General features: G+C 38.2%; 2 long non-coding RNA genes across 2 annotated transcripts; one reads left to right on the forward strand and one right to left on the reverse strand.

Annotated features, from left to right (window-relative positions):
- The first annotated feature begins 8,741 nt into the window (after positions 1–8,741).
- On the forward strand, positions 8,742–100,473 carry LOC129631948 (uncharacterized). The gene is made up of 3 exons (XR_008704240.1): positions 8,742–8,936; positions 13,051–13,117; positions 100,111–100,473. It is a non-coding gene; the product is annotated as an uncharacterized LOC129631948 (long non-coding RNA).
- Positions 100,474–114,676: 14,203 nt separating this feature from the next.
- LOC129631391 (uncharacterized) lies at positions 114,677–123,153 on the reverse strand. Its single transcript, XR_008704018.1, has 3 exons — positions 121,422–123,153; positions 119,514–119,600; positions 114,677–115,220 (listed from the first exon to the last, which is right to left on the reverse strand). It is a non-coding gene; the product is annotated as an uncharacterized LOC129631391 (long non-coding RNA).
- Between the last annotated feature and the right edge of the window lie 21,026 nt (positions 123,154–144,179).

Here is a 144,179-nt window from a genome sequence, read left to right on the forward strand (position 1 = left end):
TTGCCCACTAACTCAATAATGCACCTTGTTGATGTCTCACCCTTCTGTGTCATGCATGCTGGTTTTTCCCCCAGATAACTTCCCAAATAAACTACTTGCAGTATTATCCTTGTCTTAAGGTCTGCTTTTGGGAGAATATAAACTATAGCCAGACCAAGTCTGAGTTATCTCTTAGCATAAAATGGTTTCCAAATCCCTTACTTCCTCTCCTTTGCTGTTTCTGTATGTTTATTTTGTTCCTCTGGCCTCTTGTCCAACTGGTTTCTCTCTGGAGAGCTTAGGCATGAGGAGGTGAGCAGGATAGAAGGCACTGGTGATGCTGAGACAAATGGGTATTGTAGCATCAGGGCAGGGAAGAGAAATTGGGCATTTGTTGAGTGCCTGCTCTGACCCAGGCACTGGACTGTATTAAGTGCTTTACAAAGGTTATTTCATCTCATTCTCTCACCAGCCCTGGAAGGACTGAAATATATGAGTCTTTTGCAACCGCTTGCGTAAATAGCAGTATTAAGGCAGAGTTGTTTGGCTAAACAAGTGACCCTTCCCTCTTGCAGTCACTGGCCACACCATGGATCTGAACTTCTTAAGCTTAACGACATACTTGGTTTTTCTAACTCTGGAGTCAATCATGGCTGTTTTTTTCCATTGGTCAGTAAATGGCCTAATCATCATGTGGCCTTTTGCTTCATATTTGTCACTGTCAAGTTGGCTTTGTATTTTGGAAAGCTTCCAGCACTCATTACCATAATGATAAAAGGAGAGATGCAGTGGGCGCTTGGGCTGATTTCCATTGAGAGAAGTTCATATTCTCAGCACAAGGACTTGGAAAACTGTTTAGAGGGGCCATTCTTGCTTTCAGAATTTATCCCTTCAAAACCAAAAGAACCTGCAAACCTGTATATTAAAACACGTTCATGGTTATTTGAGTCTGCAGAATTGGAGCTGTCAACTTGTCCAGAATTAGCCTGCAAGACAGCCAAGGTTGATGGCAGAACTCTAACACTAATTTACTTATAATTTGCTTTTGTTTCTTCTCATCTTGGGAGCCGTTCCTTGGTATTTCATAATCAGTCACAAGCCAGGCAAGCTCGTAGGTTGTTTCCTTTAATGGGTGTAAGACAAGCAAAGGAATTCTAAGAAAACCTCCTAAATGGAAGGCAGGCGTTTTGTTTTGTTTATTGTAGTTGGGATCCTCTGAAGAGAAGCACCTTTTGTACTGACTTGCAGAGCTGTCCTTTATGTGACTCTAAGAGCCCAAGTTTGTGCTTATTAGACAGAGGCCAGTGTGGCCTTTACAAGGAGGAAAGAGCTTGACTTTCATCTTAGCCTTTCTAGTGCAGGCTATAGGCTGGTCTGTATTCTCACTTGTCATTTTCTTGCCTGCTAACGGTATTGGGAGCTCTCCAGGAACTCTTCATGATGCAGCTAAAACACAAGTGTCTTGAGAAGCCCTAATCCAAAGTGAATCTTCTATAAATAATAAACAGCAAATAGGCTCCACTTAGTTATATTAACCTCCAAATAGGTCAGGCACATTGTTTAAAAATGCAAACATCACAATAAAACGGATTCCCTAGATGCAGAATTTGATGTGTATGTGCAGATTTTCTGGACATGGTACAGGAAAAAATAGCCCACACCTATGCTTCACTACTTAAAATATTTATATATTATCTCTGAAAAGTGCTACTTTTGAGATGCTATTTATTATAAGCTGATAGAACTCAAGGGCTCTCTGTCCTCGTAGAAGTCCTTCTTATCTTTCCTGATTGCTGAGTAGTTACTGCTAACTTTACTTTCCAAGACCTGTGGAGTCCTCAAGTGAATTGGAGCTCTTGCCAAATTTTTCGTGATTTCTTGCTGAACAACTTGGCATTCATTGCGATACTCTTTTAGTTTTTTCAGTGGGTCTAATTTCACATGTTAAGAATCTTATTGTTTGCCAGCCAAAATAAAATGGCACAGTTCAAAACTATTTATACAATTCAAAACATTTTTTCATGCGGAGCTCATTCTGCTTGCCTTTCTGCCTCGATTGTACGTTAACTTCATTTCTTTCGTGCCAGGAATAATTAGACAATTAAGTGCTGATGCTCTGCAAATGAAATGGCATATTTTCATTGAAATTCTAACTACAAAAATACCTAGTCTAATTCTCATTCCTTCTTAAAATCAGATGGGTAAAGTGTTCCACTGCAAACTCTAACATACAGACCCAAAAGTATTTGTACTTGGACAAAGATATGGCACTATAATTCGATTGGGGAATGGCAGTAATTACTTTTTCCCTGGGAAAAGTAATTCTTGCAATTAAAAATATACAGAGCTTGTGTGAGACATTTCTGTACTTCCCAATTTGCTTATGGTTTAGCCATTACCCATGTCAATCTATAATTCTGTTGTAATGATTTTAAGAGTAAATAAAGTTGCATGATGTCTCACAGTATGTGTGTATATATATATATATATATATATATATATATATATATAGAAAGAGAGAGAGAGAGAGAGAGAGAGAGAGAAGGGACCTTCATTGCTGTGTTGAAATCTCCTGATCCTTTAAAACTACCTCCTTTAAATCTTCTTTTAATTCCTTTCCTTCTCCTCTCAACACCATGGAATTGCCATAATTAAGAGATGATATAGAAGTCCAATTTACTTGGGATCTGGCTATATATCTGGTTGGATCCATTCACATGAAAGGGATATAATGCAACTCCCAGCCTGATCCACCAGGACTCCTCTGTAGTTTCCCATCTGAAGATTGCACTGAACTCCAGTAATCTCTTTAAAAATGAAATCCTTTATGCTATATGAGAATTGCTTCCCTCTCTCCCCAAACCATGTCTTCCGTACACACTGTCACTTCTGCCACATTGTATTCATTAGAAGCGAGTCATTAAGTCCAACCCACACTTAAAAGAGGACAATTAAGTTTTACTTCTTGAAAGGAAGAATGTTAAATAATCTGTGGACGTATTTTAAAGCCACCAGAATCCTGGACAAGGATTTCAGATGGAGGAGTGACATGAATCTTCAGTAGAAAAAGGTTGGCTGAAATATAGAGTGCAGAGTATACTCATATAAGAAGGGCCTGGGCTATTTGATCAGAATCTCCTTTACCCACTAAACCAGAAACCCTATTAAGGCAGGGACCACATTACCATTGATTCTCCAGCACTTGAAATCCCTTGCATGTAAGAGATGCTCCTTAAATAATTTTAGAATGACTGAATCAGTTAATCACTAACTTAATAAATGAGGAATGGGTGACTTGATTACATAATTTGAGAGAAAGTATGTCAAAATGGTAAAGGTACTCTATGGAATCATAATGCCTGGGTTCAGAGCCAGGCCCCACCACATACCAGATGCATTTCTTGGGAGGTCACTTAATCTTTCCAAGCCTCAGAGTAAAAATGGGAATATTAATATAAGCTATCCTATGGAGTTATTATAAGGATGACATGATAATTAGGTATAGTATTTGGTACATAATAAACTAAGAAGAGGTGGCAAGAATACACAGAAGAACTGTGCAAAAAAGAGCTTCACGACCCAGATAATCATGATGGTGTGATCACTCACCTAGAGCCGCACATCCTGGAATGTGAAGTCAAGTGGGCCTTAGAAAGCATCATTACAAACAAAGCTAGTGGAGGTGATGGAATTCCAGTTGAGCTATTTCAAATCCTGAAAGATGATGCTGTGAAAGTGCTGCACTCAATATGCCAGCAAATTCGGAAAACTCAGCAGTGGCCACAGGACTGGAAAAGCTAAGTTTTCATTCCAATCCCAAAATTTCATTCCAATCCCAAAGAAAGGCGCTGCCAAAGAATGCTCAAACTACTGCCCAATTGCCCTCATCTCACACACTAGTAAAGTAATGCTCAAAAATCTCTAAGCCAGGCTTCAGCAGTACATGAACCGTGAACTTCCAGATGTTCAAGCTGGTTTTAGAAAAAGCAGAGGAACCAGAGATCAAATTGCCAACATCTGCTGGATCATCGAAAAAGCAAGAGAGTTCCAGAAAAACATCTATTTCTGCTTTATTGACTATGCCAAAGCCTTTGTGTGGATCACAATAAACTGGAAAATTCTGAAAGAGATGGGAATACTGGGCCACCTGACCTGCCTCTTGAGAAACCTATATGCAGGTCAGGAAGCAACAGTTAGAACTGAACATGGAACAACAGACTGGTTCCAAATAGGAAAAGGAGTACATCAACACTGTATATTGTCACCCTGTTTATTTAACTTATATGCAGAGTACATCATGAGAAACGCTGGGCTGGAAGAAGCACAAGCTGGAATCAAGATTTTCTGGAGAAATATCAATAACCTGAGATATGCAGATGATACCACCCTTGTGGCAGAAAGTGAAGAGGAACTAAAAAGCCTCTTGATGAAAGTGAAAGTGGAGAGTGAAAAAGTTGGCTTAAAGCCAACTGAATGTTGATTCAGAAAACGAAGATCATGGCATCTGGTCCCATCACTTCATGGGAAATAGATGGGGAAACAGTGGCAGACTTTATTTTTGGGGGCTCCAAAATCACTGCAGATGGTGATTGCAGCCATGAAATTAAAAGATGCTTACTCCTTGGAAGGAAAGTTATGACCAACCTAGATAGTATATTGAAAAGCAGAGACATTACTTTGCCAACAGAGGTCCATCTAGTCAAGGCTATGGTTTTTCCAGTAGTCATATATGGATGTGAGAGTTGGACTGTGAAGAAAGCTGAGCGCCGAAGAATTGATGCTTTTGAACTGTGGTGTTGGAGAAGACTCTTGGGAGTCCCTTGGACTGCAAGGAGATCCAACCAGCCCAACCTAAAGGAGATCAGTCCTGGGTGTTCATTAGAAGGACTGATGCTAAAGCTGAAACTCCAATACTTTGGCCACCTCATGCGAAGAGTTGACTCATTGGAAAAGACTCTGATGCTGGGAGGGATTGGGGGCAGAGGAGAAGGGGACAACAGAGGATGAGATGGCTGGATGGCATCACTGACTCGATGGACATGAGTCTGAGTAAACTCCAGGAGTTGATGATGGACAGGGAGGCCTGGAGTGCTGCAGTTCATGGGGTCACAAAGAGTCGGACACAACTGAGTGACTGAACTGAACTGAAACATTTAATAAATATTAGTAATTATAACTATTGTTAATACTCAAGTTTTCAAGCTGTTAAATAGTAGAACCAGAATTTGAATTCATATCTGTCTTGTTTGAAAGCTCATAGTCCTAACATTTGTAACTTCAAGAGTGGAGGTAATACTATCCTTTCATGTTATTATAAAATATTGAATATAGTTCCCTATGCTATGCAATAGGCCCTTGTTGTTAATTTTGTAAGTATTAATGTATACATCTTAATCCCAAACTCCTGATTTATCCCTCCCCCTTTCGCCTTTGGTAACCATAAATTATTTTCTATATCTGTGGTTCTATTCATGTTTTATTTATAAGTTAATTTGTATCTTTTTTTAGATTCCACATGCAAGTAAATCTGAAAAAAGAATATATATATAAATATAAAAAGAATATATAATATAGATAAAAAGAAAACAAATATATAAAAACTGAATCACTTTGCTGCACACCTGAAACTAAGACAACTTTGTAAATCAACTATATTTCAATTTAAAAGTTACTTTTTCATGAGTAGTGGTGTTTAAACTCAGTGGGCCTCTTCAGTCAATATTTTTTTTTTTCGGTCAATATTTTGATAGAAGTTCTATAGTACTTGGCTTTTAACAAAGTCTTGGGCTTTTTTTAATTCAGTTGCAGAAGGAGATGATGGAGCTTCTTGAGGCTTAATTTTTAACAGGTTTTTCTAAGCTAGTTCTAGAAAACAGCAGGGAATACCACCAGGACCATTTTTAGAGAACGCTTGTTTTGATTGACTAAGCTATACAGCAAGAACAGTAGCAGCAGCACAAAACCACTCCAAGTTGTGTTGGATAGCTGAGAGACCCACATAACCTATGTTGATGTACATGTGAGAAGCCTTTAATTTCTTATAGAGAACAGTTTCTTCTATGCTTTTCTTTCTACAGTGTTCAGTTTGATATGTGGGAAAGAATAGGTCTGTGTTGGTAACCTATTGATGAATAACAAACCACTCCATACTATAGAGGCTTAAAATAATAATCATTTAATTTTCTCACCAATCTTTAACTCAGAGGTTCGGGTTGGGGTCTGCTGGGCAGTGTTGCTGGTCTCACCGCAGGGGATGGCTGGAGTAGGAACAGATGGTCTAAAATAGCCTCACTTACATGTTTGGTGCTGGTACTAGCTTTCAGCTGAATCATATATCTCTAGACTCTAGCTGGGCTTATTCACATCATAGCAGTCAAAATAGGAAATGTCCTATTGAACAAAGGCTTTTCAAGATTCAGCTGCATGACATTTGTAAATATCCCATTGGCCAAGAAAGTCACATGACCAAGCCCAGATTCAAGGGGTGGACAAAACTGCTTTAGAATAAAAACTACTTTAGAATCTCATGGACTGAGGAGCCCCGGGGGTTATGTTCCACGAATCAAAAAGAGTGAGATACGACCGAATGACTAACACTTTCACTTTCTTGATGGGAAGAATGAAAAATGCTACAGAGTTGTATTGAAAAGAAGTATGCTTTGGTCTGGGGTGGTAGAATCGTTCTGGCTTCTTTGCAAACAGTTACCACAATGTGGAAGATAGTAGCAATTTCATGTTTCCAAGGTGTGAAGCAAGTCCGGAAAGATCTTTTGAGGGATTTACATCTCAGAGTTATATCTGGCACAGAATTGATGTGAAATGTGCTTCTTTTATAGGTGCTTCAATTAGGTAACTAGGTGACCACGTAGTGTTAGTTGGTGATCGCTGAAACCTTAATGCACATGCCCTGTATGTGGATGCTAAGATACAAACAGATCCGAGTCTGCAAATCTAGTTTGGAACTGTTGGGTGGATGTAAAAGCTTCATTTATGCTTCTTAAATACTGCATGTCTACTGGGTAAACTTTGCTAATGAAATTTCATAGTCATGTTTTCCAGTTTCTTATGAAATTTTAAAATTCCAAGAGACTTTCAGAAATTTCATTTATTCTATCTGAATACGGCATAGAACTCCTGATACAATCTTCTCAGGAAACTGCCATGCTGTGCCTAGGCCATCTCTCTCTGAATCCCCACCCTCTAAGCCCCGTGTCCAAGTAAGACAGCTAGTTATATGTTAAGCAAGTGGGAGAGCAAAATCAGCAACCCTAGGAAATCAACCTCTGGGACCCTGTGGCTACTCTTCTTGGGTGTCTTGAGTGAATTTAAAATTTGAGGACTTTCTAAAATTGTCCTGTTCCTGTGGCATGTGAAATCATGATTATGTGAATAAAAGTGATGTGAAACCTTAAAGTTTTCAAGTAAATAGATCTTATTTTGATATTTTGAATTGGAAGAAATGCAATATTTCTAAGATAACCTCTCCTAAATTTGCACCTCGAGGTTTAATTGATTATGGCTTGTAACAACTGGGAGTTATCATTTGGCATATAAGCCTGGTGTGCTGCAGTCCATGGGGTAACACAGGGTGGGACATGACTTAACAACTGAACAACAACAACAACATATTTCTTGGATCATTTTGAATGGGTTGATTTGTGTTAAACTGGATTTGGGGCTTTATATCAGAAAAAAATGCATTGCTTAAAGAAAAAGCTATGGTTATTGTGGAAATGTTGGGGCCTAACAGAAGAGTGGTCTTTAATATTAATAGTTTCTGAATCTTTAGAGGATACTAATGATGCTACTTCTCTTTCTATTGTACATGATCAGAAAATACACTGTGGGCCCACTTTGTAGCTTATCTTAGTTTTTGATTCTCAACATTTCACAACACAATTTATCTAGTAGTAAAGAATCCAGACGTTTGGAAACTCATTAAAATAAAAAATGCAGCTTAAAGAAAAGGTATACTATGTCTCTTGAAACATCCCATTTTTTTTTTTCTTTAACTGAGGATGGGATGTTAAAAATTAAGTTCCCCATCCCTGAGGGTGTACACAAAGTTCTATTCTGGTAAGGGTGATGAATAGAAGGTAGAGTGGACCTTGATCAAGATAACCCAAGCACATTGGCCATATGATGTTCATTTCCTTGGTGCTAAGGTGGTAGACTTTGGGACTCTCCTAAAGAAAGGGTCCTGAATCCAGAAATAAATGCTACACATTTCATAGTTACTCTAGTGGGTGTCCTGCAAGTATGGGAATGTTCACTTTTATGCTTTGCACAGTGAGCTGTACATCAGGCATGCCCTGCTGAGGGGAAGCCCTCACCCTAAACAGAAGGAAGCCTCCACCTGGAGGTCTGCAGCCTGGATGACCTTTGTGCACTGATCATACTGGACAGCTCTGAAGACCACTTAACTGCACAAGGCATTCACTTTCTTAACACATGGAGAGCATGCTGAAGTTCCCCAAGAGTTGGTTGGGTTTGTCCATTGCTGTAGGTCAGATTTTTCCAAAATGAGTTCTGCATGATGCCCTGCCCATGATTCTCCCAGAAAGGAAAAAGGATTCATAGCTGGAATGGTTTGAATATATCATTATCCTCTTGGAGATTCACATAAGCATATTAAAGGTTCAGAGAAGTTCGACAGGAAGACAACTGTTTAATCTTGTTTAAGCTATCTTTTCCTACACATCTGTGAACACAGATTTATTTTTCCTGACACATAATAACATCCCACACTTCAAAGAATATTGCTGTAGATAATCTAAGTTTGATCCTCACATTAAGCATACTTTTAGAGACTGACTTACATCGCATGGCGTTGGCTCCTTGTAGAAGAGCATTTGCCATGCTGCGATTTGCTATTATGCCATCAGCCGACTTGAGGGTTGTTCCAGAAATGAAACACAGGGAACTTGCCATCACATTCGTCGTGGGCACCTCTTTAAGTATGTAATCGACATGATTAAATAACACCATCATGGAATTGGTATATTAAAACAGTCTACATGTATTATCTTACAGTTCTGAAGGTTAGAAGTTGGAAATGGGTCTCACTGGACTAAAGGCAAGGTTCTGGCCGAGCTCTGTTCCTCCTGGAGGCTCCAAGGGAGAGGTCATTGTCTTGCCTTTTCTAGCTTCTAGAGACTGCCCACATTTGTTGGCTCATGGCCTGAGTCTTCTTCAAAGCCAGCAACAGGCAGTCCAGTCTTTGTCATGATTCCAACTCTCTGTCTGGTTCTTGATCTTCTGTCTTCCTCTTCCACTTTTAAAGGACCCTTGTGATTATCCAGAGCCTAACCAGGCAATTGGGGATAATTTCCTTATTTTAAGGTCAGCTAATGAGCAGCTGTAATTTCATCTGTAGTCTTAAATCCCTCTTGCTACCTAATCTAATATATTCACAGGGTCCTGGAGAAGGAAGTGAACATCTCTGAAGAGCGGTTATTATTCCTACACAACACAGCATACATATCACTCTTTGTGCTTTGGCTTCTAGGATGCTGAAAACTATTTAACAACTATTTGGACCTTTATCTTATTTTTCTAACCTTATTTTCCTTTTGTTCTTATATTTTCATTCTTTTGTAAAATTCATGTCTTCACACATGCCTGCACATTTATCAGCCTTGTCAAAATGTAGAAATAATCAGTGCCAATAATGACTCTCAAAAATGGTGGTTGGCAAAGTACAGCCCATGGCCCAAATCCAGTCTGCCTCTTATTTTTTGTAAACAAATTCTGTTGGAACCCACCTATTGTTTTCCTGAGATAAGGACTGAATTGAGTAGCTCCGGCATAGAAGATATGGCCCACAAAAAGGAAAATATTTAGACTCTGGCCCTTTCCAGAAAAAGTTTACCAGCCCTTTCTCTAGACACTCTGAGACTTATTAGCATGTTGTTCTCTTTTTACTACAAAGGGAGATATTGGGTCACTTAAAATCCCTGAGACATGTTGCATATAGTCATTTTTAGGTTTTAGCTTTAGTAGAGATTTGTGAAATGCCTGGGAAGTCTGGGACAGTATGAATATAATCTAAGTCACTTAAGAAAATAAAATGGTCTGTTGACTTTATTAAATCAGTTTCTATTTACATATTTTCAAAAGGTTATACAGTGGCTTAAGTCTCTGATTAGATTTTGTTGATTGGTGGTTACCACCTTGTCACACACGTAGACATACACACACTGCTATTACCTCTGCTCAACCTTTAGGAGAATGAGAGGGAAGTGACTATGGGCTTTGAGCTATTCTTAGCATTTCTCAAGTCTGATGGTAATCGTGCATTCACCCATAATGTGCATCACTGATGTTTTCAAAATGGAACAACAACATTTTAGTAAACACCTTTTATGTACTGGTAAAATTATAATAAAAGATATCTGTGAGAGTGAAAATGTTGAAAATCTCTAGAGTATACGTCTGTTTCCAAAAATCATGTACATGTTATTTATGTTTCTTTTAAATCAGTGATTAACATATGAATTATGAACTGTGTAGATGATGAATTTCTTTATGACCTTTCCAAATGAAGTCGTTTTGAATTTTCTTCTAAAGGATATCTGCATTTTGAGCAATCTTTCCTTAAAGCAGCATACCTGGGTACCTTATAAGTAAAAATCTTAATTCTGAATGCAGTTTATACATGGAGGAAGAATGGGATATTAAGTCTGGAGAACAGGATTAGGTACCTATTGTAGGGCAACTTCTGAGAATGCCCTTATTAGATAGTACTAAATAGGCTTGGCACTTAAGCGTTTAACTTTTCTTCTTTAAAGCTGTATTGAGGTAATATTAATATACAAACAAATTGCATGCACTTAATGTATTTATCTTGATGAGTCTGGGCATATGCCTACTCCTATGACGTCACCATAACCAAGGTACTAAACACGCCAATTACCTCTTATTATTTCCTTTTGTTCTTTGGTAGTTTCATTGTTGTTGTTGTTATTTATTTTTCAGTAAGAGTGTTTAACATGAAATCTATCCTCTTAACATATTTCAAAGCCTACAATTCCAATACTGTGTTAGTAACGATTGGTACTGTGTTGTATAGCAGATCTCTAAAATTTCATTTTTGCATAGTGGAAACCATATACCTGTTGAAAAACAATTCCTCATTTCCCCCTCTCTCCATCCCCTGGCAACCACCATTGTGTTCTTTCTTCTATGAGTCTGACTATATCTCATATCCATTAAAAAAAGAATCATGCAGTATTTGTCCTCATGTAGTTGACTCCTTCATTTAGCATAATTCTCCAAGTTCATGCATATTGTCACAAATGGCTGGATTTACTTCTTTTTTAAGGCTGAATAATATCCCACAAAGTGTGTTTACCTTTATAATGGCTTGGAAACAATAACCAGAACCAGGGCTTGGCTCGTTCTAGACTCCTGCCTGTTCTGAATTAAATTTCTTTCTGTATTTCTGGGCTCTTTCTTTGCCCATTTTTGGTCAGTCCCCTCCTTCCTAATCTTAATCCCCCCATGTTTTCAGTAACTATAATTTTAATGAAACAGTCTTTTTAAAGTTCATGTTTTAAAATTTACTTTAGTCCTCCTTCACTTATTTGGCGAGGCACTTTAAACTTGATTTTGGACAATGATTCTTAAAACTGTTTTGAGATATAACCAGTAAATGGATCAATTATTGTTGCTTTTCTGAAACAATTTTCTCCAATTAAAATGTTTCCCCCTCCCATGCTCTTCTAATTTATATATCCATTTTAGTTTGGGAAAAATGGCAATGTATTTATAGAATCATTTTCTACCAGGTTTGACCATCTCAACTTTAATTTCTCTACTTAAAAGTAAGTAATAAACAGTAAGTTACTCTCTCCCATAAAAGCAGGCATCCATTGACAGACAGTCACTTCTGTATAACGTTGAGTCTACTTCTCTCTAATGTTCCCCAGCGGTCAACGGTAAAGAATTTGCCTGCAATGCAGAAGCCAGAGGAGACCTGGGTTCAGTCCCTGGGTTGAGAAGATCCCCTGGAGGAGGAAATGGCAACCCACTCCAGTATTCTTGCCTGGAAAATCCCATGGACAGAGGAGACTGGTGGGCTATAGTCCATGAGGTCACAAACACTTGGACACGACGCAAGTGACTTAGCTGCACAGCAGCAATGTTGTGTAGAATAACCCAAATCCTTGTAGTAGCTTTCTGCTTCTGCTAGTCTTGCTGGATTTCTGGACTTTTTATTGTTCCTTGGCACTCAGTCTTTGCATGTGATGCATTTTACTTTCAATCTGTGTCATCCTATTTACAACATGCTGGTGACAATATATGAACTATACCAGTTTCCACACACTATGAAAAGTACTTATCCACACACAAAAGCAAAAATGAGGTTAAAAAGTTGATATTTGGCAAAACTAATACAATTATGTAAAGTTTAAAAATAAAATAAAATTAAAAAAATAAAAATTAAAAAAAAAAAGAAAAAAAAAGTTCACTTGAATTTGGATCTTTAGTAAAAAAAAAAAAAAAAAAAAAGATTGGCTGTTTGTCCATTAAAGTTTTGTGTTATTATTAGGCCAATTTACATAATATACTTCTACCACTGAGTTCCAAACTCAACTTAGAACTCATCTTTAATTATTTCTGGAGAAGATATTTGGTGTACTGTACTTTGTCCTTTTCCCAGATGAAGACCTGTGAGAAAATCACAAATTCATTTGTCTTCTCCTAAATCAGCAGTTAAACTAGTAATAAAATATATCCATCATTAGTGATTTATTATTTAATGTGAAATGAATTTCTATTACCACCTTCTACTTCTACCTTTTTTTTTTGAGAGGGAAGAAGGTGGAAGGGATGGGACTTTCTTTTCCAATGGAAACAGTGCTTCCATTCTGAGATGTGATGAAGCAGTCAATGTTCATTCTGACCATGACCTCCATAGCTGGCAGATTTTTATCGACTTCTCACTCAGAATACCTCATTTTTGTTCAAGCATACATGTCACAACTTTTAACTCTTCTTGATCATTTTGATTGCTATTTTCTATATCTTTTCCTTACAGCAATTCTTTATTTTTTAATATATTTACAGACTTGTGGATGTCTTAAATTCTTCTGTGACCATAAGAAGAAGGAGTCAAATAAGAATGCTTTCCTTGGTATGTACCCACATTCCAACTGGGATGCTCATGGAATCTTTCTCAGAGTACTTTGTTTCATTCAAAGTAGTTGGAGGTTGATTTCACATGGAGGGTGTTCTCCTGTCTGATTTCTTAGACATGATTATTTGGATTATGGATGACATAGAAATGCCTAACTTAAATTTTAATGGCTTTACTTCTCAAACTCTATGTGTTTTTCCCCGAGTTTGTCTTTTTTTTTTTTTTAACTTTTGCTACAAGTGTTTCTATGCCTTCTGCACACTATGATAAACTCAACAAATACTTAACTTTTGTTACTGAGAAAGTGAATCCAGTTGGTGAAGATTCTATTGGTATGTAGGTAGGGACTCATTATATAAGTCATGAACTTTGGCAGTTTCAGTGGTTAGTTATTGCTGGTCTTGGTGTGAGTGTCATGTGGATGGTATATAGATGTATTCCTTGTTGAGAATGATCCTAAGTATGAACCTCTGTTGTTCTAGAAATGACTGAAGAATAATGACGGGGAAATCCATAGAGTAGTGAAGTAGGATGTTGTTTGGAATTCATTGAATGTTTCTTGGAATTCATTTCCATGGCAGTAGTTAGATATGTGGATATGGCAAATTTTTCTCCAGAAAAATTGTGGTTTTGGTTTTCCTAAATAGGGAAAAAGAAAAGAAGAGAAAGAGAGTTTTCAGTGTTAAGGCATGTTGGAAGCAGTAACAAGTTGCCATTTGCCATTTCCTATGCCTCTTTTCTATTGCACAATGCTTCTGACCTGGGGAGCATTTCATTGTCCAGCAAAACATCTTTCTGACCTGAAGTATACAAGGCAAGATTTAGTATTGCTCTGAAAATATACTCCTCCATCCTGTGATTTCAAAGTAGAGATGTTGTTAAGAAAGAGCAGGGACTGGGGTGACTGCATCAGATATTCATTTGATGAAGTGTTTAGGAAACCAGATGGTTGGTATCAAATAAATGCCTTGATAAAATACTTTAGAAATAAAAACTGGTTTCCATTAAAAACAATATATACCCCTCTGGAGGAATTTGCTTATGACTTTCACCATTTTGTTTTCATTTATATCAAGTAGTTTTAAAAATTAAGTATGTCTGTGAGTATAAACCAAGCTTGGACTATAGATTTTAAAAAGTCAGCGTGCTTGACTGTGGATATTTGATCCCTACTTGGTCACCTGGTGTCCTTATCCTGGTTATCACAGCAACATCTGCTTAGATGGAATACTGACATTCTTGCACACTGAAGCCCCAAACACTTGAATTTTCCAACAATGAGAACACTGGGTGTTTCTCTTTGTGTGTGCTAATGGTATGGTCTGATTTTGCAGAATCACTGCAGCAAGTTGTAAATGATGTATGAAATGGAAAATTCCTGTCCAGTGCACAGAGCGAATATATACAGTTCTATGCACTCACTGCAGTGCTGGGCTGTTTATTTTAATATTTCCTTCAGATATATAGTAATTTCTTTGGTGAGTCACATCCAGATGCTTATCACTGGCACAGAGCACAAATTTCCTTTATATGCATTTCATATGAATTTCAGTCATGTATTTAAGTGTACTTAAATTAATAAAATACTAGATTTGAGAGAATTTGACTTTTAATATTTTATGAAAATCATAGCAGTACACTAGTTTTGAAAAATTTCAGAAATATCAAAGGGTCCAAATAGTAAAATTAGAAATCATTTAATCTTGTTATTGAAAAATATCCTGTTTACATTTAGTATTTATCATTTAAGGCTTTTATCCCTTGTGGTTAGACTTCATTCTGTAAAATAAAATTATTAAGTTGTCTTATTTGTAAATTTTTATTCCCCATTGTCAGTAAGGCTTGAATATCTTTTTATGCTCTTCTACAATGTAACTTTATCACTTCATACTATTCAATTACATGAGTGTAGCACAAAGAAGATTTCCCTGTTCTTATTGAACAGTGACCATTTAGGTTGTTTCTAATTTTGCTGATACAAACATTTCCTATATAGGCACCGCAATTTTATGTGATTTTATTAATTTTGGTATATGTTTGGTAATGCCACACTTGTCTCCACTTGTCTCTTTCAAAATGTTCTTGGTTATTGTATTTGTTTCTCTGTTGGAGTTTGGTGATAATCCAGTTAGAACTGGCGTCTCTGTAAAACTGAGTCATTGTTGTTGGCAGATTTTCTAACATGGATTCATTTTAGTATACCGGAAGTAAACACCCCTAATTAGGTCATGATAATTTTTTATTTAGAGTTTCTACATCTAACACCTAAGATGTATCTGTAAAGTTCCCTCTTTGTGCCTTCTCTTAATATTTTGAATGAGGGTCTCATAACATTAATTAACAAGATTCCTCCGTCTTCTCTGGCCCTCCTCCCCACCCCACACCGTGCTCTGGAGGCATTTAAATAGCATGGAGGTACCCCGTGTTCTCTAAGTAATGTCTGCATCTGGCTTATTTGGGGGGATATTTTCTTTGAAACCTCTCATTTCCTCTCAAGGTTATTTTTTGTTTAGATTTTTTTGTATCTTCATACTAGCTTCTTAAGTTGCATGTTCAATTTATGTTTACTATTTAAAATATTTCAAACTACTCATTTTCCCATGATTTTCATTTTAGCTGAATCATATGACTTTTGATATGTTGTATTCATTAATTTTTAGTAACTTAATGTATTTAAATTTAATAAATCATTCAACAAAAACCAATTTAATTCATTGTTTAATAACTTGAAGTATTTTTATATCCTCTATGACCCAAAATTCTTTCAAAAGAGTAAATTTTAAAGTAGTTGATTTTTAAGATTTCATCTGTTATTATTGATTTCTAGTTTAATTGTTTCTGAAATATACCTGGTATGACTTTTACTTGAATTTTACTGACATTGTCCTTATGAAACAGTATACATGGTCATTTTTGGAAAGGGAGTCCATGGGCACTGGAGATGAGAGTTATTTTATCTAGAGAATTTATTGTATTATCAAGCTTTTCTATATCATAGCTTATTTTTGTGTATGTGTGTCTTTTTCAGTCTTCTTCGGGCAATTGTGAGGGATGTTAAAGTCCTTTATTAATTTGTTCTTGTCATTCTTTAACTCTTATTTATAGAGGTATTTGCATTCTGACAGAGAAGTATTATTTGACACACAAACATTGTGTATTTGTGTTGAATTTTACTGCCTTAGTATAACATCTCCTTTGAACATTTCATATGTTTTGCCTTGAATTTTCTTTAATATTGGTATTAAAACCACTATTTTCCTTCTATGTCTATCTCTTTAACATATCTTTGCTCATCTTTTACTCATCCTATTTGTACTCATTTGTCTTAGCTATATCTCTTGTAAAAAAAAATATGTAATTAGATTTTATTTTGTAGCTCAGTTTTCTACTTTTTATCTTCTCACAGAGAAGTTTAAGCCATTTATAGTTATTGTTATAAACAATCTATCTGACTCACTTCTTTCATTATGTATTTTTTTTTATTCTTTGAGTGATTTTTTCCCTTTATTCTTCTTTCTTTGAGCACGTAGACTATATCATTCTTTGTTAATTTTTAACAGAGTATATATTTCATATTAAATTATATTTTCATTTGTTTCTCCAAGTTCAGTTAAGTTCAGTTGTTCAGTCGTGTCTGACTCTTTGAGACACCATGAACTGCAGCACGGCAGGCCTCCCTGTCCATCATCAACTCCCAGAGTCCACCCAAACCCATGTCCATCGAGTTGGTGATGCCATGCAACCATCTCATCCTCTGTTGTCCCCTTCTCCTCCCACCCTCAATCTTTCCCAGCATCAGGGTTTTTTCAAATGAGTCAGCTCTTTGCATCAGGTAGCCAAAGTATTGGGGTTTCAGCTTCAATATCAGTCCTTCCAATGAACACCCAGGACTGATCTCCTTTAGGATGGACTGGTTGGATCTCCTTGCAGTCCAAGGGACTCTCAAGAGTCTTCTCCAACACCACAGTTCAAAAGCATCAATTCTTCAGTGCTCAGCTTTCTTCACAGTCCAACTCTCATATCTATACATGACCACAGGAAAAAACCATAGCATTGACTAGACGGACCTTTGTTGACAAAGTAATGTCTCTGCTGTTTGATATGCTGTCTAGGTTGGTCATGACTTTCCTTCTAAGGAGTAAGCGTCTTTTAATTTCATGGCTGCAATCACCATCTGCAGTGATTTTGGAGCCCATAAAAATAAAGTCAGCCACTGTTTCCACTGTTTCCCCATCTATTTGCCATGAAGTGATGGGACCAGATGCCATGATCTTAGTTTTCTGAATGTTGAGCTTTAAGCCAACTTTTTCACTCTCCTCTTTCACTTTCATCAAGAGGCTTTTTAGTTCTACTTTCTGCCATAAGAGTGGTATCGTCTGCATATCTGAGGTTATTGATATTTCTCCCAGCAATCTTGGTTCCAGCTTGTGGTTCTTCCAGCCCAGCGTTTCTCATGATGTACTCTGCATATAAGTTAAATAAGCAGGGTAACAATATACAGCCTTGATGTACTCCTTTTCCTATTTGGAACCAGTCAGTTGTTCCATGTCCAGTTCTAACTGTTGCTTCCTGACCTGCATATAGGTTTCTCAAGAGGCAGGTCAGGTGGCCTGGTATTCCCATCTCTGTCAGAATTTTCCACAGTTTATTGTGACCCACACAAAAAAGCAAAATGGCTGTCTGAGGAGGCCTTACAAATAGCTATGAAAAGAAGGGAAGCGAAAAGCAAAGGAGAAAAGGAAAGATATAGCCATTTGAATGCAGAGTTCCAAAGAATAGCAAGGAGAGATAAGAAAGCCTTCCTCAGGGATCAATGCAAAGAAATAGAGGAAAACAACAGAATGGGAAAGACTAGAGATCTCTTCAAGAAAATTAGAGATACCAAGGGAACATTTTATGCAAAGATGGGCTCAATAAAGGACAGAAATGGTATGGACCTAACAGAAGCAGAAGATAGAGAAGAGATGGCAAGAATACACAGAAGAACTGTGCAAAAATTATCTCATGACCCAGATAATCATGATGGTGTGATCACCCACCTAGAGCCAGACATCCTGGAATGTGAAGTCAAGTGGGCCTTAGGAAGCATCACTACGAACAAAGCTAGTGGAGGTGATGGAATTCCAGTTGAGCTACTTCAAATCCTGAAAGATGATGCTGTGAAAGTGCTGCACTCAATATGCCAGCAAATTTGGAAAACTCAGCAGTGGCCACGGGACTGGAAAAGGTCAGTTTTCATTCCAATCCCAAAGAAAGGCGCTGCCAAAGAATGCTCAAACTACCGCACAATTGCACTCATCTCACACACTAGTAAAGTAATGCTTAAAATTCTCCAAGCCAGGCTTCAGCAATACATGAACTGTGAACTTCCAGATGTTCAAGCTGGTTTTAGAAAAGGCAGAGGAACCGGTGATCAAATTGCCAACATCTGCTGGATCATCGAAAAAGCAAGAGAGTTCCAGAAAAACATCTATTTCTGCTTAATCAGAGTCTTTGACTGTGTTTCTCCAAAGCATTCTTAATTTGTGTGTCACTCTCAAATTTATATCTTCTGATTAAATGGAAGAATCTAGCATACTTCCTGCCCTAACACGTGTACCACAGCTTTTCCCAGTCCTACATTTTGGACTTTGTTTCTCCTGTCTTACGTTTTAGAAAAAGCATTATTTTAAAAAATCTTTATTCTTATAGCATATGCCTTATTCTTCAAGAATAATATTTTTATTTACATTTAGCTTTTAAAATAGATGTGCTATAATTTTATTTCTTTGTTTAACTGATTTCATTTTTCCCAGTTAGATCACTAGACTTTCTTTATTCTTTTTGAGCTCCTAATTCTTATTTGTCCTTCAGTGAGTTTGGGTATGGCTTTAGATATTTTTTCAAAAAGAATGCATGGTTTGTACATTTTCTAAAATCATATATTTGTGAAGATATTTTTTCTTCTTTGTTTAGGTATACACTTCTTGAGTTGTACCATTTCCCTTCAAATTTCTGTAATTTTGTTATATTGATTTCTACATCAAAGGAAAGTCTGAGGCAAGGCTCTTTTTTTCTGTGTATAATCATTGGTGTGTGTGTGTGTGTGCGTGTGTTGTTTTTCTATGCCTTGGTATTTGTGAGACTTTATTCTTGTAACTCAAAAATTTTGATAGGAGGCACCTAAGTATGGGTTTGAATAATAATAATCAACCTTTCATCTTTATCCACTGGAATTTTTTCAGTTGATGAGTGTTTTTGTCTGTTATAACTTAAATTATTAGAGTTGTCACATGTATTATGATCTTCTCAAGAACCCCAGTGATCTAGATGTTGAAACAGTACGTTCTATGAAGGCAGGAGCCATAGAAGCCTTGTTCACTGCTCTGTACCTGGGTATATAGGTCTAATGCCTGGCGTATTCTAGACATTCATATATAGTAAGTAGATGAATGATAAACCCCATCTCTGACCTTCATGTGTATGTTTTCCTCCCTGATAATTTTAATCTTATTTTTTCATCTGCTTGTAGGGATGTTTGCGAAATAGGCTCCCCAGGAAACCATGAAGCTGAAGGTTCTACTTCAGGATTAATGTGCTCAAGGTTAACCTACTTGGACATTGATATTGCTTCCCTTGTCTCCTTCCCCAGTTGTCTTATGAAGATACAGCTTTACCAGAACTGTCTTTAGCGTGAGAATCAGCAAAGTTTCATAAGTCTAAAACATTCCCTCTTAACATGTAATGAGTTCAAGTTCTTCCTAGTTGATAATTAAATCCAAGAGTAAGGAAGAGGAAGTAAGCGAGCACTGAGCTTACTTAGCTCAGATCCAAAGCCTCCCTCTTGACCAAGAATATCACTGATAACTGACTGCTTCTCTGTCAGTTAGCCATTGTTGCATAACAAACCATCTTCAAATTTAGTGGCTTAAAACAACAGTTGTTTATTAGCTTGTTATTCTCTTTGGGCTGGGCCCATCTGTGCAGTTCTGCAAGTCTCACATGTGCACACACATGTCACTGTAGTCAGCTGGGGGGTCAGCTTCAGGAGATCTTGATGGCCTCATACATGTGTCTGGTGTTAGAGGCACAAGACTGAGAGTTTCTAAAGCAGCAAGAGTGGAAAAACCCCAATACACAAGCACTTTTCTAGCCTCTGATGGCATACTTTGCTAAGGTTCCATTGGCCAGAAAGTCACCTGACTAGTTCAAATTCAAGGGGTAGAGAAATGAACTCTGGTTCTAAATTGGAGGAACTTTCATGTCATATTGCAATGGCATGGATACAGGGAGTGAGCAAATTTGAGGCCTTCTTTAGAGTTCACCCCCAATCACTCCTATTTGGGATTCTGGAAACCAAAGGTATTCACTGAAACATATCTATCCATTCCTTACTCTGTTGTTCTGTTGGCCAATTAAGTTGGAACTTAATCTAACCTTACAGTGTGTGTTTGATCTGTAGTCTCTCTGAAGAGTTACACTGTGTTCTTTCTACATTGTCATTCTGGTATTTGCTGTCTTTAATGTAGATTTGCATGCTGCCAATACATTTTTGGTTACATATAGTCTCTTCTTACCGCGTTCATCTTTTTTTTTTTATTCTGTTACCTTTTCATGTTTTTCCTTATCGTTTTCTGTACCTTTCATGGTGAAGTCTGTTCCACAAGCATCATATTTTTCAAAAGAAGTGATCTTTCTCTGAGTTTGTGGGATGTTTTTGTTCCCTTTCTATGTAAGTCTTAGAAATGCTTTGTTTGGTGTTTGTCAACAGAATAGGGGGTTTGCTCTTATGTCTATTTTCTTGTGTGGTGGATCAGATTTCCTTCTTGGATGTGTATATGGAGGATGTATTAATGTGCATGCATGCTCAATTACTCAGTTGTCTCCGACCCTTTTCGACCACATAGCCTGCAGCCTGCCGGGCTCCTCTGTCCATGGGATTTTTCCAAGCAAGAATACTGGAGTGGGTTGCTATTTCTTTCTCCAGGGGATTTTCCCAACCCAGGGATCAAATCCGCATCTCCTGCCTTGGCAGGCAGATTCTTTACCACTGAGCCACCTGTGGAGCCCTGTATGTACATACCTCCTAGTCCAATTCCCAGTTTTTAGGGAGAATCATTTAGAGAGTGAATCCCTGAAAGCTCGATCTCTGTTCAAATGGGATACATAAGAATGTCAAATTTCTGGCATGTGCTCCTTAGGTCTAAAGGCAATGAGAAATCTCTTGCTTGCTGATGATGAGGGTGATAGGGGTCATTTTGACAGCAGAGGGTATGTGATCTCTTCTCCTCTCTGCTCAGTTTATGTGCAGGTTTTGTGACTTTTTTGCAAACATTTTCATTAATAATATACATATAAAATTAAATATGTAATATATGTATATTATAAAGCATAAAAATGAATATCAGTAAACTTATGACTCAGATTAAGATGAAAAACACAAACAGGGCCATGGTATCTCCCTCCTGGACCTTACCTGGTCCTCATCCTACATCTGCCCACCAAGAAATAACCACTATGCTGAATACAGGGCTTACTACTCCCTTGCCTTCTCTCTTTTATGTGTAACAATTCCTTTTGGATATGCAGATACATCATGAAAGTACATGAATATAAATGTATAAAAGTGTGAAGTGTAAATAATTATAAGATCTTTCTTAGGGTCATTTTAATGCATGCAGAATCTTAGTATTGATCATTTGTACCTTTTCCCTTTTTAAATTATTTTATTCTGATTAGTTTATAATTTTTTTTTTCAAAAAGAACTTTTGGCTTTGATCATTTTCTATAACAGTTATTTTTCTATTTTACTAATTTCTACTCATCTTTATTATTTGATTTTGGGACTGAGTTCTGAAGAGTAGGTCGAATTTGGCCAATTTAAGAGCATGAAGGGCTTCCCAGGTGGCACTAGTGATAAAGAACCCGCTTGCCAGTGCAAGAGATATAAGAGACGTGGGTTCGATCCTTGGGTTGGGAAGATCCTCTGACGGCATGGCAACCCACTCTAGTATTCTTGCCTGGAGAATCCCAGGGACAGAGGAGACTGGTGGCCTATAGTTCATAGGGTTGCAAAGAGTTGGACAGGACTGAAGTGACTTAGCATGCACGCATGTGTGCAAGAGCATAACATCCTTAAATATTTGTCAGTATTCATGAGAATATTGGAAATAGTGTTTTATTTATTTATTTTTTATTAACTAATTCATATTTATTCCTTTAATAACAATAGGAATTATCATTTGAAAGTCACATTTTATATAAATACTTATTTTTCCAAAACTTTAGCTGATGTTTGTTTATGTTAATGAAAGACTGTTTGAAACTATATACATTTTTAGCTAGAACTACATGTGCACTTTATTTTAAAGTTGTATATTCATAATATATAGCCATATATTTCTTAGTCTACATATGAAAGTTAATGTAATCATAACCCCAGTTTTTTTTCTTTCTGGCTAATGTACTTAACTTGTATAACTTCCCATGATAATACATTTATTTTATTTTATTTTTTTTTACACGTATATATTTTTTTTAATTTTATTTTATTTTTAAACTTTACATAACTGGAAATAGTGTTTTAATGTCTGCTGTTGAATCATTAGTCTTACCAAATCCTCTGGAATTCAGAAATGTTGAATTGAAGTCTTGTACACTTAGAATCATTTGATTTCATTTAAACATGAATATTAATTTCTGAAATATTGGTGATATTTTAAGTCTCATATTCACCTCCTAGGTTTACAACATTCACCCTATTCCCAGAATATCTTTGTTCCTTCTTTTTCTAACTCTTGATAAAAGCAGATTCTAAAATGGACATGTACCTCCTAGGGGTGCCACATTAGAAATTATTTGACAGTGTTTTTCTAATAGATTTTGTCTTATGTACATGATTCTGTCCTTAAACTATTATCGATGTTCATTTGCTTTGATTACCTGTATTCCCTCTCATGCATCCCCTCCACCCTGAATCTGTCCCCCATTCTTGGACAGTATCAATTTTGTTCACCTAGTGTTTCTATCTTAGAAAAAAGCAGAAGGATGACACAGTTAAATGGGCCATTTAACTGAAGAATGGCATGTCACACATTCTTTTTCTATATGTATAATGAGAGAGAGGTATATAGGTTAATGTATGTATTTATGGAGATGAATATTATGGCTATTTTATGATATTTAAGACTAAATGCCACAGTTGTATTTTTTTTTTTTTAAAGTAAGTCTAAACTTCCCTTTAAGGAAAGCCGAGAAAAGTAGTAATTTGGAACTAGTTGGCTTAACTTAAAAAGCTCCCCTGTGACATCGGAGTGTGTTTCATGCAATTGCTTTCTTAGACTTGCTCATTAAAATATTGACTACTCTTTTTCTTCAGTAAATGCTAATCCTGGCTCCTATGTAAATGTATTTACATTTCACTGCAGGCAGGCTGCCAGGTTAGAAATAAAACTAATTTGTTAATATCACTATTTCCTTTTCAGCAAAGAAAATATGCATTAAATTAAAGGCTTTCTAAAAATAATAAGAAATGACTTCAGTTGATACCAACCATTTATTTGTCTCCTGACTTAGGCTGTGACAGCTCATCTTTATCAGCCTGCATTCCTCTGTTCCTCTCTGCTCTGGCCATCTTCTGTGCAAAACTCTGGATTCTTAAAGACCCCAGACCAGGTCCTAATGTTCGCTTTGCCCGCTTCTCCTCACCTTTCCCACTGTTGCACCTTTGCTAGTCCCTGCCAGCACCTATCTGAGAATGCAAAACACTGTATTTAAAAGAACGTGAGCAAATATGGTTAATCCTGGTTGATGACATGCTGCTTTACTGGAGCATTCTCCCCAGAAATCTTGGAAATCTTTGAACTGCAAGAAGGTTCCCATTTGATTTACGATTCGTAAGTGGATCAGTGTTATTAAAATCCACAGGAGTCCTTTGTTCATTTAGTCATTCTGAGGGCCACCCATCAAGTACTTCTATATACTATTTTGCACAAGAGCATCTTCCCAGAGCCCTTAGCTGTTTCTTAAATAATCCTTCTATAGAAAGAACTAACTATGCAACTGTACATCAAGTCATATTAGAAACTGGAGAATGCGCACATTGTGTTATCTGAACTTGGGAAGTCAAGTGAATTTTCAGTAAAGCTAACAAGATATTACCCTTGTTAGCATACTTTGCCTGGCTAAATGCTACTTTTTACTTTGTTGATTATTTTTTAATAAAATGAATTGATTGATATTTGCTATTACTCCTGTAACTTGTAAAAAAAAAAAAAAAAGAATCATTTGCAAATGCCCATGGTCTAGTTGGTCCTGAGAAAAATAAAATCTGGCATCTAAAATTTGGTACATAAATTTTGTTACTCCTGATTTTTCTTCTTATTTCATTTTATTTCCCTTGTTTTCTGGTCCAGTCAAATGTTGGCCTTGGCTCTATCAATTTTTAGAAGGATGAAGTCTTACTGACAATCTTCATGTTCTCTTTCTATGTCAGGGAAAATATTAAAGAAATAAAATAGTTAACCTAAACAATGAACGATTGCCTACTTCCCACCTTTTTCTTAACTAGCTTTAAGTCCTAGGGTCCTAAATTCTTTACTGTACTGACTCCACAATAGCCATCAAAATAAGGAAATCTTTCCCTTCTTCAGTCCTTTCACCTTTCAGAGTTTTATTCTGTCCTATACACATTTAGTTTGAAGGGAGTTGTTGGCCTCTTGCATCATTGTTTATATATATATATATATATATTTTTTTTTTTTTTTTTTCCTATTCGTATGGCATCATGTCCACTTGCTAAATCCTGTACAACCTTGAGCTGGGTGCATACCAACAGTTTAATGACCCTTCTGGTATAGTCTTTGGTCCAAAAAGTGATCAGTGTTGAGATGCTTCTCAGGAAGAGAGATTTACCAGTACATAGTTGTTCTGTGAGGAAAACCGCCTCATCTAGCTGGTAAGCGATTTATGCCCTGAAGCATGAAGATTTCATAGCCCTTGTCATTTTATCCTTCCTGGTGTCGCTGCAGGTGCTATTTTTATTCATATAAATATTTAATCTTCTATAAAACTTATTAAGCTGTTGGCCTCAGTAACATTTTTTGGCAGCAAGTTTCCTAGGTTAAAGGGACACAGTCAACTACAACAGCTTAGCTCAAGATCATAGTTTTAAATAAAGGCATAAAAGGTGATTTTTCTGAGATTAAAAAAAAAGACTCCAGCAAAGCTGTTTGGGGTTCAGCTATGGCATTTCCCAATAATGCTTCCACTGTCTCAATAGTGCTGAGTTGGCATCTAAGAGACCAGGAAGCAAGCTCAGTTGAAATTAAAGTGAGAGTATTTCATATATATCTTTTTCTGGACCCAGTAAAGATGAGAAGTAGATAAAATGTATAGGCAATGTTCTTCACTTTCTCAGCATTCAAATCTCCACATTAAAAGTAGTTGGCTTCTTTGGATGGATACCTCCTGTTAAAACAGGTGACCTTTCTCTGAGCTTCTTCATTGGGTAGAGGACCAACAGGTAATGAGTGGTGGCATCTTCTAATTCCTTTTAGATGGTTGTCTGGAGATCAAGTGGAGGTTTCTCCAGTTGAATTTGATTTAGCCACAACCATATTGGAAATTTAAACATAAGCATCTAGACTTATGGACATGGACCATCCAGATGGATGTGGATTAACTCTGGAGTCATACATTTCTTTGTCTTCCTGGGTATTTATAGGAGCTGATACATTTGGCCTTGAACTAGCTGGACAATGATGGACACTTGTACCACAAAATATTCTGGTGTGTATAGACCTATACTGGTTTAGAGACTGTATCTAACTTAGATGAGTTAAACTCTATTGGCAGCCCTAATATAGGAAGTTTATGATTCTTAAGGAAGAAAAATAGCATGTTAGTAATAGAACATAAACCATGGGATATGTAATGAAGTTATAAATTATGAGGAATTATAAGGGCTGTATAAATTCAGAGAAGGGATTGGTTATTATTGACCAAAATGCTTTAAGTGATGGTGGTAGTTGAACTGATTCTTCTGAAAAACCTGAGATCTGGGCAAGGGAAGAGAAAGTGAGTGGGTGAGGCATTAGTGAGGGGTAGGGCAGGGCTACCATTTAATAGCAACATAACTTCAGTGTAATAGGTTCTGTGACTTCTAAAATAGATTCTCACCTAAAGAATCATAATGAGATTAAGTGTTGGTTCAATCCAGATTATGTGGAACTAAATTTGGTGCTATTCTTTCTTTTATAATTATTATCCTTTCTACTGATGTAATTAAAAAAACATTCTCACAGGTCCAAATATCAAGGTCCAGTAATTTTTAAAAAATGTCATTAACTCATCTTGCTTAGCAATACTTTAGTTCCTTTTGTTAAATAAGTGACCAAACTGTCATACATGCTGGCTGAGTGCAGATTGGTCTAGCCACTTTAGAAACTGTGTTAGCAGCTTTTTATAAAGTTAAGTATGCATATACCAGCTTTTTATAAAGTTAAGTATGCATATACCATATGACCCAGAAAACCTACTCCTAGGGATTTGCCCAAGAGAAATAAAAACTTTGTCACATCAAAAATTGTCAGTGAAAGTTTACAGTGGCTTTATTCATAATTACCCAAAGTTGTAAAGAGTGCAAATGTCCTTCAGCTTGTAAGTGAATAAGCAGTGGTATATCCATATGACGGAATACTACTTAGTAATAAAAAGGAATGGACAACATGGGAAAATCTCAAATGTATTACACTAAGTGAAAGAAGCCAGACTCAAAAATCTCTATGCTGTTGATTCTGTACATCCTGGAAAAGGCAAAATTATGGGAAAGATAACAGATTGGTCATTGCCCAAGGACTGGGGCTTGGGGAAAGTGTTGACTGAAATTATAAGGGTGTTTTGGGGGAGTGATGGAACTTTTTAGTATCTTGGGGTTGGTGGTGGTCACTTGACTATGCATTTGGCAAAACTCATAAAACTATACACCAAAATGAGTGGATTTTTTCATGGTATTTATATGGCACCCCACTCCAGTACTCTTGCCTGGAAAATCCCATGGACGGAGGAGCCTGGTATGTTGCAGTCCATGGGGTCGCTGAGGGTTGAACATGACTGAGCGACTTCATTTTCACTTTTCACTTTCATGCATTGGAGAAGGAAATGGCAACCCACTCCAGTGTTCTTGCCTGGAGAATCCCAGGGACGGGGGAGCCTGGTGGGCTGCCGTCTATGGGGTCACACAGAGTCGGACACGACTGAAATACTTAGCAGCAGCAGCATACTTCAATAAAACTTACTTTAAAAAAGAAGTGGCCAACCACACGTTTTTCACAAATCCTGCATTATGAACTTACATGGGTTTCCTATGCTACAGTTTTCAGTGTTTCACATTCTAACATCTTTCCCTCTTGAAAGTTTTTGTTTATAAGCTTCCATCATCCCTTGAAGAAATGTTTAAAACTCTCTTAGAATTTTGGTGGAGATGCTCAAAGACCTAAAATGAATGGTCAGAGCTCCCTTTGAAAACACAAGTATTTTATATGTAAAGAGGAACTACTTTAAAAGGACTGTTTCATATATTGAATAGGTGACTCTTTTGAGATATGGTTATGACATGATAGAACCCATGTGACTTCTTTGCTGTGTCACGGATCCATAGACCTTATAAGATGTGGAGATTTGAACCCTTTAAACTAGTCTATGCATTCATTTTCCAGATACAAATAAACTGTCTAGTTCATTGTCTCCAAAGTTTCACTGAGGCTGCTTAAAGGATATGGAAGAAAAATCACAAAACTTGCTGTGTGGTACAGTGAAAAAAAAAATCATTTGTTCTTCAGCGATGCCAAAGCATCTATTTTTCTGTGGTTTAAAATTTTTATTTGTATCTCACTTGCTTCTAAAATGGATTTGGGGTGGCTCCTCTTAGTAAAGTAGATTTTCTGAAATTTATCCTTTTCACCAGGTCACCTTCCCACTTCCAAACCCTTCACTTTGCTGGAACAATCTATCTGTTATACCCCAGACAATGTACTGCCCTCTATCTGGATCTGAGCTTCTCTTTTCAAAAGTGAAGTCCAACTATGACCTGAGGGATCATCTCTTCAGCGGTCCCCAAACACCAGTTATGTTCCTTTTCATCACATGTGTCACCCTATATTTAATTAATTAGTTACTTATTCATCTCCTATGTTGGAGAAGGCAATGGCAACCCACTCCAGTGTTCTTGCCTGGAGAATCCCAGGGACAGGGGAGCCTGGTGGGTTGCCGTCTACGGGGTTGCACAGAGTCAGACACGACTGAAGCGACTTAGCAGTGGCAGCAGCATCTCCTATGTTAGACCCTAAGTGCTGTGGGACCGTGCGTCTCTTAATCACTGTTGTATTTTCAGCTAACAGGAAACAGTAGCAAAATATTTGTTGAATAAATGAAGGGACCTGCCATCCCCAATGGGCCATACTTGTGCTACTCACCCCATGCTTATACCAGTTTATACTTTAAATACTTTGGAAATAGTTTAACTATCATATATCTGAAAAATACTGTTAGTAAGGAAAAGCGAGATTTTTGCCATTACAATTTTTTTTTGTTTGGGGCCTATCTCAGGGCTTTGTTATAATTTCCTCTTTGATACTTGGTTTGTGTATTTGCCTGCTTTTGTTTGTCTGTTTGGGGTTTGGCTGGATGTAACCAAGTGGCAGCTCCTTCACATGAGTGCTTTGTACAGTATGTGCCATGTCTCACTGTAGCTGATACATAAGTAGCACCTAGTATGCAGGTGGTGGGTGGTCTCTTCTATGTAAATGAAAGTGATTGTTCTTAGGATGGGAAGTCCAAGATGGCAAATACTATGGGATTGCAAATTTCAGCATAAATCTCTGGCTATTTGTGGATATTGAGTGATTATTTTTAACCAGTTGAAATCACTGAATCAAAGACTAGCCATTTTAATAATTGGGTTTCTGAAAGGATATAAATATGTAGCCATTACATAGAACTTACGTACTTTATACAGGCCTGTGCATATATAGAGCTTTAACTGTAAATTTTAACTATGTTGGATTTTTGAATTAGAAATTGATGCAGTTGTCAGAGGCTTAGTTCCTCCATTTAATGTAGCTCTTTGTTCTTAATGGGAATTTAGGTCAGCACTGAACAGTGCCAGGGCATCCCAAGAATTTCCCCCAGAAAACAAGGGTGCCAGACATGCAGAAGAAGGTCAGCAACACTGTTTGGCAAAGTTATATTCCCTCCTATCTGGCAGCAGTGCCTGGTTCAGTTTGGACAGCAGAGACTTAAAAAAGGATTTTCTTTTTCTCCTATTTTTTTTTTTCTTTTCATTTTTAAAAACCGTTTTCCTTTCCCAACATAAAAGTTGTTTTCTATCCAATTCTCTCTGAAAACAGCATATCTATTTAGAGAAAAATGTAAACTCACTGTGTCACGTTTCTAAGCAGGCCGTGTTTTCTGCAGTCCCACCAAGTTCTGTAGCCATTTGAGTCCTCTGAGTCCAAATGATACTTATGTAAGGACATGCAGTTGAGATGGGAGGGGGTTACAGCCACAGAATTTGATTTCGCCAAATGAGAAAGAAATGGCTGCCACATCCTGAAGCCAGTCCAGAGCCCTCTTAGAGATACAGATTCACAGCACTATTCATCACCGATGTCACTTTAGAATCCATTATTATGATTTTGCTCTGGTTTTCACGGCTATGCTTTTCAAACTCTGTCCATTCTTTTGTCAACAAGTGTTTCCTCAGACGCTTCTCTGCTCCAGATGCTTTCTGGATCTCGGGGACGCATCAGTATTCAAATTGAGCAAAATAATTTCCCTTGTTGTTTTCTGCTCTCCTTCCAACCCTCAGAAGCCAGTAGGCCTTTATTTCTTATCCCTAGTAGGAAATAAGAGAGAATTTGTGGTTTTCCTCTGAGATCACCCATGAAAGATTGGGTGATTGAAACTAGAAATCAGATCTTCTTGCTCCCAGCTCACCAACCATACCTTTCATCACACCAGACAAGACCTGTGGGCAGGGAGTAGCAGTGGTCAGAGTACCCTTTGGATTGGAGCCTGTTGCATTTGTCCTTGGATTTGACCTTCCAAAGGACCACTGAGCAACTTGTCTTTGAGAAATGACCTGCCATTTTCAAACAGCATCAAGGAAAGTCAGTGAGACAACAGAATGAGAAGCAAAGTATTGAGTTTAAAATGTTCTTTTTGTGTATTTGAAAAGGAAAAAAAAAAAAAAGACCATCTGTATATATGACTTAAGGAGAAGATATAAAATGAAATAGTTTTCTCAAACTCTTATGTCTGTTGAGACACTCCTAATCAGAGTGGCTCCCCACCCACCCTTGCTTCTTTTATTTTTTATTTTTATTTTTTTGGAAGGGGAGGGATGACCCTGCTGAGTTTTGGAGTATGCCTATAGCAGCTTTTAGCAAATCACGGTCCCAGCAGTAGGTTCAGCTTTGAAGAAAGATTTACAAATCCCTCACTGCTTTATAAATATCTGCATTTATATCTTAAAGAAGAAGAAGAAAAAGCCCCTCACAGTTGGTCTCAGGCTCCTCACCCTCTCCCTCCCCCCACCCCACACTTCCCCTTTTCTTGCTTTCCTCTTTCAGAAATTAAAGATTGTGATGTGTGCAGGAAATGAGGGTCTATAAAATTGTGATAAAGTGTTCCTGCAAAATTGCCTTTGAATTTTCACCTTGAATTGCAGGCGAAATGAAATTGTTCGCTTTCAGCATTGCTTTGTTTTTGACCCCTTTTTGTGAATTCTCAAAGGAAAGAAACATATTCCCATCTTTTATAGTAATCAAATTTATCTGGCATCTCTCAGCCTCTTGAATTACTTATGCTAGAGTTGGCCAGCCTCAGGAAGGTTGTGGCTGGTTTATTTATTTATTGTTCTAAAGTGAGGGTTTTTGACATGGGTTCCCTACTTCATCCGAGGGGAGTATAGAAAAATCAAAAGTGCTTTCTGACATTGCATAATATGTGTTATGTATACACATGCGAGCATTATTATAATGGTAAAAGATACCCATCTAAGGAGATGTAATAGAGGACCCCATGATCATAGGTCATGGTTATTTAATATTTTCACCCGAGAAGGGGAATGTTTCATGCACTGATTATAAATAAAATTATATGTAAAAAGCAAAAAAAACAAAAAAAATCCGGGAAAAGGCTTTGCATTGGAAACCAAGTGCTAGCAATACCTACTTGTAAACCTGTTTAGTAACTAGTTGGTTTTAACAAGTATTAATTCTGTACCAGGTGATTATATCACTTTGTAATTTAGGGAGTTTAATGTGACTCTTTCATGTAAGAATTTGGTATCAGAAAGTGAATATCAGCCATCACCTGCAGCTGCGTTCTGTTAAGCCTAGCCTTGCTTGGTAACCCCGAGTTCTCTTTTAATGTGATTCATTCTTTTCTTTTTATTTCCAGTCCCTTGTGCCTATACTCAAAAAACCCTAAGCTACAGGTGCAAGCCTGTAGAAATCAGATTTGAGTTTCTAAACTAAATCTCTCTTATGTTGAGAAAGCAAAACAATATATCACTATCAGGGAGAATACATAAAGAATAATACTTCTTTGTGTGGCCTTAACTTCCACAAGGCTTACGTTAAAAATTAGCTCAGAAAACTGTGTTTTGAAACTATTACTAATGCCTCAACCATCCTTTATTCATACCTATACTTAGAACACTATGATGCCTGCAACTGTTGAACGCCTATCATGTTTACATATTTCTAAATTATAATAAGTTAACCCTGAAAAGCTATACAGTTACCTTTTCTATTATTTTTACAATATAAGCAAAATATGTTTATGCCATAATTTTTTTGTACATACCAACTTTCAATGGATTTCACTGTGTTTCAGGTTTACTAGTTACACACTTCTTAAATAAGAACTCACATAAACCCCAGAAATGTTCCTTTAAAATTAGTCTTATTCAGGTCAGTAAGAGGTCCATGTAAGTTTAACAAAACATAAAATAAGGATCTCTAGGGAAGGGGGTGACGTGTAGTTGGAGTGTCTCTCACACACACTTTACTTCCATGATACTGTGAGATCTTGAAATCACTGAAACAGGCTGATACGAAAGTCATTCTCTAACAGATAGGCATCTCTCTGTATATCTGCATCTTAGTAGAACAAACATTAAGATTAAGCAACAGCTCAGAAAGTGCAGGGTAAGTGGGAATGTTCACATCAAGCTACTTAATAACATTAAATTTACGTTAGAAATATTTATTTTAACAAGCATTAGCAGTGACCACATTGCTGACTAATTTATGCAGTCAAAGGAATCAACTAACCCAACTGTCACAATTTGTTTTTGATGAAAAAAGAGAAGAAAATGGCTGTCCAAGAAGATTTAAATGGAAAAGCATAAGTTTTCATAGTATTTTTTTGTGGGCTACAGATTTTAAGAGGACGTAACCTCCTTTATATGTCGTATATATCAGCAGCTTGCATATCTCCTTTCTCCCTTATAAAAACAATTCACAACTTTTATATAAACATTTTAATCTATAGAAGAGTGAATTAATATGATTCTTAATTGTGGCCAAAGTACTGGAGTTTCAGCTTGGATTGGGGGCAAGAGGAGAAGGGGACGACAGAGGATGAGATGTCTGGATGGCATCACTGACTCAATGGACGTGAGTCTCAGTGAACTCCGGGAGTTAGTAATGGACAGGAAGGCCTGGCATGCTGTGATTCATGGGGTCGCAAAGAGTTGGACACGACTGAGCGACTGATCTGATCTGATCTGATCTTAATTGTGGCAATAGAAATAAAAATGAGATGTTTATTTGAAATAAATTCTTGAAATCATTTTCTTCTGTCCCCTCAGAGACGGCAGCAAAAACCCTTTTTTGATTTGGACACAGTAATTTAAATGTGTCCAGTTTTGCCGTTGTGCCTACGAATCAATTTAGTGTGGGTTTGTTCACATCTAAAGGAAAGTTAAATGCTGACTTTAAAAGTGGAGAAATGTTCCATAGATATCCTTTGCTTTCAAAAAGCATGCATTTGACTGTGATCCTTAAAAGCTTTTATTGAACTATTTTCTTTTTCTGTTTGCAAAATTCACAAAGGGCTGTCTGTAAGCCCTCTTCATATTTTCCCCAGTTTGTCCTAAATTTTGCCTCAGGGGAATAAACAGCAACAGTGTTGCATTTCCCATTCTGAACATATATGCCAAAACAGAGAGCTTTTATTACAAGGGAAGAAATCAAATCATTGTCACCTAAAGTGCTAATTATGTCTGATAAATGTATGGCATGCACTTAATGCAAAGAGAGCTTAGGAAATGATACACCTTCCGTAATTACAGTGACCAACCTAGCTCCATCAATCTAAATTTTTTTTCAATCCATGTTCATTTGGGTGGCTTTATTCTTATTAAATGGCTTTCTTAAGCTTCAACAGACCCACTTGCTGCTAATAAGGAAGCTCACATAAGTATTTTGGAACTGCCTACAATAAGATGGCGTGTTATGTGATACACCTCCAGATGAGTGTACACAGATAAACAGGAACCACAGAGGAATATGGTTACAGTCTTCTCCCACTGGGCCTTGGAATTGCAAACTGATGGTAAAATTTGCCATTCTTTGCTTGCCTAATGAATTTGTGTATCCAGTTAACTAAGGTACTGTATTTCTTTATCAGAGGAGCCTGAAATCCTTTCATAGCTGACAACAGACCCGTTAGTCTCTTCCCCTGGGGACATAAATGACCTCGTGGGTAGGCACGCTGCCCTCAGAACCTCTGACGATAACATTTAAGAATTACTCCTCTCCCTCTGTTTTTCTCCATGGAAGAAAGCCACCATTCTTCTCAGAGCCAAATTGTATGTGGCCTCTAATCGAACCTGACACCCTTACACAAATGGAATAAGAGTAGGTTTTAATTAGACTGAAGGATGCTGATTTTCTCTGAAGCCACTTCAGAGCCCCTATCCTCTCTGAGTCCTCCAGCAGATGCACTGGCTTGTTTCACGCATCCATCCATATTTGGCTGCAGAAACCTTGCTCCAGAGGGTGTGTGAATTCAGGCCTATCATCGGGACTGATTGGCTGAATAGTATTTTCAGATTTTTGTTTTGCTCTATCACAATTCTATCTTTTTGTGTGTCTTAATTGCAGATACAGCAAGGTACATCTGTGGGAACCGTGCATATCTGGGCAGGCTTTTCTTTGCACCACTGAAATCCAACCAAACTATTCTCTTGTTTTTGCCTCTTCTTTCTCTCTGGGTCTTTTTCTCCTTAACTCTCCTTAACTCTTGATCTCCTTTGCTCTTCTTAACCTCTCCCAATTAAGAGTTTGAATTTAGTTTCTTTCTAGTTAATGTTGCTTGCTTTTTCACTTGGAATTTTTAGCACTTTGTGTTTTTGAAGGCAGTAAAGAAGCTGAAAATCCCCCATTTCCTTCTGATTACATATCTGAGGATTTTTGTGGATTTTCAAGAGAGTTAGTGCTACCTGATGCAACGAAAGCATTAGTGGTAAATACTGAACTTCCATTTATTTTTACTTTTAAAATCATAATTAAAATGACAGAATTCAAAGTTTTGGGTATTATAGTTATGCAAATAGGTAAATCTTGAACAAAGTCGTAGTTTCATGGAACATCTTTCTTTTACTCTTTTTAAATAGTTTTGCACTAAATTCTCAAATTGTTCATTTGTTTTAGCCTACTTTAACAAAAGTCTTTCTCAATTGCAGATTTGAAGTCATTAAAAATGAAAAATGTATTTGGAATTTTTTAGTTTGGTTCTGAATAGTCCATGGAGTCACAGAGAGTCAGACATGACTGAGTGACTTTCACTTTCATAATGTATTTGGCCTTCTCCAGTTTGGTTCTGAATATATATGTGTGATGATAGGTCATGTAAAAGATTTTTAAATAAAAAAATAGTTTTCATTTTAGCCTGAAAAATTCTAAATGTGTGAAAAATATTTTAAGAAACTTTCTATGAGTTTAAAAGACTAGTAGTTTGAAATTCATATGTTGTAGATGAACATATTTAGTTGTAGTGGTTGAAGCATAAATGTGGTATTAATTATAGTATTAAAAGTATATGTACTTCTCACAAATATGGTCAACTTTCAAAAATGAAGTAACAATTTATTTCACAAAACCTACTCCCTAAAAATGACAAATGCTATAATTTGATTTCTGAATTATATAGTTTGTTGTAGTCAGGCATAAGTCAAATATTAAAATATTAGGACTAATTTCATTCATTGTTATATACCTATGAGAAATAAAAATAAGTATTCACATGTACACAAATCATTATAGCAGCATTATTCATAATGGCTAAAAGGTGGAACCAACCCAATGGCCATTGACTGATGACTAAGTAAATAAGATGTGAGAGTTGGACTGTGAAGAAGGCTGAGCCCTAAAGAATTGATGCTTTTGAACTGTGGTGTTGGAGAAGACTCTTGAGAGTCCCTTAGACTACAAGGAGATCCAACCAGTCCATTCTGAAGGAGATCAGCCCTGGAATTTCTTTGGAAGGAATGATGCTAAAGCTGAAACTCCAGTACTTTGGTCACCTCATGCGAAGAGTTGACTCATTGGAAAAGACTCTGATGCTGGGAGGGATTGGGGGCAGGAGGAGAAGGGGACGACAGAGGATGAGATGGCTGGATGGCATCACTGACTCAATGGACGTGAGTCTGAGTGAACTCCGGGAGTTGGTGATAGACAGGGAGGCCTGGCGTGCTGCGATTCATGGGGTCGCAAAGAGTCGGACACGACTGAGCGACTGAACTGAACTGAACTGATATGGTATATTCATAGAATGGAATGTTAATTGGTCATGAAAAAGAAGTACTGATACATGCTACAACATGGATGAACCTTGTAAATATTCTAAGTGAAGAAAGCCAGACAGAAAAGATCACGTATTATATGATTTCATTTATATGAAATTGTCAGAATAGGCAATTCTCCAATGCATGAAAGTGGAAAGTGAAAGTGAAGTCACTCAGTCGTGTCCAACCCTCAGCAACCCCATGGACTGCAGCCTACCAGGCTCCTCCGTCCAAGGGACTTTACAGGCAAGAGTACCGGAGTGGTTTGCCATTGCCTTCTCCATAGGCAAGTACATATAGACAGAAAGTAGGTTAGGAGTTGCCTATGGCCAGAGGAGCAGGGAGATAAGGTGTTTAGGGGTGATGGAGAAGGAAATGGCAACCCACTCCAGTGTTCTTGCCTGGAGAATCCCAGGGACGGCGGAGCCTGGTGGGCTGCCGTCTATGGGGTCGCACAGAGTCGGACATGACTGAAGCGACTTAGCAGCAGCAGCAAAGGAGCGGGGAGATAAGGTGTTTAGGGGTGACTGTTAAAGGATAGCTAAGTTTCTTTTGGGGATGATAAAAATTGTTCCTTGCATAACTCTGTGAGTAGATTTAATCCACTAAATTGTACATTTAAAATAGATGAGTTATATGATACATGAATTATAGCTCAATAAAGCTATAACAAAAAAATTAAGAGTTGTATCTGTACATTTGTATTTTAAATGCTAATAAGCAAAGAGAAATATCTGACTACTTTTGAAAAAGAGAACTATGATTTGTTTAAAGATATTTTGTCTGGAGTGAAATTTCTAGATTAACATGCTAGCTAATATGTTATACGTATTGACATTCTACCCAAGACTTGCATTTCTATTATAATAGAAATAGTAATTTATTTTGTGGGTGAACTTGTGCAAATACTTTATATTAGTTCTTTTTAACATTTTGCTATAAATTATGTTAAAATTTAGGAAGAATGAGAGAAGTGTAATCAGAACTTGAGTTAATCTTTATTTTTAAAAATGTGTATGATACTATCTAAACCTTTCACATTTGAATTTGAATACAGTTAGGATATTTTACTTTATATTTTGTTTTGAAAACTAGATAATGACAGCAGTACTTTTTTGTTTTCACTTTTGTTTAGTGTAAATTTTAGCATACATTCAGCAAACAATTTTAAGGATATGAGTATTTGGTTTACTAGATACCTGTGTATCTACCACTTAGATTAAGAAACAGGTCACTGTCAGCTCTCTGGAAGCCCCTTTTATTGGCCTGTCCAATCTCAATCCTTCCAACCTCTTCAAATATGGTTCTTGAGATGATCATTTCCTTAAGTTGCTTTAAAATTTTACCATATATGTATGTATCCCTAAGCAATATAATTTACATTTGCCAGGTTCTTAGCTTTATATAAGTGGAATGATTTGGTATATATTCTTTGTTAATTTTTATTTTGGTCAGCATTGTGCTTGCAAGATTCACTTAAGACAGGGTAGGCTTCTTATGCTGCTGCTGCTGCTGCTGCTGCTAAGTCACTTCCGTCGTGTCCGACTCTGTGCGACCCCATAGACGGCAGTCCATCAGGCTCCCCCGTCCCTGGGATTCTCCAGGCAAGAACACTGGAGTGGGTTGCCATTTCCTTCTCCAGTGCATGAAAGTGAAAAGTCAAAGTGAAGTCGCTCAGTCGTGCCCGACTCTTAGCGACTCCATGGACTGCAGCCCACCAGGCTCCTCTGTCCATGGGATTCTCCAGGCAAGAGTACTGGAGTGGGGTGCCATTGCCTTCTCCAATGCTTCTTATGCTATAAGAGACCAGATAGTAAAAACTGGTTTTAAGGGCCATATGATTTCTAGCCCAGCTACTGTGCTTTGTAAACCTGTGAAAGCAAGTCATAGACTCTATGTAAGTGATGAGGGTGTTTATATTCCAGAATAATTTTATTTACAAAAATAGGCCTCTTTTGAAGCCACAAATTACCAAACCTGATTTGAATGATTGTATAGGTATAGTTTATTCATCTTCATCATTGCATATCTGTTCTAATATTATTTTACTCATTTAATTTTATTGGAGTATAGTTGATTTACAGTTTTGTGTTAATTTAGGTGTATAGCAAAGTGATTCAGTTGTGCATATATATTCATTCTTTTTCAGATTCTTTACCCTATATATAGATTATTACATAATATTGAGTATAGTTCCCTGTGCTATATAGTAGATCCTTGTTGGTTATCTATTTTAAATATAGTATTGTGTGTATGTTACACTATCTGTTCTATTTTTGATGAACATTTGGTTTGCTTCCAATTTGGGATATTATCAAAAAACTTGTTGTAAATGTTTTTATATGCGTATTTTGGTGAAAAGGTGCAATCATTTCTCTATAACATATATTCCTTGGAGGACAAATAATGGCCCACTAGATAGGACCTCTTCACCTTGATTGTTAAATTTCAAATGGTTTTTCAAAGTGTTGTGTTATTTTTCTTTTTTCACTTTATAGTCTCACTAGAGGTGTTTAAGAATTCTCATTACTCATCTAATGAGAATGAGAACTCCTAGAAAACTAACCAAAATGATCACATGGATCACAGCCTTTTGTAAATCAATGAAACTATGAGCCCTGCTATGCAAGGCCACCCAAGATGGATGTGTTGGAGAGTTCTGACAAATATAGTCCACTGGAAAAAGGGAATGGCATACCTCTTTAACATTTGTACTTTGAGAACCCCATGAACAGTATGAAAAGTCAAAAAAATATGACACTGAATGATAAACCCCTAGGTCAGTAGGTGTTCAATATGCTACTGGAGAAGAGCAGAGAAATAGCTCCAGAATTAATGAAGAGGCTGAGTCAAAGCAGAAATAATGCCCAGTTGTAGATGTGGTGATGAAAGTAAAGTCCCATGCTGTAAAGAACAGTACTGCACGGGAACCTGGAATGTTAGGTCCATGAATCAAGGTGAATTGGAAGTGGTAAAACAGGAGATAGCTAGAATAAACATCAACATTTTAGAAATCAGGGAAATCAAATGGACAGGAATGGGTGAATTTAATTCAGATGACCACTATATGTACTACTGTGGGCAAGAATCCCTTAGAAGAAAAAGATTAGCCCTCATAGTCAACAAAAGAGTCCAAAATGCAGTACTTGGGTACACCCTCAAAAACAACAGAATGATCTCGGTTCATTTTCAAGGCAAACCATTGAACATCACAGTTATCCAAGCCTATGCCCCAACCACTTATGCTGAAGAAGATGAAGTTGAACAGTTCTATGAAGACCTACAAGACCTTCTAGAACTAACACCAAAAAAGATGTCCTTTTCATCAGAGGGGACTGGAATGCAAAAGTAGGAAGTCAAGAGATACCTGGAGTAACAGGCAAGTTTGGTCTTGGAGTACAAAATGCATCAGGGCAAAAGCTAACAGAGTTTTGCTAAGAGAATGCACCTGCCATAGCAAACACCCTCTTTCAACAACACAAGAGACACATGGGCATCACCAGATGGTCAATTCTGAAATCAGATTGATTTTATTCTTTGCAATGGAAGATGGAGAAGTTCTATACAGTCAGCAAAAACAAGACCAGGAGCTGACTGTGGTCAGATCAGGAGCTCCTTATTGCAAAATTCAGACATAAGTTGAAGAAAGTAGGGAAAACCAGTAGGCTATTCAGGTGTCAGCTAAATCAAATCCTTTATGATTATACAGTGGAGGTGACAAATAGATTCAAGGAATTAAATCTGGTAGACAGAGTGCCTGAAGAACTATGGACAGAGGTTTGTAACATTGTACAGGAGGCAGTGACCAAAACCATCCTTAAGAAAAGAAATGCCAGAAGGCAAAATGGTTGTCTGAGAAAGACTTGCAAATAGATGAGGAAAGAAAAGAAGCAAAAAGCAAGGGAGAAGGAGAAAGTTATACCCAACTGAATGCAGAGTTCCAGAGAATACCAAGGAGAGATAAGAAGGACTTCTTTAATGAACAATGCAATGAAGTAGAGGAAAACAATAAAACGGGAAGACAAGAGATCTCTTCAATAAAATTGGAGATACCAAGGGAATATGTCATGCAAGCATGGGCACAATAAAGGACAGAAATGGTAAGGACCTAACAGAGGCAAAAGAGATTAAGAAGTGGCTAGCATACCCAGAAGAACTATATAAAAAAGGTCTTAATAACCAAGATAACCATGATGCTGTAGTCACTTACCTATAGCCAGACTTCCTGGAGCGCTAAGTCAAGTGCTCCTTAGGAAGCATTGCTACAAACAAAGCTAGTGGAAGTGATAGAATTCCCGCTGAACTATTTCTAATCCTAAAAGATGCTGCTGCTAAAGTGCAGCACTCAATATGTCAGCAAATTTGGAGAATTTATCAATGGTCACAGGACCGGAAAAGGTCAGTTTTCATACCAGTCCCAATGAAGGACAGTGCCAAAGAATGTTCAAACTACTGGACTCATTTCACATGCAAGTAAAGTCATGCTCAAAATCCTTCAAGCTAGACTTCAGCAGTATGTGAACTGAGAACTTTCAGATGTACAAGTTAGGTTTAGAAAAGACAGAGGAACCAGAGATCAAATTGCCAGTATTCATTTGATCATAGAGAAAGCAAAGGAATTCCAGAAAAACTTCTACTTCTGTTTAATTGACTATGCTAAAGCCCTAGACTATGTAGATCAAAACAAAGTGTGGGAAATTCTTAAAGAGATGAGAATACCAGATCACCTTACCTGTCTCCTGAGAAACCTGTATGCAGGTCAAGAAGCAACAGTTAGAACTGGACATGGAACAACACACTGGTTCAAACTGGGGTAGGAGTATGACAAGGCTGTATGTTGTCACCCTGCTTATCAACTTGTATGCAGAGTTCAGTTCAATTCAATCGCTTAGTCATGTCCAACTCTTTGCAACCCCATGGACTGCAGCATGCCAGGCTTCCCTGTCCATCACTAATTCCCGGAGCTCACTCAAACTCATGTCCATAGAGTCGGTGATGGACAACCGACTCATCCAACCATCTCATCCTCTGTCATTCCCTTCTCCTCCTGCCTTCAGTCTTTCCCAGCATCAGGGTCCTTTCCAATGAATCAGTTCTTCACATCAGGTAGCCAAATTATTGGAGCTTCAGCTTCAGCATCAGTCCTTCCAATGAGTATTCAGGATTGATTTCCTTTAGGGTTAGCTGGTTTGATCTTGCTGTTCAAGGGACTCTCAAGAGTCTTCTCCAATACCACAGTTCAAAAGCCTCAATTCTTCATCTCTCAGCTTTCTTTATGGCCCAACTCTCACATCCATACATGGCTACTGAAAAAACCATAGCTTTGACTACATGGACCTTTGTCGGTAAAGTAATGTCTCTGCTTTTTAATATGCTGTCTAATTTTTTCATAGCTTTTCATAGCTTTTATATACAGAGTACATCATATGAAATGCTGAGCTGGATGAATCACAGGCTGGAATCAAGTTTGCCAGGAGAAATATCAACAACCTCAGATATGCTATTGATACCACTCTAATGGCAGAAACTGAAGAGGAATTAAAGAGCCAGTTCATGAAGGTGAAAGAGGAGAATGAAAAAGTTGGCTTAAAACTCAATATTCAATAATCTAAGACCTTGGCTTCCAGTCCCATCACTTCATGGAAAATAGATGGAGAAAAAGTGGAAGCAGTAACAGATTTTATTTTCTTGGGTTCCAAAATCAGTGTGGATGGTGACTGCAGCCATGAAATTAAAAGACACTTGCTCCCCGGAAGGAAAGCTATGACAAGCATACACAGCATATTAAAAAGCAAAGATACTGCTTTGCTGACATAGGTCCCTATAATAAAAGCTATTGTTTTTCTAGTAGTCAAGTACAGATGTGAGAGCTAGACCATAAAGAAGGCTGAACACTGAAGAAGTGATGCTTTCAAACTGTGGTGCTGGAGAAACTTGACAGTCCCTTGGACTGCAAGGAGATCAAACCAATCAGTCCTAAAGGAAATCAAACCTGACTATTGATTGGAAGGACTGATACTGAAATGCCAACACTTTGGCCATCTGATCTGAAGAGTTGAGTCATTGGAAAAGACTATGATGCTGGGGAAGATTGAAGGCCAAAGGAGAAGAGGGCAGCAGAGGATGAGATGGTTTGATAGTATCACTGACTCAATGGACTTGAATTTGAGCAAACTCCAGGAGATAGTGAAGGGCAGGGAAGCCTGGCATTCTGCAGTTCATGGGGTCACAAAGAATTGGACATGACTTAGTGACTGTACAACAGCAACAATCTAGCCAATTTTATTAAATTTATTATTGTAATTTTTTGTATTTAAACATTTAAATATATTGGCATAAAGCTTTTCACAACATTTTCTTTTAATGATCACAGCATCCGAATCATGTTCTATATCATTCCTAATATTGCTTTCTTTAGTGCCTTATTTATTTCCTTTACATATTTTACTGAATGTTTTGCAATTTTATTATTCTACTCAAAGAAGCAACTTTTTAATCCATATTTATTCTTCTTTAATGAATGTATATATTTATTATTTTCTTCTTTCCATTTTCACTTTGTTTTTGCTTTTTAATTTTATCAGTGTTTTTATGTTTAGAAATGAATAATTAAGCATGACATGTCATAATTTTTCTTAACTTCAAAATTTTTCATAATTTTTATAAGTGAATTTATATTCACTAATAATGTTAGACTGATTTAGCTATATCCTATAAGTTTTTATAGGTAGTATTTTTCATTACCATACATTTCTTATCCACTATACCACAAGGGAAGTCCTTGTAATGCATTTCAAAATAATTTTCCATTATATTTCTTTGTTGAGCCATGAATTATTTTGGACTATTTTTCTTTAATTTCTGTACTTATGGGACATCTGGTTTTATTTTGTTAAAAGATTTCTGTTTTAATTAAAGTGTAGTTAGAGAAGATGATTCTTATGATTTCAGTTCATATAAGTTTTTTGAGATTTGCTTTATGATGAATTTTTGTAAATGTTCCATGTGAGTATAGAGCACACTCTATGATTTTTGGATATAGTGGGTATTGTGGCCTATAGTAAAAGTGATCCTTGGTTTTATTTCATTAATCATGTTTAAAATGTTCTTTATCAATGCTTTTGTCTTCAGATTTATAGTTTTGCTAATAAAGCTGTATCTTTTTAGAGGTTGATAAGCCTGTGTTCTATCCTTTTCTATCTTCCTAGCCTCAGCTTTTTGTATCCTTATTTTTTAGATATGTCTCATAATCATCACATAAATTTTGTTTTTATTCACTCTGACAATCTTCATTTTTAAATTGGAGCTGTCAGCTTATTTAAAATTATACTTAACATAGTGAAGGTTAAATTTGTGTTTAAATTTTCCATCCTGTTTTATATATTTTGTGTTTCAATTTATATGCTTATTTTTCCCTTTTCCTTCCGTACTTTAGATTATTTTTTGTTACTGTAACTATTTCTTATACTCATTTGGAAGTCATACACTCTATTTTTACTCTTTCATTGATTTTCATGGAATTTATAGCATGTTCAGTTCAGTTAAGTTCAGTCGCTCAGTCAAGTCTGACTCTTTGTGACCCCATGAACCACAGCACGCCAGGCCTCCCTGTCCATCACCAACTCCCGGAGTCCATCCAAACCCATGTCCATTGAGTCGGTGATGCTATTCAACCATCTCATCCTCTGTCGTCCCCTTCTCCTCCCGACTTCAATCTTTCCCAGCATCAGAGTCTTCTCCAATGAGTCAGCTCTTTGCATCAGGTGCCCAAATTATTGGAGTTTCAGCTTCAACATCAGTCCTTCGAATGAACACCCAGGACAGATCTCCTTTAGGATGGTTGGATCTCCTTGCAGTCCAAGGGACTCTCAAGAGTCTTCTCCAACACTGCAGTTCAAAAGCATCAATTCTTTGGCACTCAGCTTTCTTCACAGTCCAACTTTCACATCCATACATGACCACTGGAAAAACCATAGGCTTGACTAGATAGACCTTTGTTGGCAAAGTAATGTCTCTGCTTTTTAATATGCTGTCTAGGTTGGTCATAACTTTCCTTCCAAGGAGTAAGCTTCTTTTAATTTCATGGCTGCAGTCACTATCTGCAGTGATTTTGGAGCCCAGAAAAATAAAGTCAGCCACTCTTTCCACTGTTTTGCCATCTATTTCCCATGAAGTGATGAGACCAGATGCCATGATCTTCATTTTCTGAATGTTGAGCTTTAAGCCAACTTTTTCATTCTCCTCTTTCACTCTCATCAAGAGGCTCTTTAGTTCTTCTTCACTTTCTGCCATAAGGGTGGTGTCATCTGCATATCTGAGATTATTGATATTTCTCCCTGCAATCTTGATTCCAGCTTGTGCTTCCTCCACCCCAGCATGTCTCATGATGTACTCTGCATGTAAGTTAAATAAATAGGGTGACAATATACAGCCTTGATGTACTCTTTTTCCTATTTGTAACCATGTATACCTATTGAAATCTGAAATTAATCAGTATATTTATTCTTTTTTCAGAGAAAAGAAAGGTTTTTGAACACCTTAACTTAGTCTACTTTCTTTCTGACTTAAGTAATTTTGTTATGAATGTGTTTTAAATTTTTTATAAATGTTATTGTTTTATGTCAGTGTTTGTTTAAATTAATCCATAATTTAGCACTTTCTTATATTTTTCTCACTTATTGCAGATCTTTCTCTTGGGATTAATTCTTCCTTCTCCTAAATTATTATTTCCTTTAGTGAAGATATTCTGGTTACAAGCCTCACTTTTTTGTGTGTTTAAAAAATGTTTTTATTTCTCTTTCACTCTTTGTGACAAGGAGTATGACTCCTTTTTTTTTTTCTTTGCTATTTTACTGTTGATGGCCTTTAATCCTCACTCTCTCCTTCTTCATCTCTGCCCAACATCTGAGTAGGCTGATAAGAAAATCAAGGTGCTTTCTCCTTTGTCACCAGAGGTAGATTCAAATTATACAAGTCCCATCCATCATCTGAGAGTCCTCACCCTGGTTGTATCTCCTAACCACAATGAGAGACCCAAGGCAGTCTCCCTTTTTTGCTTTAACCAGTTTCAGACCATCTTGAGATATTTGACTCATTCTCCCCAGAAAGCTTTAATTATATAAGTAATAAATCTTTTCATATCCTCTTAATATGTGTGAGTATCTCTGTGTGTGTATGTATGTGTGTATGTGTGATTAGTCTCAACACAGAAACTGAGTTTTCAGTGAAGCTCCATCCTGTGTCCCTGTAGTATACTCAAAACCCTAAAACGATATTTTCTCTGAGTATGAAGTTTCTAGTTTTATAAGTATTTGCTTTCACTATAATGAAGAAGTCTACTGTCTTTTGGCTTCCAATGTTGCTACTGAGATGTCAAATGTTTATCTAATTATTGCTCCATTGATTATAATTTAATTTGTCTATTTTTTGTGGTTCCTTTTCATATCTTTACCAATTATCTTTGGTGGTCTATAGTTTTGCTATGATGTTGCCCAGGCAACTTTAATTCAGTCATCTGAGAGTGAAGGTTAGCTGGATGGGTTTACTTCTGGCTTACTCTTATCTGAGGGTGTGAGCCTTGGGGAATCCAGTTTAATTTGGAGAAGTTTGCTTGTTTGGAAAATGCCCTTAGGGCAAAAGAAATTTTAGTGTTCTGCTTTGCTCTTTGGGCTCTGCTTCCTCTGATATTTTGAAGGAAATTTTTTACTACCTTATCAGATCTTTGATAGTCTTAAGAAGTTACTTCAAAAAATGTCCAACATCATTTGTGATTATTTTCAATGGGAGGATGGATCCAAATAGTCTAGCCTGCCATATTTTCAGAAAGTAAAGTTGTAAGCTTGATTTTTTAAGAGATTCTTACTTTAAACTACGAATTCAGAGTGTGAATAACAAACCCTGTTCTTTAACTTTGGGTGAAATTTTGAACCAAAGACTGAAGATATATGATCAGAGCCTCTGATTTTAAGATCCCAACTCCAACTTGATGGGACTCATTAGTGCTCACAAGGTGGGGTTTTAAGAATGAGTTAGTGGAGGCACAGATAAGTAAGTTGCTCAGATAACTTTTTTTTTTTTAGGTGGTAGAGCTATGCCTCAACCCCCAGATCTGTTTGAACCACCACCTGTGTTTTATTCAAACATATACTTCTTCTGGCCAGGTTTAAAATTATTCCTACAGCCCTCTAGTTTGGTGTTTGGTGCCTACATGGGCTGTCTTATACACAGCCCATGTTGGCATGGACAGGTGTTCCTGAGGTTTGCCTGTCTCTCTGCCTCTGGCCCCAGAAATTTGAGTAGTAACCATTAGGAAGAGTTATTTATGTTCCAAAGATGTTGTAGAGAGTCTAGCTCTGCATTGTACCAGATTTACTGACCCTAACTCTCTATAATTATTAAAATCCAGGGATAGAATAAAACCAAGTTTTATTAAGGCTATTTCTTAGTAAAAATGTGCTCATATTTATCACAGAATATCAGAATATTTAAATCAGGAAAACCAAGAAATTGGAGGATAGCCACAGTCATATCCAGTCAAAGACAATTTCTTGGAAATCCTTCCAAACTCTCTATGCATATTAACATATACTCTATAGTTACATTTATATTTTAGTAGGGAATCATGCCATACATGCTGTTTTGTAACTAGGTTTTGGGTGCATGGTATGTGCCTTAATGATGATTACATGTTGAATAGGGAACAATATAGATTGAGATCAAAGCTGGAAAGCAATAGGAATTCAGGCAGAAAGCTTTTCTAAGATATCACAAGCTTCACACTGGAAAGCAAAAAGAGTATAATATGACTTCCTAACTACTTTCTGATATTATGCAGCAAATCTTTACTGACCTATGGAACATCATTGTAAAGAGAGAACACTTGCTATCTCTGAAGCAGAGATAGTTATGGTAGCCAACATAGAAATTATTGTAGTATGTTTTGAAGGCTGTTGTGATATTTTGTTCCTGTTGATATACTTCTTCTGAGTATAGTAGTTATTTCAAAGCATTCAGCATTGAACATGATAACCACAATGCTTAAATATAAAGATATTTGCATCTAGGGGACTTTCTACTACTATTACTTAAATACCCTGAAAAATTTATTTTTACTTCTATTAACATTTGAAAACCAGAAAAGAAAAAAGTTAGCCATCCAAGGCTAGAAGTGATTTTGGAGGGCAAAGGGTTGATTGGTGCAAAGAAGTTAGTATGTTTCTAATCTAGGGATTATAAACAACTGTGGAAACCTTAGAATGGAAATTATCCAACAGTGAGGCAAGTCAAACTATAATATTCTGTTTTATATTAGTGAACTGGTCTGTGGTGTTCCAAGTCCTTGTTCATGCACAACTTTTTCTAGTCCTATATACTCAATTGATAACAAATCATTTAACATATCTAAGACTTTTTCATTCCCCGAAAAATTAATATTTAGGTGGTTTTATATTATTTGTTTTTATTGAAACAGTGTGGCAGAAGGCACCCTCACACATAACTTGGTGCATTTGGCCAAATGTTCTAGTAGTATACATTCTTACTAGGAAAAAATTTTATATTAAAGGATATGCATTTACAGAACTTTGACAAACAACTGCCACATTATCCTCCAAAAGTAGTACCAATTTACATTCTCACCAAGAATGTATGACATATCTTACTTTCTGATGTTTAATGTTAATATTATATTTTTCAGCTTTATTGAACTATAATTGACACATAATCTTCATAGTTTTTAATCAGATGGGATAAAATATAAAGTGTCACCTTATTTTTAATTTGTTTTAGTCATTACTAATGGGTTGCAGCATATTTTTCATGTTTATGGTTAATTTATGTTCTTTTTTTGTTTGTTTCTTTTGACCATTTTTCTATTGTATTTTTTGTTCCTTTTTGATTTGTTAAGTGCCCTTCAGCAGTGTGCATAATATACATGTTTTGTTTATTTAGGAGCATGTGTCAATAAGCCTAGAATTTTCTTTCTTCTTTCTCATTTATTTTTTTCCCTCTTCTGCCTTTCTCAACCATGGACTAGAAAACCTTTAATCTCTTTGTAAACTATGATGCAGTTTTTATAACTTTAGAAAGCTGGTACAAACAGTGAAGTCATTGGTCCTAATTTGCCTGAAACAGTTCTGTTTTCTCATATTGTCCCAGCTTAATTATTAATAACACTGTCTTTCACTCTCCAAAGTGTCCCAGTTTTGGGCTATAAATTATACGGTCCCCCTGGAATGAGCTCGATGATAAAATAGGCTAAGCCTGGGGCATTTGGGGGTACAGATCTTTCACAGCATTTTTCATTTCTCATGTGGTTATCATATATTCAAATTTTTTGTTTCATTCATTTTTGAGCTAATTTAGAAATTTATATATTTTCCTAGAAAAGCATCTATTTCACTTAGGTTTTGAAATTTATCAGTATTCAGTTGCAGAAACACTGATTTCAAGTACCCTGAATCACCCATGTCAAGGATCAAGCAGAAAAGGAATTCTTTGTGGGTGAGGTTTAGGAAAGAACCTAATAGGTGGATCAGGCCTGTGGCTCAACCTGTAGAAAATTCAGTTAGCCTCAGGCCTAAAGGCAACTGATTGGATCTGGCCATTCAGATCAGATCAGTCGCTCAGTTGTGTCCAACTCTTTGCGACCCCATGAATCGAAGCACGCCAGGCCTCCCTGTCCAACACCAACTCCCGGAGTTCACTGAGACTCACGTCCATCGAGTCAGTGATGCCATCCAGCCATCTCATCCTCTGTCATCCCCTTCTCCTCCTGCCCCCAATCCCTCCCAGCATCAGAGTCTTTTCCAATGAGTCAACTCTTCGCATGAGGTGGCCAAAGTACTGGAGTTTCAGCTTTAGCATCATTCCTTCCAAAGAAATCCCAGGGCTGATCTCCTTCAGAATGAACTGGTTGGATCTCCTTGCAGTCCAAGGGACTCTCAAGAGTCTTCTCCAACACCACAGTTCAAAAGCATCAATTCTTCGGCACTCAGCCTTCTTCACAGTCCAACTCTCACATCCATACATGACCACAGGAAAAACTATAGCCTTGACTAGACGAACCTTTGTTGGCAAAGTAATGTCTCTGCTTTTGAATATGCTATCTAGGTTGGTCATAACTTTCCTTCCAAGGAGTAAGCATCTTTTAATTTCAGGGCTGCAGTCACTATCTGTAGTGATTTTGGAGCCCAGAAAAATAAAGTCTGACACTGTTTCCACTGTTTCCCCATCTATTTCCCATGAAGTGATGGGACCGGATGCCATGATCTTCGTTTTCTGAATGTTGAGCTTTAAGCCAACTTTTTCACTCTCCACTTTCACTTTCATCAAGAGGCTTTTTAGTTCCTCTTCACTTTCTGCCATAAGGGTGGTGTCATCTGCATATCTGAGATTATTGATATTTCTCCCAGCAATCTTGATTCCAGCTTCTGGCCACTAGGAGACTATTATTTTCAGTATGATGAGAAGGATGGAAGCTGGATAGCAAAACAGGATTGAGTTGAGGATTTGGAGGGAAACAATGTGGATGATCTTTAAAAAAAAATGTGAAGATAAAAAGAGAAAAGGAATGACACACAGTTCAGCAGAGGGGTAAAACCAAGAAAGGGCTTTTGTTTTAGGGAAATTTCAGCCTGCTGTGGGCAGAGAGTTAGATGAAGAGATAAAATAGAGAGATGGGATTTGGGACTCCAAGCATTCTGTTAACAAAGTTATGAAGCATTCCCGCAACTTTAACCTGGACCCATGTTCATGGAAACACTGGGATTACTGGGAAGGAGCACATTTCATATTGAGTTTTGAAACAGTCTTCAGCAGGGAGAAAAGTGTAACTTCACCTTAATGGAATGTGAATTTAAAGCACAGTCCTGTATGTAATTGGCTAAAATGAATGGCGTTAAAAAAAAATTTGTGTTTATCATCACAGCCAGAGCAACAGGTAAAATCATTTTGTGCATCAGAGTCTGGTTCATTTGTTAAATCAGTGGTCATCTTTAGTTACTGGTGATAAAATCTCTCCACATGAATTTTTCCACAATTCAGTACATTACCTTTACGAATATCTCCAGAAAAGGATTCATTTGTATTTGTAATCTTGAAGGACTTGTCTCATTTACAGTTTTATTTTAACTAATAGCCATTTCAAAAAAAAAAAAAAATCCATGAAAAACTAAATCTCCTGATGATTTCCTTACTCATTAATGAAGACTTTTAGTATGTACTACTGTGCAAATGTCTTTGAACTGTTTTGCTTAAAATAATGTTTTTAGTTCTTTCGAAAAGGTGCTGGCCGAGCCTTTAGGTATCAAAATCTCTATGCTTAGTGCTCCTTTTACATGACCCTAAAAGTTAAACTGCTACACTGGGGGATTTTTCTTTAAATTTAATTTAATTGAAAATCTCTTCAAATTGTATTGTTGGCTTTGGTGCAGGGCATGAAATAATTTTCCATCGCACCCCACCATTCCTCGAAGGTCAGACTTTGAATTGGGCTGTTACTGTCTTGCTGCAGAATTTCCAAGCTACGTTAATTTTGGGTCTGCTGTTGATGGATGGAGCAGTTTGAATTCTGACATGCAGCAGGCCGACTTGAATGACCTGCGGAGGCAGATGTCAGCCTGTTATTTCATGCCCGTTTGTTAGGAAGGAAAAACAGCGTCTGTTCAGGCTGTTCTGTTCTGGGTTGCCTAAGTGAAAGTATGCAAGAGTGCACTACACTTAATATAGGTATGGGGGCAGAAAGTATGTGGTATTTATATAATATGTTGACACATAAAGGAACATATGAATGGTGGGTGTATTATGCTTTTATAAGTCATTTACTATTTTGGTGTATATAAATATTTTGTGTGGATGTAAATGGAAGTGTGTATATTAAACACATATACTGCAAAATTGCTCTCCATATAGAGGAGTGTATCCACTGATTGTGTACTCAGGCATCTTTCTATGGCCACATGTCTTCTTTTCATTGAGATCAGTGAGTGTATCAATGTGTCATAGATAAAAAGATGGCATGTATGGACCCTGAATTGTAGGGAGAGCAACATTATAGAGTTAGGAGTGTGAACTGGGAGGAAGAAGTGGGAAACCAGAAAAGATACAAAGAAAGGGTTCTATTTATATTCTTGCAAAATATTAGAGCAGAACTGAAGGCTAAGGACCAAGCAGCGGGTGGATATAGTCTGATGAGCCATCTGATAATGTAAAAGAGATTGGAGTTTCTTCAGACATCAGAGTTTCCTGCAGAAATGACTTGAAATTATCCCGAGGTCATGAATTGCCGTGACCTGTCCATCTTCCTTCCTTAAGCAGCTGCCTTGATAAGGAGGAACAAATTAGATGGGTAGATTCTCAGAAACTGCCAGAAATCAGTATTGTCTGGGGAAGACTTCAAGGAGGATGTGGGCTAGTTCTCTTCATTCCAGCCCAGAACTAGTTTTACCTGCTTCATTTGTATCTGGAGACTTTGCAGAGAGACCAGTTATCAGACTGACGCAGTTTGTTTATTAATTTTTATTTTTGTAGAATAATACATACATATAGTTTTAAAAAGTCAAATAATACGGAAAGTTTGAAATTCCAATAGCAATTCCGTAATCCTCCTACCCCTAATCTTAGTCCCTAAATGGAGCTACTTTCTATTCATTATCTATCTCTTCTGCTGCTGCTGCTAAGTCACTTCAGTCGTGTCCGACTCTGTGTGACCCCATAGACAGCAGCCCACCAGGCTTCCCCGTCCCTGGGATTCTCCAGGCAAGAACACTGGAGTGGTTGCCATTTCCTTCTCCAATGCATGAAAGGGAAAAGTGAAAGTGAAGTCGGTCAGTCGTGTCCGACCCTCAGCGACCCCACGGACTGCAGCCTACCAGGCTCCTCCGTCCATGGGATTCTCCAGGCAGGAGTACTGGAGTGGGGTGCCATTGCCTTCTCTGATCTATCTCTTATAATATGCTTCTAAATAATGTTAGTATTCCTTAATTTATCCATTTTAGTCTTAATGTATGAGCTTCTGTTTTAGCTGATGTGGATTCAGCTTTCATATACATCAACCCATTTCCCCTCTGCCATGCTTCCTAAATCAGTATTCAAGTTTATATCTTTATGATGAGTACAATATGTTATATAATTATTGACTTGCTTTCACGATATTTTTTTTTCACTTGCTTAATTTTTTCAGTGATCCTTTCCATCCTTTCCCATCAATCACTATGTCCATCGCATTTTTCAGGAGTCCAGTATTGGCAGTTTTTCCTAGGCCTGCTTGGAGACATTTTCTTTTGTTCTCAATCTTTTGTTGTCACATTGAGGTTAACCATTTCCTTCTTTCTTGTTTTTGGTCACTTTTCCTCAATTTTATACCTCCTTTCTCAGGTTATTCCTTCATTTTGTTAGGGCAGCTCTCCGGTAGCTTTCTCAGACAATGTGTACTGAGAGGTAGACACTTTCAAAACCTAAATATTTATTCTATCCTTGAACTTAATTGATTCTTTGGGTATAAAATTCTGGTTTAAAAATAGTTTTATATTAGATTTTTTTAAGGCACCGCTCTGTAATTGTCTAGCTTATAGTGCTAATGCTGAGAAGATGGATGTCATTCTGGTTCTTATTGCTTTGTGTGACCTGTTTTTTCCCTTCTGGAAAGATCTAGAATCTTCTCTATGTTTGCAATATTTTGTAATTTCACGATTTGCCTTTATGTGGATCTATTTGCATTTACTGAGCAGGACTTCCCAAGTAGTGCTGGTAGTAAAGAACCAGCCTGCCAATGCAGGATAGGTAAGAGATGTGGGTTCTATCGCTGGATCAGGAGTATCACCTGGAGGAGGGCATGACAACCCATTCCAGAATTCTTGCCTGGAGAATCCCATGGACAGAGGAAGCTGGCGGGCTACAGTCAGTAGGGTCGCAAAGAGTTGGACATGACTGAGCATGCACACACGAGCAGGGAACCTGGTTGAAACCTTTTAATTCGAAAGTTTTGTGCTTTTAGTTCTGAGACTTTTTTTTTTGAAATATTTCTTTGCTAATGTTTTACCTTTTTTCTCTTTTAGAAACTTCTGTTAACCAGAAGGTAGACCCTCCTGGATGTATTATTTAATATTCTTACCTTTATTCTTCTGCTGTCTTTTCATTATACTTTCAGTGAAATTTCTTCAGTTTTACCTTTTGGCCATTCAATTGGATTTTTAAAAAATTCTTGTTTTTTTAAATTGTTCATATTTGTAAAAATTCTGGTTTTTGTTTCATATATACACTAACTTCTTTTATTTTTCTGATGATATTATTTCTTTTTGAACCTTTCCTTTGACTCTTTACATTGTTTCTCTTTCCTCAAAGTTCCCTTTTAGCAGTTCACTTCAGTCTCTGTCATTCCATTTCCCCAAGGGTGCTGTGTTCTTTGACTTCCTCAGTTCAAGAGTGAGGCACTAAAAATTGATTGGCTGTAGGGTAGGAGCAGGGAATGAACTTTTTTATTGGGGACCCCCCCCAAGTGATAGATTTCTTTTTTGAGTACTCTTCAGTTTCACTAGAAACTCTCATTTCTTGCCTGGAGGATATAATCCTGGCTGGAAGATATTTGGAAGCCTGGCAGGAGATATGGGCTTGGGCAATACTGCTCATCTTGCAAACTTTTGCTCAGTGCTCCTGTTTCATTCCCAAATCTAGAGACACTTCAGCTTAAATGCTCCCTAAAATAAACCTTCCATCTTCTCCAGAAATGAAGCAGGAGTTATCACCTGGCTCTGCAGAATGAGAGACAGAACAGAGAGCTCAAAATACTCCTTTTACAAACTTTCAACCAATCCTTTTATTTTTAGCCTTTTTAGGATTCTGCAAGGGGAGTCAGCTTTCTGCTCATCCCTCTAGAGAAACTTATTTCAGCTTCATCTGCTCTGCTAAGGCAATTATTATTCTTCCTATGACTTGCTTTCTTCCAAAGATTTGTTGACATTTCTCATCTACTATCATTTTCTTTCCCATTTTCCTTGTCAATTTATGACTTCTTATTCTTTGATTATTATTATTCCATTTTTTATTCTCATTATTTTGGTAGGATTGGGGGAGGAAGCTGAGATAAACACATGTTAAGTCTATCATGTTTAACTGGAAGTTTATGAGGCTTTGCCTTTAGAACAGCTCTCAATGCCACTGGATTTGTACCAGGAAACTCCTGCTTTAAGAGAAGAGAAAAATCCCCATTTTTTTCATTCTGACCTTGCCACTGACTCTAAACAAAAGCCAGGAATGTGGTATGTTTCTCTTTTAATATTAACCTTTATGAAAGGATATGATTAAACCACTCTGCTCTCAAGAGCGTGCCAATAAAGAACTCTTCAATGACTTTTGAGTCTCATGGGGCTACTATAAACCCATGGTTTAGAGATTCTTGCTTTGGACTTTTCTATTTGTGGGCAAATGGGTTTATCTTCTCCAAAACATTTTAGTTGCTTTTCCTGGATAAACAATGAAAAAAAATCAAGAAAAGAATACTTTAGTGTAATATATCTGAGCAGGGGAGCTAGTATTGGCAGATTCAACCAGGTCTCTAGAGGAAATGCCACTGTAAACTTGATTAGGGTCCTGACAGAGGTTCTAAGATGCTCTGCAGTAGGATCTTGGATATGAAAGAGGAGGAGTAGGAGGATTAAAAGAAATAGAAGAATGTTTCCCCTACACTTACTTGCAAAGGACCATTACTTGGTATTTTTTCCACATGGCTTCTATTGGACTGACCACAAGAGCACTTTCTTGAGTGCTGGAAATCTAACAGTGCTGATATACAACTCTTTCTTCTTTTTTCATTTTACTTTTCTCTTCTTTTTTCAGCAGGACCCAATGAAGTCTCTGTAGCTTTCATCAAAGTTAAAGCCCATACCCCAAGACCTACTTTTAGATGCCTTCATTTCAGACAGATGTTTTGGGATATAAAGAGTCCATATTAAGAGAAATAAATCAGATTCCTACTTCTTTCATTCATTCAACAAATTTTTATTGAATACCTGTTATGTATCTGGCACTGTGTTTTGTGATAGAGATGCAAAAATGAGTGCTCCCTACTCCCAGAGACAGACAGGTTACTGAGACACACAAGCATTTAGCAGACAAAACACAACACAGAAGGTACTATCATAGAGGTATAGTAATTTATTTAACAGATGTCTATTAAAGGCATATCATGTTTAAGGTATACTAGATACTAATATCGGCAGAGAAGGCAATGGCACCCCAGTCCAGTACTCTTTGCCTGGAAAATCCCATGGACGGAGGAGCCTGGTAGGCTGCAGTCCATGGGGTCGCTGAGGGTTGGACATGACTGAGCGACTTCACTTTCACTTTTCACTTTTATGCATTGGAGAAGGAAATGGCAACCCACTCTAGTGTTCTTGCCTGGAGAATCCCAGGGACGGGGGAGCCTGGTGGGCTGCCGTCTATGGGGTCGCACAGAGTCGGACACGATTGAAGCGACTTAGCAGCAGCAGCAGCAACAGATGTTAATATCGGAGAAGGCAATGGCACCCCACTCCAGTACTCTTGCCTGGAAAATCCCATGGATGGAGGAGCCTGGTGGGCTGCAGTCCATGGGGTCGCTAAGGGTCAGACACGACTGAGTGACTTCACTTTCACTTTTCACTTTCATGCATTGGAGAAGGAAATGGCAACCACTCCAGTGTTCTTGCCTGGAGAATCCCAGGGACAGGGGAGCCTGGTGGGCTGCCATCTATGGGGTCACACAGAGTCGGACACGACTGAAGCGACTTAGCAGTAGCAGCAGATACTAATATGCAAAATGGAGCCCTTGAAAGAACTCACATCCATGTGAAGTCATTTGAAGAACCTAGGGGACAGCGTACAAATGAAAGCCCTCATTCTATATATCTAGATATTGAAAAGTCACAAGTAAATATCAGCCTAGTAAATAGGATATTTGTAATTTTTAATGCCTAACTGATTGGATTCCATTCCTGCCTCTCTTTTATAATTTAAATAACCATTATTCACATTTTCTACTTACCATTCTTGCTTCTTGATAATCCATTTTATGCAAAACAATTTGGATTAACAATTCTTGATAATCCAAAATTGGGACTTCTAATAAATAAATATCAGGTTAAATCAATTACCTGCCTAGAATCAAATCCAATCACCTTATTAATTTCCAATTTGGGACAAATCAAACTGTCATTGAGCATCCTAATACATATATCTTTACTTCACATTCATGATTATTTCCATAGAATAAAATTCTCCAAGAGTGTGATCATTTTATGACTCTTGAAAGCTACTGTTACACTGCCCTAAGGCTACAGTGTATAAGTTTACACTCACACTAATAGTGTATGAGAAGGTTGTTTTGCCTGTACTATACCTGGTGGTGGAAATTCTAAGTTCTTTATTTTTTTGATGATTTTTATTTATTTATTTTTTAATATAAATTTATTTATTTTAATTGGAGGTTAATTACTTTACAATATTGTATTGGTTTTGCCATACATCAACATGAATCCGCCACAGGTATACACATGTTCCCCATCCGAAACCCCCCTCCCTCCTCCCTCCCCATACCATCCCTCTGGGTCATCCCAGTGCACCAGCCCCAAGCATCCAGTATCATGCATTGAGCTTGGACTGGCGATTCATAAATATTTTTCAATTTGACTGATAAAATTGATATATAATTGTTTTATTTTTGAGTCTCCATTTACCAAAGAAGCTGAAAATCCTTTCATAGGTTTTCTGAGCCTTTCATTAACAGTCTTTCGCCATTTTGCCTAAGCCACTTCTTGTCATGTACTCTATTAGGGTGTTCATCATTCTGTTCTAAGTTAAGCACACTTAATATATTGTAGATTTTTGTCTTCATGCAGTATGCATAAGTTGCTTTTCAATTTGTTCATATAGTATCTTTTTGTGTATACATTTTACATGTTTGTTAGACTAATCTACTAATCTCTGGCTTGATAGAATCATCTCTTTGTTCTTCCAAATCAAGATATAATTTAAACATCAAAAATTATATAATAGATATCCATGCACCCACCACTCAGCTTTAATACACACACACACATATACACTTTCTTCAGCCTATCTTTCTTGCTTCAGCATATCTTTATAAAGACAAAAGAAAGGGCTTTAATTTCATTTTCCCCTCAAATCACATCTGATCTCATTTGTTTTACTGGCTACTTTTCCTATTGATTTGAAATGTCACATTGAAGTATAGAAGTTTTAAAAATATATTTGAGTGTATTTTTTCACATATTACTTTGTTCCATTGATCTACCTATATCAAATCAGAACCTTATTGTTTTAATTACTGTAGCTATCCATTTTTTTCTGATATTTAAAGCTAATTCCCTGTTTTTATTTTTTCAGATGTGCTTTGGAATCATTCTATTAAATTCTACCCGACCCCAAAGACCTTTAGTAGTTTTTAGTGTAATTATGTCCCATTCATCAATTAATACCAGCTGAAGTTAGTAGCTTTATGGTTGTGTACCTTTCCATCTAGCTACAAAGATGATTTTGTCTTTGTCTATTTTTTGTTTTATGTCCCATTTATGTAGAAATATTGCAGTTTCCACTATATGGATAATGTGCAATTCTTATTAAATATATTTCTAATAATTTTATCCTCTAATTCCCATAATGATTGGCACATTACAATTGTTTTTTTTTTTTTCCCAACTGGTCATTGCTGACATATACAGAAACTATTGTTGTTGTTTTTAATTAGCTGAATTTTACAATTTGCCACCTTGTAGAAGGGTTTAGTTTTCAAAGATTTTTGGTTACTACTCATATTTGTCAGGTGCCAATTATATCATTAGAAAACAGGTATACTTTTGCCTCCTCCTTTCCAGTATGCATACTTAAATAGTTACTATTCTTACCATATTGCTTTGGCTGGAACTTCCAAAATGAGATTGAAAGATAGTGTTAATAATGATGAAACCAAGCAACCTTGTCTTATTTTTGTTTTCAGGGTTCACTATGAAGTTTGATGTTTTCTGTTAGTTTCCAATAGATATATATAGTCTCTTAAAGTTTATTATAATGAATTTAGTTCTAAAGATAATGATTTTGAGGGGTCTGGAAATAGCTAATATGAAATATTAAGTTAATTAAAGAGATCTAGTCAGGGCTCTTATTCTTATTAATACATATGAGAAATGAAATTTTGAGAGTAGATGTGAAATTATGGACACAGATAAGCTCATTCATGGAAAATGTATAAAAATGATAAAGATCAAAAGGATAAGAAGTAAAAATAAACTACTTAATTTAATTGTTCTTTGGTCACTTGTGACTATAAGAGGAAATTAATAACCCTATTGAGAACAGAGTACCATACATTTGGTTAAAGCCAAATTACAGTAAGATCTAAAGAATACATATGTCCAAGATCAGGAGCAGCAGCCATGAAGAGGTACCCCACGTCCAAGGTTAGGAGCGGCAGCCATGGGGAGATACCCCACATCCAAGATAAGGAGCAGTGGCTGCACTTTGCTGGAGCAGCCGTGAAGAGATACCTCACATCCAAGGTAAGAGAACCAAAGTAAGACAGTAGGTGCTGAGAAAGGGCTTCAGAGGGCTGACAGACTGAAACCACAACCACAGAAAACTAGCCAATATGACCACATGGACCACAGCCTTGTCTAATTCAATGAAACTAAGCCATGCTATGTAGGGCCACCGAAGACAGACGGGTCCTGGTGGAGAGTGCTGACAAAAATGTGGTCCACTGGAGAAGAGAATGGCAAACCACTTCAGTATTCTTGCCTTGAGAACCCCATGAATAGTATGAAGAGGCAAAAAGATAGGACACTGAAAGATGAACTCCCCAGGTTGGTAGGTGCCCAATATGCAACTGGAGATCAGTGGAGAAAAACTTCAGAAAGAATGAAGGGATGGAGCCAAAGCAACACCCAGTTATGGAAGTGACTGGTGATAGAAGCAAGGTCTGATGCTGTAAAGAGCAATATTGCATAGGAACCTGGAATGTTAGGTCCATGAATCAGGGCAAATTGAAAGTGGTCAAACAGGAGATGGCAAGAGTGAACGTTGACATTCTAGAAATCAGTGAACTAAAATGGACTGGAATGGGTGAAATTAACTCAGATGACCATTATATCTACTACTGTGGGCAGGAATCCCTTAGAAGAAATGGAGTAGCCATCATAGTCAACAAACAAGTCCAAAATGCAGTACTTGGATGCAATCTCAAAAACGAAAGAATGATCTCTGTTCATTTCTAAGGCAAACCATTCAAAATCACGGCAATCCAAGTCTATGCCCTGACCAGTAATGCTGAAGAAGCTGAAGTTGAATGGTTCTATGAAGACCTACAAAACTGTTTAGAACTAACACCCAAAAAAGATGTCCTTTTCATCATAGGGGACTGGAATGCAAAAGTAGGAAGTCAAGAAACACCTGGAGTAATGGGCAAATTTGGCCTTGGAGTACAGAATGAAGCAGGGCAAAGGCTAATAGAGTTTTACCAAAGGAACTCACTGGTCATAGCAAACACCCTCTTCCAACAACACAAGAGAAGACTCTACACAAGGACATCACCCGATGGCCAACACCAAAATCAGCTTGATTATATTCTTTGCAGCCAAAGATGGAGAAGCTCTATACAGTCAACAAAAACAAGACTCGGAGCTAACTGTGGCTCAGATCATGAACTCCTTATTGCCAAATTCAGACTAAATTGAATAAAGTGGGGAAAACCACTAGACCATTCAGGTATGACCTAAATCAAATCCCTTATGATTATACAGTGGAAGTGAGAAATATATTTAAGGGATTAAATCTGATACAGTGCCCTGAGGAACTATGGATGGAGGTTCATGACATTGTACAGGAGACAGGGAGCAAGACCATCCCCAAGAAAAAGAAATGCAAAAAAGCAAAATGGCTGTCTGAGGAGGCCTTACAAATAGCTATGAAAAGAAGGGAAGCGAAAAGCAAAGGAGAAAAGGAAAGATATAGCCATTTGAATGCAGAGTTCCAAAGAATAGCAAGGAGAGATAAGAAAGCCTTCCTCAGTGATCAGTGCAAAGAAACAGAGGAAAATAATAGAATGGGAAAGACTCCTCAAGAGAGTTCTCTTCAAGAAAATTATAGATACCAAGGGAATATTTCATGCAAATATGGGCTCAATAAATGACAGAAATGGTATGGACCTAACAGAAGCAGAAGATATTGAGAAGAGGTGGCAAGAATACACGGAAGAACTGTACAAAAAAGATCTTCATGACCCAGATAATCACGATGGTGTGATCCCTCACCTAGAGCCAGACATCCTGGAATGTAAAGTCAAGTGGGCCTTACGAAGCATCACTACAAACAAAGCTGGTGGAGGTGATGGAATTCCAGTTGAGCTATTTCAAATCCTGAAAGATGATGCTGTGAAAGTGCTGCACTCAATATGCCAGCAAATTTGGAAAACTCAGCAGTGGCCACGGGACTGGAAAAGGTCAGTTTTCATTCCAATCCCAAAGAAAGGCAATGCCAAAGAATGCTCAAACTACTGCACAATTGCACGCATCTCACAAGCTAGCAATGAAATGCTCAAAATTCTCCAAGCCAGGCTTCAGCAATACGTGAACTGTGAACTTCCTGACGTTCAAGCTGGTTTTAGAAAAGGCAGAGGAACCAGTGATCAAATTGCCAACATCTGCTGGATCATTGAAAAAGCAAGAGAGTTCCAGAAAAACATCTATTTGTGCTTTATTGACTATGCCAAAGCCTTTGACTGTGTGGATCACAATAAACTGTGGAAAATTCTGAAAGAGATGGGAATACCAGACCACCTGACCTGCCTCTTGAGAAACCTGTATTCAGGCCAGGAAGCAACAGTTAGAACTGGACATGGAACAACAGACTGGTTCCAAATAGGTAAAGGAGTATGTCAAGGCTGTATATTGTCACCCTACTTATTTAACTTATATGCAGAGTACATTATGAGAAACCCTGGGCTAGATGAAGCACAAGCTGGAATCAAGATTGACTGAAGAAATATCAATAACCTCAGATATGCAGATGACACCACCCTTATGGTAGAAAGTGAAGAAGAACTAAAGAGCCTCTTGATGAAAGTGAAAGAGGAGAGTGAAAAAGTTGGCTTAAAGCTCAACATTCAGAAAACTAAGATCATGGCATCTGGTCTCATCACTTCATGGGAAAGAGATGGGGTAGCAGTGGAAAGAGTGACTGACTTTATTTTCTTGGGCTCCAAAATCACTGCAGATGGTGACTGCAGCCATGAAATTAAAAGACACTTGCTCCTTGAAAGGAAAGTCATGACCAACCTAGACAACATATTAAACAGGAAAGACATTACTTTGCCAACAAAGGTCCGTCTAGTCAAGGCTATGGTTTTTCCAGTAGTCATGTATGGATGTGAGAGTTGGACTGTAAAGAAAGCTGAGGGCTGAAGAATTGATGCTTTTGAACTATGGTGTTGGAGAAGACTCTTTGAGAGTCCCTTGGACTGCAAGGAGATCCAACCAGTCTACTCTAAACGAGATCGGTCCTGGGTGTTCATTGGAGGGACTGATGTTGAAGCTGAAACTCCAATACTTTGGCCACCTGATGCGACGAGCTGATTCATTTGAAAAGACCCTGATGCTGGGAAAGATTGAGGGCAGGAGGAGAAGGGGATGACAGAGGATGAGATGGCTGGATGGCATCACCAACTCCATGGACATGAGTTTGGGTAAACTGTGGGAGTTGGTGATGGACAGGGAGGCCTGGCATGCTGCAGCCCATGGAGTCGCAAAGTCAGACACGCCTGAATGACTAAACTGAAGAATACATATCCACAAAATGGAGAAGCCAATATAAGCAACTATTTAAAGTAGTTTGATGGTAGAGAAAATAGACTGGTAACTTCAGCAGGAAAAAAAGTCAAAGGAGGAGATAAACATGTTGACTGAAGGAAAAAAAATTGAATAAAAAGGAAAGGGGGTGGTTGGTGGATGTAAGTCATGGGAGTGTTAGGATGGTCAGTGGTCAGTAGGAGACTATCCAGGTCATAGAGTGAGAGGGTCGCTTTGGAAATGAGAAAGAAGGCAGGAAATGAGTGTCTGTTCTTTTGAGATACAGGTAAAAAGCCTTTCAATTTCAACCTACCATTACAAGCTCATCACAAGCCTAGGACATCAGTTCCCTGTACACCAGTGTAATAGAACACTGGGTCATACTTGTATTGGTATGTGTGTGGGGGGCGGGGGTGGGTACTGTGTGGGAAAAGACAACTTTCTGGGCTGAACAACTAAGTAGCATGCACCTCCCTCCACCTCTGGCAGAAAGATGAGTATTTGTTGAACAGTTCACACATTTGGTGGGTTCTACTGGCTTCTGGAAAGATGGCTTATCAGTGAATTAGGTAGTACTTTCTGGAGTACAATATATACCTATTTCTTGGATGTCCCTTTCATTCTGTTTATAATTGTACCACATCAAGACCTTTGCCAAAATTTCTTTTTAGTGAGGAAAATTTGACAAGATTACACAGGAATAAATCATAGTTTGCAAATTGAAGTTTTCTCTTCCAACTCTTCCGTCTTCACCCATTACCTCAAATGATTACTTTTATGGTTACACTAATCTTTAATAAGATCACTAAACATACCTTAAAACCTGAAATAAAAGTTCCCAGACTTTAGAAAGGAGAAAGTGCCCTTCTCCTGTTTCTTCTTTTCTGCCTTCTTGGTCACGCAGTGCTGCCTTCAGCGTCTCAGAGGGGCTTGTTTCTTCCAGGAAACTCACCCAGTGATATTCAAAGAGTGGGTGGCACCGGCCCCGTTCATGTTTGCTGTCCTCAAGAAATCTGTGTGCCCAGCTTGCTTGTAAGATACATACATGCAAAATGTTATGAATGATCTATCTCTGTTTGTAAAAATCATAGCTGTAAAAAAAAAATCCAGAAAAAGATACCCATGTTTATTTTAAATATTAAGCTATTAATACTTAAATATGAGTGTTAGTGAAATTATAAGTTTTATAATTAAATATATATATAAATATAGTGAACATCTGAGTTACCTTCTCCATGACTGTATTGTTTTCTTAGTACAAAATGACTGAAGACTGACTTCTTAAATTTCAGCCAACTCTTCATATGAATATGAGTCATTTTGAGGTAAAAACATCTCTGAGGGAAAGGAATAGAATTAGTCATGTTCAGAGAGAAGAAAATAATAGTGTTTGATTTTAGTTCACTGATGCAGCATGATAATTTCCCAGTTTTGTGTAACATGTACATTTCTTTTTAAACTACTGACGCCATATAGTGTGTGTACACATATACATATGTATGTACATGTATATTTACATAGATAGATCTTTGTATCCTGGTTTGATCATGTAACATCCTATTTTGACCATTTCTATTATAAAAAATGTCAATAGTATTTTGACCACTTCATAATATCCTCTTGTAGATATGTATTATAATTACTTTACTATTCCTCTTTTATTGTACCTTTAAAGCTATTTAAAAATATTTTACTATTAGAAATAATTCTTTGATAAACATGACTACCCTTAATCCATTGTTTTACCCTGGCTTTTTTCCAAAGGTAGATTCTTAGTAATGAAGTCATAGAGTCAAAAGCCATTTTTTAAGGCCCTTGATGCATGTTGCCAATGCTTTGAAGAAAGGCCAGGTCAATCCATGGTGCTGTGACAGCCACCAGTATTGATGTATAGAGAAATATTATGTGTCTTTTTCCCTTTGTTAAATAACTGCTTCAGGTATAGGGGAAAAAATTATCGGGAATAATGTAAACAAACCTATGTACCCACTACCAATAAAAGAAATCAAAGTTACAAATAGCTGTGACGTCCCCATCTCATTTGCCTCACTTTCTTTCAAAAGCGCTTCCTAAGTGTGGTTTTATCATTCTTGAATGCATCTCCATACTGTTACTATACTAGCCTTTGCTTCTGGTTTTACACTAGCCCTTTCTTAAACATTTACTAATGTGATATATGACAGAACAATTTTGCAATGTTGATTTAATTACATTTTCATGGTTACTTATTGTTCCTCTGTCTGTCCCTTTTAAAATTGGCCTTTGGTTTTTCCTTGTCAATTTCTACATCTTTTATATATTAAAGAAACAACTTTTAGACATATTTGTAGAAGATATTTTATTTACATTTATTTTAAAATATCTTTGAAACATAGGAATTAAAATACAACAAAGTTACCAATCTTTTTGTTAACTTCAACCATTACTTTAATGCTCATAATATCTTTCTGTGTCCAAAGTCCACCTAGCATATGATTTTCTACTAATCTCTTTTGTATAGTTTTCTAAAGAGAGGAATCTGCCTGTGTGTCTAATTTTTAGGTGTTGATGGGGGCAAGAATGCCTGTGTATATTCTTCTCTTTCAATCAAATGTGAATACTTTAAAGGCAAGAACCATTTTTTAATCTTTTTCTCTAACTCCACACCCAGTGGAGTTAGAACTTTAGGAATGCAGAAATTGCTAGAACATGTTTGTTAAATAAAGAAATGACCATCATATTCATATTTTACATGCACTACCTTAGTGAAAACATTTTATGACCCTTTTGGAATCTATCCTGAAGCATTTTCTTTCTCTCTACCTCCTCTTATCTCCTTTGTATTTGTCTTAAATAACTTCAAGTATTATAAAAATGGCTTATTTGCTTCATTTGAAATAAGCCATATTTCCATTTAGAGATAAAAATACAAAATGTAAACACACACAAAAAATTAACAGCATGCTTTTTCCAACCCAGCGGCAACTTATTGAATTATCTAACCCCAATTCTGTACATAGATTTGTGATTTATATGTAGATAGAGAGAAATGATCTCTAGCTAAACGATAAATGAAATAGATGACAGATACATAGAGATTACATGTTTTAAGTTAAACAACCAACTGGTTTGAAGCTGGAATTTCCTTGGCTTTATAGCATTCCCAGCCACCCCTGCCAGAACTCTGAAAGTCTGAATGCTACATCCTGAGTTGTTAAAAAAATTATGAATTTTTAACATATCCAGAGGATGAATTAATATCCCTAGCTAACATTTAGTATTTGTGGGCCATGTTGGTTTCAGAAAACTTTTGCATTTTAAATATTCACGGAGGTTGGTGAAATTCACACCAAAAATTCACACCTGACTTAAGACCCAACTCCAGGTTTTTCTTTGGCATCCTCCACAACTCTGAATGGTTATGCCTCATTTCACCCATCTCAGAAATCATCTTCTCTGATTCCTTACCACTGCTCCATGTGGAAACTTACTCTCAAGGAAAACTCTGACACCAGGACGTGCTACCTCAGTGTTGTTAGAAAAGCCTAGTGAATTGATACTAGGATGTGAATGCAGGTTAAAACAAACAAAGGAAGACAGAAGGAGAAACTCAAGTCACCTCTCTATAGGTTTTTTTTTTTTTTTTGAATAGCCACCTTCTTCTTCCAAAGAAATTAGGTTTTTAAAAATATATTTAAATGGCACCAAGATTGCAATTCCTCCTGATTACAGCTAGGGAGTTAAGTTGAGCCTGTCATTCTTTTCTTAACTGAGACTGTTCTGGATTATTCCTCTGTGAGTTTATGAGTTAACAGCGAGGCACCAGCTGAACTTTCTATTTCTGGGCTGGTGTTCACTTATGTCATGACTTGGTTGAAGTATGACTTTAAAACACCATTCATGAGTGGTTGCTTCTGGTCAAAATCTGGTGGCAGGTCCATTAGTTAGATCTGGTCTTTCCCCAATTTGCTGTCTGTCTCCTTTTCCATTCAAAAGTACGGAGTTTGGTGGAACCCAGTACCCTGAGCAATACTGAGCAGCACCTAAAATCATTTGATATGAGAAGCTGTCTTCAGTCCCTTTAAGGCAAGGTGAAGCTGATGTTTGATGCACTGTGTATTTAATTTAGTTTGCTATAGAAAAACAATACAGATGCGAGGACCCCAGATGAAACCTTTTCCTTCTGAGAGAAAGATCACCCCCTTCACACAATAAAATTAATTTCCAGCTTCCCTTTTGGCCACACAAAGGACTTTTTGGAGGTGGAATTAAATCTGGAGGCGGAATTAAATCTGGAGGCTTTCACTTGTCTTGATTTTCTTGCTAAATGTAAACTGTTTCAAAGAAGGTTGAAATTAGACTAACATTTTCCAAAGTGTCTACCTTTCAGTCTCACTGAAGAAAACCTCTGGATTTTTTTTCACTGTGCTGAAATACCATGACACCTGTCTAGACCAATTAGAGCGAGAGAGCGGTTGAGTCTCTGCAATAGAAATGATGGATGTGCTGGGGATGGTTTTAGTGACTCATTAGCCAAATGCTACAAAGATATAAAAGTTTTTATTTTCATTTACATCAAGAGCCTGCTTAAACCTGTACCATTCTCTCCATTACCTCTTTCTTGTGCAGTTGAAAGCAACTATCTGTTCAAACCACCCAGCATGCCTCGAATTTAGTATGCAAACTGTCCTGATGCCCGTTCCTTTTGAGTTATCCTGATCCTATTTCTAACTAGTAGGATTTCCAAACTGAAAGAGGAAAGTGGCAGTAATTTAAGTATACTTTAAATTCATCTCTTTCTATCCATCAATTGTGCTTGGAAGATGGACACACAATGTTTTTGCTGGTTTTGTTTTTTTTTTTTTTTTTGCTTTTTTTTTTCTTTTCCTTTTCATTTCTTTTTCTCTTCATCTCAATTTACGGCATTTGAGTTTGCTTTTATCTTTTATTATCCTCACCCAGCCTCCATCTTCTCATCCCCTCCCGTGATTGGTCCTGTGGCAGGTGCATCTTTCTTTGGTGCTTTGGAAAACAGGAGGCCTTTATTCATATTAAGTCCACAGTATCATAAATGAAATTTCAATTCGGGTGTAGAGGTTGCCCTGCTTGTAATATGAATCATAAACACCAGCAATGCAATTTTAAGAAGCTGGGTTTTTTTCCCCCCTAAGAAAGAAGGAAAATAAAATCTCTGAATCTGCTAAAGTCAGACCACCTCCCCCCACCTGCTTCCTTACTCTGAACAAAGGCTGGTCAATCTCAACCCTTCTGAATACTGTATGAAATTCCAGGCCGCATACAGAGCATGTATGGAAACAGAACGTGCAGCAGGAGATGGATTGTGCCGCTCGCAGTATTTACGTACCGGCGGCCCTGTTTGCGCGCACACACACACACATGCGGCGCGCTGGTGTGGGGGGAACGGCTGGCTGTTGGTGCAGATTTATGTTTCCCATCACTGCTCTCTATCCTTTGGGATCAACTTTGTCACGGGAAAACCGGCGGGGGTTTATTACAGTGTATGACAGCAGGTATGGGGCTGTATGTACATTGTAGATTCATTGTCCTCCTGGATCAGGATTAATACAGCCACACACCCCTTCTTTCCAAGAGCTTACTTGGTACGCGGACATTCGTATATCTTCCGGGGCTGGGTCCTCACAAGGCCCCTGGAGGTGGGCACAGGACCTACATGGCTCAGCCAGGGCTGGGAGTGCATTCAAAGAGATTTGGTTGTAAAGGCTTACTGCTTTTCATTTAAAAATGTAGGTTATTTAAGAGATAGAAATGCACCTGAAATAGGAAAACTGGCCAAACAAGGAGAAATGCATAATTCGCCAGTGTGATTCAGAACAATTAAATAGACACAATGCTCTCTGAAGCTATAAATTTAGTGAAATCAAATGTAAATTTGTTGAGTGCTATGAGCAGTGCAGGCATAGAACTTGGTACTGTAAGGAGCACAAGAAGGTTTCTAGAATCGAGAAAATTCAGCTTCTGAGGATTCACATGGTACAACTCTCCTCCCATCTCCCAGGACTCCTTGTTTTCTGGTGAAATAATTTTGTTTAGGATCAAATAGAAGCTCATTTGGGCTAGAGCCCTTTTCAGCAGACTGTTTTTCTAAGCCTGAAAAATTAGGATACTTCACAAATGGTTGCTTTTTCTCTAAAAGAATAGATCCATAATAAATTTGAGCCCCAGAAATCATCTAATTTTTAAATGGTTGTTTGAGAGAAGAATTTTGAAAATATAATTGGGGGGAGAAACTGGAGTAACATTGATTTTTTTAAAAGATTATAACACAGTGATATATTTGTTAATGAAGAAAATTTATAAATTGCTTTCCTTATTCCCAGAAATGTGATAAAAGAAGTAATGGGTTGGAGATAGACATTGTGGATAGTTTTTAAGTAGAATAATTTAAAGGGATATTACTCATTTCTAGATAATGTACTAGATGCTGGATACTGCAAGCAACAAGATAAAATTTGTCACCTCAAGAAATCCATAATTCAGGAGACACCTCACACTAGCCCCTTAGCTTATCCTGCTTCTTCTACCACCTTTCAACATCCTCCCACTAACAGCTGTTTTCTTAAAGTATGTCAACTCTTTCCCAGGCATGATCATTATTAGGAACAAATGGTTGAAAAACACACATCTGAAGTTTATGCACGATTCTTCATTCAAATGAGCTTTGGGAATTCTCTGGTGGTCCAGTGGTTAGGACTCGACACTTTCACTGCAGTTTCCAGGTTCAGTTCCTGGTCTGGGAACTGAGAGCCCACAGGTCATGCAGCGTGGCCAAACAAAACAAAACAAAATTAAAAAAAAAAAAACACAAAAACAAAAAACGAAGGCGCTTTAAGTCATACAAATGAGAAGTCAGGTTTTTCTCAACAAGCTGATCAGTAAGGTGACTTGTCTGTGCCTCTGTGCCTCAAACTTTCTGACTTGAAAAAGATGCTAAGGAGTCTATGATGCTCTCCTCTCCTACTGATAATCTACTTTATCAGTAGATTGAATCTTGCTGAAATACACAGCTAGTTACACCTTTCCTTAGCTTTTATGTAAGACTCATGATAAGGGCTTTTCTTTTTGTTTTTTCTTCCTTCTGTCCATCTTCAAATTCTAGCAAATATATACTGTTAGAAGCCCCTGCTTCCCTGTAGCTCAGATGGTAAAGAATCTGCCTATAATGTGGGAGGCCTGGGTTCGATCCCTGGGTGGGGAAGATCCCCTGAAGAAAGAAAGGGCAACCCACTCCAGTATTCTTGCCTGGAGAATCCCATGGACAGAGGAGCCTGGCGGGCTTCAGTCCACGGGGTCGCAAAGAGTTTGACTCTATTTAGTGACTAACACGACTTTACTAGGAGCCTCTGTGTTCACCTTGCTATTGCCTGCATCTGTGTCTTTGTATATGTTTTGCCATACCCTTTGGAGAAATCTCTTCTGCTTAATGTTCTTCACACTTGACAAAATCCATGATTTCCTTCAAAACTATGAATATGCTTCCGTGTTTTAATCATGGGTCATGTGCTTAGTCTTATCTGACTCTTTGTGACCCCATGGACTGTAACCCACCAGTCTCCTCTGTCCATAGAATTTTCCAGGCAAGAATACTGGAGTGGGTTGCCATTTCCTCCTCCAGGGGATCTTCCCAACCCAGGGATCGAACCAGTGTCTCCTGAGTCTCCTGCATTGCCGGTGGATTCTTTACCTGCTGAACCACTGAGGAAGCCCATTTTCAATCATAACAGTATATTATTTTTGTTTTCTTCTCTGTCTTTATAATATGATGAATTTTTTGACATAGGGAACAAAGATATGTATGGCTGCATCAGAAGTAGAGAATAAAGTTCTCCTTTATCCCTTGATCCTCTACAACAGACATAGAGCCTGGCACAAAATAGTTCCTAAATAAATATTCTTTGGGTTGTATGTTGAGGGAGATTGTACAAGTTAGGTGAAACAACTGGGAAAAAAAACAAAGTAACATTATCATGTAAAAGTGAAGCGTCCCAAACATGTATGTCACCATGGTTTAGAGGAGTGTAAAGTCAATGAAGGACAGAAGAGCTGCCAAGTCTTCCAGGCAGATGGAAGGCCTAAGATGGAAATTAAAGGTAAGAAGAGAATGTTTGTGGGGGGAGAGAGGGATGACATCCCAGAGAGAAAGAGTACTGGCAGCAAAGAGCAGTAGACCATTCATTGGTGATCACATAGTCTAGATTTTTTAAGTGGTTCTTACTGCGTGTCACTTAATTTTTTTTTTTTTTTTTTTTACTGAAAGCCATTCATCAAATGAATTATGTCAAAACATAATTTAATTTTCACATCTTTGTAAGATTTTTCATATAAATATATTTGTAAATTGAAATATGTATCCTGGTCTTAGATTAGAAGATAAGGGTACAAATTCTCGATGTCAATGTGCATTTAAAGATAGAAGTCTTATGTTTAAGGGTACAGATGGTTCAAGGAAACCAAGGTCATGGCATTTTCTTTTATGGCCTTGCTTTGGCTGATGAGTCCAATTCACCCGTTTCCATCCCAGATGTAGGAGCTATACAGCCATCCCTGTCCAGCTCAAAGTGGAAACCAACAAATTTGTTACATGACATGTCAAATACATTATTTATTCTCATATGCATGTCATTTAAGGATCTGTTTCATGAAGAAGGGAGAACTTTTAGAGCCTTACTAGTCAGTCATTCCAGGACCACCAGCATCACTTGGGGTCTTGTTAGAAATGCAGAGTCCCAGGTCCCAGCCTGCACCTAAATTGGAATCTACATTTGAACAAGCTCCCTAAGTGATGTGAATGCCACTGACCTGCAGACTGTACTTTGAGTAGCAAAGCCTACAGCAGTTTTTAAACAGGTTCCTCATCTGAACCACCAAAAAAAAAAAAAACAAAAAACACTACAGAAAATGATTTGAGAGACTGTTTTCCCAATCTCCCAGAATTGGGAGATGAGTAGTACATTCTAGGTGCAGAGGTAAGAGGTTAATTTATTACATGCAATGGATGCTTTGGAGTATTAGGGCTTAATTAATCCTCTCATGGATCCTCAATCAGGAAAGGCACCCAGAATCCTGAACTTGAAGAAGAATTCAGGTTGACGCTATTATACTTGCTAAGTCACTTCAGTCGTGTCCAACTCTGTGCGATCCCATAGACGGCAGCCCACCAGGCTCCCCCGTCCCTGGGATTCTCCAGGCAAGAACACTGGAGTGGGTTGCCATTTCCTTCTCCAATGCATGAAAGTGAAAAGTGAAAGTGAAGTCGCTCAGTCGTGTCCAACTCTTAGCGACCCCATGGACTACAGCCTACCAGGCTCCTCCGTCCATGGATTTTCCAGGCAAGAGTATTGGAGTGGGTGCCATTGCCTTCTCCGGCCATTATACTTAAACGTCATTAAATTGAACACATTGAACTAGGCAGGTGTGAGCTGTAATCTTACTGTGAGATGGAGGGCTTCCCATTGGTGAATCTGTTTTTATTCTGAATTAGCAGAAATCATGGCCAGCTTTGTACAGACTACAGCAGTCTAAAAAGTTTAGCAGATCTTCCATGCCTGATTCACAAAACCAAACGGTACAGATCTAGCTGTGGCTGAGTTAAGTAAATAAAAGCATGACGCATGTCTTTCATAGCTCCACATACATACTATATTTAAATAGCTTCAGAATCCAAATATATTTTTCTCAGATGCCTAAAATAAAAATCACTTTTTGTGTGTGCCAGACTGTAGAACAGCCACTGGAAATGTGGTAATAGGAGAGATGAAATTCTTCCATGCTCTGGGCCCTGAAAATGGGGCCACAGTTGACATTATTTGGCAACTTTCTCCATTAGCATTCTTTACGACAGTCACACCTGTCCTTTGCATGTAAATGTGTGTGAGATTGGATCTGGGAAAGAAGAAATGTCTTTGAGCAGGAGGCAGCATTTGGCCTCACTACATGGAGTAAGAAATCAGGAAGAGCCAAGGCACATTAACAGCCGGGGACTTCTGACGCTGACCTCCTACAAAATTGGATCAGGCTTTTCCCTGGCAGTTGTGTTAAGCGCACACATTTGATGAAACGTGCTTCTGAAGCTGGCATATTTGACTGCTTGCTTTCTTTCTTCCCTCTTTTTTTTTTTTTTTTTCTGGGGGGATAGATTCTTTATTATCTGCTGAATTCATTTCACCCTGTCAATATTCTATAGAAAAATGATGGACGTTCTATAATTTTGACTTTTATATTAATTCATAATTTTGATGGCTCTACCCGAGGGCTGCTTTTCTCTCTTGTCGCCTTTCCCTCGCCTCCCTCCTGCCCCTGACTTAGGTCTCTGGTTGCTCCATCCAGCAGCTAGGCTTATGACAGCCGCATCTCTCCTTATTGCCTCAGTGAACTGCAGGTCTTTTTTCATATTAAGCTCGCAATAACGGCAATGAAATTCAGATTTATAGCTGGAAATCAGCCTATTTGTAATATAAAGCATAAACATTGGAGCATTTGCAAAAGCTAAAGATTTTTTTTTCCTGCTTTGTATTTTTCCTTCCTTGGAACTTCATGACTTGAGTCCCAAACAAGTGCTATTTTAAAATTTCCTGGCACCATGTAATATAATTGATAATAGTGTTTAAGCAGCATCTAATATCATCCAGCATAGTGCAAAGTGAGCCATCCCAGGATATGAGCTTAAAAAAATTGCATTAACACTTAGACAAAATGAAATTTTTATACTTGATTTGCTCATGGTTGGACGGATGCAACTAAACACAATTTGAGCTGTCACTTTGCAAAGGGGAAAAAAATATGCAACTTTGGAATGTTTCAAATGAGCCCAATATTAGATTCTATAACTCAGAGTGACACAGGAAATACTATTTGCAACATGATTGGTTCATTAATATTTGGTAATTGTAGTACATCATTTTAAGGGGGAAATAAAATGCAAACAAATGTTTGCAGCTTCCAGTCAGTGACTGCTTCTCAACTGCCACCACCAGGGAAGATTTGGGAGCGAAAGGACACATGCTTTGGGGAGTTTCCCCTCCCCATTTTCATTTTGGAAGAATAATTTTCCTCATAAACCAACATGTCAGACAAAGCATCTACATTTTTAAAAAAATATTATTTCATGATTTTCCACATGCACATTTGATGTAAACCCTGGAGGTGTATTCCCTGAGTACCTATTACCTCCATTTTAGGGAAATTACATTAAATTATTAGTGACAAATTTACTTGTCTGCCAATGTATTTTTCTGGAATTTTACTACAACATCAATACTTGGCTGTTTTATATGGGCCCTCATTTACCTGTCTTTGAAGGCAGCCACCCCTTGGGGAGCCCTGTCTGTCACTAACAGAAGCTGGGAAAAGTCTAAGTTTAACATTCACAGTTTTGAATTAGATGGAAAAATATGTTGTACTTTAAAAATATAATGCACCCTTCTGAGTTTTGCAATTAGGCAACTTGTTCCATAATCTATTGTTTCACTTTTTGAATAGGGAGGAAACAACCCAAATCATCACCAGGTACCTGAGCATGAACAATGGATGTTCTCTTCAGGTGTAAAGTATGTCTGCCAAGGACTGACAGCAAAATGGGGATAGATGGTCACATTCTTGTGTTATTTTAGGGGAATTAGTGCAGAAAGGATTTACAATAATACGAATGAGCCTGCAGCTCTGAGGTCCCTCGTTGGAGAGGTGCCTTTAGTGTCCTGGGAACTGCTGGGAGCTGTGGAGGGTTCTGGGATGGCAGGGTGGCAGGGAGCCAGGTGTCATCAGGGGAAAATCTCAGAAAAGAGGGATCTGATTGATGAGAGCCAATTCTTTGTTGTGATTTATTTCCTCATTTTAAGTAAATATTAGCATCAGAAGCTTATTCCATATTCCTTTCATCCAGAGAAGTCTGTAAATTCTTTAAGTTTCAGACCCCACAAAACCAGGATCTGTTCTAAAGAAGGATGTTATTTTTCTTGGCATCCCAGTTTATGAACAGAGTTCTGGTAAGCAGAAGCAACATGTGTGAGGAATAGAACCAAAGTTTTGTCTCAAACTGTGGAGTCCTGTTGAGGGAATGCATAAGACAAGTGAGCGTGTGGTTGACCTAAGTTTGAAGCAGAAACAAAGTGAAAATGAAGAATAATAAGCAAGAATGTAAGTCCCAGTGATGTGTGCTTAGTCACTCAGTCATGTCTGACTCTTTGTGACCCCATGGACTGTAGCCCATGAGGCTCTGCTGTCCATGGGGATTCTCCAGGCAAGAATACTGGAGTAGATTTCCAGGCCCTCCTCCAAGGGATCTTCCCAACCCAGGGATCGAACACAGGTCTCCTGCATTGCAGGTGGATTTTTTACCCTCTGAGCCACCAGGGAAGCCTGTAAGTCCTCGGGATAGGGGGTGGGCGTGTACATTCATCTCTCCATTTTCCCTTTGATGTAGAATTCTTCATTAGAACTTACCAACGCTCTGATGACATTTAAACTTTCTCCTATATTATGTTTGGTTCTCTGGTTTATATATTATTTTTTCTTTAAGAGTCTTAATTTTTTAGCAGAATAGTTCATTTTTAGTTTAAGATCCTGGGGTCTCAAGTCAGTCCAGACCCTCTGTGTTGTGGTCTTACCAAAAATACGCAAGTAATTTGTTATTGTAGATACTTAACTTGGAGTTGAGAATTGCACAGATATGTGTGTGTATGTGTGTGTGTATACATGCACTATATATACTAAATTCTAGTATGTATTTTATATATATGCTAAATTCTTAGGAATTATTTTCTTAAGAATATGCAACTCTATATGACTCAACTTTTGACTATTGCTGTTCTTCCCCATTTTCTACTATTCAGGAGCCTCCCTTTTCTAAAAGCCTTTCCTTCCCTCCCCCCAAAACACAACCATTTAGATCAAATTAACTAGAATAACTGTTTCAACTGACCTAAATTCATCCTCTGCTATGGCTTGGGAGGTTTGACCTTAATTAAACCTCTATTTTGCCGGAGAATGAGACTGCTGGAGGGGAAGACCATATGAATTTCTACTTTCATTTCAGGTGGAACATTTGTAGCACCTGGGAACAGATCGTTAATGAAATATTTGTTTTATCCAGCAGTGCTCTGTTAAGACCTGGAAATTTGGCAGTTTGGCAAGTCTAAATGGGGAAGAACAGTGGCTAATGTCACAGGAAGGAGATAATAAAAGGTCAGTGCTCCTGAAAGAGATATAAGGGGTGATGACTCAGGACAAAATGGCAGAGACCTGTGGACCATGAGCATATTATAGAATTTCCTTTCTGGCTTCTCAGTTTCCCCTCCTTACTTAATCATTGTCCTTGGTGCCAAACAACTGAAATTCGTAAACACATTTAGTATCACAACTACCCTACAGGACAGATACTGTGATCCTCATTTTCCCCAAGAGGAGACCAAAGGACAGGGCAATATAAACATTGTCTTAAGGACATCTAATAGTCCACCCAGGATTCCTACTGACTTGTACCTCACTCACAGTCCAGTTAATTTCTTCTCTGTTCAACTACCTTCTAGCCATCTAACTAATTCTGAATGCTGAGCTGTTTTGAAATGTTTACTTTTAATTCTTTAGCCAATTTTAGTATCTCTTGAATAGTAGTCTTTGACTATATTGTCCAAATTTGAATAAAGAACAATTAAAGATGAAAGTCATCTAACTTTGGTCCCTAAAGCATTGCCTTCACTGAGGGGAAAGGGACCAGTGATGAACTTGGGAAGGAAAGGTAATCATGCAGAAAGCTGGGCAAACCTGTATGTTCCATCCCAAACTACATCAACCCTAGTAGTAAAGTGTTTTGTGTTCATCTTCTTTCAAACCAGAGACTCTTTATTCAGAGAAAATGTTTAGAAATTGTTCACCTGTCCTAACTGTTGAGATGTCGTTGCTAACATCTCCTGCAGCTCCACCCCTGATGGCTTGTGAAGCTTCATGATTGCTTTAAACCGAACAAAAATTTTGTTAAAAAGGTTGGGATTGATGAGTGACAGCCACCCAGTGGAAATGTCATCAAAGCCTTTCAGTTTTGTTTTGCATTTATTGCCCTAAGAGCAATATTTATGTTTCTTTGACATTTGAAATCAATGCTTCCACTTATAAATCTCAACCTGAGAAACAGGTGTATGCTGTTACACTTATGCTTTTGTTCTTAGGATGCAACCAAAACAGAATATTCTTCTGCCCCTGCCACTATCCTGGGTGTCCCCTACCCATTGAACGCAGTTGTAGCTCTAATATTTCAAATGCAGTCTGTGGGCTAAATTAATCAGGTGGATAAGTATTAAGTACTTATCAAAGCCTACTAGTGTGCTAGGTATTTTGGAGGAAAAAATATACCCAGGATCCTACATGTAGTCAGAGAAACAACCAAAGTTGATAGAGCAGCACTGGTTTAAAAACTGAGATGTGAAATAGAGACTATTGCTGATGCTCAGAGAGATAGAATGTGGTAACCAGTGACAGTTTTGTGGGTGGGAGTTGGGTTTGGTCAGCAGAAAATGGCATAGCACATTTCTGGCAAGGGACAGGAGAGGCAGGAGGTGGAGATAGCCTGCATTTTGCAGCTGAGGCTGGGATAAGAAATAAGTGGAAATGGATTTGAAAATGGAAATGAAGAACTCTATAAACTGTGGGGCATTCATCAGGAGCCATTAAAAGAACACTAAGTTTGAGAAAGCAAAACTAGTGATAGAAAGGCCAAGAGCTTTACAGACCTATAGTTTTATTTTCCCCATGCTGCTCATTTTTATTAGTATTTGTATAGCTTTGGGTGGAATTTTGAAGATGTCCTTATTTTGAACCCTCTCATAGAGAAGTTAGATGTTGAATTTTTCTTAGCTTTTCATACTAAATATCCATTGAGATGATATTGAACAGTGTCTGCATAGACTAGGACAATGGTGATTTAAAATATGCTCTTCTTTTCTTTTTGTCCCCCATAAGCATCCTCTAACTTATCCATGGTAGTCAGCTGTGACAGGTCATAGTCCCATCAGTCTCATGCCTAGAGGCACATCCTGGTCCATTATTCTGGTTCAGAAAATGCCATCTTCTGAACTATTGAGGGCACCAAAGATACAGTGGGTCTGCCTGGCATCTTTGGAACAAAACTTAATTTGGGGTCCTGCTTCACCTTCAGAGATTTAGCAGATCCACTTTGCCCTTTTAAAAATTCAAAACTGTTTCCATAAAGAGGACTTTATGTTACTTTGTGTTTCAGATATAAAATGAGAGAGTTTGAATTGCAGTCATCTCTTCATGGTTTGAAATCTACATGTATCTTTAAAAAGTGCTTCTTGGTTCCTTAACCCCCCGTGAAAAGAAAGAGACCCACTTTTGATTATGGACTTTCTCATTATGAGCTGTGGAACTTGGGATGAGTTGCTGAAGTTCTCTGAGCCTCAGTATCACCATCTATAAATGTGGAATGATAATAATTCTCTATAAGCTTATGATTTTGAAAAAATTAGAAGTATAAAGAAACTGGCGGTGTACCAGACTCACAGTAGAAGATCCCCCCAGTATTGTCTCTATCTTTGAGTTTGTGACTTGATAGAATTTTCTAATCCTAGGGTGTTGTAGGATTTAATTGGGTAGGGAATTGCCAGTAGGCATTTAAGAGAACCAGTGGACAGTGATGGTGATCTTGCTTCTAACATTCTAAGGTTCTCAGATAACTCAGCTCTGAGGAACTGCCCTAAGTGGGGAGTGCTACTCTAATGACGATCATTATCGACTGAAGTCTAGACACCAGACATAGCACTGCTAGTGTCCAGTCGTAACACATTCATTTGCCAGGCAAAAGGAGACCCTGTGGTTGCATGGATATTGCGTTATGAGGGATCTGACAGTACCTGAACGTTAGTTAATGACTTAGAAAGAAGTGGTTCAATTGCTTCATAGGCCAATGTGCACAGCCAGGAGAAGTTCACAGGCAGTACCACCTCGGGAGGCAAGGAGAAATGACAAGGACATTATTTAAGACACCCATGTGAGCCTGTATGAATGGAAGGGAGAGCATGTGGGTAACTGAAGGAAGGCACTGTCATTCTCCTACTCAGAAAGCCTGTCAGTCCTAATGATTTGAACTGAGACTTCTTTCTGTTTGTTTGTTTCTAAGCAGGGTAACATTTTTAGAGTCCTCCCTATGGTACCTTGTTTTATAAGTTGATTTCCTATTAATGAGGTTTCTTCAGTGATTTTGTCTTGCAAAAACAGTTCTAACAAAGACAATACATTTGACTAATAATAGCTCAGATGATTGTATCTATTTTTCTAGAAAATTTCGTAAAGAATTTTTCAGGCATCTCCATCTCATATATAAATTTCTGTTAAGTAAATGGTACAAATTTATCTTCTTGGTTAAAAGCATTGAACTAGATGGCCAGTTCTCTCGGCATTGCTTTTCACATGTTTTTAATTTTTTGTGTCCTCTAAAAAGTGATCAAGCATGATTTATTTGGAATATGAATGATTATCTGTATGTGTGTCTTTACCGCATCTACCTGCACAGTCCCCCATGTGTATCTTAGCAACTTCTGCTAGGATTCATGTCTTGTGTTTGTCTTCAATACTCAGTGCCTTTTCTTTGCCCTTTGCTGTTTTCCTCGCTTCACTGTCAGCGCTTGATGAGGAGTCAGCTGCCCGAGTGGTCAGCGGCTAGATTCCCACATTATGAACAGCCCTTCATATAAATTACTGCTGAGAGTAGAGGCCCCCTCCTCCCAGTGGCAAGGGTAACTTACATTTCAGAATGTTGGAGGAAGAGGTGTTTGGTTTTGAGCAGAAAGAACTTCTCTGCACACTTGCTGTTTACAAACTCATCTGTACCTAATCTTTCATTTCGGCTCAAGATGGAGGGTTTGCGATGAATGCAGTTGACGCAGAAAATGGCCGAGTGCTTGGCTTCTTTTATATACATCATGCTCTGTGCACACAGACTCTGAGCGTCAGTTAGAGAGAAGTGACAGCCGACTTGACCTTTCTCTCTGAATCGCATGTGGAAAAAGGGAATTAGCTTGCTACAATGGTACTTGAGAACTTGCTTTAACTTATCACTTTCCTCTTTAGAAGGAGGAATGCGCGTTAGAAATGCAAAATCACCTTCAGGTCTCATGTTATTTAAAATGAAACTAAACTTCCTGATGATATTAAATCAGATGTGTCAGAAGAATTTACTAAGGTGATCATAATGCATAGCATACAAGTTTTCTTCTCTTTTTCTCTCTCTCTCATTTTTTTTTAAACAAACCAATATTTACATTTAGTGTTGAGATGTATTGTGTGTGTGTATTGAATTTTGCATTGGCTACTGAGCTTCCCCAGGAGAACATAGGAACAATAGGTCTACTAGTGAGGTATGAGGTATAAAAGCTTTTAAATTGGCTTCCGTGTAACTGGAAACCAAATAAATGGCTATGGGAAATAGGAAAGGAGACTTAGCCGGGCTTTCCATAGTTGCCAATTACTGCTATTAGAAGATCTAGTATGCTCTGCCTACACCCGGAACAGCTTGATTGACACAGACCTCAGCCAATCATAGTGTTTCCTTGTCAGCTGTAATTAGCCTATGATCAATTACCATGAGTTTAGACTAACTTGAATGGAAAGTGAAAACACATTGTAACCCAAAAGCTCATCAGGTAAATATACCATATAGAGACATATCTTCCCTGACCTCTCTGACATTTTCAAACTGTTTAAAAGTTGAAGTTAATTCTTTCTGATGGCCTTTCATCTTCAGTTGACAACAGAGAGCCCCAGAGTGGCGGCAGCTCTCGTCAAGTGAGCCTGTCTTATCAAAAACAGCCCCTCCAGACCTTCCAACCCAAATATTCCAATCTGAAATAATTGCATTTAAAATTTCATGTAGCTTTTATGTCTTCCCTGAACTATCCTGGTATGAAATCACACATATCTTTTCCTGCAGCTCGCTTTAAGCTTCAAATTTTGCTAGTTTAAAAATGCATTGCAGAGGTACCACGTAGCCTGTAGATTGTACAACTGTAGCTGGAGTGAACAGCTACAATTTGTTCTGCTGCGTCTTGTATTTGTATCTACATGCTCAGAAGGTGTTTCTGCAAGTGTCAGTCCAAGTTCTGTTTCTGTACTCCTCGTGCTCAATCCAAGCAGCATCAAATCTTGTCTTTTGCAAACGCAGCAGAGATCCTAGATTTGGCTCTGAGATGATGTGAATCATCTGTTGAATATTTAGATTTTTAACACCATGTTTTAGTTATCTCTTCTAAACTCAATTCAGTTGGTGATATGGAGGAACCCTGTAAATGGCATGTAACTGTTAGCTGCTAGCCACGTTATTATCCATTGTCTTGGATCCAAAGACAGATGGCTGGATCCCAAATCTTTTATAGAAGGACTTTTGCTGGTTTATAGATTCGAAGGCAATTTCCATCCTCTGTTACCAGCCCTGTTGACACAGGTACTGATGTTGCAGGGGATCGGTTTATGTTTGGGGTTCAGAGATGTGTCTTTTTGGGCAGAATCCTTCCACAGACCTGTGTCTTTCCTGTCCTCCTTCCTTTCATAAGCCAGAATTCCTTCTCCTGGTGTCTGACCAAGCCCTATCACAGGCATCATCCTGGGCCACTTTGTCCTGGTGCCTCTTGAGCAGTGGTCTCGAGACTGACATTTCTTTCACCACCCCTTCCCTTCCTCTGCCCTTCCTCTAGATTCAGCTCCCAAACTGTGCCCTGAGTTGTGGCAGGTTTTTTTGTTTTTGTTTTTAAATAACTCTGCCCCCTTGAATAAATTATTTAGTTAGGTTTATGTGAAGAGAAGATCACACTGAAAGGAAAATACTATCCTTCTCAAAGTGATTTTCATTGTTAAAACACAGCAGTCTCTCTTCCCATTCACATAGGTGAGGCAGGGCTGTAGAGTCAAGGTTCCAGATTGAAGCAAAAAGAGCTAGGAAATAAGATCTTTTAAGATCTTTCCTGAGAAAGCAATAAAAGTGAAAATGTGCATGCCTTCTCAGTGTTAGCTTTTCTCTTAGATGTAAGTTACCTGTAGAATCTTTCTATTTTTTATTTTAAGCTTTTACTCAAAGAAAAAAAGAGACAGAAAAGGAGGACCCAAAGATTTTGCATCTTTCAAAAAGCCAACACGATAAAACAAATAGTGTGTTCAAAATAAGAGGATCTTTTTCAGAGCCAGAGGTCTGTCTGCTGCTGACATTTGGAATCTGAGTTGACTTTCCATATTGCATGTAGACTCCTGCCTTTTATTTTTTCAAATGGCTGGATGACCAGTCACATGTGGTCCTGACTAGACAGATGCCTCATTACCAACCTGGCGTTTGCTGCTCCATGAACAGCACAGATGTGCTGAAGGGGAGTGTTGCCGAATAGCGTCCCTCTTTTCTTCCATGTTCTTCCTTTCTTTTGTCAGAAAGCATGCTTCAGAGAGCATGTCTTTCCAGACATAGATATTACTAAAGATATTACATAAACCTGAAAATTTGCTTATTCATTTTAGGCACTGTAAGACAGAGACAGATGAAAGCCTATAGTATAGCTTATCTTTGGGCCCGAAGAAAAGTTCTAATAGAAAACAGCAGTGTGCTGAGGGTGTTAAAAGGGTTAGGGTTCAACTCTCCGAGGCTGATTTTATTAAGACTTTAATGTACTATGGCCACACCCTACCTGCTGCCTCAACAACAACAGTTTAGTCCTGTACTCTTTCTGGGAGATTCATGGGCCTAGAGTTATTTATACAAAACTGCTCACAAGAGGGACAAATGCAGACACCAATCTTGAATACCATGCCCAGTTCCATAGAACACAGAATCTCCATAGATGCGTTTTGTGAAACATTTCAAAGTAGCGACTACCCCTGCCCATTCAGGAGCCCCAGGGAACACCATGTGGCCCTGAAAGGTCATTTGTAGAGAGGATCCAGGTCTTACCATGCCTTAACCTGGGCGATTTCTGTCAATACTTTACTCTCACAGGAAGTCTTACCTTTGACCCCAAAAGAGCAAATCATAACCATCCTGCTTCTAGAGCCTTTCACCTGTTTTCCTAACAGTTACACTGCTTTGTCTTCCTCCTGCACCAGGATCATTGTGAATTTCAGAATCCTACCTGACATCCAAAGAACAAAAGCAAAAATTAAAAACATGAATTTTCCTTATGTCAGTGAAAACGATAAGGCACTGGCATCTCTTTATCGTTCTTTTACACAGATAGTCTGTCTCTTTTGAACATTAAGAAAAGTTCCGAGTGGAAGCCCTGGTTGAATCAGAGCGTAGGGAATGGAATTCCTTAGGTATGAGCCTCATCTTCCCCAAATGAAGATGAAGTTAGAGCAGATTCTGCTGAGACTGTTTTGACTCACAGGCATTTCTGAAACTTGGATTTGGTTTTCTATATAACAGTATACCAGTACTAATCTTTTGAATGAGATCTTAATTTTCAGTAGTATAAATAAAGACTGATATTCTCTTTCATGTGTTTTCCAAATTCTAAGAGAGTTAAACAGTCTACTTTGATATTCTACTAGTCTTTTATCTTAGAGAATTCTCTACTCTGGCAATTTATTTTTTTCTTAGAGTATTAAGATATTAGAAATTTCATTGGGACTACACTCTCATCTTTGGTCTTCAGCTGTTTTAAATCTTTATTTCCTTTTTTATTCATTTTATTAAATTTTCCTTCCTTTTTTCTTGTCCACTGCCATGCTTGTATTTTCTCTTTTGCAATACTTCCTTATCTCTCCCTCTCTTCCTTCCTTTCTTTTGTCTTTTCTTTTTTTAAGATTTAAGGGCACTGTTCTTATGTTTCATTTAAGAACTTCAGAAAATAACTCCAAAATGAATTTGTTATTTTTTAGTTATATTAAAAGCAAATTGTTATTCTATGTTTAAAGTGTGCATTTTTGTGCTTTGAGAATGCAGCTTGTTTCACTTCACATTTCCAAATGCTAGAACTATTTTGTGAGTTAGCCAGCCGGTTAGAATTCCCTAGTCTCCAAGCTGTCCTTGCTTACTGCTCAGTGACAAGATGCCCCCACACTCTCTCAAACTCCTTTTGGCCCACCGATAGAAATCCATGTTTTTGTTTTATTTTTAAACAGCTTTATTGAGATATAGTTTACATGGCATATGATTCACCCATTTTAAGTGTTTTGAGGAAATAGAAGCTTCCTTCTCATTCAATTGCATAAATTTATTTATTATTTGAAACTGGAAAAGCTACAAAACATGATCAAATAGAAATCTTGAAACATTCTTTGAACCCCATTCTATTTAAATGCATAATTTTCCTATTACAGCCGCCTGTTTGCACCTCTGGAGTTAAGGTCACAGCAGCGTTTGCATTATAAACCCCTTTTTCAAGGGTTTATAAATGCAGCTGCTTTTGTTTGCTCAGGACTGAAGCTTGCCTCGTGAGGTTTCCATGCAATAGAGCAGCTTTTTGGGGTTGAGTTTTCTTTAACTAAATTAAAATTTTAAAGCACCATGTTGCCCTTTAAAAAAATCATGGCAAGTGTCAAAAAGCCTAAGTAAGAATTTCTCCCCAAATAACTTTTTTTTATGTATATGTAGTTTTTAATTGCCTTTGCTTCTAAAAATTCTCCACTGTGCTCAGTTTCTGATTAATGTTATTTGCTTCAAATATTTACAAACCTAAATCCAACTTGGTTTATAAATGAAAGAAAAAAAAAAGCATGTTATATACGATTGCTGTCTTTCAGCATTGTTAACAGAATTATCTTACAGTGCATAATAAAGCCCAAAGATGGCATGTAAAGATAGAGAACCTGTCATAACCTCATGAGAAGTTACACAAATATATATGCATTTGAGAGTGCATGTTCTCTAGGAGAGTTTAAAATATTTAAAAAGAAAACCATTTACATTTTCAGGATCATATTTTGCCTTTTTTCAAAACAATAAAAGTGTGTAGTAGAGGACACAGAAACCACCATAAATTATTAAATTGATTTTAGATGTTAAAAAATGGAATATACAAGCTCATTAAACAAAATACAATATTAGAATGTCAATTTAAATGAAGTATAATTGAGAACCCTGACTTTGTTTGCATACAATTGCCAGAAACTTCTAATCAGACCTTCACTTGGTAATTTTAGGAGGTGTTTTACCTTTCAGTCACAGACCAGTATGTTTGTGGCTGCCTAAATCTCACCTTAAGTCTCAGAACTCAGGTTTCATCTTGTTCAATTGTATTTAATTTTTAAAAAAATATTATTTTATTTAATATTTTTGTGCGCATTTATATTTGTATGGAAAAGATGGATAAATCAAAAGCAAGATATTGTTAATGAATATTGTGTTCTGCCATGTACAATTTGATGGAAAATAGCATATTCTTCCCCAAAACATCCACAGTGCTCAAGACAAAAGCATTTTGTAGTCAGGTCCATTTCATGGTGGACTACAAATCCCCAGAGTCAGGGACTCCCCAAGCAATCCTGCATCTATGTCTTACCCTCCCAGCAGAGCCCACGCCTCCTGCAAGTTTGTTGAATGAAGAAATGACTGTCCTGCTCATCCGGAAGCTCTTGGACAGCAATCAAACACTCAAAAACCAACAGTTTTTCTAACCTTCCTCCCACCTCCTGACTCCTCAAAACTAAACAAAACAAAACCAGCAAATAAACAGAAAGGTTTAATCTGGATTTATGAGACCTAGCACGAGGGTGAAAGCCTGAGTTGATGTTTCAGCTGTTTCAGCTTGAGTTGAGGTTCCGGCAGTGGCTGACAAAGGCTTCATCAGGTGCCAAAGAAATGCTGTCCCAGAATCTTTCTGTGTCAGAGCCTGTGGGGGTAGTCGTCCATCCTGAGCCCTGAAATACAGGGCTCCCCAACCTCCCAGCTTTAAACAGTCCTTTGAATTTAGAATATGCTTATCTAAACCAATTTTTTTTTTCTAACCAAATAAATACAATTCTAAGCTAGTGTTGAGAAACTGTATTTGTTTCCTGCTAAGATATTTTATAATTCCCCTTGGTCTCTCCCAGTCTGATTTTTTTTTTTTTAAACTGGGAGATTGTATTTATCATCCTGTTTCTTGACCAAAGTATTGTTTAATATAGTTGTATTAATTTAATTGTGTTATAAATTCAGTAACATAAGAAGAATGGGAAAAATAATTTTGTTAATCCAGTGCTAACAGGTTTAATCTTTCAATCTGTTGTTTTTGTTAACAGACCATTTGTTTTTCCTATGGGTAGACAACAACAGAAAGGTGCCTTTGAGTGCTTTTATCCTCACAAAGTGAAGCATTTCCCAAGCAAGAAATGTATGAACACAGGGAAGAAAACATACAGCGTTTCCACATAGTGATAGCTCCCAAACAAACATGCCTCTCCATACTCTACTTTCACATGTGTGTGAAGAAAAGGGGACAGAGTGCCCAGAAAAGAAATACAATGATGGAGGTGTGAAATCATCTCCTTCTGTGAGTGGATGCATCAGATTTTCATTCTAGAGTGAAAATGAATCCGTCGCTTCCAGCCACCCACCATTTCCCATTATTCCCTGAATATTTTTTCCTTCTGAAGTTAATGGTATTAAAAAATGGGTACTTTGGCTCTGGAAAAAATCCAGAGTACAGTTCTCCCTAAGAAAAATCGAAATCCTGCCTTTGTTTCCTCTCGTGCAGTAGGGTGGGATCTTGTAAGGGATGACAGACATGGTTCCCTGGCCACCTATGCTCCGCTCCAGGCTGTCAACAGCCAGGAGCCTGAACATCCCACCACCCACTCTCTACCGTACACTTGGTCTATACATATTTATAAATTTAAACACTTACGTACACATTTCAGATTAATTGGTTGAAGTAAAGACTCTGAGGTTTTTCACAGCCTAAGTTATTTAAAAATAGTGTCTCTCGTTTTTAAAACAGTGGGCTAGAACAAAATTAGGATTTGGCTTGACTGGAATTGAATTTTTGGGTGTAGCCATTCTTATCTGGCATCTCTAGAAAGTTTTCTTCAGTGAGTATATACTCCTATCTTTTTTACATTTCTGAAGTAGGTAACGCCTTTAAAGGGTTCCTGAACTCTCCCCTCTCCTGCCTTCCTCCTTTTCTCTCCTTGCTTCCCTGTCTTTCCCACCCTTTTTCCTCTCTTCCCCTTCCCTCTTCCTTCCCTCCCTGTCTCCTTCCCTCCCTCCTCTTATCAGGCTACCTATGATTTTCCCTTTAAGTAACCTGCCAATGGCTGAGGGTAAAATCCACAATCTGAATATTTTTTTGTTTTTTTAAGTTTTCATTTAAAAATATGAATGTGGATGCTTCCAATTGTGTCTGCTCATACTCTCTATTTAAATCAGGGCATTCTAGAGGAAAATGCCTTTTCATTGTTGGCAGCACATTCAGTTTCCCTTCTACTCCTCATTGGGACAGTAATGAAGGGCTTAAAATTGATCCTTTTTATTTTAAAAAAAATGGAGGCAGTGTCAAATATTTGAATTTGTCTCTATCATTTGTTTTCCACAGGTGGGGAGTAAACACTGCAAGCGCACATTCTGTAGGTGGTTATGATGGATAAATTGATTGTATGATGCAGAAATCAAAATGATGGAGGGATGATGATGATGCACAAATCAGATATCTTTGTGTGTCTTCTCACTTCTGAGATGGCATTAAGTCAGAGATTTTACCAAAGTGATTCTACATACCCTCGTCTACCAGAATAAAAGTTGCAGCTTGTGCAAATCCAGACTGGAAGCACAGAGATCTGTGCCAATTTAGAGAGGTGGAAAACTTCAGGTTGATATAGAGTTTATGAAGAGCTGAAAGTAAGATGGCTATTCCTGCATTTTATGAAATTTGCATGTGTGTATGTTTAGTCACTTCAGTCATGTCTGACACTTTGTGACCCCCACGGACCATAGCCTGCCAGGCTTCTCTGTCCATGGGGATTCACCAGGCAAGAATACTGGAGTGAGTTGCCTTGCCCTCCTTTAGGGGATCTTCCCAACCCAGGGACTGAACCTTTGTCTTCTGTGGCTCCTGCATTGCAGGTGGATTCTTTACTACTGAGCCACTGGGGAAGCCCAGTTTATGAAATTTGGGCATCTGCGACTGAGTGACTTCACTTTCACTTTTCACTTTCATGCGTTGGAGAAGGAAATGGCAACCCACTCCAGTGTTCTTGCCTGGAGAATCCCAGGGATTGGGGAGCCTGGTGGGCTGCCGTCTATGGGGTCGCACAGAGTTGGACATGACTGAAGTGACTTAGCAGCAGCAGCAGCAAATGCTAAAGAGAAAATACATGAAAGATGGAAAGTAAGAGATAAGAAAGAATAATGAAGAAATACTAGCAGTAAGCACAGTTCTGTGTATATTCATGTGTAGTTTTCATGGCTGAACTCTCCATTTTTTTTTAAGTTTCTTGTTTTTTTAGCAAAATAACTTTTAATATATATTAAATCTGGAACCAGAAGCATTTAAAGTAAGAACACTGCACCAAATGATGTCCAGTAATGGACCAAAGATGACAAATACACAAGTATCACATCCTTTTCAATATCAGGCATGACTCTACTGGAGGGTCATTGCCATGTAATTAATTGTTAATATCATGTCACTTCCACTACAGAAAATGCTCCCCCAAATATTTCATTTGAAAAGTTTTGTTTCCACCTGTTTTGGAATATTAGCATTAACAAATATTTAGCTTTGAAGAAATGTTTTCAGTTTCACTAAAGTGAAAACCAATATTATTATTGTTGTTTTTCCACCTTTTAATAACCTCTGAAACTGAAGAAATAAGTGATCTCACCCCACCTGTCTTTGTAATATTCCTTCAAAGCAAAGAGAGTCAGCTGAATTAAATTCTACATGCATGGATTTAGTACCTACTATGTGCAAGTATTATTAGGCCAAGCACAGTTTAGAAAGTCCCATATACACTGTGTTGTCATGTTTCGTAGCTTTGTGAAAGCTTCTGCTTTAGATTCAGTTAGAACATCAAGCCAGCATGAAGCAAAAGGGTACAGGAATATAGGGGGGATATGTAGGGTTCATGGGCAAAAAAGTTTCCTGATGCTTCAAGCCAACTTGCACACATTGTGCCCGTCTCTATCCCTCAGTGTAGGTGGGGATTGCAGTGCTATTTCCCCAGTGTCATCTTCATGAAGCAAACCCTTCTCTCCTTTTTTAGGTCTGAGTATTCAGCATACACTTTAATCCTTTGTGGTCATTCCTGGTTGAGATGACTAATGTCAGATTTTTCTTGACAGAACGTGGTTATAAGTTCCCAGACTTTATTTTTTTTGGGCTCCAAAATCACTGAAGATGGTGATTGCAGCCATGAAATTAAAAGACGCTTACTCCTTGGAAGGAAAGTTATGACCAACCTAGATAGCATATTCAAAAGCAGAGACATTACTTTACCAACAAGGGTCCGTCTAGTCAAGGCTATGGTTTTTCCAGCGGTAATGTATGGATGTGAGAGTTGGACTGTGAAGAAAGCTGAGCGCCGAAGAATTGATGCTTTTGAACTGTGGTGTTGGAGAAGACTCTTGAGAGTCCCTTGGACTGCAAGGAGATCCAACCAGTCCATTCTAAAGGAGATCAGCCCTGGGTGTTCTTTGGAAAGACTGATGCTGAAGCTGAAACTCCAGTACTTTGGCCACTTCATGCGAAGAGTTGACTCATTGGAAAAGACTCTGATGCTGGGAGGGATTGGGGGCAGGAGGAAAAGGGGATGACAGAGGATGAGATGGCTGGATGGCATCACCGACTTGATGGACGTGAGTTTGAGTGAACTCCGGGAGATATGATGGGCAGGGAGGCCTGGAGTGCTGCGATTCATGGGGTCGCAAAGAGTCAGACACGACTAGGCGACTGAACTGAAGTGACTGATGAGCAGTGTTCACAATGATAACATTTTGTGTTGATTTAGAAATTTTCAATTGATTCATAGTTCCTTCACATTTATTTCCTCATTGGATCTTCGAAAACAACTGTGTTAGGTAATCAAGGATACCTAGTACTTTTCCCATTTTGTTGAAGAAAAAACTATACACATTAAAGTTGTGTGGAAAGAATTGAAGCTGTGGGTCCCTTGCTCTTAGCCAGGGATTCCACCTACTGTCCTCGCTGAGGGTCCACAAACTGAGACCCAAGGGCCAAGACCAGCCTGTAGCCTATTTTTTCTTTTATGGTCCCATGAGAGAATGATTTTTAAATTTTTAAATGATTACATTTAAATGGTTTTATAAGTACTTAACCTAATAGCCTATATTTTATCTCTTGGTCTTAAAATATTTACTCTCTGGCTCTTCAAGAAAATGTTTGCTAAGCCCCTACACCATCTTCTCCAGCCTTCTTCCTATCCTACCCAAACCAGTCCCTCCCCAATTAGATTATTGAGTCTGTAAAGCAAATACCAACTCTTTTTTCTTTACGTATTTGGCACACCAGGTATGGATTTCTATGTGTGTAAAAATTTGGCTAATATTATTTGACCATTTAATTCACTCAGACAGACCCAAGTATGCCAATTATGCCTGGACTCTGCCTTGATTTGGGGTTAAAATTAGAAATGGGGTTGCAGTGGAGATAGAAAAGGTCTAGCTGCTGTAACTTTAGTGTCTGATTTCTAGCATAAAATTTGTTTCAGTCAAACCTAGGCACCCCAGTGACAGAGTTTTCTCTCGCATTGTGACATCCTAACGTAAGGGAAAATGTGTATCATGTTTAATTCCCTACCCTTCTCCATGGCAAGGTAATTCAGTGATTGCCTTTAGTTCTCGAGTTCCTTTTGCATCTTTTTTTTACATCTCTTTTGCATCTATGACTCTTTCAAAATAAAGACAATAGAAGGGACACTGTTGGCTAGAGAAACATGGGTTTCATGTTAAGAGCATCTTGAAAATTAGGCTGTTTCAGTGACCACATTCGCCATTCTGAAGATGAAATTCTCAGGCCTAAGTCATCATTTTAGTTAGAGCATAACCAGAACAGCCATTAAAACTGAATGTGGCCTTGTTGGGCTAAGACAGGAGGGCAGAGCAGTTACCCCAGGCTCAGCAGTATACGAGAGGGGTGTATCCATAAACACATTAAGTGAATTGGATGTAAAATGCAATAGGAAATGCTGTGGTGAGAAATGGATATTCTGCCTCTGTCTATCCTCGGATAGATTTTAGAAATTGTCTCCATATGGAAGGCAACACTGGCATGGTAGTAGGCATGAGTCAAACACTTCCTGCCTTGCTTAGCAAAATACGAGAGAATGCAGAGACTTGTAATCGTGGGAAAGTTTAACAAGGCAACTTGCAAAACTAAAGCATATCTGACTATCTCACTGGTGTTCCCAGTGAATTAGGTTTGAAATCTCGACCTAGGTAAATGTTTTGGGGGCAATAGTGACTTCTCTTTTTCCTTTTAAAAATAGTATTTATTTGGTGTGTTACTTTTCTGAATTATAAGATGTAACCCAGAATGGAAAACTTGGAAGATATGAAAAAAAAAAAATCTGAAAAATCTACAGTCCTACTCAGAGCCACCCACAGGTACTATTTCAGAACACTTAGTCTCAGTTTTTATTTTCTGTGTAGAGGTATAATTTTAGACAATGTTGAAATTTTGCTTTATTTGATTTCTGTTCTGCTATTTATTTTAATTAATGATGCAATGTGATTCTTTCCCCCTGAGCATTTTTAACGAGTACATCAATGGTGTTATAATTCATACCATAATTATATAATAATTTCTGTATTCATTCTTCTAGTATTAGCCATGTAACTTGCTTTAGTTTATTAATTTGTTATAGTAATTAATGTTGCAATGAATTTTTAGGAAGAATTTCTGGAGATGGGTTACTAGTTCAAGGGGCATAACCCTTTTCTAGATTTTAGAAAGCTTGTATCAACTTATATTCTTTTCAGCTCTCTATGAGAGCACATTTGCATCAACTTTCAAATGGTGAGAATTTATTTCTTTTCAGTCTTTGCCAACTTAATTGTTTAAAGAACATCTTGATTTTTTGATTCTGTTTTTCTCATGGGCTTATTAGCCAATTGTATTACCTTTGAGGGTTATCCATTAGTTCATCCTTTTGCCCATTTGGGTGGGGGAACAGTGTTCATTTCTCTCTCTCTTTTTTTAAATTGAGTTGCATGATACCTTAAAGCCCTCAGATCATAATATTTTAAAATTATTTTGCCAAGGAGAGTAAAGGGAATCAAGTGGAAGCATTCAGAATTAGAAATTCATAGAAGTTGTGGTTTTATATGAAAAATTAAAATAAATATAAATAATTCTTCTAAAAGATTTTTTGGGGTATAGAATATATTGAAGGTTAGGTCAGTCCCCACTGTAGGAAAAGGGGCTTGATTCTCCTCACATCTCATTTAAAATTAGAAGCTTCTGGTTTTGTCACATTTAAATATATAACCAAAATGTGGACTGAGCATTGCAAAAGGTAGATTTCTCTCTGTGACCAGACTTTTTGAGGCCTCCCAAATTGAAACAATTAAAGCACTGTTTTAGAATAAAATATTTTACATAATCAAAACCACCACCCAGATTTTTAAAAGTTAGCATTTTGCCACAGTTGCTCCACATGATTTTTTCCTGGTTTTCTTTTCTTTATGACAGAATAAGAAGTCACAGGCCCCGAATCCCATTCCCCTCTCTCTGAGTGTTTTGTTCCTGGCCAATTTATGCTTTTACTACCCATCCGTGTTTGTTCCAGTAGTCTTAATTCTGTGTTACAGCATGTTATCTTAAGCATCTGTTTCATTAACTTGCCTCCCATTCACTTAACGTTATTTTTAAGAAAGCATCACTTTTTGAAATATTAAGCATATATTTTCAAATGCTCTATATATCAGGGAATACCTGGCAGGGTAAATGTGGTGAAGTGACAGAATTAAAGAAAGAGCGCCCAAACGCTGCAGAACCAGAGGTCAAAGCAAGGAGCTGTTAAAACGTCTGTTCAATTGGGTCACTTTGCAAGTCGTACAAAATCATAAACCTGTTCTCTGACCTCGATGAATTTTATTCTAATTGAGTAAAAGAAAGTAGAAATAAACACATGATAAATTGAAACAGAGATTCTTTATCTTCTGAGCTACAGGGAAATCCCAAAACAGAGAGCCAAACAATTGTTAAATAACCCTTGTGTGCAGGAAAACTTTTTTAATGTCACTAGTGAGCATATGCTTAAGGGTCAAGAAATGAACTGACTTTTCTAATACTTAAAACCAGGATGGAAATACATATTTTTAGTAAAACACTAAACATTTTTTGGAGAAAAGCCTATTACTCATTGTGTTGAGGTTTTCCTCAAATAGCTATTGACCACCAGCTCTGGGCAGGGCACGTTTTGTATGTGTTAAATATAGCTTGCTGTTTCTGGAGTTAGGCTGAGTTCCAGTGGTTCAAGAGCATTGGTGCTCCACGATGAGCAGATTCTCATTTTGTGCCTCCTCCTCTTGCGGGGGTAAAATGGGGCTGGGAGGCCAAGTGTGTGTTGACAAGGACAAGCGAAGTGTACCGATATCAAGGATCCTCAGGGCTATTAGAAAAGAGGCTGTGCTATAGGCACTAAGCCAGAAGACATGGCAGCCATGGGAACACGAAAAAGGGACATTGGATCAGGGAAGAAAAAGTCAGCAGCCTTCTGGGTCACATTCCAGGTTCCATCTCTTCTGAGGCCTCACAAGATTTCTTCCCAAAGATGATGTTGCTTCTTCAGAAGTAGCCCACTTCAGATCTTTCTGGCTTTTAGTCTAATGTATATTATTATGTATACATTATATATGTATATATATGTATAGATGTATATGGCTAATACAGTCTTATCCAGCTTTGGAGGGTGTTCCACTTGGCATGCATTGGCAAGGTATCCTATACTCATACAAAGAAGGTCTCAGAGTTCCCTGTCAAAGTATTGGGATCATCCCATGCACAAATAGGTGCTCAGTATATATTTATGGACTCCACTATCCAGCAACTCCAGCCCTGCCAAAGTTGCCTCAGTAACATTGGGGATGGGGTGGGTGAAAAAAAACTAGGAGGGAAGAGCTAAAATTTGCAGTAAAATCTGAGCATAAAACTTCCCAAGCAGGAGAAGCCAACAGACTTCAACTGACTCAAAAAACTCACAAGATAAAAATTCTGTTCTCTGAAGAGAGGCTCCATTATTTAGTGTCCCCCCCCCCAAAAAAAAGCCTCATCATACTAGGTGTGTGTGTGGGGCAGGGGGAGTATATTTACCTGTGGATTGGAGTTTCCTTCTTTTTGATGACATTTTAATCTTGGATTCATTATTCAGTATGTAAACCATTTATATAATAGTTCTCAATTGGCTGCCATCCTTTTTGATGACCTGTCCTAATGGAGAAAGCAGCCGTGGAGAAAATCCAAAGCAGTTGACAATCCAAATGCTGTTAGATTTGCTTGTGAAATGCAAATGTTTGGTTTTCCACTGCAGGTAGGTTCAGACTCATGGGCTTGAGAGATATGTAGTTACATGGGCCCATTCCTCAGAAGGGCCCTGGTCCTGGTTTAATGCTCTACTGTAATTGCCTTGAGATTTTAATTGCTTTTGAACAAAGGGCTCCACGTTTTCATTTTGTACTGGACCCTGACAATTATGTAGCTGGTCTTGGCTTCAAATTAGCTTTTCTTAGACTGTAACATGATTCTGCATCCCAGAAGAAGTCCATGTGAACAAAAGGAAAAGGCTTCTCACAGCCAGAATGTGGCCAACATTCAGCCTGTGACTTTTCTCTGTGTGATACCCGCATGGCTGATGGAGATATAGCTGACATGTGCTGAGAGTCTTCCAAGTGCCCAAGAAGGTAAGATATTATTGGTACCTATGACATCAGACTTTAAAGGTCACAGAGAACAAATGTGTCATCCTCTGTAAGAATTAAGAAGGTATGGAGAAACCCACTCTTTAAGGCAGTATTTTAAGAACTGTATCACCAAGAAAGGTGTTCGAGTGTCCCGTTGTGAGTTTAAATCCTATTCTTGGCCAGTGACAAAGAGCAGACATGAACTGTGATTCATGGATGAAAGGTGATGTGGCTTGACCTATCTTGGTCAGAAGAATTTGTCCGGAGGAAGGCTTTTGATGCAGAGGAAACTGCAGAGAAAGCAAAAGTATGCGCACATCCTTTAGCTTCCTGAAGTGCCCTGTGACTTGTTCCTACAGAGAAGGCTTGCATCTCTCTTAGCGACCTGCCTTTCCCCATATACCCTGACATCCATTTCTGAGCCAGGGGTACCCAAGCAACCTTTAAGCCTTGATCCTCTCTCTCATATTTAATAAACCTTTGAAGTAATTCATCCTTTTTGCACACCCTCATAAAGAAAAGTTTGGCATCAGTGACCATGCCAAATGCCTACAGTAACAGCGATCATATATCCCAGAGTCATGCCATGCAGGTCTCAACAGCCACTTATTCATGTAACAGTTACTGAGCTTACCACTCAAGAGTTCTACTAAACTCTAACATATACATTGTATTCATTTCCTAGACTCATTGTAACAAATTACCTTAAACTAGGTGACTTGAAACAATGCAGCTTTATTCTCTTACATTTCTGGAGGCTAGAAGTCTGAAATAAAGGTATCAGTTGGGACCATGCTCTGTCTTAAAGCCCTAGGGGAAAATCTGTTCCAGGTCTATTTTCTGGTTCCTGGTAGTTGCTGGCAATCCTTACCTTATAGAAACATCATTCTAACCTCTGCCTTTGTCTTCACATGGCCTTTCTGTCAGGACACCAGCCATTGGATCTAGTGCCCACCCTTAGCCAATATGCCCTCATCTTAACTTAGATAATTACATCTTCAAAGACCCTATTTCCAGAAGAGTTTATATTCTGAAGTTCTGGGTGGACATGAATTTTGGGAGGATACTATGTAACCCACAACACATTCATTTTCTGCTCTCAAGTTGCTTGCCATGCAGAGTGGGAAAAGAGAAATACGAAATCATATTCTACAGATACAAAGGGGTAAAGCTCATAAGAAATAGACAGACAAAATGCTGTGGAAAGCTATAGGAAGGGGAGACAGTTTCCAGAGGGCACGATGAGGAAAGGCTTCATGGAAGAGGTGGTGTGGTTGTTGGATGTTGACTGGTAAGTAGGACTGAGACATGTAGAGAAAATATATGGAGAGAGTTTGGGAAACAACATGAGCTAAGGCAGGGAGGAGAGAATCAGAGGAGCACGTACATATATGAATTATTGAGCTTGGCTGGAAAATAGAACACATGATAATCAGCGGCATCCAGAAGAGTACCCTGGATAAGATGACAGCGATCATGAATGCCTGCTTAATGTGTGTGAACCTTGTTCATCAGGCAATGCAGAGTCACTGATTGTTTTAAAGAGCAGTGATAGATTGTGCTTTGTGTTTTAAGTAAATATGGCAGAAGTAAAAGGGATGCATTTATTCATTTCTTCTTTTGTGCAACACATATTTATTGAATACTGGACTCTGAGGAGTATGATAGATCTGAGAATGTGATAGAGAGTTGCAGTTGTCTTTCCTACACACTAAAAGCTTTCTGTCCAGTAAAGAAGACAGAGAACTTAGATACTATTAGGCATGTAATAATACTTAGGTATTATTAGAATGCAGCATGCCATGATGGGTGCCATGAGTACATAGGGGAGAAACATTTATTCTACCATGGAAAGCTTTTAAAAGCAATTGATGTTACAGCTGAGATGAGAGGAAAGATGGCAAAGTGGGCACTCAGAGTGTGGGCAACATGTTTGAAGGCTAGACACTAAAGCCATTAGGGGAAGCTACAAGAAGTCCCCCACAGGAGGAAGTTTGGTGTGGGGATGGTCAACACACTGTGGGTAGATGTGGGGGGAGAGGTCATAAATGAAGCAGGAGAGAGAGAGAGAGAGAGAAGCTAGTTTATACGCCACCCTGAAGGCAAAGACATAGCGAGAGCTGCATTTTAGAAAGGCTTGCAAGGGTTGTTTTGTGGGGAAGAGATTAGAAAGTGGTGGTCAATGGGAGAGAAAATGATGGCCAGGTTCAGGGCAGTAGCAGTGGAGACAGAGAGAACACTGACCAGAGAGCTATTTAGGAGGGAGAATCTACTGGACTCCAGAATGATAGAATGTAGAGTCTAGGAAGAGGAGGGAGCCACAGATGACCCTCAGGCATAGACAACCTAGTGAATGATTCAGGGAGTTAGAGGCCAGCTGAAGGGGTATGCACTTCTACTTCATTGACTATGCCAAAGCCTTTGACTGTGTGGATCACAACAAACTGTGGAAAATTCTGAAAAAGATGGGAATACCAGACCACCTGACCTGCCTCCTGAGAAATCTGTGTGCAGGTCAAGAAGCAACAGTTAGAACTGGACATGGAACAATGGACTACTTCCATATCAGGAAAGGAGTACGTCAAGGCTGTGTATTGTCACCCTGTTTATTTAACTTATATGCAGAGCACATCATGAGAAGTCCTGGGCTGGATGAAGTACAAGCTGGAATCAAGATTGCTGAGAGAAATATCAATAACCTCAGATATGCAGATGATACCACCCTTATGGCAGAAAGTGAAAAACTAAAGAGCCTCTTGATGAAAGTGAAAGAGGAAAGTGGAAAAGTTGGCTTAACATTCAGAAAACTAAGATCATGACATTTGGGCCCATCACTTCATGGCAAATAGATGGGGAAACAGTGGAAACAGTGAAAGACTTTATTTTGGGGGGCTCCAAAATCACTGCAGATGATGACTGCAGCCATGAAGTTAAAAGACACTTACTCCTTGGAAGGAAAGTTATGACCAACCTAGACAGCATATTAAACAGCAGAGACATTACTTTGCCAACAAAGGTCCATCTAGTCAAAGCTATGGTTTTTCCTGTAGTCATGTATGGATGTGAGAGTTGGACTATAAAGAAAGCTGAGCACTGAAGAATTGATGCTTTTGAACTGTGGTGTTGGAGAAGACTCTTGAGAGTCCCTTGGACTGCAAGGAGATCCAACCAGTCCACATCCTAAAGGAAATCAGTCCTGAATATTCATTGGAAGGACTGATGCTGAAGCTGAAGCTCCAATACTTTGGCCACCTGATGCGAAGGGCTGACACATTTGAAAAGACCCTGATGCTGGGAAAGATTGAAGGTGGGAGGAGAAGGGGACAACAGAGGATGAGATGGTTGGATGACATCACCAACTCAATGGATATGAGTTTTAGTAAACTCTGGGAGTTGGTGATGAACAGGGAGGTCTGGTGTGCTGCAGTCCATGGAGTCACAAAGAGTCAGACATGACTGAGTGACTGAACTAAATAGAAGGGGTATGTGTGGGGGAGAGAGATGGTGAGTTCAACTAGAGAATTTGAGGCTCTTAGGAGATATTTAGGAGGAAGCATCCAGTAAAGAGATATGAATTTGTGTTAACAGAATATCTGGGCTCAGATAACGATGCCACAGTCATCAACATATTAACTGGCAATTAAGTGTAAATTCCCTGGTAGCTCAGCTTGTAAAGAATCTGCCTGCAATGCAGCAGACCCTGGTTTGATTCCTGGGTTGGGATGATCTACCCACTCCAGTATTCTTGGACTTCCCTGGTGTCTCAGACGGTGAAGAATATGCCTGCAATGCGGGAGACCTGGGTTCGATCCCTGGGTTTAGAAGATCCCCTGGAGAAGGGAACAGCTACCCACTCCAGTATTCTTGCCTGGAGAATCCCAAGGACAGAGGAGCCTGGCAGGCTAGAGCCCATGGGATCACAAAGAATCAGACATGACTGAGTGACTTTCACTTTCACTTTTAACTTTGTGTGAGTAGAGTTGAAATAGTAGAGGGCCTAGCCCAAACCATGTGAGCATGTATAATGAAGAAATTGGCAGACAAAGGGGACCAAGGGATGTGGCCAACAGAGTGGGATGAAAACCAGAAAAGAATGGGTCATAGGACCCAAGAAAGGATAATATTTTAAGAAGGGAATTGTTGGTTCTTTTGAATGTAGATGAGAGGTCGAGTAAGATAAGAACTAAACAGTGTCTATTGGATTGAGCAGCCAAGTAGTCCTTGGGGCCCATTGGAGGCCATCGTCTGGCCTGTGGGATGTGCTGACCTCGAAGAGGAGAGTGGTGGTGTAAATGATAGATGATTAATAGGCAAGCAGTATAGAGATTGGGTAACAGGGATGATGGTGATATTATTGACAGGAAGGGACACTGATGGAGAAGTTATTTATGTGTGGGAAAGGGGAGATAATGAGCTCCATTACTTGCAATGAAAGCATCCTGAGGAAATCTCTTGCTTGTCTAAGCAACCCTAAGACAAACATCCTCACACATGTTCCCTTGGAGACCTGTGCAAGATCTTCTCTGCGGTATTGACAAGAAATGGAATTGCTGAGTTATTCTTAAGGTACAAGGATACTAAGTGCCAGTAAGAACTCCTAGGAAGCTCTTCACAAGGACTCTGTCATTTATGTTCCCAACACCAGTGTGTAGAAAGTTCCCATCTTTGCTACAGCTTGGTATTATTCCATTTTCTAATGTTTGCCAATCTTACTGGTATAATGGGATGTTTCACTGTTATTTTCAAATACATTTACCTGTTACTAACAAGATATTCATACTTTTATAAACATTCAGGCTTTATTCCTCCTTGTATTGCCTAGTCATAGCCTTTATCTGTTTTTTTTTTTTCTTACATGTTTCCTATTATTTTCTCACTGTTCATTTGTTCATTGCTTATTTTTCATGTTAAACCTGTATTGGTTTTAGACATTGCAAATAGCTTTTATTTATTAGACATCCATAATTTTGACCTTGTCAAACCCATTAATGCTTGTGCTTTATAATTCTTTCCCCTACCTCCCTCCTGCCTCATGGCAGTTTTTAACTTTTTTTTCTCTTCTTTTACTTCTACTTTTACCTTTCACTCTGCACTTCCTAATACCCCCCGGAAATCCTTTTGAATATGGTGTGACATAGGGATCTGCCTAATTTTTCTCCTGCTGGGGAATCATTTTCAGCTATAAATTTCTACTAATAAACCCCTGTTGGTTTTCTTTTGTGGGAAGCACTTGGTTTTCTTTGTGGAAGGATTTTTGATTACTGATTCAGTTGTTTTTGTTGGGATATCTCCTGGAATCTATAGATCCACTGGGAGGAAATTGATATTTTTTTCACTATTGAGCCTTCCCATCTATGAATGTGACATGGTTCTTTATTTGTTTAGATCTTTTCAAATTATTCTAGTAAATGCTTAGCTGTAATATTAGGCACATTATATTTTTATGCTATTATAAACCGTATCTTTGTAAAAATGTAATTGAATAATTTTTCATTGAATTATATAAAATATAACTGTTTATAGTACATTGATTCAGAATAACACTGCTAAACTATTCTGTTTAGATTTCCTTTTCACTTTTTAACCTTCACAATGATATCTATTTGATTAATTTTGTTGTGGCTTCGCCAATCATGCCTTTTCTTTCTCCTCCTGCACTAGCTGGAACCTCTAGTACAATGTTGAATAGGAGTAGTGACAGTGGGCATCCTTTCTTATTCCCAGTTTCAAATGGAAGGCTTTCAGTATTTCACCATTAATAAGATGTTTGCCAGAGGTAAATACCCTTTATCAGAGAAAGGGTATTTAATTCTGTTCCTATTTTGCTAAAAGTTTTTATATTGAATAGATGTTGAATTTCATCAAATTCTTTTTTACATCTATTGAGTAAATCATATCATTTTTCTCTTTAATCTGTTAATGTAGTGACTTATAGTCATTAATTTTCTAATGTTAAATAAACTTTTCATTTCAGGGATAAATCCTACTTGGGCATGACATATTATCATTTTTATATATTGCTGGGTTTGGTTTGATAATACTTTAGTTGAATTTTGCATCTATTTTTTTGAGTGATGTAATTTTCGTTTCTCATAATATCCTTGTCAGGGTTTGACATCCCATTTTGCTAGCCTCATCAAAGTAATTGGGAATGGTTCCCCTTTTTCCCATATTTTAGAATAGTTTTTATATTAAAATTATTTGTTCCCTAATTACTTGGTAAAACTCATCAGCAAAGCCATTGACATACTAAGTTTTACTTGTGGGATGGTTTTTGATGACTGATTCAGGTTTTTTTTTTTTTTTTTTTTTAATGTTTATGAGGATATTTAGGTTTTCCTTTTCTTTTCAAGCCAATTTTAATAGTTGTATTTTTCTAGGAATTTTTAAGTTTTATCTATATTTTCAAATTTATTAATATAAAGTTATGCATTGTAGTTGTTCAGTTAATAAGTTGTGTCTAACTCTGCAACCCCATGAACTGCAGCTCACCAGGCTCCTGTCCTTCACTCTTTCCCAGAGTTTGCTCAAATTCATGTCCATTGAGTCAATGATGCCATCCAACCATCTGATCCTCTTCATCCCCTTCTGCTGCCTTCAGTCTTTCCCAGCATCAGGATCTTTTCCAATGAATCAGCTCTTCACGTCAGATAGAGTATTGGAGGTATTGGAGCTTCACCTTTAGCATCAGTCCTTCCAATGAATATACAGGGTCGATCTCCTTTAGGATTGACTGGTTGGATCTCCTTGCAGTCCAAAGGACTCTCAAGAGTCTTCTCCAGCACCACAATTTGAAAGCATCAATTCTTCGGCGCTCAGCCTTCTTTATGGTGCAGCTCTCATATCCGTACATGACTACTGGGAAAACCACAGCTTTGACTACTGGGAAAACCATAGCTTTGGCTGTATGCACCTTTGTTGGCAAAGTTATGCATTACATCCCCTTGTTATTCTTTTTCATATCTCTAATATATCTGTAAGCAGTCTTCATTTTTATTATGAATATTTTTATATTTTCAATTTTGTTCTTGATCTGTCAGTTTTACTCATTATTTCAGAAATTAAAAAAATTTGAGTTTTTGTCTATTCATTCTACTACATGTTTATTTTCAAGTTCTGTTTATTAATGCTTTTTAAAAAATGTTCTGCTTTATACTTGTCTTAAAAAAAAAAGCAAAGCTTTTTATTGTGAAAAATTTCAAGCATGTGTGAACTAGATAGAATAGTAAAAAGAACTGTCAGGTATCCAACATTAACTTCAACAGTTATTCATATATGATCAACCTTGTTTCATCTATACCCCATCCACTTTTCCCCTGCCCTTTAGATTATTTTTGCGGTATAATCCCAAGAGCATGCCATTTCCCCCTAAACAGTTTAATATATATCTCTAAATGATGTGGAAAGGTGTTTTTTTAAAAAGTGTTTTATTTATACCTCCAAAAAAAAAGGTTTTTTTTCATCTTATTTTGGATAATTTCAAAAAAATATATATATATATATATAAATACAGGAAATAGTACAATGAACCTTAATGTAGCCATCATCCAGCTTGAGCAACTGTCAGTTCTTGATATCTTATTTCCTCTGCATCCTTCCCACTGCCTCCCACACACTATTTAAAGAAAATATTTATTTAAAGAAAAGTCTATTTGTATTTTTACATTTGCAGTTATCTGAATTTACCTGTAAGGTCTAAGGACTTCATTGCAAAATAGAGACAGAAAAACATTTTCATGTCTAAAACTTATTAGCAGTCCTTAATATGATCAAGTATCTAGTCAGTGTTTATTTTCCTAATTGTCTCTTTTTACTTTACCATTTCTTTGAATCAAGGCCCAGATTCATAGTAATATATTTCATTCAGTGATATTATCTTAAGTGTCCTTTTAATCTACAGTGACCTTATCTTTCTCTTTTACTTCTTAATTTTTGCTTTGTGTTATTTTTTTTTTTTTGAATCTCAAAACCTTTACTTGAATTATTATTATTATTTTTTTTTGGTTTTTTTTTTTTAATTTTATTTTATTTTAAGACTTTACATTATTTTATGTGTAAGTTCACTGATTAAAGAAGCCAAATTATTTGTCTTATAGATAGAGCCACAATTTGAATTTTGTTCTTTGCATTCTCCTGTTGTCATTTAATGTATCCTGTTCCTGTATTTCAAAGTAAAATAATAGTTAGATCCATAGGCTTCATTAGATAATGACTTGATTTCTTTTTCTAAAAATGCTCTAAGAGGTTAAGTACATTTACATCAGAATACATGCAATGTCTGAATTTTCTTTGTTGTGATGTTACAGATATTGATGTTATTTTTTTGATCCATTGATTCATTAGTGGTTATACAATAGCAATATTCTATCATTTACCTTCTATTTATTAGCCAGAGCATTTCTTAAAGCAAGGTAACTTTTTATCAGCAAATATCTGGTTACAAGTAAGGTTTATATAAGAAATAAAGGACATGATTCTTTCCCTTAGTTTACCAGTTTTTAAAATAATAAGTTGCTTTTCCAGAATACTCTAATGATGACCAGTGTCATCAATAGTATTATTATGAACTCTAGATTTAAATATGTTGATGTATTTTGATGTGTTGAGATTATTATTAATGCTGCTGCTCACATTGTCCCATTTGTGGCCAGTGGGAAACTCTTTAAATTGGTTCCTGTGTCCTTACAATACAGACTATGTCATGACTGACACCCTGGCTACTGGTATGACACAGTGTTCCATGTTCATCTTGTGGAATCTGACTCAAACTGGGAATCAATTATTTTTCCAAGGAGCACTGGCTCCTCTTAGTTGGAAATAATTAGAGACCACAGTCTCAATGTAAGACCCGCCTGTTGATAACAGGTTGGTTATGGTTTTTAAGTTTTCAAGAGACCATGTTAGAACAATTTTTAAAAATTGTTATTATCATGAGTTCATACTGATACTGCCAATCCAAATTCAGGGCTACCTGTTTTTGCTTACCTTCATCAAACTTATATCTGCATATCCTTTCTTCCATGCTGAAAATCTGTGCCAATATGGTTACTTATTTTTGTTATCCCATGATATGCATAGGGAAGTTTCAGAATAAAAATACCAACACTACCACCAATGATAAAATGCTTTAAAACAGTTTGACATATTTTAGAGTATTTAGATTTTAGGGCAGCATGATTTATTGTCAACTTACTGTATTTTGAAAACAATGATGTTTTTTTCTTTGAGAAGAGGTTTCTGTTAAGTGACACTATTTCATTTTAACTTCAATGTTTAAGGATTGCATTTTAAATTTAATGTTTTGTACTTTTACCAGATTCCAAAGTCAAATCCACAACAGAGAGTATATTCACAGTTAACATTTACAACATCTTTACTATCTACTCTACTCCCCATTCCCTATAGGTAGCAATTACCTTTTACTTATGATTTTTTTTTTACTTATTCTGTTCTTATATATATACATATTTATATGTTCACTTATGTATTATATTTCCCTTCTTAGGTAAATGGTAGCATAATATATATGCTTTCTTCTACCTTTATTTTTTCACTTAAAACATAAGAAAATAGATGATATAACACAATAGTTGACATGATACCACTGTCACATCCAAAAATTTAATATTTTCTTAATTAAATATCCAGTCAGGATTCAGAATTCTCAAATTGCATCATAAAAGTAATTTTTGTTCTTTTTTCAAAAATTAATTTTTTAATGAACCAGACCCTATATATATTCTATATGTTTATTCTATTCTCTCTTATATTCTATATGTTTCCTCTGCATCCTCACTTCCTCTTTCCCCTCCTTGAGCAGTTTGTTTAAGAAAAACCAGGTCATTTGTCATGTAGAGTTTCCTTTTTTTTTTTGTAACTTTAAACTTTTTATTTTGTATTGAGGTATAGTCAGTTAATAGTGTTGTGGTAATTTCAGGTGAACAGTGAAGGAACTCAGCCATACATATATACATGTGTATATATATGAATGCAGTCTAAATTTTGCTGATTGTGTATCCATGACACTGGTTAACATGTTCCTCTAACTCCTGTATTCCTAAGCAATGGTTCAGTTCAGTTCAGTCACCCAGTCGTGTCCGACTCTTTGCGACTCCATGAATTGCAGCATGCCAGGCCTCCCTGTCCATCACCAACTCCAGGAGTTCACCGAAATTCATGTCCATCGAGTCGGTGATGCCATCCAGCCATCTCATCCTCTGTCTTCCCCTTTTCCTCCTGCCCCCAATCCCTCCCAGCATCAGAGTCTTTTCCAATGAGTCAGTTCTTCGCATGAGGTGGCCAAAGTACTGGAGTTTCAGCTTTAGCATCAGTCCTTCCAATGAACACCCAGGACTGATCTCCTTTACGATGGACTGGTTGGATCTCCTTGCAGTCCAAGGGATTCTCAAGAGTCTTCTCTTACATCACAGTTCAAAAGCATCAATTCTTCGGTGCTCAGCTTTCTTCACAGTCCAACTCTCACATCCATACATGACCATAGGAAAAACCATAGCCTTGACTAGATGGACCTTTGTTGGCAAAGTAATGTCTCTGCTTTTTAATATGCTGTCTAGGTTGGTCATAACTTTCTTTCCAAGTAGTTGGATCAAAAAATCTTCTAAGCCTTTTGGGTATATTTTGTTTTTCCATTTCTATTTCTTAAGATGGATTCCTATTGCATTGATATTTAGCCTTCCTTCCTTTCTAAGGTGAACATTTAAAGTGATGTCTTTTTTGCTATATACAGTTTTACCTGCATTCTGTAAGCTTGAAAGCTAGTTTTTGTAGTGTTTTCATTGTTATTCAGTTGTAAACATTTGCTCATTTCTACTATGATTTTTTCCTTATTAGATTTCTTATTTACAAATGTTTTCTAAATTCTGAACCGATGGGGGTTTCAGTTGTTGTTTTTATGTTATTGATTTCTAGGTAAACTGCATATGGTCAGAGAACATATCAGCATTTGCTGTAGTGGTATAATATAGTTTATCATTTCAATCCTTTGAAATTTGCTGAGATTTGCTTTATCATTCATCACCGAATATATGTCCCATCTTTAAAAATGTTCCTTGAAAAGAATGTGCATTCTAGTCTGTAGTTGGTTGGTGCAGTGTTCTATATATTTAAGTTGTACTACAGGAAATTGCTGTTTTTGAAGGTCTAAATGAAACTTCTGCATTTTAAAAAGATATGCTTTATTTAAAATATATACCATCATCATTGAAGTTTTTCTCTGAGTGAAGTATTAAATGAACATTCCATATTTTTATAAAATTTGGCACTTTTAGGCTGTGCTGCTGCTGCTGCTAAGTTGCTTCAGTCGTGTCCGACTCTGTGCGACCCCATAGATGGCAGCCCACCAGGCTCCACCGTCCCTGGGATCCTCCAGGCAAGAATACTGGAGTGGGTTGCCATTTCCTTCTCCAGTGCATGAAAGTGAAAAGTCAAAGTGAAGTTGCTCAGCAGTGTCAGACTCTTTGCGACCCCATGGACTGCAGCCCACCAGGCTCCTCCATCCATGGGATTTTCCAGGCAAGAGCACTGTATAACTTACTAAAACCCTCTAGTGACTGCTTATCCAGTGGGATAGTTTTGTTTATTGGGAAGAACTCCAAATCCTGATAAAGGTGGTAGCACATTGGACAGCAGTCTAGTGAGAATGTTGGGCACACCCAGCTGTCATAGCCCAAGTCAGTTACTTTTGCTGTGGCGGTTAGTGATGAGTGTGGTGGAATGTCAGTGTGCAAAGTTTAGGAATGTGTCTGGTAATCAACGTGGATTGCTTTAAGATCATATTTTTGTTTATAAGTTCTAGTTTTTGATTATATGTTGCTGCTGCTACTGCCTAATTCAGGTTTTAAAAAGAATAATAAATTATGACTTTCCAGCACAACATGTAGTATTTTGTAATATAGTTATGGGTTTGGTCCTTGTTTGGAAGCTTCACTGACATCCAACCACTGTTCAGGTTATTTGCAATCATCATACAGCTAATGACTCACTCTAAAACTGGCTCTGTGATAGACAGTGTTAGGTGTAGCTCCAAATGTCTTGGTTTATTATTCATCAGTTGGTGTATTCACTTTTCTAATTTTTTTTTTTTTTACCTTTCCTGTAGAAGTCAAGTGTTGAGAAGCTATCATAGATCTCAAATTATGATTTGTGAATTCACTTCTGCCCTGGCTTGGAATTGACCTTTCAAACTAGAGTTGGATATTCCCAAGGCCTCTGAGACTCAGATCCCTGAAATAAGATTTCTAAACCACCAGCAAATAGCTCTCTAACAGAGCCATCTCCAAGGGCAAAATTGTTGCAACCTATTTCAATGGTACTGTGTCTGTTTAAAATTATACATTTAAAAAGTATTTAGAATTATTTTGACAATATCATAATGTTTTGTTGTTGCTGTTCAGTCACTCAGTTGTGACTCTCTTTGTGACCAACTCTTTGTGACGCCATGGACTGCAGCATGTCAGGCTTCCCTGTCCTTCACCATCTCCTAGAGCTTGCTCAAACTCATGTCCATTGAGTCGGTGAGGCCACTCAACCATCTCATCCTCTGCCTTCCTCTTCTCCTGCTTTCAATCTTTTCCAGCATCAGGGTCTTTTCCAATGTTTACATTGGAGGAAAAATAACCAATAACAAAAACAGCCAATTATCAAAGAGAATTAAACAAAATTAAATAAAATAAAGTCTAACAAGACAGTAGGAAATAAACTGTGTATCAGTTTTTGTGCATCTCAGGTAATTTTTAACTCAGCTAATACTATGTCATGTGGTAAAACATAATATTTTCATTACATCAATTTTAGTTTTGGGTTTTTCATATCTTCATTATCTTAATTACCTTCTATTTCACTTATCAATAACAGAGAAATGAATTAAAATCTTCATCAGTGATTATCCCACCATTTGTAGAAGTCTATATTTTCAGTTATTTTCTCTTAATACATTGAGATTTCATTCTGAGGGTTTCTCACCTTCATTGTTTCTGAACAGTAGTCAGCTGTCCACCTGTTACTCCTCTGAAGGTAAACTGTATGCTTTTCAGATGTTTTCTTGCTCTCTCTTTTTTGTTTTTGTTTTGGCTGTTCAACAATTTTACTGTGATATATCAAGATACAGATCTACTGTAATTTTTTCTGCTTGGGTTTTAGTAACCTCCGTGAATCTGACCTCCATTACTTATGGTACATTCTCTGTCATTATTTCCAATGTGTCTTCTACCCATTCTGTCTTCTCTTGGGAACTCTAATTTGATGTATGTTAGAACTTCTACCTCTGTATGTCATTTATGTTAACAACTTAATAACATTTTCCATATTTTTGTCTCTCTGTACTGCGCTCTGGATAAGTCCTTCAGATATATATGGCAGTTCACTAACTGCCTTTGTCTATTTCCAATCTGCTTTAGCTTGCTCTTTGAAGATTTAGATTTTGGTGACTAATTTTTTTTTTCCCAAAAAGTTATATTTAATTTGCTGTCATTCTGCCTGTTCACTTTTCATAGCAAGTTATTCTTTTCCTCTCATTTTTAATTATTTTTTTGTGGTTTAAATATTTTTATATATACTCATGTCCCAGTCTCTATCAGGTTCAATTAGAAGTTCTAGAGAGTTTAAGTATTCTTTTTTATGGGCTTTGTTGATTCTCCTGTCAGGCAGGTTTTTTTTTTATGGTATACTTTGTAAATTTGAATTGTGAGTTCATCTTTAGTGGAGGCATTTGTCACCTAGACTGGAGCTTGTCTGTCCAAAACGATTTTGCACTACATTATTTCTTGGGATTTAGTCTTTCTGTAAAAGCACAACTGCTTTTCCTACCCAAATCTCAGGTGGAGATAAATTTCATTGTTATTTCCTCAGGTAAGATGGCAAAATTTTTTACTAGGCTAGCTTTCATGGATGATGAGCCCTGTGAGGATTCCAAATTAACTGAAATAACTTCCCAGCACACAATGCATACAATCTTATTTTCTGTCTCTACCCAGCCATTAAGTCCCAATTCATTGGATTTCTAAATTTGAAACACATGGTTTTGTCCCCTCACACTATTCACATGACAGCTTGAGTGCTTATGATGCTTTCAGCCCATTCTTTCTTCCTGGTATCTGAATGTTTTCTTCTTCTTGCAAGGTTGGATGTAGATTTTTAAAGCCACTATATTTTATTGAGATTTTATATGTTTGATTCAAGTGAGAGGACTTTTATTTGGAACAGGTATTACAGGTTCACTCTTTGTAGGGAAAGGGGTATGCAGATATGGCAGTAGATGAGACAGAAAGGGGCTTCATTAGCCCAGATAATGTCAGTACACGTTGAGATTTTCAGAAGCATTTTCAAGACCATGTCAAAATTGTCCTGGGAAATCTGTGGTTTGTAGGCATTCCCCATGACCTTGAAGGTGTAATTCCCCCACCCCCTAAGACTAGGACAAGAAATGAATCACATAGCCTTTAATATTTGGATTAAGCAAATGCTACAGTTTATATAAAACAAGGCAGTTCAGTAGTGATTGAAGCTCCACAAGGTGGTTAGTACCTGGAACTAATCCCCAAATCTCAGCATGTGGATTTTATATGACTGCTTAAGCTCTCCTGCTATGTGTCATCTGATATCACTCTAAGGCAAGAGTTAGGTCCAGATGGGGAATCTGGATAACTAATAGTTATCATTAGATTTAGACCTAACTTCCTATCTTCCTGTATGTTAGCTATGAAGAATATTGGAAGTAGGACTGAGATGTGTGTTCACTTGGGACACACGAGCTTTGTAGGAATAAGTACAATATAACTTTAGATTTATGAAGATTAGACACAACCTCATGGAAGGTGCATGAAAGCTAATGTAAAACACATATTCATGTGTTCCCATTTCAGTATGGCCCAATCTTTGCACTGTTTGTGTCTTGAAACTTCTCCAGAGTGAAGGATGTTTTTGCCTCTAGGATTTTGTACTATGATCTTTCTTACACTGAGTTCTCCAACAGGCTTGGACTCCATTTGCTTTCTTCACTACATTTTCTAGTCCTTGTCTTGATCCATATTTTGTCTCATAGTATAATCATGCCATTATTCATTTGAAAAACAGTGTTTCAGTTATTTCAGATGGAACTTGAAAAGAGGGGGAAGTATATGTATGTACTCAATACACAATTTTAAGTGGAAAATTTGTTCCAAGTTTTATGATCGATTAGTGATATGTATCGATCATAATCAATCATAAAACTTGGAACAAATTTTCCACTTAAAATTGTGTATGATCGATTAGTGATATGTATGAAGAAGGCAATGGCAACCCACTCCAGTATTCTTGCCTGGAGAATCCCATGGACAGAAAAACCTGGTAGGCTGCAGTCCATGGGGTCGCAAAGAGTCAGACACGACTAAGCGACTTCACTTTCACTTTTCACTCTCATGCATTGGAGAAGGAAATGGCAACCCACTCCAGTGTTCTTGCCTGGAGAATCCAAGGGATGGGGGAGCCTGGTGGGCTGCCATCTATGGGGTCGCACAGAGTCGGACACGACTGAAGCAACTTAGCAGCAGCAGCAGTGATATATATGGTAATGCAAACATAAACCCTTTACAATTATTGTAATAAAATTAATTACTATTTAATTATAATACTTAAAAAAATTGCTTCTTATACTTAAACATGTCAAGCTTAATCTCTAGGACATATTTGAATGTAACAAGGGTCCATTTATGAGCATCTTTTTTGTTCCTGCAAATAACAAGTCTAATTCAAATGTGAATAGAGGAGTCAGAACTATACTCCTTATTAAGCTTGGTTCTCGCTGTAGTTGAAATGTTAATGTAGTTAGGGCTTTAGAAGGAATTACTTTATTCCATGAACCACTCATTAATGCCATTACTTTATTCTGAATATTGATAGGCTTATACCCAAATTATACAATTCCCTTCTCTGGAAAATGCTTAGAATATGTGTGGCTGAGTCCTTTTGCTGTCCACCTGAAACTATCCTAACATTGTTAATCAGTTACACTCCAATATGAAATAAAAAGTTAAAAAAAAAAAGAAAATACTTGGAGAAGGCCAATAGTCCGGCTATTTTTTAAGAACTTCCTGCTGAGAACATTTTTCCTTAAAAGGCTAGATGGGTATTTCTTAGACCTGTTCACTTAACAGGCCTAAAAGTCATGGTAACCCAAAAGTAATGAACATTCATAGTGTCCAAATTATGGTTTCTAAGTATCATTCTCCACTTAAAGAAGCTAGGGCTTCTTAAAGAGCTGGCTGGTTCCACTCCGATACATAAGTTCATAACAAGCTATCATGCCAGAAACTGAAGAAGATATTAAAATAAAGTATCGTGTCAAAGGACATAAGACTAGACATGATTTGGCTCCCATTGGCAAGAAATGGGACACTGTGAGCATCAAAAAGAATAAGGAATGAAGTTGTTGAAACACAATGAGTCTAGTGATACTCAAATGAAGAGAAAGAGAAAATAGGGAGAGAGAAGAGACGGGAGGGAAAAAAACCCCAAAACAACCACCACCACTAATTGGATACTGTTAGTATGAACTCTTTACTCTGAAAATTGGCAAATAAAAAGAAATAAGTAAGCATTTATCCTTTCTTTCCCATATGGGTTGTATTTCTGGATAATACATAGTCCCAGTTAAAGAAGGAAACTTATTTTATATAGAAGGATTTCAACTAACATATTGCGAAAAAATTATAAAATTAGTCACTTTTTACAGACCCTAATGAAATAATTGGTACTTCATAATGCTAAAGACAGGAAGTTTTCATTTAATCCCTTGTAAGGTTGTCCAAAGAGAATGTTATACATATATATGTATATATATTTTTATATAAATTATATGTTTTCTATGTATATAATATACATAATGAAAAACAGGTAAAGCAAAATAAATACATTTTGGTTTAGCTGAGATGACTAGAATGGGAATTTAAAGGCCTTGATTCTGTTTTTAACTCCATGCAAAAGAAGTACTTTAAATAAAGCAAGTCACTTATTTGAGTGTGCATTTTCCTATTTATAAAACAGTTTGTAGTACAACATGTCTTTTAAAAACCTGTTAATTGGAATTGTGATCTGGGACAATAAAGAAAAACAAGGATTCCGTGTTCACTGTAGGCTTGAAAGAACCTGCATATTACATTCTTGTCCTTTAGAGTCATAACACATAAGGAACTGATCAAACAATTGAACCTTTTTAGCTCAGTGTTTCCCAAATATATTTAACAAAAATACTCTTATTCTTGATTTTTTTTTCATTTAACACCTATGAAACTTTGGGGGAAACCCTAGACTGTGTGATCTCCAAGGACCCTTTTGGCACTAAAGCTCTACGAGCCTATGATTCTGTAAGTCTTTTAAAAGTCTATAGAAAATCAAAATAACCAGTTAATACAGTGGGAAAAAAAATCAATCAAATCAGTTGTCTGACAGAAGTGCCTATTTAATTCAGTCCAAATGTTTTATCAAGTAGCCCCAGGTAGACCAGCTTGAGTGTTTAAAAAAATAACCTTGGCAGCATCCTATGAATCCAAGCTTTGTTGTATTTGTGAAATGCTGAGCTTGAGCAAAGCCACAGCATTCATTTGGTCTATCACAGTGATCAAGGCTGATTGCTCACCAATCAGAATGGATATTGTGATTCACATCAGTCAGAAGCTCAGCAATGAGCAAGTTGACTATACATGTATTCCCAGGAATTCCTGAATGACCACCGTGCCATTGGAGAAGGCAATGGCACCCCACTCCAGTACTCTTGCCTGGAAAATCCCATGGACGGAGGAGCCTGGTGGGCTGCAGTCCATGGGGTCACTAAGAGTCGGACACGACTGAGCGACTTCACTTTCACTTTTCACTTTCATGCATTGGAGAAGGAAATGGCAACCCACTCCAGTGTTCTTGCCTGGAGAATCCCAGGGATGGGGGAGCCTCATGGGCTGCCGTCTATGGGGTCGCACAGAGTCAGACATGACTGAAGCGAATTAGCAGCAGCAGCAGGACTTTAAGCCACAAATATAACCCCTAGTGTCTCAATTTTAAGGAAAGAGAAGGCTGCTGTCAACAGTTTTCTCCCCTTTGCTCTTTGTAGAAGTTTTTTGAAGGTTGGGAAGTGAGGGTCAGGGGGCAGGCACAAGAGTGGAAATGTTTAAATACCAGCATAAGAAAAAGTATGCCCAATTCCGTGACTATCCTACAACAATTCAACACATGAGTTTTTAAATTAAACTTTTCTGCTCATTGTAGATTGACATGTAGTTACAAGAAATAGCACAGAGAGATCTCATATACTCCATATATGGTCAGTCGGTATCTCCCAGTAATAACATGTTGCAAAACTATGTATTAAATTGTCACAACCAGAATAACCATGAATAATTTTTAAAGTTTAGAGGAGATGCCAAAAGTAAAGAAAGAAGAAACATAAGGGCCAAAGATACAATGAATACATAGATTTGATTTCAGATTGATTACCTATCACCCATGTTTTAAGAGAAGAAATCCAAAATACTACATTTTATCAGTAATGAGGCATCCTGATGATTTCTCTTTCTGCATTCGTATAAGTAAATCATGTGTTTTTATGTGTGCATAAGGTCTTAACAAGTAACCCTTAGAAATCACATAAACAATATGATTTTGTGTATGCTCCCATCCCCTTCTCCCCTCAAAATACACGAAGTCTCAAAATGTCTGAAGGTACAAACCAAAACATATATATTGGAATCTAGACCAAACAGAAGATCCCATGTATTGATTGAATCTGCTGTTAAAGCAAATTTTAAACCCATCACTTATTTTGAATGTTAAAGGAAGGATGGTGCAAAAACATCTCTCTGCCTGGGACCTATGGTCAGCAGGGGATTGGAGGGTCCTATCCACTTACCTTTAACAGACTTTTACTTCACTATGTGCATCTATGATGATGGAAGAGTCATTCCTCTTCTTTTCTCCTTTTGTGATAATTATTTATCCAGATACTAGTGCCAGATGAAACCTGCTGCAGCTGTAGGTACATTATCTATTCTTGCCCATCGCTCAGATCCTTGGGTGATGCAAACATGTGTGCCAAGGGTAAATATTTGACCGTTGTTCTAGCCACCATTGCACAGCCCCTGAGTGACCCTGCATTAATTAGCTGAGAATTTCAGGGCTTTGAATCTGATTGAATCAAAATATTGTTTTTACAAGTTGATGAAGGCTCTTGATTGATGTGGGCCCTGCTGATTCTTTAAAGGATTAAATTGTATGTACAGATTACAGAGTCCTGACTGTCACTGCTAAAAATGAGATTTTTTTTTTTTTAACAAAGCTTCAAAAAAAAAAAAAAAATAGGGCTATGGTGTGTTTTTTCCCCAGGGGATGTTGTGATCATTTCAGTGGGCATTTAAGAATTTTAAAAATTGATAGAAATGGTCAAAGAAAGTATCAGGTAAAAACAGGAGAAGAGAAAGAGAAATGGATCAAGGAGGAAGAATGATGTTGGATTCCATTCATCTTGAAAATATGTTTTGTGTACACATCTCCCATGGTAAAGCCTGCCATATTTTACCCAGGATACAGGAAGGAAACACAATGATTGGGGTCTGAGCTGGTCAGGGCTTAGAGGAATTGAATGGCATGCAGCATCTCCAGTGAGAGACACTTACATGGCCCTGGGTCACGCAGCTCTCTGCCTACTGAACCCGAGAGCCCCACGGCATGAGTGAGATATGACAAGAACCAGAGTTAGGCCCTGGTCCAGAGAAAGGGCAAGACAAGAAAAGCTCCAGGGGAAACTGGTATCAATAGAGATGGAAGGAGGAGCACAGATTTCCCCTTGCCAGCCGTTCCATGTTCGTAGCAAATATCCACATCCTCAAACAAGGAGAGTCTCAATGTTGCCCTCTTATATTTCTCTTCATCAAGATCTCTTATACTGGTCCCATGTTGATTTTTTTTTCCCACCTGCAAATTTACAAAACTTTAATTTCATCATGCACCTGTTAACTTGAAAAATAACTTTTCTCATGGAGTCTGTATTGGGTAATGAATCAAAACCAATCAGCATACAGAAGAAACAATAAAATGGAGCACAAATCATCATGTGCCCAGAGCAGGGAGATTGCTGAGGTCTTAGCTGGCAACCCTGATGTGGCTTCTGAGAATGAACCACTGGTTTTAAGTACTTCTGGGAATATGCTGCTTCCCCTAGGTTCCTTTTGGGACAAATTAGCTGTAATCCTGGGTGTTTTTGATATTTTCTTCTTCTTTCACTTATACCATGAAGAGGGGGTGGGTCCTGAAAATTGGTTAACCCATAATATGTTATGTGATGGGCAGAACCCAGTAATAAGTAACAATGACCTGGAGCACAGAAAGGGGGAATCTTTAAAGAAGTAAAATTGTATGTACTTGGGTTTAGTTTTAAAAATTCTTACAAAAGAATTTTTCTGCATGCGAAACATTTTTAAAGGAAAGTGTTAATGAGCGCTAAGTCTGCTCATGCTGTTATAACAAAGTACTAGAGACTGGGTGGCTTATAAACAACAGAAATGTATTTCTCACAGTTCTGACAGCTGAGAGGTCCAAGATCAGAGTGCTGGCAGGGTCACATTCTGGTGGGATCTCTCTTTGTATCCTTACAAGGCAGCAAGCAGAAGGGAAGCATGTTCGGCTGTGAGTTTTATAAGGGCGCTAATCCCATTCATAAGGGCTCCATCCTCATGACCTTATCTAATTCTTGTTACCTGCCAAAGGCCCCGTCTCCTTATACCATCACACTGGGAGGTTGGGGAGGACACAAACATCAGTCTATAACAAAGTAGTGACTTTAAAATTAAATGCAAAGGAAAATGAATGTTGGGCGGTGGGCAAGATCACTAGGGGGCTGTGGGTCTTCAGAGGCACTTTGAGGGAGATGACAGATGTGAATGCACTAAGTGCAGAGAGAAGTCTCCTAAGGGACCAACGAGAAATCACGAGGAACCAGGGTAGTTGGTGATTATTTGTGATTTATTTAGCTTGGTTGAGGCAAGAGAATGAGGTGGATCAAGGAGATGAAAAATTATGTAGAGGATTGGTCTCTTGATGAAAAACTCTCTCACATAGAGATGCCAAAAGCAGAAGAGACGGAGACCCAACTGTAGAAAGTGGGCAGAAGGATGGCAGAAATAAAACCTCTTATGTGTGGACATCCATTTCCCTTTGTTGGTGTAGCTATTTGAAGACATACAGTCAAATCTTAATTTAGTGGATCTTTAGTCTGGCTGGTTATCACTCATCTGCAGAATTTTATAATATATAAATTTCTGGTTTCTTGATTTATTGGGTCTGACGTTGGGGTCCATAACTCAGTAATTAAAAGTCTCTAAGGCCAGAGCTTCTGAACTTTAAAGCGCATGCAAATGCCTTTGTTGAAAAGCAGACTCTGATTCAGTAGGTCTTGGGTGGGGCCTGAGATGCTGTGAGTCCAGCAGGCTTCCAGGTGCATGGTGTGCCTGCCCTAATTTGAGTAGCAAGACCAGGATGATCTGGTAACCAGGTAACTTTAAGATCCACTTCCTGAGAGCATCTGAGGTCCAAAGAACAATGTGCATGGTCACCTATCTGAAGGAAGGGTTACATTATTTCTCTAAGCAATGAAAAATAAAGAGATGATTTTTTTAAAGAGGAACCAACACATGACGATAGAACAGTGAGACTATTTCTTTTTCTGCATCCACATATGAAGTCAGTCTCATTGTACTCTAGCCTCATAGTGAGTGAATGAAATAAGAAAATAGAGGTCTTCTAGTTTCCCTGGAATATATAAATAATAGATTATTCCTCTAGTTCTTCTTCCTGTCTTAAGAACCAAGCTGGCATGATTTCAAAAGAAAGGGAAGAAGAAAGAAAGAAAGGAAAAGAGGAAGGGGAAGGGGAGCAGGGAAAGAGGGAGGGAGCAGGTTGGAGAGTGACTGTGGGCACTGTCAACGGGGGAGGACTGTAGAGCTGTGTGAGAGACGGAGAGGCTGAAGAGCTACGGCTAAGTGCGTGCGCACATGTGTGCACACCCACATGTGTATATGTGAATATAAAATGGTATACAATGTAATTATCTACTGTAATGTATATGTGGTTTTATGTGTATATGATTACATTAATATATTGATATGTATATATGTTTGTGTATGTCTGAGTGCATATGTATAATTGTATATATGTATATAAACATACATATGTGTGTGTCTTGTAAGTGCAAGTTAGTCTCTCAGTTGTGTCTGACTCTTTGCAATCCGGTGGACTATAGCCTGCCAGGTTCCTCTGTCTATGGAATTATCCAGGCAAGAATGTTGGAACGGATTGCCATTCCCTTCTTCAGGGGATCGTCCCAGCCCAGGGATTGAATCCAGGTCTCCCGCATTGCAGGCAGATTGTTTACCATCTGAGCTAACAGGGAACTGTATATAATTATATATGTGTGTGTTTGTGTATGTGTATATATAGGGGCTTCCCTTGTGGCTCAACTGGTAAAGAATCTGCCTGCAATGTGGGAGACCTGGGTTTGATCCCTGGGTTGGGACAATCCCCTGGAGAAGGGAAAGGCTACCCACTCCAGTATTCTGGCCTGGAGAATTCCATGGACCGTATAGCCCATGGGGTCGCAAAGCGTCGGACACAACTGAGCTACTTTCACTATATATAGACAGAGTGAAAGAGAGAGGAACAATAAAACTGATGGAAGACAAACCCTTCAATTCTAACATAATAGTTAGAAATATTATGGTTATCTATAATATCAATAGATATTAAAATAATCTAATAGATTATAATAATCATCATAATTTGATACCTGCCAGTGGCCGGCTATATTCTGCAAACAATGCTTCAGTGAAACAAACATTTTTTAGTCAAATATAGCTGTAATCAGGAGTGTTGACCATGTGTATTCCCACCTTCTATTTTGGGTATATGAAAGTCCCATCCTCCTTTTGGGAGCCAAAATTCTGGTCTTTTCCCGTGAAGATCCAGGGGTTCTCTGTGCTGTGGCTTCAGCGGGTGTAGTCTCCATTCTATAACTCAGATCAGCCCAAGAAGAATGCAACTGCTCCTCACTTCTATTTTAGAAATGAAGTTCTACCTTCACCAAGAAGTCTAGGCACAGCTTCATTTCCCTTCAGACCGGGGAGAGTTGTGAGGGTCTTAGGTGTTAGAGCCCAAAAAGGAGAATGGGAGTGAGGCATGGAATTGTGGGGGCACCTGTAGTAGGTTCAGTATTCTTGCAGAAGAGCAGTGCATCAAATGCAGTAAAATGCACCCCTTCCCTCATTCACTATAACGCTCTTATTATCTTGGGCTCAGGTGTGTTGCATGAATATACAATAATGGGGCTAACAAGATGGTTTGGGGTCACAGAGGGATAAACCATGGCATAATCCAGCTCTGAAAGCCGTTCTGGTAATGAAAATTGTAGACCAGTCTTGTGGCTAGTTTTGTAATAAAGATATACAAAGATGAATATAGGTTTCCAGGAATTAATCTGAGAGCATTTGATCCAATTTATACTGGAGTGGCTGCATTGAAGGCAGCTCGGTAGACAGGATTCCAATTTAGGTTGATAGAGTGCTGTGGGGTCCAGGGAGGAAGGGTTCCCTGTAATTGGGAAATGATTTTATTTTTGAAATGCCCATCTCTTGGCTTTGTCAAAGGCTGTGCATCTGTCTGCCTCGCCTATGAATGCAGCCAGGCTCAAGGCACCGAACCCTGCGGTGTAAGCTTCTGGTTCAGTATTCAGCATGACAGACAGGCTTCCAGTTTTATTCTTTCAGAGGGGACCCCAGGACACACTGCATTTTATTGTTGCGATTGTTCTGTGGACCAAGCAACATTAGACCCACGGAGAGCGGAGGCTCAAGACAGCTTTATGTCATCTTCTCCTTCCCCCTCTCTGTCTTTGACCTGCTAAAAGTGGCCAAGTTTAAGGTTCCTAGGAGTTTTTCTCTGAAGACAGCAGTTGGGTCTGGGAAGCAGGGGAAACTGCTCTTACTTTGTCCTTGGAAGTGTGTCTTTCTCTGGCAGATGGCCAGGTCAGGGACAGAACCGGAGGCAGCTGAATGCGGGCTGTGACTCTTGAAGAACTGGAATTCCTGGCACACTCTTACATAAAATAGCCTCAGACCAACCCAAGAACGTTGACTGTGTCTACCTTATCTACATGCTATCTGTTTACCTCTCTGAGCTGCCAATTCAGGAAAAACTTGCTTTAAGAATATTTACATTCAAAACCCATCGACTTTTCTTTTTTTAAGTGGCATTAGGAAATTCTCTTCAAATCCTGCTTAGGTGGCTGTTAAGAGAAACCTGTGTTAAAACTCCTGTTCTGCTTAAGATGAATCAGAAAGCATTGACTTCTGACACTCTCCTTTAGAATTTTGGAGCTTCTTATTTGTAATTTTATTTACAGACTTCAAAAATGTCAAATTTTAGTTCCTTTTACTAATGTAATTTTGAATATATGTGAGTTTATTTATCATCTATGAATTTATATGTTTACAATTCACTATGAAAACATACCATGATCATTAGAACACCTTCTAAAGCTCAATTTGAAACACTCCTGTCACAAAAACCAAAGAGGAGTTTGTAATACATTTTTATTTGTGCCATGAAATTATCACTTAGGATTTTCATATAAGTATTGAAAAGTTAGCTAAATAACTGTTTCTTGTAATGTTATGGGAATGAAATTTAATTATTACTGAAGGCTTTTTACTTTTCTATTTTTAATGTTATTTTAATACTTTTCTTAATTGCATACCTTGGCTTGTATACTAATACACGCAAGGTGGTATATGATGTGAACATGTGAACTGCCTTTAATAACAAGTAAAAAAGCAGTTTGTATTCAGCTTAAAATAGCCCACAGCTAAAATGAAGGATATAGCTCTGCAGCCAATGAACCCAGAGAGAGTTTAATCATTTAGCCTGCAGATTACAACCAAGGCATTTTTAGAGGATTTTCAAATATATACATATATATATATACACACACATATATATACATACACTGGAATTTGCTTATTACTTATATAAATCACTTTTTTGTTTAATAGAAAAGAACCAAGCTTTTTAATTCATTTTTACTTTTATACAATCTTAGCTTAGATTATCTTTATTGGGAGGTGGGAGCGGTATTTTTAGATGCAGCAAATGAGAAAAAAAATGCATTTTCAATTGTCAGTAGTATTTAATTTCTATCAACAATTTTTTAATTGTTCACCTGAAAAGCAAAGCTTTAATGTGTCAGCCTAAATTACAATACAAAAGAAATCAGAAATTATGGCTGTTAACATTTCCCATTTTCAGATCTTACTGATTAGATTAGAGAAAATTATTCCTTATAATTTCACCATAGAAAAGCTATATGTCTAGTCCTATCACTACTTCGAAATGAAATTAAGGAGAAATGTTTCTTAACATAGTATTTGTATTTGTATTTTTTTTTTCTTTTTTGAGAAGGGAAGATTGCAGCATCTAATTTTACCCATGATTTGTCTTTATTAAAAGCTCTTGTCAGGGAATTAAACTTTTTGGATCTGGGCATTGCCTTAAAAATACAAAGCCTATCATGATGTTGGTTTTATAATAAAAATTAGACTGATTTTAATTTAAAGAGATTTATAAGTGGTTCTCTTAGGAATTTTGTTGTTTTATTCACCAAGTTAGTAGACCAATAGAAACATACCAATGACGTTTAGCTTGCAAGTTAATGAAAAACAAATCCCCTATTGAAATAAACTAGATTTTTTTTTAATATAGAGAGATCAAGTTCATGCCTAAGAAACTTTTCAAGGAGAAAACTCTACTAAATTTCTTTCTCATATTTTTAAGGTCAAATGCTTTCTGTATCATGGAACTCACCTTTTTTTGTGGAGAAATCTTGCTTTCTTAGAATTCACTAATGTCATTTGTAAGGGCAAACTTTTTTTTTCAATATGGTATAAGTGTCTAAAATAGAAAAAATGGAAGGAATCAGAAAAGCCTTTTAACGTGAATGATTCGTATATAGGCATCTTAAGAAACATGCATACTGTACATGAGTAAACAATACTTATGTTGTGAAAGATGCTAAATCAATGTGTATTTAACTTCCAATGAAAGTTGCAGGGCAGAAGCAAGCATCTATTAGGGAAACATTATATGGGGTTGCATTTGTGATGGGAATCCTAAGGAGCTTTCTGAATATGTTAACTTTTTTGGATAACTCAGTGATGAAAGCTTACAGCCGAGCAAGTGTATCTCTTAACACAAATTTGTAAGGACGTTTTTGATATCTTCATTTCTAATGTTTCAAAGAAGCTTTGTTAAAGTCCAGTTTCCGTAAAATGTCTACTTGCAAAGTGTCAGATCACAGGAAAAGAAGACTTTTAAATATTCAAGGAATATTTGTTTTTTAAGTAAAGCTTATAAAAATTGCCTGGCAAGCCTGTTTTAAGGACACCAGATACCTTCACCCAATAACATACTCTTACCTTCTGAAAGAGGAGACTCTACAAGCAAAATGGGCGCTTTGGTTTCTAACTGCTATTTACAGCAAATGATCAATTTGTTATTTTTCTTTCCAAATATACAGATTAAGATAATAAGAGAAGCAACAGTGGATTCCTGGTGGAATTAACTGGTTCTTCTCAAGCTTCTTTATGGCATCAACAGCATTTGTGTGTTCTCCTGGCCCTGCCTGGGAGTGTACGTGTTTGTATATACAGGTTTCACTGGCAGACCTAATTTCAGGATACATAATGCATGATTTTGAAACCAATTTGTTATTGTAATAAAATATTTTTTAGGAATGCATGGAAGTACTCGAGAGGAGAATGTTAAATTATACATGCATTGTGGCCGAGTGGATTCATTTAGCTCAGTCTGTAGGTGAATCTCCCCGTGACCTTGGCACTTGCTGGCTAGTATAGAATAACAATCAAAGCTTGGATTGGAAATCCGACCATTTCCAAATATTAACAACTTCTTTCAAAGGAAATGCTGATTTCAGCATTTAGGTAATGGAACATCAGTATCTCTTTCAGAGTTTTTAGGGGAGGGGGAGAAATTAAAAAAAAAAAAAGCATCCATGATCTTAATAGGATTAAAAGCCAGGCTTTTTATTTTTAAAATGCTAATTTGTTTTCTGTATTCTATTTTCATATCAGGGATTGTTATTCACTACCCTAGGACCCACAGGCCACTGAGGACTCAGAATTGCATTGGTAATGATAGGAAAGCGACATAAAAGCTTTCATTCTGAAAGGAATTCTATATTCTTTCCAAGCCCATTTTCTTTTTTCTTATGTAAGTCAGCTTGGGGTACAACATTGGAGATAGAAGGTGGGAGAGGACAGATATGCATCAGGTCGCTGGCCTGACTCCTATCTACTTACCCTTCCACATTAGCTAACAAACTTGAATCATTAGAGGGGCATTAATTGAAGCAGCCTGTGACCCATATGAATTGGATGAACTGCCTGGGCTGGAGAAGTTTGGCTGTGAAGTGGAGCGGCCTGAGGCACGTAACATCCAGTAATCTGCTCATCTGGCAGGCTTTCACCAGCAGCTCATCCATGGCTGTCGGAGCGAACAGTGGGGCAGGGAGAGTAGGCTAGAACTGAGACAATAATTTACCATGTAATTTGTTCTGAGATTCCTTTGATAGACTTCACTACCAAAGACATTTGCAAGAAAAGGGGACCTCATACCCTGACACCAGCCCCATCTGGTGACTAGAGAGGGCTACATTGTCTGGGCCTGGTGACGACCTTGTTAGATAGGACTCACCTGTCCTTACCTGCATCTTTCTTCCCATCTCGGTTTCTTTGCCTTTTCCTTTCCTGTCCAACCCGGGAATGAAGAGAGAGAGAGAGTACAAAATCGAGTTACGTACAAGTTGATGAAAACCGAGTGTAGCAATCCAAAGAAGCAGGCAATTTTAAGTTCGAGCCTGTTTGGCAAATGAGGTGTCCCATTTGGGGAAATACATGTTCCTGTTTAGGCCCAGCAGGTGTGCTAATGCAAGGCAGGCTTCCTCTGGTTGCCTTATTTAGGGGATGTTACAAATGGAAAGACTATTTAAATGCTCACAAAGACATTAACAAACAAACATACCCCACTCTCAAAAACCCTTTCCTGAAAACTGGAGGAAAAAAAAAATCAAAGGAAAAAGGCCCACGCTTTGGGTTTTACTCACTTGTGTTTTTAATAGTTGTTTAATGACCTATAAAGTCACTTTTCTAAGAAAAGAAACATAAAGGAATTTGGTAACTAAAAAAATTTAAAGGGAGGGGGCTGCTGAGACATTTCCTTCCAGCTGCTGAAAGAAACTGAACTGGCTATTTTCTGTGCTGCTTTGAATGGTGTTTGCAGCATTTACATTTCTTCCTTCCTTACCCACTTTGTTGGAGAATATAAATGTTGAGGCTCTTTTTTTTTTTTTTTTTCCCTGCCAGAACTGTTGGTTTGGTTGGGATTGTGTTTTGTTTTCTGTTTGAAGATATGGCAGATAAGAGGGAGGCATCATCTACATTTTCTTAGTACATTGGTTTTTAGTCAGTGTCCTTTTGGGGGAAAAAATTCCTTCAATTAGCATTTCTCACTAAAACAAAGAGTTTTCTCTGTTCAAGCCTCGTTACTGAAATATTCGAAGGTATTTAATGTTGCAGCCTGTTGCCATGAAAATGAAAATGTGAGTCATGTCTTAATTAAGGCGATGCTTAGGCCAGAAGATATACAAGTAAATCCTGTCTTGGAATGGAAACAAAACAAATGGGTGAAACTTTTAAGTGTCCCCCTTAACATTAAAAGGCATTCTCCATTTCCCCATGCTGGTTAAATACGTACTATGGAATCTGAAGAAAGAGAAGACCCTGGGCTTTGACCTTGGCCAATAGGGTGCTCTGTGTACAGAAAGTGCACCTGAAGTTGGCTGGGTTTATCCTGGTAGAGGAACCACTACCGAGTGTCGCTGGGAAGATAAACGAGGAAATCTTAACAGAATTGATAGTGGCTAATGGTTCTCCAGCTTAAGTTCTGGGCTTCCGCTTAACATGGAGAATTAGTCGAAAGGAAGAAAATTTGTGAGTGGATGAAATGGATTACCCAATGTAGTGGATTGAACAGTGTCCCTCCAAAATTCATGATGACCAAGAACCTCAAAATGTGACCTTATTTGGAAATAAGATCTTAGCAGACATAATTCATTACAGATCTTGAGTTGAAGTTATCCTCAGTTTAGCGTGGGTGCTGGATCCAGTTATTAGTGTTCTTATAAGAAAAATGTATAACACACAGAGAGACACAGGGGGAAAGCTGTGTGAAGACAGAGGTAGAGAAGAGGGTGTTGAATCCATAAGCCAGATCAGATCAGATCAGATCAGCCGCTCAGTCGTGTCCAACTCTTCACAACTCCATGAATCACAGCACGCTAGGCCTCCCTGTCCATCACCAACTCCCGGAGTTCACTGAGACTCACGTCCATCGTGTCAGTGATGCCATCCAGCCATCTCATCCTCTGTCGTCCCCTTCTCCTCTTGCCCCCAATCCCTCCCACCATCAGAATCTTTTTCAATGAGTCAACTCTTCACATGAGGTGGCCAGAGAACTGGAGTTTCAGCTTTAGCATCATTCCTTCCAAAGAAATCCCAGGGCTGATCTCCTTCAGAATGGACTGGTTGGATCTCCTTGCAGTCCAAGGAACTCTCAAGAGTCTTCTCCAACATCACAGTTCAAAAGCATCAATTCTTCGGCACTCAGCCTTCTTCACAGTCCAACTCTCACATCCATACATGACCACTGGAAAAACCATAGCCTTGACCAGACGAACCTTTGTTGGCAAAGTAATGTCTCTGCTTTTGAATGTGCTATCTAGGTTGGTCATAACTTTCCTTCCAAGGAGTAAGCGTCTTTTAATTTCATGGCTGCAGTCACCATCTGCAGTGTTTTTGGAGCCCAGAAAAATAAAGTCTGACACTGTTTCCACTGTTACCCCATCTATTTCCCATGAAGTGATGGGACCGGATGCTATGATCTTCGTTTTCTGAATGTTGAGCTTTAAGCCAACTTTTTCACTCTCCTCTTTCACTTTCATCAAGAGGCTTTTGAGTTCCTCTTCACTTTCTGCCATAAGGGTGGTGTCATCTGCATATCTGAGGTTATTGATATTTCTCCCGGCAATCTTGATTCCAGCTCATGCTTCTTCCAGCCCAGCGTTTCTCATGATGTGCTCTGCATAGAAGTTAAATAAGCAGGGGGACAATATACAGCCTTGACGTACTCCTTTTCCTATTTGGAACCAGTCTGTTGTTCCATGTCCAGTTCTAACTGTTGCTTCCTGACCTGCATACAAATGTCTCAAGAGGCAGGTCAGATGGTCTGGTATTCAAGGAAAGTTAAAAATTGCCAGAACCGCCAGAATCTCAAAGACGGGCATGGAATGGATTCTCCCTCAAAGTCTCCAGAAGAAGCAGTGCTGCCAACACTTGTGGCTTCCAGAACTTGGAGACTATACGTTTCTGTTGTCTTAAGCCAGGAGGTTGGTGTTAATGTCAGGGCAGCCCCAGAAACTCATACACCCAGAAATGTAGCACCCAGTTGAGCTATTTTAATCCTAACAAGGAGATAAATCTGAATTTTATCTGCCATCTACAAAGGCTTCTTGGTCTCACTTGTATGGTACACAGTTTTTGTTAATAGAATGTAAGGGTACCCACGGCCCTCTGGCATTTTGAAACATATCTTCAGCTGATATCAGGAGGGAGTAAAATGACTGCTTCAGCAAAGGTGCCCTGGAGTCTCAGGCTAGCCCTGGTCCAGAGTTTTCAAGTCTCTGGATTGAGCAAGAAGGTTCCACAAAGAGTCTTCTACCCAAGGGGAGATAAATCCAGATATTACTATAACTTATCTTTTCTCCCAGGAACCAAAAAAGAATTTTTGGCACTCTCATGCCCTAGAATTTGGCCAGAGTCCTGAGAACACAGCTTCAAGTACCCATCTCTCCCGATGACGCAGCACTGTAGGTTAGACATGTACTAAAGTTGCATTGTGCTTTCAGGACACCCCAGCTTGGCAGGCAGTGATGGTGGCCAACTTGGATAATGTGTTTACAAGAAGAGGGACTAACTATGCAGTAGGTAAAGAAGATCACTAAACCTACACTTGGAAGGACAACCTAGACTGGTCTGGGTGACCTTGGACCAGTCACGTAACCCAGACAAACTTTATTTTCCTCTTCTACAAAAAATGGGGCTAGCTCATCCTTCTCTGAGTTCTGAGGTTTAGAGCGATAATGTGTATGAAAATAATCTGGAAATTATTAGGTGCCCTGCAAAGTTTAAGTATTTGAGGTAACCTTTGGGGAAAAGACCTGCAGTTAATTTTTTACCCCTTAGCACCACCTTGTGTCCAAGCTACTGCTCTTGAATTTTGGAGTCCTATGTTACAAAATGGACCAGAAGGATTCATTAAAGCTTTCTTCCTGAAGTCATCAATGTGAAAAGTAAAAGTGAATAAACTCTTTGTGACCCTCACTACTCCTTACAATTAGTCTCAGGTACAAATGTTAAACAATAGATGTTTTCCTACTCTTCAGAAGGCATAGCAACTGAGAGATATCCCCAAACTCATCGATTTCAGTGTTTTATCCTAAGAGAACAAAGAAGAACTCCCAAGTTAAATACATTGCTTAGGTACAGGTATTTTATACCATGAGAGAATTTTGGAGAAACTACTGTCTAATTCTTAAACTTGAGCAGGCTTGACCACCACACATAGAGCCACCTGTAGTATGAGTCTGAAATATGGGGATTAAGAATGGGCTTAGGTAGAAAATGTACCCAACTCAAGGTCTAATGCTAGGGGCTAGCTAGAGGACCTGATAATAGATGGGTATGTTGGGTCTGATCCATGTCCTTGTTTGTATTGAGTTTGAACTAATTGGAGGGATGACAACCCAGGATAGGTGGTGGTTGTTATTCATTCGTTACACCGTGTCCAGTTCTTTGCGACCCCATGGACTGAGGCACACCAGGCTCGCCTGTCCTTCACTATCTCCCGGAGTTTGCTCAAACTCATGTCCATGGAGTCAATGATGCAATCCAACCATTTCATCCTCTGTTACCCCCTTCTCTTCCTGCCCTCAATCTTTTCCAGCATCAGGGTCTTTTCCAGTAAGTTGGCTCTTTTGCATCAGGTGGCCAAAGTATTAGAGCATCAGCATCAGTCCTTCCAATGAACATTCAGGGTTGATTTCCTTTAGGATTGACTGGTTTGATCTCTTCGCAATCCAAGCAACTCTCTAGAGTCTTCTCCAGCACCACAATTTGAAAGCGTCAATTCTTTGGCCCAACTCTGGAGAAGGGAATGGCAAACCACCCCAGTATTCATGCCTCGAGAACCTCATGAACAGTATGAACAGGATGGGTAGGAAGGATGGAGTATAGGAGTCAGAGAGACTTGGGATAATGGCAATAACTATAATCCAGTGTAAATATGGTGAAATTCTCAAGTGGAGAAACACTCAATGTAACTTGAGGATAGAGGGAGTGAGTCCCATATTTAAGGGATGAAACCAAGGATTGGCAGTAGTGGACATGAGGCAGGACTACCATCTTGGAAGAGAACTCTGTGCCAACCAAGGTGCAGGGTGAGCTTATTGTTGCCATTGTGGGAGGGAAGTGCATTGTTGCCCAGAGAGGAGGCTGGGTTCAGTTAGCCCTGAAGGCACCAAGCCCTTGGTTCAGGGAAGCTGGGGTATTATGGAAAGTGAGATCCAGGATCATGACACATTGCCAGGTTAATATCCCATGGACTCAGGACGGAGGTAGGTTGAACCCAGAGGTCAAAGTCTTCTAGACCTGTGACCAGATAGGAAGTACATGCTTGACTCACCCTACTGCTGTCCATGAGTGAGTGACAAAACCATGCCCTAGCTTACAAATGTAATCTGTTAGACTTTACCCTTGAGCTATCTCTAGTATATGCCCTGCTTTAGACTATAATGGAAGCCATCTTTCAAGAACCTCATTCACTTGTTTTTTACTATAAAGAGAAATGTTTTGAGTCACTTGAGGATTTAATTTAGGGGTCTTCATCTGGCACAGTGTTATGTCATTTGTCTCATAGATATTTGTCCTCCCACCTAGACCATAAGCTCTTTGAGGATAGAAAAAAAAATTTTTTTTTCACTCCCCCCAAAAAACACAATTCCAGGACTCAAAAACAAAATGGACTAAGAACTATAACCTGCATACGTGACCTATTCTTGGTGACAACCAATTGCTTTCTGTGGCCAAGAGCGGGGACAGCAGAAAGTGGGGTGAGAGGAGGGTAGGGGTGATATTATACTTAGATCATTGCTATTTCACTCAACACAGAGGTAGGCAGCAACCAATCACAGCCCCTATCACATGTGACATCCATGCACATGAAAATTGGACCTTTAAGACTGCATATTCAGAGGCTAATCACCCTCTTTAATACCCCCTCCAACAACCAAGTCTTCGTTTTTGCCTTTATTTGTAAAGATGGTGGGTACTGCTGGTTAACTGAAATTTTCCAGCAATATTTTGAATCGCTGGCATTAGAACTGCTACTGAGCGGTTTACAGTATTTCAGGCAAAGGTCTTCTTTAATGGAGGCAAAGATTTTCCGCTTATCTTCCTGTAATGGCACAGTAACTTTGCTAGGGGGTGGATTTTGAAGTATCACTTAACAGCAATCTATTTCCTTAAGATTCTTGATAACATGGCTTGTATTTCACCACTAATAAATAGGACCAGTTTCAGAGAAAGGCTTTTAAAAACATAGAAGCATTGGATTTGCCAAAATGTATATATCATTTTGTTTGTTTTTTTGTCCTTCTCATTGTCATTTTAAAGCCATCTTTGGAAAGGGGGACATCTTCTGTGTCCTTTCTGGTGAGATAAGGAAGATGCTTCTCATGGCCTCTTCTGAGATGTGTCCCTTCCTGGCACTTTTCAGTTCAGAACTGCTGGGCTCGGCATTTACCCTAGAATATTTTAGCAGCTACCTTGACAGAGAAGTTCCTAAGACAGATCCTAGGAAACATTCAGATCTAAAACAGATTCTCCACTTCTGGAACATTCTGCTTCAGTAGATAAATTCGCTGGACTATCTTTGAAAGAGGACATTTGTGATCATAGTTTCATCTGGATGTTTACTCATAGGTCCACTCTTATCAGAAGCATGATTTTATAGATTTTTATCTGGCTCTATTAACTTTTTCAATATTCATTCATCCATTCATATGGGCACTTTCTTCCCAAGCAGAGTTAACAGGGCAACAGGTGGGGACACCAGAGACATCAGGGGCCTCATTTTTATTTCTCAAAGTTGAAGTGCAAGCCTGCTCCAGGGTTTAGAGGAGCCCCACACAGACCAGCTCAGTCATCCCAAAACCCACAGAGATGGATCACATACACTGGGGAGACTGGGACAATTAAAATCAACTTTTGTTTAAAATTAGTACCCTGGAACTTGGTATTTTAGTTTTCTTTTCGGTAATAAGCCCACTTCAGGTAATGAGATTTTTGCTCTAATCTGAAGGGAAAGAAGGCAATCACTGATTGTTCTGAATTTGATAAATTCCAAATTTGTGATCATTTGGCCTGGTTAAGAGAAATTTTAGATTTCTGTTACCTTTGCACTAAGTTTGTAAATATGGACTGCGACAAAATATTAATATGATGTAGCATTTCTAAACTAAAAGAACAAATACTTTTAGGGGTTTGAGCTAATTAATTGTGATATGCAAGGACTTAACATTTGTTATCTATATATCTTTTCTAAGGCCTTTCACTTAAAAAGTTCTTTTATTTTTGGTGACTTATATAATTGTGTATAAAATGTAGTGATAAAACTGCTTTTTTAAATTAAAAAAAATCTAAAATTCAGATGTTTCATAATGAATGAGCTTATTACATAGTTCACATCTATGTATTTATGGAAAGTGAAACATGTTGCCTCAAGTCTATTTGTCAGTAAAAACTTTTAGAACTCCAGTCTTCTGCCTTTAAAAATCTAATTGGTTCAAATTCAGTATGGGGTTGTCAGCTTTAGCAAATAGAAACACAGAACACTGAAATAAATTGGGATTTCAGATAAATAACAATTACTATTTTAGTTTATCTATGTCCCATATTTGGACATACTTTTACAAGATGTTTGATACCAAATATACTAAATATTTTATTATATTACCTATCTATACTATGTCCTGTATGTTATCTGGTAACTTTAATGAGGGAAAGATTCAGATTGTGTTTATTCATCTTCTCTGATGATTTCATACTAGTTTGCCTGTTTAATCAAACCTTCCAAGGTGTCTGTAGTTTAAACAAGGAGCAGAGGAACACCACCCAATCTCATGGAGTGTTTGAACTTGGCCTGTCTCTGACTCGATGAACCATGAAGTAGAAACAGTGACACAAGGGACATTTCAGAGGCCATATCACAGACACATCACTTCCCTATCTCCCAGTTACGGGACCTTATTTTTAAATTACAGGTAGTATCTGTATGTACCATGTGCTGTTGATCCAAGTAGAGTTTGGAGACTCCTTCTGAATCCCTGCCCAGGGCCACTCCTTAGCACCTTGGAATTCCACAGGGATTTTATCATTCTGACCTGGACCCACTCCAAACACTCGCCTGGCAATTTAGATTATAGTGATGATGATTCAGGCTTTATGAAGTACTGACTTGATGGGTAACATAAGAATAGAACTACAGAGCCATAAATGTAGAGAAAAAGCATGAAATCAGTGGGAATCTTGGCATCCAGAGAGCATTTAAAAAATCAGCCCTGTCAGTGTCTTTATGATAAAATAGTGTTGATTTTTTTTAAAGAGCTCTGCAGCCATCCCAAGCACTGAGGGGTGTAATAATGGTTCTGTTTTTTGTTTCCTCTCTTACCTGTGTGTAGGAGCAGGGGAAGGATGGGGATCTTGCTTTTTAGTGTGGTGTTTACCTAGAGATAATAAACTGAAACTCTTTTGCTCACTGTGGTCCCTGAGATAAGCTGTGAAAAGATTTCTGTAATTGGGAAATCGTCAGCATCCTGTGACTTAAAATTTAACGTGTGGTGCAAAAACCAGTCAATAGAAAAGAAGGGAAAGGCAAACGGGAACACTTGACAGACAAGCTTTGGATCATCATAGCACTGGATTTTCCATCCCATCCCCGCCAACCCCCAGGTCTTTGGTGGATGAAATGTCAAATGAAACAAGCCCTTTTAATTTTTCTATTAAATCCAGCTTTTAATAACAAGCATCCTGGAAGAGGAACAGATAATATTTGTCTTATGAAATGTAACAGCCAGCTCCCTTCTCGAACACAAACCTGCTCACAGGACTTTATCGTGGGCTCAGGCCTGACAAGTTTGCAAACACTCCAGTTGCCAATTAATTAGATCCAGATGCTTCTTCCAAATCGTTTTCTCACTGTCCCTGCATCCCTTCCCATGGAGGGGATGGTGGAGGAGAGGGAGAGCCAGAATCTGCCAAAAGGCCTTTATGTCCCAAGAAGTTCTGCCATGGTTTCTTTATCATTCTGTGTTTGCTTCATTCATGCTGCATTTGCACTGACCATCAAGGAGGCATGAAGGGGCAGGTGGATGCCCCTCAGACACAGCTACTTAGGTCAGATGCAGCATCTGGACCTGAGACAAGCGTGCGTGTCTGCATTTCTTGTCCTTCATGCCTCTGGCCCACTGTCTCGTACGTTGATCTTGGAAGGATGCACAGACCCAAGAGAAGATCTGAGTGAGGGTAATTCCATCATGGCCCAGTGTCACAGGGCTATTTCCAGCAGTTAGAGTCAGCGTCTATCAGCAGTGACCTGCCACTGGAGGCCTTGACTTACTTTCGGCAATGGGTTGCGGGGAGGGAAGGGGGCAGAGAAGGGAGAAGAGGAAAACGGAAATAAAGGAGTGCTCTGTGTGTGTTGGGAGGGAGGCTGTGAATGGAGAGCCCACCCTCAGTGGCTGTAGTCTCACCCCATTCACAGTGGTCCCTCCAGCTACGCCCGCCGTTGACATCCTGATGCCGTTACTGAGGCCACTACAGCTTTCTGTATTTGATCAACTTGTCCCCATCTGCTTTGGCAACAAGAAATAAGAGGCCCTGGCAGTTACTCCAGGCGTCATGGTAAAAAGCTCAAGCTTTAGTACTGTTTGACAAGGGAAGGGATTGCCCTACCAGCACGTGGTGGTAGTATTTGAAAGTACTTTCCTGTAGAAAATTCCAGGTGCCTTTGCTCTCTGAACGCACAAACCATTTATGAGGCAAAGTTGTCCTCATTTATAGGGGGTCTGTTTTCTTTCTTTCCCTCTTGAAGAAACCTGTTATTCAGTGGGCCGTAAAATGGAAAGTAAAGATCAGAGGTAGTGGAAATCATATAATGTACCTGGGTAGAAACATTAGACCTCTCCCATAAAATGTTAAGGCATTTAGAAATTTTCACCCTATTATTTCACCATGGCCTGTTGGAAGCTTTTCTCCCTCCGGGTCCCTTTGGCCTTGTTCTGGGACATCTTCTCAGACGGATGTTCTCCATGCCTGTATCTATCTGTTTCCTAAAGGAGAGAAGCCTGATAAGAAACACTTCGGGTGGTTAAATTTGGTTTTCTTAGTTACAATTGCTTTGGTACAGACTGACATGTTATATTTCCACTGAGAGCCTCCACAGTGGTTTTGGTTTCCACCTGGCCATCCTGAATGCTGTGATTTTGGAGGGTTTTGTACAGTGGGTAAGGTTTGTTGTTTGTTTTGTTTTATTTTGTTCAGCCTACAAACTGTCTATCAGACAGTACAGTACTAACAGATTTTTATTTTCCCAAAGCCCCATTTCTCTCTGCCTTCAAGTCTTGCTTCTTTGATCGTGTCAGGAAACCTTTGTTCCCTGGGTACCCTCTGCCTTCTGGGCAGCCCCATCACATCTGTGTTCCCAATGGTTCACCTCCCACTATAGCTGACCGGGCTTCAGGGTTGACCACGCTGTGGGCCCTTCCTCATCTGCCCATTCTTGACTCATCATCTGTCTCGGTTCACTGAGACCTTCTTAGAGCTAGTCTTGTTTTAAATCAGGTCTTCCAGCAGAGGATGTTCAGCAAGCAGGGCCTGGAGGGTGGATAAAGCCACCCATTCAACATAAGACATCAACCTAGTTTGAATTCAGTTACCTCTCAGAATTCCTTCCTCTGATCCCTCAATATCATCTTTCCTTTCTTTCTGTGCTCCTTCCTAACCACCTCCCCCCTTTCTCCCAGTAAAGCCCCAGTAGATTTCTCTCTGGAGAACAATAAGCCCCCGTGTTTGGTGCCCGTCCGGAGCTCAGAGGGAAAGTTGAGGTCAGCGTGGCAGGCTGTACAGCTTTCTTTTGAGGCAAACAGATGGTGAAGGTTAAATGACAGCTCTCTGACTGCCTCTTTTGAAGTAATTGGAGATAATTTGTATTTTGAATCAGAACTTGACCATTGTCAGAAGGGAAGAAGGTTAATATGGAAACGATTTTACATTAGCCCCTGTTTCTTACGCTGCCCCCCTCCCCCCCCCCCCCCCCACTTCTTTCTTTCTCTCCTTCGGATCGGTGTTTCTTTAATCCTTGCTCCAGGCAATTGGTGAGATCCTCTCTGGGCTCCGTGTGCCTCGTTTTAGGCTGTGGCTGTTATGAAAGCCAACAACAGCTTATTAAGGCCAGTGATAATCTCTTCTACTGATGTATTGTTGCTTTCCAGAGGTCCAATTAAGGCCACGCATCGGAAACAAGATCTTGTAAACCTACGGCTTCTTACCTAGGACAGTTTGCAAACAAATGCATAGACTGCTTCTGAACACAGACTGATTTCCTATTGCAGAGAACAGTGTGTCTGCATGAAGAAAGGGACATGCTTGTCTTTCACTGCCTGCCACCTTTCCTCTCCAGACACTTAAAAAAATTTATTTTAATTTCAAAGCCTGGCTTTGGGCCCCACCTCTGATGTGAAGTGTCGTATTGTTTACCTCTGAACTGCATCCTCTAACGAATTTAAAGTACTTCCTGAAGTCCCACTCTGGGAGGGAAGGGGAATTAAGCCCCTGAAAAATAAGAAGTGCTTTGCATGTTCTAGAAAAGAGACTTAAGGGAGTAGCCCGTGGGTTTCCCCTCTTCCTATCCCCATCATAAATTTGCCCAGAGCGAGCAGGTTCTTAAACTAAAAGTGAACTGGGAAAGAAGTTGATATTATTGCCACTTAGGGGAAACCTGGGTAGAAAATACCCTGCCTTTTGGAGGTGGCTATGATATTAATCTAGGCAATTCATAAAGTGCACTATCTGGGTATTGCCAGGAACCAGGGATACTCTGGTGAAGGGCGGGCACGTTATCATTTCCTGGTGTATTGGACATTAAGCATCATTTCACAACTGATGAGAATAGGGGTGCCCACACTGTCATAGACACTGTCCCTCACAGGCTGGCCCAGGAGGTACGGGTTAGGATGCATAGTTAGTTACGTGCCCATCCCATGTCTGCCAAATGTCAGCAAGAGGTGGGAAATCTGACCACCAGTTGGGTGAAGATGAAACTCAGTCCTTCTTATACTGGGGTCTGAAAAAGCAAGAAATTAGCAATACTTTGCTGTAAAAAGAATCTGGATATAATCACTAACATGAAAAAAATATAAGTTTTATTTGACACCGCCACACAAAGTTTTCATCTATAGAATCCAGAGAGAAGGAGCAAAAGCAGAGACTGAAGTCTGTCTACAGCATGTTTCAGTGCTATTTGCAACAGAAGTGCCGAAGGCAATATTGTATTTTATTCATATACATCTGGTTTATTATGAAGCACATTTCCCCCCACTAACTTAGAGAAAGAAAAGAAGATATTGTCGTGTTATCCCTGGCTTTTTCTTAACCATCCAAAGTAAAGAAATGGCTGCAAAATCTTTAGAAGCAATTCAAGTACCTTAGTCGCTTTCATCAGATGTTCTCTGTACAAGAAAAAGAAAAAAAAAATCATTCTATCTTTTTATTTTTACTTTGCTTTAATCTTATTTGATGATGTCTCAACAGGCTGGGACATGCTTTCTTGGATGGCAATTTCACTGCACCATATGTGTCTCTCACAAGATAGCGGAGTGAGATGAATCTTGGCAGGAAGAGAACTAAACACATCGACAAAGAAAAGAAAAAAATTATTTACTTAACTCCCTGTTGCCTGCATACATTTCCCCGCCTTGCACTCTGACTCCCAGTGCAGTAGTTCAGACTTAGTTAGTTATAAACAAGGGTGTGAAATGCAGGCCCCCATTTATCACTTTTTCTGATCACTTGCTCTAGTTTTTCTAAAAACCCACATTAAGCATTTCAGTGACTAGATGATGAAGCTTGGTATATGAAAAGAGAAAATCTGGTACCCTGCCTAGACCTCCTGTGTGGGAGGAGCCCCAGGCCTGCCCCTAGAGGCAGCAAAAGCCCCCCTTCTTCTCTCTGTACCTGGTGATGAATTTGGGGGCCTCTGGCATCTAGTCAGAGGGAATCTCTGTTATGTGAGCCACGCTGTCACCATCTCTCCTTCAAGTTGCTTTGGACTTTGGGTGCCTTCAGGTCATCATAAACTGATTCACATGACTAGTCTGTATAGGATAGCTTTGTCTAATAAATGCCAAATTAATAGGAAGAAATGATTGTAAGTGATAAGGGGGTGACTAATTGGTTTGCAAATGGCTCTGATATAGAGTTCCATCACTTTCATCATAGGGACCAAGGGCTATTTCAAAGGACGGGCCAGGGTCCTGGTGTGAATTCCTTGGTCACCTTTAGATGGGGAAGGGGGCTTCTTTGCTGTCATGTATTCAGGTCATGGAGGCTAGAGTTCCTGAGGACAGTGTTAAAACCCTGAAATATGTATTTTTGTACACTGTGTGATGTTTTCAGAGAATAGCCTAGCGACCTTGTTGTGACCTCTAGTGGCCTCTAGTGACATACAGAATAGGGAATGGAGCTCAATGAGCTATTTCAAAAATGTTTTGAGATTTAAGTGAAATCCAAAACATAAAGATACAAATAAGAAATACTTTTCATCAGCCATCTTTGAGGAAAAAAAAATTCAAAACTTATTTTCCAGGTATCAATCTAAAATGTTTGGAAGTAGTATTTTATGGGGGTAAAATGCCCATGTTTGGTTTTTCATAGGGATGATGAGAGAGGGGAACACCCTGCACTTGTCACCCTTGGGGTCAGATTCACAGGTGGTGTGATTAGGGCAGTTAAGAGAGCATGGCGATGTGTGACAAAGGGTGCTTGAAGAATAAAGTTTCCTGGGATGATTCAGGCTTGTGAACATAAATGGAATCATGAGAAGATGACTTAGGTCCCAAGAAAAGAAGAGTCACATTCAGAAGTAGCTGCCTTCAGGTGTACACACTGACTGGTGTGTTATTTTCCAGGAATCCTGTAGGTCAAAAGATCAGTCTAGAGTAGGACAATTTAAGGTTTGTTTGTTTTTTTTTAAACACACATAAAAAGGAGTGTAAATGCAGCATGACAAACAGGTATCTAATGTTATTTTGCTAATGGACAAAATGCCTTTCTTCTCTCATTTATGCTCAGGTCCTCAGAGAACAGAGTTCAGAGAAAATTTTGTCTTCTAGTTCTCAGAAAAATATCTAAAATTTTAGAGATGTTGCAGAACCCACCCAAACTCTACTGATTTTTCAGCTGGAGTTTTAACTGCAGTGATAAAAATAAGTGTAAATGTGGCACAGATGCTAATTGCTTTAAATAACAAACTGATTTAATTAATTTAGTGGTGTCCATGTCTTAGGCTTTTCAAGCTTTTGCCTTGGAAATATACATTTGGATCAGGATAGAGTGATTTCTAAATGAAATGTTAGTCAATATTAATTTCATGACTGATTTTTCAGTTACTAATGGTATACTTATTAGATGCTAAAAACATGTATAAGGCATAATAGATATATTTCTCTTAATTGCACACTTTCTTGGCTTTGCAAATTGAAAGGAAGAGGTGGGAAAAATTACCGAAAGCAGGGTGGAGAGAGGTTACTGGCAATGATGTAATTTCCCTTTGGTATCTCGTCCCACTAAAAACTCAAGATTGCCCCATTATAAATACCAGATCAATGCAATTTATTTCTCGAGTTAGGGCTCTAGTTAGAGGTCTATTTGGATGAGATGTGTAAAAGATCCATGACCATGTGCTTTCTCTCTCTCCCTCTCTCCCCATCTCCCCCCCACCACTCACTCTCTCCCTCTTTCTCTCTCTCTCACACACACACACATACACATGCACACACAGTCACAGACATATTCAGACTTATCTGTACAGGGATTATTTATATCCTTTCAACATAAAACAGCAAGATGGAGTTAGGAAATGTTGATGCTAACTGTGCAGATATTATGTACATTGTACACACAATATCAATTGTACATTGAGAGAAAATGAGTTCCCATAACTCCTTGTCTAAACAGCATACCAAAACACAAAACTGCTTAAATCATTCCAAGTCTCCAAATCCACACACACAAAAAATTTTATTTTTAAGCTTTAGGAACAGGATAAGATAAAGCAGGGTGTAGATGAGTTTTAATTTATCCAATTTCTCTGAAATGGATATGAAAATGAGGTAGAATCTACGTGGTTTGATCAACTGACTTCTTTTAGAAGAAATAATTCTGAATTTTAGCAAGTGCTTAACTGCTTGTTAAGAGGATGTTCCAAACTGCATGAAGAGACAAAGCTTATGAACTCTGGAAAAGTCTCTCAGGTTTGGATGATTTGAAGTGGACAATGAGAGCAGATGAGAATCCGCCTCCTACACTCTGTTAAACATGGCCCGTGGCTGCTTCCTTATTTATTGGAAGGGTAGTTAATAGTTCAGTTAATAGATTATCTTGTTAATTAGATTTCTACTTTTAAGACAAAAAAAGATGCATCATTTGGTCAAATTATTAGCCCATTTATACTGACTTTTTTTTTTTTTTTGCTTATTGTGTCACACTGACTAGTGTTGTTGGAAGAATAGAGGGTTGCTTCTGTTAGATTCAGTGTTTGATGGTGGGGGCCACTGAAAAATTCCCTCTCATTTTCCCTTCTAATGTAATATCAGTTAATTCTCAAGAGGAATCCAGACAAGGTGTTAAAACTAGGATAAAAGCATTGTAATACCAGAAAATCTGCTCTGTCAAACCAGAGGCCGCTTTCCTGGTGGGAAAGCAGAAAAAGTAAACAGTAGCAATCTCTCATGTAACAGAAGATTTAGGTATAATTTGTTTAAATAGTAGCAATAATGATTATTAATTCACCCTTTGAATGTTAACAAAGACCTGGTTTTTGTTAGTTTGTGCTTTCGATTCATTTCCAAGCTGAAGTTTGTTTTAGGCTAATGCTGCCATTGATGAGAAATGCAATTATCTTTAACTTCCTACTCCCCCACCCCGCCAAATATATTCGATGTTCAGCAATACAAAATAAAATAATTCCCTTCCAGAGCACTGCTTTGCAAATGTCGTGAGCACACTGGAGTGAATTTTTGTTGAATTCTTCTTTACTTCCCTGGGAAACAATAAGGAATTCTTTTTGTTCTTTGCCGCAGAAGGTATAACAAATGGATTTCGAAATACCTGCACTCTATCAGTGGTGCTTAGAAGAAAAAGAAAAATCAAAGCAAGAAATAAAAATCACAAAATGGTAGAGTCTGACCACTTTATCCACAATTTGCGTCTGACCTCATTGTTGAAAAATTTGGTGAAGGATCACAGTGGCTAATTTTTCTCCTTTTGATGCTATAACATTAGAACTAATTTTAGGTGTATTTTATCCAGTTCGGTGTAAAAGAGTCAGAGTCCCTAGGGGACCCTACCACAGGGACCCCTTGCTTCTCCACAAGGCAGTCCTGTCCTGGGCCTGCTGTCAGCAGAGGCGGGCTCAAGAGCAGGGTCCAGCTTGTCCCGTCAAGTTTATCGTCCACTCCATCAAAGGGCCTAATGGTCAGCAGAGGGGGCTAAATGTGTCCCCCGTGACCTGACATTAACGGAGTGGACTGGTTTAAGTGTTACTGAGGGTGTCTCAGAATGATTTGGACGCCAATACCCGTTTCCCTCAATAAGCCGTCATTTGGGTCATGACTCAATACAGCTTTTCACTGACACGGCCCAGCCCCGAAGTGCTCCTGGGGGACATGGCCTCACCTCCGAGACCAGCAGACAGCAGGGCTGATCAATGCCCTCTGACAACAAGTGAAACAATCACCTTTCCCTCACCCCTCCACCTCTTGGCACTTCCCACCCCGAGCCCGTCTGACCAGCTTGAAAATGATAAAGATAAATTGTTTTATCTAAACATAGAGTCTGACACAGAGAAAAGACAGGAGGAGTGAGGAGAACCGCCCAGTTTGTCGAGAGTCTCAGATTCCAGCTTTTTGCTTCTCATGTAATTTTGATGGGGGGAAAAAAAAATCAGTCTGTATATCAAATGTAGAGCTCGACTGATGCAGAAGGGGGGAAAAAAAAGCCTGGAGTTGTGGAGGATATTTTCTTCTCAGCTTTAAGCTGGCCTATAAACATTAGCTTTGTAGGTGTTAGGGAGACACAGGGCGTTTTCTGTGTTTGGATTGGGATTTTGACAAAACCATATGCATAGGAAATAAATTTAAATTATAAGGTTCTTTAAAAAGCAGAGTACTTTTCAACATAATACTGATGTGAGAAATCATTAGAAAAGGCTTGAAATACTTTTAAAAAGAAGATTCCCTGCAGAGTTCTAAAATAACCATTTAAACCATTTTTTTTTCATTCTTGTTTATTTGGTTTTGAAACAAACCCAAAGAAGACAGAAAAATGTACATATTTTCTTGCCATCATGACTGTTGTTTTCTTCATGACATAAAAAAAAAAACTTACAAATCTATAATAATGCCCAAGTAAGAATTGTGGTATATATATATAAATACTTTAAATATTAAAAAAAAACATTTTGGAATACTTGAAACAAGTGGACTAAAATGTTAAAGAGTTATTTCTATTTACTAATGATAATATCACTTTTCATATGGATTTTAATGTAATATTTCTTTGTGAAATAATTTTAAATTATTTTACTTTAGGCAGAAAAAGAAAAGTAATTCTACTAGATCTAACCTTACACACTCATCTAAGAGTATGATTATTTATGAATATATAAAAGGAAAAAAGTATATCAGAAGAAAATTTCATTTCAGAACATCACTGTTTGAACAGATTTGCAACGTCCCTTTTGCAATTTCTGGGAAGTAACTAAAATTTCATATGCAATTTTTTAAAACAAATACCTATTTTAATATTTTGGCTGAGGATATCTGTCTCCACTCATATATTTTCATTTGATTAAGCAAACTGGGAATGTAAATCAATAGGAAAATAGTCACATAGTTTTTTATCCTTTGTAGAGACATAATTTACTAGTGCTTTTTATCACTTGAAGTCTAATTTGTTTAAACAGCAATCCAAAAGCACATTTTATTTACATAATTATTTATGTGAATTATCTTCCTTTCTTGGCCTTATTAATCTTTCTTTTCTCTATTTTGTTTACACCTTCTAGTAGAGTAAATATATTATATATACAGTATTTCAGTGTGTTATTTCAAAATAGTTTATACTATTAGTTGCTTTAAGATGATGTTTAAAAAATGTATATATTTATATAGGTTTATAATAAAAAATTGTATACCAGCTTTAGCAACAAATTAACATCTTCCTTTGGGGAAGCACAAATACTTATTATATAATTACACTTTAAAAACAAAAAAAAGAAAAAGACTAAACACCCAAAGTGTCAAGAGTCAAGCTTAACAAATTTAAAAGCAATGAAATGAAAACCCAGTTAAGCACAAAAGGTCTTTTTTGAATTTAGTGAAAAGCTGTTGCAAGAACTAAAGAAGACGAGATCTGTGCCTCCAGTATTCGGTTTATTAGGTCCGATGCTCGTCTTCAAAGGAATATCACAGCCGTGTGGCATTTAAGGATTTAGAGGAATTCTGAGAATTTGAGTGCTTTTTGCCAAAATGGATTCCGTGTGCACTTTAGCCATGAAAACTGATTTAGGACCTTTTATTCACTCTTAGTCCTCCAGCTATATTTGTTCAGTTAGATAACTACAAAATTATCCGTCGGTAAAGGTAGAAAAATCGAGAGATGGGCCTAAACAAAAATTACACATCTTAGCAAAAGAAAAAACAGACTCCTCTGTTTACTGCAAGGAGCCAGGCAGGTGTGGTTACAGAGTTGGCCACCAAAATAAGAGGCTGCAAGTTTTCAGATGCTAAAGTAGCATTTGGGTCTGTGTTTATTTGCTCAAAGCGTATTATGATTTTAAGGTAACATTGGACATTATCTGTGTTCAGAAATTCCAAAGTAATCAGGAAAATCAGATTTTATTGCACTTTAGAAATAGTAGTAGCTACAAGAATATGGCTGTGGCATGATTGTAAATGTGTGATGGAAGCACAGAGCTTGGAGCCAGGACATGCCACCAGGACAGACTTGGTTAGTATCCATCCACGACCAATCCCTTTCTTGATTCAGGTTTAAATAGGGCATTTTAGACCTAGCCTTCAGATTAAAAGAGCACAAATTCAGCCTTGTAATATGAAAATCAAACCCTATTCACTATTAGGATCGTCAGCAAGAGCTATTTCATCCATTTCTCACCCACCCTCTGCTCCCTCCTTCTGTCCCTGGATAAAACTGGGTTCTAGGGTTAGGAAGGAAATTGACAGGAATCTTAAGAGATCTCATTTTGGAATGAGGACTTCTTGTCCCTGGAAGTAAAGGAATAAAGCCAAAGAAAGAAATATTTCAGGAGAGCGGCTGATAGGAGGAAAGTCTGAAGTTTGAATAAAAGTTTTAAAGTAGGATTTAATTTAAGCCAGGGCATTGCTTTCTTTTTATTAGCATTGATTGTACATAAGACATTGCACAGTTTTTTGTGGTTTTTTTTTCCTTTTTTTCCTTTCTTTCAGTCTTCTACTTTTAATTTAAAGCCAATTTAGTAACATGGGACTTGTTCTGTAAATAATAAAAATAGAAGAGTAAAATAGTCCATGTGCAGGAGGGGAGGAAATGGGGGCATGTACCTCACTATAAAGATCACTGAATTTTTAACACAAAGAACAAATCTGTCTATCCGACATTGTCATTAGGACAGAAAGATTTTTTTTTCTTTTTTTTTTTTAATCATTTCAATATAAGAAAAGGACCCCTCTCAAGATAAGGTTGCTGCTTTTGCAGCACTGGGTATGTTATTATTTTAAGATGTGGTTATATTCTCTGCCTCTTACATTAACAATGGGGGCAGGGGTAGGGGTGGGTCCGAGGGGCCTGAAATGACAGAATGAGGGACACACAATAGGATGGCCGTGACTCTGAACAAATAAATAAAACATGTGAATCACAGTCTCTGCTCTACCTCCCTCCCCCCTCACCCCCCAACTGTGATTAAATTTGCTGTGGTCATTTCCCAAATGTCTGCCTGATAAAAAAAAAAAAAAAAGGAAGGAGAAGCAGCAGCAGCAGCAGCACCCAGACCCTTTTCTCACACTGTGATGTGACTTCAAGTGAGGGCCCTTCCTGGAGCTGGCAGCCTCCGCTCCTGCCCGTCAATCCTACCAGCACAGACACGCATGCCGCTTTCATTAGCGAAAATGCTCCACATCTGATTGCTGTCCTTCCCCAGCCCCCTAAACAGAAAAAAAGGGGTGGGGGGAAACAAAGCCAAACAAAACCTACCAACCCTATAACACCAACTCTGCCCTCTTAATAAACAGCTTCCCAAACTCTACCCCCAGCATCACACTGAAACCCTAGGCGCCTGGGGCTCGGTAATGGGATTTCTCGTACCCCTTCCTCCAACCACCAACGCTGCTTCCCAGCAACCTATTGAGTGCACAGGGGGAGAAAAAGAATACATTTTAATAAATCGAGGGGAAAAATGATTTTGGTCCTGTGGCCCTGTTTCTTTAGTAATAGAAAAAGGTGAGGTTGTTGGGGGGATAAGGGAGGGGGAATTTAATATTGCAAGAGATAATAGCAACTATGTTAATATCCGGAATTTTCAATGTACCATAAGTACATTTTGTTTTTCCTTTTAGCACGATTTATAATTAAAGATTTTAATCTGGCTTCACATTGAGTTAATAAGCCCTTTGATTGATTAGGATTCATAAAATTGCCATTTCCCGCTGATGCTTTGTGTTTCTGGGGATGTTCTTTTGAAAAGCTGGGTTAAGGTGAATAGGAAGCAGCCATTGTTTAGGCTGAGCTGTGCCAATTCTGGGAACTCGGAACTGCTTTATTCAGAGTTTGTCCCCTGCAATATCTTGTTGTTCAGCCAAATTAATGCAGATAGGATCTGCTGGGCTACAGTTTAGCCATTTTTAGGGGGAAACTTTTTTATTATTATTATTATTTCAGCAGGTGTTCCATGCAGTTTCTGCCTCTGTTTCCTGACCTGTTCTTTGGCTTAAAAAATAAAATAAAAACCAGGATGAAAGAGCATTAAATTGATAAATAGAATGTTACAAACTGTTTCAAAGATAAAAGAGAGAAAGGTACAAACCAAATACATATGAATGCAGGAAACCCAAGGAAACTGGGCTCCGCTTTTTCTTTTAAAAATTCAACTTCAGAGGCTGTGCAACCAATAAATTATCCTTTTGCATTAATGGCCAATACTGCAATATGTGGGAAGTGTCCTCCTTCGGCTAAAGGGATGTCTTAGAAATGTAAACACAAATGAATAAACAGGAGAGCGGGGCTGAGGGAGGGAGGCATCCAGGCGGCGCGCTAATGCTGTTTATCAAGGTAAATAATAGATCCTGCCACCCCTCCCTCCAAAACCAAACCAAAATGAAGAGCAAAACCAAGAAACAACGATAAATTCTTAAAAGGAAAAGAAAGAAAGAGGAAAAGAAAATGTGCGAAAGAGCCAGTGATTTGAAATGTCCCGTCAAAGGGCCCCTTTCTTCAGTTCATTGTACCCTGCATGTCTATATGGGAGTGTGTACAAGAGAATTCTTTTCTCCCCCTTATTTTTAGCAGAGGGGAAAAAAAAAGTGATTCTCTTCAGCTTCCGAAGGGCCTCACTGTGGGGACCGAACCAGAGCAAATTCCCTTTGTGTTTCTTGCTCTGAAGGGACCTACTATTGTTGATCACGAGGCCTCCTGGAAGACCGAGTGGGGCTGTGGGCTGTGGGCAAAGCTTCTTCAGAGAGCACTGCCTTGTTTTGGAACCGATACTACCTCTTCTCCCCTGTCATCTACCCCAGTTTACTTGGCACGACTAAGCATTTTCCCCTCCGTTTATCATCATTCAGATGTTCTGCAAAGGCAAACATTTTTAGGGCTTTTATGGGGAAAACTGGAAGCACATGCAGGGCATGTCCAGCCCGGAGAAAGTGCCCAGACAGCGCCCCCCAACCCCCCCACCAGGTGGGCTGGGAGGTGATGCTGGGCTTGCTGCTCTCCCACACCTTTACCTGGGGCTCTGCCCGGCTTTCCTTCCTAACGTTCAAGCCCCATCTTGGTGCCTGTTTGGCCAAAGACACATCCCAGGCGGCGTCCTCAGTCCTTTCCTCACTCAGTCCTCATCACACATCCACATCGACACCCCTCCCCAGTCCCCTCCACGCCCCACCCTGAGGTTTCTGTTTTTGCCATAAAATAGCAAACACCAGCACAAAGTAGATAGTGGCCAAATCCTCGGAGGGAAGCGGGTTTGGGTTTGCAAACAGACAGGGATGTCGCTCTCTACCCCAGGAGTCCTTGCTGTACCATCACTGACCTCATGAATCCCGGACTGGCGGGCCTGATTGGTGGGCTTTTAAACGTGACTAATGAAGAAGATTTACCCTGGGAGGTGGGGAGGCCCCCTCCCTACAACCAAATAGAATGTGCCCTGATGCATTGTACTTTTTACAAGAAAAAAAGAGAAAACAAAGCCCAGTACATGCAACTGTGGCAATGCAGAAATAAATTTAAAACAAACTCCCCCCACCCTTTTTTTTTTTCTACCCTGAGTCCTAGGCAATGACAGCAGAGAACAAATAATTCCTGGTGCCGTGTCTTAAAGGTACCTTTGAATGAATGTCAGCTCCTTTCTACCTTAGTGCCAGGCGATCGATGCTTCATTAGGGCCGAATTGTCTTTTGCCCATGCAACCTTGAAAACAGTCCCTTTAATTACCTGTGAGGAAGTCGGGAACCCTCCTCTCCCCTGTATGTCCCTCTCTCCCTTCCGGCTTCTCTCCCAGTTCTTTCTCTCTCTCCTCCCTCCCCCATCCCTTTCAGGGAAGTGGGGGTGGCTTGATGGGGGTCACTCACATTTTTATTCACAGTCAGTCTGAGTACATCACTCCTTGATAGAGAAGCTGGGAGAAGAGGAAGGTGGGGGTGGGGGAAGAAAAGGAAAAGAAAGGAATATTGGACCCCGAGGTGAGAGGGCAGGGTTCAAGTCCAGACTACAGATCTATTGAAAAGGTTTC

Source organism: Bubalus kerabau, chromosome 17, assembly GCF_029407905.1.
Source record: "Bubalus kerabau isolate K-KA32 ecotype Philippines breed swamp buffalo chromosome 17, PCC_UOA_SB_1v2, whole genome shotgun sequence".
NCBI lineage: Eukaryota > Metazoa > Chordata > Mammalia > Artiodactyla > Bovidae > Bubalus > Bubalus kerabau.